The sequence below is a fragment of the Anopheles cruzii genome, chromosome 3, assembly GCF_943734635.1.
Source record: "Anopheles cruzii chromosome 3, idAnoCruzAS_RS32_06, whole genome shotgun sequence".
NCBI classification, from domain to species: Eukaryota; Metazoa; Arthropoda; class Insecta; order Diptera; family Culicidae; genus Anopheles; species Anopheles cruzii.
In genome coordinates this window covers 33904040-34043696 of record NC_069145.1, presented here as the reverse complement: position 1 = coordinate 34043696, position 139657 = coordinate 33904040, and the positions used below count along the sequence as shown (strand labels likewise).

General features: G+C 46.3%; 14 protein-coding genes across 17 annotated transcripts; 3 read left to right on the top strand and 11 right to left on the bottom strand.

Moving 5' to 3' along the window:
* Positions 1–16593: 16593 nt before the first annotated feature.
* LOC128272880 (Y+L amino acid transporter 2) lies at positions 16594–18774 on the bottom strand. The gene is made up of 5 exons (XM_053010763.1): positions 18296–18774; positions 17792–18142; positions 17503–17671; positions 17140–17340; positions 16594–16983 (listed from the first exon to the last, which is right to left on the bottom strand). Exons 1-5 carry the CDS (start codon positions 18772–18774, stop codon positions 16594–16596), a joined length of 1590 nt encoding a protein of 529 aa, XP_052866723.1.
* A 16728-nt stretch (positions 18775–35502) lies between these two features.
* Positions 35503–42191, top strand: LOC128275598 (catenin alpha). Of its 3 annotated transcripts, XM_053014158.1 has the most exons (10): positions 35503–35858; positions 36001–36899; positions 36971–37807; positions 38556–38628; positions 38764–38831; positions 38925–39106; positions 39182–39428; positions 39532–39648; positions 39958–39963; positions 40441–42191. In XM_053014158.1, exons 1-10 carry the CDS (start codon positions 35705–35707, stop codon positions 40603–40605), a joined length of 2748 nt encoding a protein of 915 aa, XP_052870118.1. In that variant the 5' UTR covers positions 35503–35704; the 3' UTR covers positions 40606–42191. The 3 variants fall into 3 exon arrangements, with proteins under 3 accessions (XP_052870118.1, XP_052870116.1, XP_052870117.1); XM_053014156.1 differs by lacking the exon at positions 39958–39963 and having other exon boundaries at positions 39182–39422; XM_053014157.1 differs by lacking the exon at positions 39958–39963.
* A 122-nt stretch (positions 42192–42313) lies between these two features.
* On the bottom strand, positions 42314–45033 carry LOC128272918 (endoplasmic reticulum metallopeptidase 1-like). The gene is made up of 2 exons (XM_053010804.1): positions 43624–45033; positions 42314–43551 (listed from the first exon to the last, which is right to left on the bottom strand). Exons 1-2 carry the CDS (start codon positions 45031–45033, stop codon positions 42319–42321), a joined length of 2643 nt encoding a protein of 880 aa, XP_052866764.1. The 3' UTR covers positions 42314–42318.
* A 482-nt stretch (positions 45034–45515) lies between these two features.
* LOC128270290 (endoplasmic reticulum metallopeptidase 1-like) lies at positions 45516–48430 on the bottom strand. The gene is made up of 4 exons (XM_053007691.1): positions 46964–48430; positions 46382–46906; positions 46109–46317; positions 45516–46041 (listed from the first exon to the last, which is right to left on the bottom strand). The coding sequence occupies exons 1-4, from the start codon at positions 48428–48430 to the stop codon at positions 45561–45563; spliced, it is 2682 nt and encodes an 893-aa protein (XP_052863651.1). The 3' UTR covers positions 45516–45560.
* Positions 48431–49358: 928 nt separating this feature from the next.
* On the bottom strand, positions 49359–53633 carry LOC128270288 (endoplasmic reticulum metallopeptidase 1-like). The gene is made up of 6 exons (XM_053007690.1): positions 53625–53633; positions 53300–53354; positions 51760–53165; positions 50846–51582; positions 50471–50756; positions 49359–50398 (listed from the first exon to the last, which is right to left on the bottom strand). The coding sequence occupies exons 1-6, from the start codon at positions 53631–53633 to the stop codon at positions 50231–50233; spliced, it is 2661 nt and encodes an 886-aa protein (XP_052863650.1). The 3' UTR covers positions 49359–50230.
* A 5641-nt stretch (positions 53634–59274) lies between these two features.
* LOC128270287 (uncharacterized) lies at positions 59275–87607 on the top strand. Its single transcript, XM_053007689.1, has 7 exons — positions 59275–59292; positions 74499–74637; positions 83510–84204; positions 84593–85730; positions 85857–86010; positions 86090–86824; positions 86908–87607. The coding sequence occupies exons 1-7, from the start codon at positions 59275–59277 to the stop codon at positions 87605–87607; spliced, it is 3579 nt and encodes a 1192-aa protein (XP_052863649.1).
* Positions 87608–95923: 8316 nt separating this feature from the next.
* Positions 95924–97882, bottom strand: LOC128273363 (peroxisomal membrane protein 11C-like). Of its 2 annotated transcripts, none has more exons than XM_053011307.1 (4): positions 97761–97882; positions 96877–97241; positions 96535–96615; positions 95924–96474 (listed from the first exon to the last, which is right to left on the bottom strand). In XM_053011307.1, the coding sequence occupies exons 1-4, from the start codon at positions 97818–97820 to the stop codon at positions 96255–96257; spliced, it is 726 nt and encodes a 241-aa protein (XP_052867267.1). In that variant the 5' UTR covers positions 97821–97882; the 3' UTR covers positions 95924–96254. The 2 variants fall into 2 exon arrangements, with proteins under 2 accessions (XP_052867267.1, XP_052867266.1); XM_053011306.1 differs by having other exon boundaries at positions 96547–96615.
* Positions 97883–99228: 1346 nt separating this feature from the next.
* Positions 99229–101348, bottom strand: LOC128270286 (lipase 1-like). The gene is made up of 3 exons (XM_053007688.1): positions 101337–101348; positions 99795–100505; positions 99229–99726 (listed from the first exon to the last, which is right to left on the bottom strand). The coding sequence occupies exons 1-3, from the start codon at positions 101346–101348 to the stop codon at positions 99268–99270; spliced, it is 1182 nt and encodes a 393-aa protein (XP_052863648.1). The 3' UTR covers positions 99229–99267.
* Positions 101349–101379: 31 nt separating this feature from the next.
* LOC128271742 (lipase 3-like) lies at positions 101380–103681 on the bottom strand. The gene is made up of 3 exons (XM_053009370.1): positions 103523–103681; positions 102707–103417; positions 101380–102623 (listed from the first exon to the last, which is right to left on the bottom strand). Exons 1-3 carry the CDS (start codon positions 103679–103681, stop codon positions 102219–102221), a joined length of 1275 nt encoding a protein of 424 aa, XP_052865330.1. The 3' UTR covers positions 101380–102218.
* Positions 103682–105934: 2253 nt separating this feature from the next.
* LOC128270285 (lipase 1-like) lies at positions 105935–107480 on the bottom strand. Its single transcript, XM_053007687.1, has 3 exons — positions 107358–107480; positions 106356–107087; positions 105935–106291 (listed from the first exon to the last, which is right to left on the bottom strand). Exons 1-3 carry the CDS (start codon positions 107478–107480, stop codon positions 105935–105937), a joined length of 1212 nt encoding a protein of 403 aa, XP_052863647.1.
* A 6665-nt stretch (positions 107481–114145) lies between these two features.
* Positions 114146–128931, top strand: LOC128272196 (transmembrane protein 235). The gene is made up of 6 exons (XM_053009954.1): positions 114146–114842; positions 119033–119162; positions 127166–127316; positions 127395–127593; positions 127670–127835; positions 127913–128931. The coding sequence occupies exons 1-6, from the start codon at positions 114717–114719 to the stop codon at positions 128017–128019; spliced, it is 879 nt and encodes a 292-aa protein (XP_052865914.1). The 5' UTR covers positions 114146–114716; the 3' UTR covers positions 128020–128931.
* A 431-nt stretch (positions 128932–129362) lies between these two features.
* LOC128273711 (carbonic anhydrase 7-like) lies at positions 129363–130449 on the bottom strand. The gene is made up of 2 exons (XM_053011738.1): positions 130357–130449; positions 129363–130273 (listed from the first exon to the last, which is right to left on the bottom strand). Exons 1-2 carry the CDS (start codon positions 130412–130414, stop codon positions 129363–129365), a joined length of 969 nt encoding a protein of 322 aa, XP_052867698.1. The 5' UTR covers positions 130415–130449.
* Positions 130450–131228: 779 nt separating this feature from the next.
* On the bottom strand, positions 131229–132562 carry LOC128270284 (carbonic anhydrase-like). Its single transcript, XM_053007686.1, has 2 exons — positions 132487–132562; positions 131229–132415 (listed from the first exon to the last, which is right to left on the bottom strand). Exons 1-2 carry the CDS (start codon positions 132560–132562, stop codon positions 131634–131636), a joined length of 858 nt encoding a protein of 285 aa, XP_052863646.1. The 3' UTR covers positions 131229–131633.
* Positions 132563–135756: 3194 nt separating this feature from the next.
* LOC128273316 (carbonic anhydrase 13-like) lies at positions 135757–137203 on the bottom strand. The gene is made up of 2 exons (XM_053011256.1): positions 137128–137203; positions 135757–137054 (listed from the first exon to the last, which is right to left on the bottom strand). The coding sequence occupies exons 1-2, from the start codon at positions 137201–137203 to the stop codon at positions 135982–135984; spliced, it is 1149 nt and encodes a 382-aa protein (XP_052867216.1). The 3' UTR covers positions 135757–135981.
* Positions 137204–139657: the final 2454 nt, after the last annotated feature.

Below are 139657 nucleotides of genomic sequence, written 5' to 3'. Positions count from 1 at the left end.
TCCCGGCACAGCGCGCCACGGCCGGCACCAGGTTGCCTTGTCGGTGTGCTTGCGGCGCATTTGGGTTGGCGAAGGATGTTCGGACCGGACGGGCTCCAGAGTATACTGCCTGTGGGTCCTTTGGCGGGAAGTTTTCGATTCGTCATCGAGGTTGCACCAAGCGTGCTGCACTTGTGGGCCTGCCCCCTATAATTGGCAACCGAAAGGTCCATCGAGATCAGCCCGTGGACTCGTTGCTGTTCGCTGGCTCTCTCTCTCTCTTTCTCTCTGCAAGTAGACCACTTTCCCTTCCGCACCATCGTCCGTCCCTCAAGCCAGCAGAGGCGAAGGTAGAGCGCACGGCGGGCCTTTCGAAACGAATCTTGCGAGACAAGCATAAAAGCCGCCCCGGTTTCGCACCCGGCCCCGGCGACGGTTCTACTCGTGCACCGCAAGAACCGTCGCGTGGCGGCCACTCGGAAAGATTACGCGAACGCGACCCCAATTCCGACGGAGTGAGGTCACATCAAGGATATTTCGCGGATCGAAACATCCCGTCGTCGCGGGCTTCGGAAGCCATCAGCCCAAAGGCAAACGGCAAGTCGCAAAACCTCTGGAAACTGGAACCGGAGGAACAGTGCCTTCCGCGACGGTACGGCCTAAAGGAATGCCTAACCGGAACACGGGGATGGGAGGTTTTGGATGGAGAAAAGGCTGGCCAAGGGTTTGCCGCCGGAGAGAGAGAGTAGAAACAAACAAGTCGGAGTCGTGTATTTAGGCCAAACACCAAAGCATTTCGGTGTAATGGTGATTAAGCATTTAATAATCTTCTAACCCCGGCCACGTTGACAGTTCTGGCTTTCGATCGCATCCTTTGTTCGCCATTGCCAGTGGTCCGTTTCTCAAAATGACCCAAAAACCATAAAACCTTGCCGCGTCAGGAAAACGCACGCTAATTTCTTTTATCGCTCACGTACAATCTGGGAGCGTTTACCGTAATTAATTCAACCAAAATGCCCATTTCCCCCCGTGGTTCCGTGGCAAATAGATGGTTGCGGTTCCAGGTTTTGTTTCGCCTTTCGAACCATTGGCAAGTATTTATGGTTCACGCAATTGACAAAAGGAGGACCAGGGCCATCCACTGCGATGACCTATTTAAATTCCGGGACCTCAGTCCACTAATTTGGTAACTGCTGCTTTAATGCTCTGTTCGGCTATCGTTCGGCACGCAAACCGAGAAAAACGATACTTTTATTCACTCGAAATTTTTAAAGGCTATCTAGAGGTGCTCCGCAAGAATGGTCAAAACGTTCGCTAAGTTTGACAAGAATGAAACGATTTTGACAAGCTTTGAAGTGCTTTTACTAAACTTAACATTGTAGCCAGACAAAATATCGGGAATTTATTTATGAATAAAAAATCGTTAGTTATTTTTCTAAATTCATTTAATCCCCGGATGCACTTGTGTCAACGTTGTTTTTTCCAGTTTTTAAAACATGCCGCAAAGTCTTCTTCCGGTAAAGGATTAAACTGCTGTCTCGTTTCGGTTTCTATCTGTAGACTCAAAACGGTGTAGACTCAAAACGGTGTCATGGTGCTAAGACAGGCAAATACGGCGGCTGCGAAACGAGTTTGCGTCGAAATGATCCCTAAATGATCAAGGAAATGTGATGCAAAAACCTCTCGAGGAAGTAGAACCGAGATTGGCTCCCCAAAAATCTGATCGTTTTTGACGCTTAATATTACGCAAACCACACCTAACACCCAAATTATATTCTTCGTTGACAGTTTGGGCGATTTTCCGTTTGTTTTTGGTCAAAGTAGTATTCCTTTGACTATATCAGACAGTAGTTTTACTGAAAAATGTGTACACCAAATGGTTTTAATTATTAAAGTTTTCTTTAATGCACTTCAATTTATTAGATCCGTTACACCATCCGGAAATTTCAAAAGCGAAAGATTTGCTATTAGGTCATCTGGAATCGCAAATCTTTGAGATCTTTTGCGCGAATTTCTGATAGCACCAAATGTGCAGATATGCATCGATAGTGGCCGCTATTGACTGAGTTGTCTGAAGAAGAATTTCCCACTAATATTTTTCTCGAGCCAACGCCGGCTGTGACAGTTGCTTTCTGATCTTGATCTTCAGTTGTGAAAACAATTGTTCAGTTTATTCAATTCTTGCAATGCGGATCTTTATTCGGTGCGTGTTATTCTAGAACTCATCAAGTGCCACCGGGAAGTTATTTAATATGCTCTTCCATACGAGTGTGTTATGATGTGATCGAATGCTACATTATATTAAAATGGTCAGACACAATATCGTATAAGGACAATACAGAACACGACCTGCCTGCCGCTTATGTGTCTGGGGGCCTTTCGTCCAAAAAGGTGCCCCGCTTGTGCACTGATAAATTGCAAACCCGGCTTGACGTGACCTGCTTACAGTGGGAAGCTTTCTACGGCCGTGGCACAATCACACACACCCTCCCACACGCACACCACCGATTAAGAGCTTCTACCATTAGCGATCATTTTCATAAATTTGCATACGCACGGAGCATATCGGGGTTCGGGGTGGTGGTGATGCCGCGGACCAAAGAAAGTGAACAGCAATGGGCCAGAGCAATGGTTTCAATGCCTTCGCATCGCCTATCTCTCTCTCTCTCTGCGCTCGCGTTGCGTTGAAGATCGTGATGTCGTGACGACGACGGCTGACTCCCTACACGATCGCCACCCACCCGCCACCAGGGCGGGTTGGAGCAGGTCGTGTGAAAGTTCCATCATCCATTCCAGTCACTCCGACGCGCCTCTGTTCTCCGACTCCTTAGGCTCCGTGTCCTTAAAGCGGACTCATTAACGGAAGTCGAAGGGGCTGAATTCGGTGTAAATTGATTAATGCTGTCCGTGGTTGCTGCCCTGTCTGGCTGAGCCCGACGCAGAACCCCCCGAATTGGGTCGCAACGTCTTCGGCGGGAGTCGGTCGGCGGAGTTCGGCGGAGTTCGAGAATTCTAATTTTAATTTTCAACATCTTTCGAAATGCACTCTCGCGTTTTACATTCCGCGTCGGAAGATTGGACCTGCAGTGGCCGGTCGGCCGGAGGTTCCCAATTGGCTGCTCACCCTCATGGCCGTCGGGTCTTCCCGAGCGAAGGCGATCACGGAACACGCGGCATCGCGGCCCTGCACACGCGGATGAACCAGATCCAGAAGCGGGGATCGACGACGCCCAGATAACGCCGCATGAGAGTCCACCGAGGGCCCCACAACTAGGCCACCGCAGACGGCTCGGAGACGACCGGCGCCGTCGCCCGGTGCGAGCGAAAGAGCGAACCGGCACGATCGGTATCGTTTTCTTGAACGATTTCTCAAGTCCGCGGTGGTGGTGGCCGTGCGATGGTGTCCTCTCGGCCGACTCTTGGGCGGCGGGGCCACGTTTCCGTTTCGACATTTTCGACGAACTTTCGAACCGTGGCGGCGGCGGCGGCGGCGAGGGCGCGGGGGGCGGCAGCCCGATCGAAAGTGATGGTATGGTATGACATGGCCGCGTGTGCCAAAAAGAGCGTCAAGAAACACCGAAACCTATCGTGCACCGTGATCAGTGACGGGCCAGCGAGTGAGCGAGGTTAGCAAATGCAAGTCGTGAGGGGTTAGCGAAGGCACCACACGGTTGCTGCGATGCACCGCCGCCGCCGTTTTTCTCCTTTCGCTCCGACGTCGCCTGCCTTTGGCACGTTATTGAGATTTTGAGGTTACGTTTCGTGTTTCTACCATCCGAAGATTGCGCCAGGGCACGGCGAAGGCACGCGCTCTCGGAGATGCGCAGCGTGTGTGCGGCTCCCGGGGGATCGGTCACAGCACAGCTGTTGGCCGCGGTGAACCGCGCTCGAGCTGGTCTCTAGTCTAGCCATCTCTGTTTGTGTTTACGTTCGTGGATCGACAAATCGCACGGATCAGGATCAGCTTCGAATCGAGAGATGGAGTACAATTAGAGGACCAACCAGACCGACCGGAAGTTGTGATCCATCGAAGTTATTCTCTTGTGCTTCCTGTTGATCCTGCTAACGCGTCCAACGCGTTCAACGTTACGGCCCACTATAACCTGTGCCTTACCGTGTCTTCAGACCCGTTCTGGTGCATGTTTGAAATTGATCATTTATTGTCGGTAGCGATATGTATTAATGGTTTCACCAGGTTGTAGGGGCTTATGGTAGACCATATCTATCCGGTCCCAGCAGAAACCCGGACCCGATTGACCCGGACTGATCCACGATTTTTTTTTGCTTTTTAGGATTCTGAAAATAAATCCATTTTCCATTCCCTATCACAATTCCATAGAGGAATGACTTCGTTTTGTACCTGCTGAGCAGAGTTTCGCATGTGCTTTTTCGGATTTCCTGTTGTTTTTCGTTCAGCTCATGTGGCACCCATTTTCCTATCTTCTGTATCTTTCTTAGGGCCTTCAAACGTAGGGATATGGTGTATTGAGACACATTTAGCTGATCCGCTAGTTTTTATTGCGTGTCATTTTCGTCCAAAAGTTCTTGTAGTTCAACCAGAATAGCCATGTTTAAAGTTTTTGATCCACTCAAAGCACTGCGATCTTTCAAGAGCATGATCATCGTAAGCTTCGATAAGCATCTGATACGATCCTATAACAGTTTTCTTCACCAGGTAGCAAAAAACAATGCTGTCCGCAGATCGTTATTTTCAAGCACAAAAGTCGACACAGTCTGTTCAAAGGTGAGTTGCAAACAAAATATTTTGAAGTAATTTGTCTCATGTCAAAACAAGGCAGTGTGGTCAAAACAGCATAACGGTGAGGACCAAATTGACAGCTAGAGCCATCCGTTTACACAATCCAGTTTTATGCTTTTGGACCTGCCAGCGGCGAAATACCTTGCACCTCTCCGATTCCCTCCCCCCAAACTGGAGCGCCAATTCACACCTGTCGGTTAATTGTCCTATCTGTCTTCTTTCCGACCTTAACCGACCGAAAGCCCGCCAACAGACGCTTCGTAGTTGGCCGTTTCGGTAACGGTTAACCAATCCTGCCCGACCCGCTTTTGGTCTACCTTCCCTGCCGCGGGTCCTTACGCTTCTCCTAGGCCGCGACCCCAGACGAAACGATCGCGGCATCTCGCTTCTAAAGTACCGACCGGCGGTGCGTTCGACAAGTTGTCCTACATTTTATGCAGCAGTTCCTCGCTCCGTTCGCTGGTCCTCGGGAAGGGCGAAGAAGCGCGCTTTCGCCCTTTGTCTTTGTCCGACTGTCAGCCGGATTAGTCGAACAGAGGCACACCTTTTCAAACGAGACCAGCTGCCCTACAGCTGTTGCAGCCGAAAAGCAACCGTCAATATCCCACCCATGTGACATAACCTGTACTCTGTGGCCCGTATACTACGGTTTTTGGGCGTTCGGGGCGACACCGTCACAACCGTTGCTGAAGAAGGCGGGCGATACAAAGGCGCTCAGCGCTTCCTAGCGACGAGCTCTGCGGGGCATAGTCTAGACAGGTCGAGAGAGTGAATTTATTCACCGAAAAGATATACACCACAGATCAAGATAAATTAGGGACCGGAGCCGTGGCTAGATGCCTTCAAGTTTCACAGCCTTTCGAATTCAAATTCGAAGATGTAAACCAGTAAAAAACGGTCTCACCACCCGAAGCTCGAAGCGAAGTTTCACCGCAGCTATTAGCTATATGGACATATTTTTTCTCCCACAAAACGATCGGATGGACCGATTCTTTGACGGCATCTGACCCTTGGGCGGATGTATGAATAGGCAAATATTTGAATGACACTGATCCGGGCCCGGTTTGTTCCGAACTCGGCACGGCAGATTGTTGAAGCAGAGTGACATAAAAGATGAAACACACACACACACAGGCATACAGAACTGAGAGCAATTCTATCATTCCTAGCGATATGAGAAGGCAGACCAAGTGTCGCAGGCGGCAGGCGGCAAGATTTGGAATAACATCGACTTGAAGATTTGACCCAGATATTGTGAGCGTCAGCGCGGCTCCGAGAGACGCAAGCGCGGGAACTCAAGCGATGCGGGGAGACATTGAATAATCCACATCCAGCAGCAGCAGCAGCAGCAGCAGCAGCCGCTGCTGGTTGGCTAGCTGGTGCTCTAGTGACGGGGGTCGTCCTGACGTTGTCTGCCAGTCATCTCAATCGATTCGTCACGGTGTCGCTAATCTCGTCTCCACGGCATGGCGCATGGTGTTGGTGTGTGCGCCCATTTTTGGGGTCACCAAATGTTGCGGCGAGTGCGGAAAAATCGATTCTTCTGCAAACGGAAAGGGGGCCGGTCATATGGTTTACCCTCCGGTGTCTCAGGGTTTTGCCATACACCATACACTGTATTATGTAAAAGTGTGTCTAATGTCGACCAAGTTGTGGAGTGGCTGGAACTGGAACACACAACTTCGGAGCTCCCTTTATCTAAACTGAAAGGTTTCCAATCAAGTCTCAAGACATGCACTTTCTAAGCGGGTAACTAAAACTTCATCCTCTTGCATCCTGAAGAAACGGAAGTAGCTTTCGGTACACTACAAAGTGCCACGGCTATACCACCGACACAACCCGTTAAACGGCTACGTTCGATGCGGTACGGCAGTCGATGCCACTACGCTTCGCGTCTTGCGCCATATGTTTGCCTTGAGGAAGGGCGCGTGGCCGAGTCGAAGGAGGAGGTGGCAGCTAATTTCCTTGATCTCAATATATCCGAAACGGCGCTCATAAGTGTGCGGCGCGCAGGCATGGAATCCACTTATCGAGCCCCGACTGATGACGTCCGCCCGAGGCCCCGGTGTGACAAATCTCTCACTGCACTCCTGGGTGGCGATGAACCACGCATCCAACACGCATGGCAAGTGTCCATCGCACACCATGCTCCTGCGCGCGTGATAATACCATCGAAATTGTTTCATCCGGTCGGGGCTCGAGCGCTCCGTGGGTCATGCTGCCGCATGGTCTGTGCCGTTGCATCGTTAAAGTTAACATTACAGCCACTTTTCGACACCGCGGCCTGACACGGTCTACAGTACTGCGTTACTGCGTTTGACATATTATTGCTGTCGGTTTCGATTAACCCCAATCTCGCCTCTCGTTCACCGACCCAAGCCACCTCAAGTACGCTGCCTTTCAAACGGTGGGTTTCATATTTCAACAAATTATATTCAAGCATACTTCACACGCACCCGATGCTGCGTCAGATGCTAAGCAATCGGGTTCCTTCGTTCGGTAGTTCGTCATTGTCTTTTCGCTTCTGCGGGACCACAAACGCAAGGAACCTGTCGGCTCAGTGAAGTGTTAATGGGGTCGGTTAGTGTAAGTGTAACTCATCAGGATCACCAAGCACCGATGATTGAGTTCGTACAGTTCAAATAGTTAAGGAACGAGCCACATTAGATTAATGGACATAATTCTGGAGTTCGATATGTGTACTAATTTTCGGAACAAGCTTTACTAAAAACTCATCCATTAGCCATTAGCCGTTCGGTTGTACTACCAAATCAACATTGGCACGTAAGGTACAAGCAGAGCCGTAACCCCGATACGAGTGCCAAAACCAACGACATGCAACAACTCAACCCCAGCGAAGTATTTAGAACGCAGCACTTTGGAAGTGATCCACTTTGACGCCTGCGCTGACATATTACATTAGCGGCCAATCCAGCGCTACTTCGTGACCGTCCATATGTTCACCACCAAGCCTTTGGGGTAGGTAAGGGAGGCTTTATACATCTTGGTAACACGAGCGCGGTCACGATGAGATTGTGTCTGAGGACAAAGTCATTAACGAAGAAATCGTTTGCGTCGCTCGAAGAGTTGTGAGTAAACCATTAGATGTGAATATTTATCTAACTTATACTACAATACAACATTGTTCGTGTTAATGCAACGACATAATGTTGGCAACGTATGGACTCTATTAATTGTAAGTTTGTAAAATCTTTCATGTGAAGAATTTAAAGTGAAAATGTTTAATCTTCTGTATCTGTGTTTTCCTAGACCACTATCATCAACCGAAGCCATTCGCCTCGCCGTTCGACTTTAGAGCTTCGAAATACTGAGTGACATTAAAGGAAAGTTCGCTTCGAACTCGAAGAAACTGAAACCTTCGACCCTGGGTGGTCTTAGACTAACATCTTGCAACGAAAGACGAACGTAAACACTCAAGTTTCTCCGAATTCAAATGAAACGCTTTAAAATGTCCCATTCAGTGTGTACGCAAAGTGTGTCGTGAGTTTCATTGTCGAAACGTACAACGAATCGGATTAAAATAAAGCCAAATTAAGTGACCCCCGGGCACAGACCGCGACCGACCGCGGCCAGGGCGCACTTAACACAGCAGTGGACGGGCCAACAACAAGCAGCAACAGCAGCAGGACAAGCTACACACAGGGAGTGCGTCTCATTTTTTTCCGGTGCTCAGGTTTTGTTTCGGAGCATAATTTATTCACCAAACATGACACACTTTTCCGGTGCTTTTGCGATCGACGTCGGGCGACGGTGACGCCCGCTGACGGACCGCCCGAGAGCCCACAAACGGCCGCTCTGTGAATTGAGGTTTCACTTCCTTCTTAGCACACGTTGTGATGTTGTGGTTAGTAAGTGGAAGCTTTCCAAACTAACCGCCAGCCTGTTGAAGCAATCAAAACCTATGAACGGTCGCAACCGAGGTGCCGCAAGGGTGGCGCTCGTTGGGCAGGCTCGATGCACGACAGTAACCGAAAGTTTCCGTTAATAGTTATACTTTATAAAGGGTCCACATCGTAAAACAATTGCACAGCTTGTCACATATGATAAAATATGTGTGCTCACACGTAAATGTTGTTTTGTTAAATACAACTTACAACGGTATCCTTAGAAAATTCTTTTCCGGTACTGAGTGGTCGTGTGTTTCGTTTGAAAGTTATGAGAAGTTTACTTAAGACGAATACTTAAGAATGAAAGCATGATTTTATGAAGGTTTGGGCTATCATAAGGACCTTTCATTTTTACAAAGGACTTTCGTAATAAACATAGCCAACATGTTTGAATTGTTTTCAATCATTAATTTGAACAACGATTACTGATTCAATTCTCTCAATTCATCATGAATTTAATAAAAAAATAATTTGAATGAATAAATTTAATTTCTTGCTAAGAAGTTTTTAAAAATGTAAAGTCAAATAGTAAAGACGAAATAAGTAAATAAAGTACCCCTATAGCACAGAAAATTATTTAAACTGCTCTCCTATAGACCCACCAAAAACCTAGCTTCGTGTTTGCCCCACACTATGGCCATGGCCTATGGCCAAAACTCCACGGGTTTGTGGTCACTTTCACAAAGTTCACAAAACCATTGTTCGGTCGACAAATGGATCCATCCATTCCGTCCGTGGCGGCGGCGTGTCGACATAACCTCGTTTTCTACGATAAACGAATTAAAAAAAAACCCGACACAATCGGATGCTAATGGAACCGAAATGCGTAAAGTCGTGCTTCCGACGGTCTGATTCCAAACGACTACCGGCGAAGGAGTACTTCACCGATTTGAGTGCTTCAGCAGCTTCCCGTAGGCCCAAGGAGCTGGCTGGTATACTCGTTTAATGTTTGACACCTTTCCATGGTAAAAAATAGGGACGCGCGATTCCCGCGATTGAAGCCCAGCATCATCTGACAAGGGTTGTGGCGGACACGTAGGCAAGCATACGTCCGTACGAAATCACGAGTTTCCAAAAGGTTGCCAATAAAGTATAGCCTATCAAATAGAAAAATATGCGAGCTTCATATTATATTTTACCTCATTATAACCCTATTGAACACTTATCTTAGGTCCCCGAAACAATTTCAAATCTAAATCTCTTTTAGAGTGGAGATTTTTTTAACTCTAGAAATTGAAACATTACGCTAAACATCTTCTTTCCGCCGAAGAAATTAACAAAAACGATGCTTGTGATGTAAAATAATTTAAGTTCTTTTTAAGAGCCAAAAGCAACATTCTAACGCTACGTAACTTTGAACATTCCTGGTAACCATGCACGAAAACAGTTTGAGGAGTGAAAGTGTGTTTAGTTAACGAACTAAACTTTCGTAAGTTTTGCGAAAGATAATGGACGAACTTTTCGCCGACCCAACTGTCAAGACTCCGTGTTCGGCATGCAGTTCCCAATTTGAAACGAAAGCCCAGTAGCAAATAGGGGCTGGCGCCGAGACGGTTTTTACCACCGTCGGGCGCTTCGACTGATTACATCAAGACACTCTTTTTTTTTCTTCAACTTCAACGAGCACACGCACTATTTACTCCAGTCTGTGCCATGACCTGCGGCAGACCATGGGGATTAGCGCGCGTATAGACGTGACCCCGTCCGCGGGAGACAACCCAATTTCGGAAGCACCCTGTGGCGTACGCACGCACACGCAAAAGTGCGTATTCGCCGGGCCGGGCCCCGAAATGAAACGGCGCGCTGAAAAAAGACGCGAATAAAATTCGATCATAATAAAAAAAAATACAGCGGCAGCTGGTGGCCAGTGGCACCAACACCACGAGGCGTTTGAGACACGTAAAGGCCGAAAGTGAACCGACCACGCGGCGGAGTGAATATCGCGTAGAGAGCCGAAGAAAACTGGTGAAACGGCGAAAGAGAAACGAAGCGAAGCACCCAAGAGAGCAGCCAGCGAGTCGTCAAGCCAGAGACAGGAAATGCGAAATGCGACCTCAAGACCCCGACGCCTGGCTGTGCGTACCACCCCGTTTAGTCGCCCCGAGAGAGCTGTCACTCGATCCAATGGTGCTGACTTTATGGCGCAAAAAAAGCATAAAAATCATACAAAGCATAAAAACGGTAGCCTCGCTTTTCAACGCGGCCGCGCCGTTAACGAACGTCAGCAACTCCTCCATCCGCAGGCTCTCCATCAGCGCAGGTGATGAAAACGATCTCGAAGCAAAGTAGCTGTGGCAGGCGTTAGGTCAGAAGACAAATCGTTCTTTTTTTTATTATCATCGCACACCGCCAAAAGCCTCTTACGATGTTGTTGCGAGAGAGCTGTTCGCGTGAACGTGCGGTTTAGTCAACACTCGTTTTCCAGCGGCACCGGCATCTGCTGGTGATCTTTCGGACGCGCCATCACAAAAAAAAGGGTCAACATATTGTGAAAACGGTTCGAAACGACCCAACAACACCAGCGCGCCCTCCAAAGCTGCCCAAGATCAAACAGACAACGTGGCAGCGAGACAAACGGTCGAAAAATCAACAAGCCGCGGACGGCCACCGATCGCTCAGGTCGCTTTTTACGCAGGCCAGCCTCTAGAGAGTTGCCAAAGTACCTTGAATAGATAATTAGAAGGAAGCCTTCGTGGGTTCGGCTACAATTGTCTGCCGTCGCCGGTCGCCGTCGCCGGTGACCTCAAACAACACTCGTGTCCTTGCTTTAAGAAGAGCGAACAGTAGACATCTCAGGGCACACGCATTACATATAAGTGAAAGATCTAGTCAAAGATACATCTCATCACAGAAGCCGTTTGTCATAATGGAGGGGTTAGATTTTGTTGGGCGTCGAACAATCGTAAAATGTTGCGCAACGAATGCATTAGACTTAAGATCGTAAAGTCAAGCAGCGCTTCTACGCACAGCAGACGACAGTTGGACGATGATGAAATGACAGTTTTTGATCAGATTTGATGTTTCGCTTCATTTGGGTCAGTTTCCTACGGTACTGAATAGTCGCATAGGACGGGCGGATCAAAGTAGTCCTAGAACTGTCAGCATCATATTTTGCATAAGCGCAAAAGATGACTTCCCTATTTTCTGATTCTAAGCATAGGAGGCACCACCATCAGAGTACGGTTGCGAAAGTTCTCGACCTGGATTCATTTGTTTTTGCACTTTGTTCGTTTATGCTGCAGTTTGTCACGAATCACTGCACACGGATAAGTTCCCATCCTCTGAGAGCCTCTTTGGCCCCGTCGTTTGCTGTCTCTTTCTCTCTCTATCTGTTTCTTTCAGCAGGCTTTCCACTTTTCAGACAAGACACCTTCGCAACCTTCGCGTACACGTTCTCTCGGCGAGAATCGTAGCTAAAAGTAGGTCGCCTTATATGGTCCACACCTTAAGATGAAGCGGAACAGAGTTTCTCGCGGGCTTGGCTTTTTTTGCTGTTTTTTTTCGCTGAATTTCTCCTGCTTCACACTCCCGGTCTCCGTTGAAAGGTGCTTCGGAGGGCATCCGGGAAGTGACATTATTTACTTTCAATTACCATTGACACGAGAACCATTTTATCACTGACTTTAACTGTTAATTGTGAAGTTTTCCATCAACTTATTTTAATAGAGAATATAGAGTAATGTTCACACCAATGTTGGTGTTTTGAACAAAGCATTCTTCCCATCAAGGACTCGCCCTACAACAACCATGCTCTGATGACCAGAGTGTTCCCTTGGGACCCACCGACAATTTAGCTGGGGCACACTTCAGTGGAGTATTTGCAGAAGGTCAAGTTGTCATGCAAGCGTTCTCCTTGACTTTACGGGTCACACATCATTACAACTGTAACTCGGTGTGCCTGTTTTCTACCAGCAAATGACCTTTCCTGGGGCTTCCTTGCCGGATTTACCGTATCGTCCCTAGGTTTGAGCATGATTTTTTTCTTTAAGCGCTAACATAGCGTTGTGTCCTTCAACTGCACGACCCAGTTTATGGTGACAGCAATTTGCACCGGGTTATTTTAACTTTCACCCGAAGGGTGAACAGGAATACAACAAAATGATCCAAAGTTCACCATAAAAATTTACATTAAATCATACAAAGTTACCTAACGCAGTAAACCTTATGTTTTTGTTTGCGACATTATTTAAAAAAAAGGTGTTGTAAAACGTTTCATAAATCCTTTTTCGAACTCTTTGAATAACATTTATGAGAGGTGCACGACCGCTTTTCAGTAATATCGCCTGATAAGTGAGTACGGCCACCATTGTAAAAGGGATTGATTAAAAAAGGATAAGCAAAAGAAAAATCTGAAGAATAACTTCTTTAGCATACAATGAAGTGGGTCGGGAGTCTTCGGAAATCGATATTTCTTGAAGAACATGTCCCCGCGCCGTTCTGCCCTTGCACCCAATTTGGGAATGTTCAGACGATAGCCCACTTCAGAGCGTTGCCCTCGTTTCAGCCACGTTCAGCCGCTACAAAATGCCAACCATGCAGGGCACGTTCACAGAAAGAGATCATTAGCAATTTTCCGCCCTCACAAAGTCGTGCACTTCGCTCCATTGCTCGACGACGCGCCTGCTCGACCATTATCCGGCGCAATTTTGTACAAGTCATGCGGTACCCCGCAGCACCCTGTCTCGTCTCGTTACATTCGCGTCCATTTTCTCGGGAGAACCGATTCGACAAAACGAGCCACTTGGTGCTTCTCGGCTTGGAAAATGTCGCTCTGCCAGTGACCTCACCGTTGATCGCTCGAAATCATTCGCCCTTTGCTCGAGTAGTGTGAGACACGGCACGGGACATGATCGATTGTTGGTGCACCCGGTGAACGGGAGAAGGACAATTACATTTTCGAGCCTTGAAATGTTGATGCAGATCAAATTATGCTTCTTCGGCGAGTAGTTCAATTTCATGGATGAAGCACCGACGGATGCTTGCGAGTTAAGAGTTGTTGGGAGACGATAAGCAAAAATGCGACCAGATAAAATTCAATTTTCATTCAAGTTCTGTCAAAAGTTTTGTTATTAAATTGGAAATGTGGGCCAGCAATGATATATTATTATTTCGAAAAAAAGGAATATAAGTAGAAATCTACGGTTGATTCTGTTTGGCTTATGTTTTGGTATATTAAACAATGTTAAACCTCCGCCAAGCATGCCTTTTTCTACAAATCTGTTGTTAAGGACCAAACATTACCTTACTCAACATCCATGAATTGAGGTTCTTCCTGAAGAAGGAAAACAATATTAAACCTTCGAAGAACGATCGGTGCGATCAATACGATTAAAATCAAAGATCCGATTAGAAGCGAACGAGAAGAACAGCAACTCAAGGTGAATGCATATTACAACGAGAGACATAAAACCATTCCTGCGCCAGCCATCTTATGCAACGTACAGTTAACAGGTCATGTGTGTCTGTGTGGGTCAATCAATAATAGCAAATATGAAAATCGATGGAGCCGCCTGGTGGAGCCGATATCGATCAGTGAAAATGCAATCTTAGCTCCGAGACTCGCATGTTGCAGCACTGGACCAGAGATCATCTTACGAAAAGAAAAGCGATTACGATATTGGTGTTAGTTACTAGAAGTAAACATATTTGCTTTGATATGCCGGAGCAAATGAAACGGAAGTCCACAGAACCAAGAGATTTCACACAGCTCCCACACACACACACATGAGAAAGCGTGCGTGAGTGAAAATAGGCGGACCGGAATCCATCGCTCTCGCAGTTGAGCGTGTTCATTTCGATCCGAAGCAGCTTGAGAAGGTGAACACCATGGCCATTGGCCACCACTAAGTAGAAAAGAGCGAGAATCAGGGAGACGAAGCGCTAGTAAGTAGATAAGTCGCCTCGAGCATAAAGAGCACAGTAAATAGTGACGCCGTGACCAGCCGAGAGGACGACCTGGGACCTACGAGCGAAAGAGAGAGAGAGAACGCCAAAGAGATGGGTAGGGATACAAAACCGAGAGATCGACCGAGAGACAAACAGTGAAGGATAGAGAGAATGAGCGTGCGCAAAGAAGACATAGAAGAGAGAAATCACGAAAACAAAAAATCGTAAATATTGCATTGTATTTTCAAAACGATTTGACCTACTGAGGTATCGAATGTGGATCATGGCCGGATAAGCAATACATAATGTTGAAGTGATGTTATAAAAAAAAGCAACAAGCATACGAAAACGAAAAAGACGACCCGCGCCCATACGACGAACGCGTTTGAACTGGACCTTCCCGTCGGCGTCGCTGCTGCACCCTTTACGGAGTCGGAGTTCGGAGGCGCCCACTTCTGACACCGACAACGCGGACATATCATCACCAGCAATCGATCGAGTTCATGGTCTCTTTCAACTTGGAGCGGAAAGCGATGGGCACATCCTCAATGCTATTGAGCCCACGTTTACTGAGTACCTAACCAATCAATGATTGTAATAGTAAAGTAATGAAATAACTTGTTTTGAGTAACTTTATTTTACCACTGGACGTCTCCGAGTGCACTTTGTATGAGTTTCTTTACTTTCTACTTGTCACATTCTTCAGCATCTTTGTTAATAATTCCATCACGGAAGACATAATGAACTGCTGTCATCGCATCCTTTCCGGCTCGCTCTGTCTTTTTTTGTGAAGTCTCAACAGTTACCGCAATATATCCCTTGGTTTAACACACAACACGTGCTTTTTTGGGTTTGCCGTTCGTTAACTCTAATGGTACGCGCCACAAAATGAGGGTTCTGTTTCATACGAAATCGTCAGATCTGATTCGTTCAATTTTTACGCACTTTGAAATATCTAATCTTCCTTCAATAAAACAAAATGATAATTAAAACCCTAAGTACGATCTATGCTGTAGTGTTACAACAGGGTGGTTTGAAAGTTTCGGTTACTAAATGCAACACAATTTGTTATGTATGTTGTTAGTTTTTTGGCAATAATAGTTAAGAGATGGCGAGACTCGTCCTTACAGTGGTAGATTAAAACTAAGTACAGCAAGTGATCGGATGTAGCCTAGTGTACCGTGTTCGAGAGTATCCAATTGCAGAACAAATGTCTCATAAATCCTAATATAAAACCTAACAAACTTGGATTTGGAACAATTTGGAAACAATTCGGGCGGTGGTGACTTGCTAGGAGAGTTTTATGAGCATCACGGTTGTAACATGTAAAGATGTAAACCCCGTGAGTCGGTGATCGGTCTTATCAAATAAGATGATGATTGAGGCGGTGGTGTGCAATGGGATCACATAAATGCGTAAACTTAAACACACACGTATATATGCAGTCATTAAAAGTGATAACTAAACATTCGAGCGGAATGCCACCGAAAGTTTCAGAACTTGAAGCATCAATAAACAAACACTGCAAAGTAAAATGTGTCGTGGAACGATTGTCATTGAGATTGGATTCGTCAACACTAGAATTATTAAATTTCGATAAAAAACCATCTTCCGAAGGATTGTCTCTAAAGATATATAATTTGTAGGGTATGGTAACGAGTAATTTGAAATGAGATTCTTGGATTTAGTGTAAACATTTATAAAAACTGGAAACATATGGCAAAGTAAACGATAAATTAAAAATTTGTACAAAAACGAACATTTAAACAAGAATCGCGTTAAAACCGCGCATTCAATCGCGAAAAAGAGCGGACCATTTGCAGGGATTCCTTAGACTCCGAATTGCTTATCGAATCGATGGTTCCACCTAGTGATTTTCAATGACCTTTACAAAATAACGAGAAGCAATGTTGGTAAAACTGGGTAAAAATTGTCAAACGTCTGCGATGTAAGTAACCTCCGCCATAGCCTTAAAAGTCAAACAACCTTCGCTGGGAGCTCTCAAACTCCAACGACCCGGCAAATGTGGGCCCAAAGTTTAGTCACCGATCAGCCCATAGTTCACTCGTCAGCATCTTCCTTGGCCGTCAGCAACATTTTCTGGAAAAATTGCGTTGTCCTCGCCAGCGCATCTCTGAACGCTTTCGGCTTGTTTTGCCACGCGACGCCGACATAGTACACGGGTATGCCGGCCACGGTTAGCGCGACGCCCATACCGACCTCGTACGGCGCCACATAGCACGGAACGATCAGCAAAAAGGCACAAATAATGACGAACAACGTCGGTACCCAGAGCGGAACCCGGATCGGCCGATGGATATCGGGGCGCGTGTAGCGGAAATACAGAACCGCGCTGACGGACAGCATGATGAAGAACGTTTCCACGATGCTGCTGTAGGTGATAAGGACGTACACATCGCTGATGAACAAATACAGCAGCGACAGTACACACTGCAACGAGACAACGAGATAAAGAGAGAACAGAAGAGAGAAGGTGAGCAAACCGTTCGAGAACCGAGAACCAGGACACACTCATCGGGATCGCTGGCCCTGGCGGGCGGAACGGAGGTCCGCCGGAGGTTGGAAGAAGTTTATGGGCATGCTCACCAGAAACACGAGCGACGGCATCGGCGTAAGGCGGTTGACATTGATATGAGACAGTATCTCGGGCATGTGGCCATTGCGGGCACCGACAAAGCACATGCGGGACGAGGTCATAATGTGCACCGAAAGCCCTCCGAAAGCGGCGATGGCCACCAGGATGGGCATCACGAACGCACCGTAGCCCATGGCACGCTGGGCGAACGTCTACAGAACCGGGCACAGAACAGGAAGTGCAATGGAGACAAAGAAAGAAAGAAAAAGTAAAAAACAGATCAAAATCGCGCCTGGTGGCGCCATCTATTCGTCAACCCGGTGGTGGGATGACGGTGCGGCCGTGAAAGCCATCAAGAAACGCAGGACACTTACCACGGCAATGGCGTCCGAGGCTAGAATGGCTTGGGGGCTCAGAACGGCCACGTACGCCATGTTGGCCAGCGCGTAGATAGCCGTCACCAGCGGCAGGGAAATGTAAATCGCTCGCGGCAAGTTTACGAACGGATCGCGTAGTTCCTCGGTCATGAAGTTGAGGTAGTTCCTAAACACTCACAGCGTTTTCGAGTGTAGCAGAACGAGAATCAAGAACATCAGTACAGGAGCATACTGGTGGCTCCGACGCAGTGCAGGTGGGTCACACCGAATCCGCCCGAAAACTCACCAGCCGGCATAGGAAAAGATGCCCGAATAGAACGCAACGGACAACTTGCCCGGATCGGTTTCCGTGCCTTCGAACGCGTTCTCGAAATTGTCCATACCGCCCTCGGCCAGCACCATCCAGGCGACCCCGACCAGTACCACCAACACCAAGGCACCGATCTTGGTAAACATGAACACGTTCTGCATCTTGGTCGTCACCCGCACGTCGTAGGCGTTGATGTACGTCAGGGCGCAGATAGTGACCGCGGCGAACAACTGCAGTCCGAGCGTCGGAACCGAGCAGCCGGCGGCAAACAGTGGCTGGAAGACGTAGCTGGCAAACGTTAAGGCCATGATAGCGTTGGTACTAGGACTGCAGTCGGAACGGAACGGAACACCACCAGCGAAACAGCGGGTAACCAAATAACCGATCGATCGATCGATTAATATGAGACATAAAGAAAAAGAGAGAGAGAAAGGAGGAATAAGCAACCGGAACTGCCGGAACGCGCCGTGGGTCACTTACACGAATATCACCGTCGCATCCCAGAGATAAAGAAACGCCGGCAGTGGACCGTACGCCTCGTAGATGTAGGCGTAATCGCCGCCGGACTTGGGAATGGCGGTACCGAGCTCGGCATAGCACAGGGCGCCAATCATCGAGAGGACACCGCACAGAACCCAGATCACGAGCGACGTTCCGACGGAACCGACCTCCTGCAGGACACCCTTGGGCGAAATAAAGATGCCGGACCCAAGGATAATGCCCAATATGATGGCGACGCCCTCGAGCAAACCGAGCGATTTTTTCATGTGCACCTTTCCACCGGCACTGTCCGCTTCTAGGATATCACCGGTCGTCGCCGCCGCCGCCGACGCCGTCGCTGGCATCGACGACGGTCCATCGGTAATGGATCCGAACTCGGTCGCCACCGAACCGCTCCCGGGCGATACCAGAGTGTCCTCGGTCGCCGAATTCACTACGCCGCGTTGCTTCAGCTGCATCGTGTGCGAATCTTACAGCACGGGGAACGCGAAACGATTGTGCGGATTCTTTGGAACGAAAAAAATAAAAACGGTTTTGGTTTAAAATAAAAGTGAACACGATCGGTTGACGGTTTGTAGCAATCGCTCCGCTAAGCAGCTATTCTAACGGAGCTCAAAAGTTCTCCAAAAACGTCACCTCACAGTTTAATCGTATCGCGGCACGCTCTGGCCGCAATTCTGTAGCAAAATGTGTAACACGACTGAACAGCTTAATAGGCAACATTTGACTACTTCAAGTAGGTGACCAAAAAATGAACCAGTCGATCAAGATCACTGTGCTGACTGACTGACCTCAAACCTGGTGTCGGTGAACCATGAACAACTCTCGGGGCTTGTCACTTTTTATGTCACTACTTCAAATTGGTGTCCTTGTACGTCGTGTACTGCCTTATCAAGCGAGATAACTTGCAATGGGGAGGATTTCAATCAAATAACCAAGAACGAACACGCCGCGAAGATGAACGGAAGTAAGAGCAGCAACAGAACCGAGTTCCTTCTCCGTTCGCGAAGCGCTTGGACTGACACGGATTCTCGGTAGCGGCGCGCACAGGGGGTGGTGTTAATCAGTGACGATGACGATGACTTGGGCCCTATCACGCCGCGATGCTTCTCAGCTAATTGACGATCAAAAGTGCTGTGACGATCGGGTGACGACAGACAAACAAACCGTGTCTTGGACAACAGACCACCGACGACACCTTGGGCGGCTTGGCCCTCTGTCGGCGCCATCTTAACCGGAGGAGGAGAAACGGAGGAAAAAAGCCCACCCATAATACACACTGCACACAACTGACAACTGCGATGGACCTTAGACGGGGGGCTTCGAAGCTAACGAGCGAAACAGAACCGGGAGCTGACTGTCGGATGTTAATTGCAGCCGCGGACACCACAATCGCACACAACACACAGTTTCTATTTGCTACATAATTTGGCAAGTGCGCTGATAATTTGATTATCGCCAGTGGGCTAACGAACGGGGCAAAGGTTCTGGGCACCACCAATTGAAGTAGGTTTAATCTGGTACAAATGTGAAGCCGTCGTAATGGACCGAGAGTACGGTTATATTCGCACATCATATTTGATACTTTCGAACCAAACACCTCGAAATACGTACGATGACCGAAAAACTGAGTCCGAACCGAAAGAGCACGAAAATCGAACATCAAACTGTTGCTGCGACGGTTACCGGCTCCAAACTGGTCAAGCCAATTATGAGCCGGGCACGACACACAACCACTGGCAACGAACGTAACAGCAGTGCTAGAAACGTGCGGGTCCGAACGACCGTGAAAAGATGCCAATTGGGTGGGTAGGATGACAATTAATCTGTAGCTTTGAGACTCGAAGTTCCAAAGACGGTCCCAGTTCAAAGATCAGGGCTCAATAAAACGGGTTGCCTGCTTCTCATGCTCGATAGTTCCTATCGCGAAAGGGCATGCGTAGGCTGAAGTCATTTAATTGGAAGTTATCAACGAATCTACTCTAAAGCTATCCACAATTAAAGATAATGTAACAATTTCTGTCGTTTTTTGGTTTTGTCAACGGACTGGTCTAAAGTAAACATTAAACTCTGTAACTAATCTAAATCTAAAACAACTAATATAATAAACTGTTGCGAATGTTCCCCACGCATAAATGCTTACCACCCATCAGAGCTGTGTGAGTGTGAGACAGCGATCTCGCGTTTAGGCGGCTCTTTCAGTGTGGTGTTCGATGAACAATATGTTTGTCCGATGTTCCGCAGCTTTGAATGCCGAAGCCGACGAAGTAGACGACCTTCACAGCCAGCCGAACGAAGCTGACTTGCTAACACACCCTCCACGCTATTTTGTTGATCCGTGGCTACCACCTTCCATAATGCTGCTGGACCTTTCTCTCTGACACCATCATGCTGTGTCCCGGCGAGCCCACCGAGCATGATTACCATCAGTGCCCGTCGGTCGGTCGTTCGGTATGAATTGCAAACGAGCGGTAAAATCGAGTGTCACATTTTGCATAAATTCATTGTGAAACGTGGCGACCGGTGCACGCAAAACAAACACGCACCAAATATCCACCTACACCGAGAGCGGGCGAGAATGATGAACGCGGGCATCTAACGCTCGCCCGGGAGGTTTGTACTAATTTTGCATCTGATTGACAAATCGACGAAAGTCCTTGGCAGCCGACACCACACACACCCGCAACTCGGCGAACGCTTTCTCTCGTTGCGAGCGAGCGAAGACTGGTGCGAACAACGATGGTGATGGTGCCAGTTATTTATTGCCGACTTAATTGCTAAAGTCATTATCATTGATTTTATTTGCATGCATTTATAATGCATCTGTAAGTGAGATTTATCGAAACGCATCAACGTTCCAATGCTGCCAGCCGAGGCGAGCTAGCTAACGTTCCGACTGTGGTCGGTCAACGCGGTACACTGGAGTGTCCTGTGGGCTCTCACTCATTATTTACCGCAGCGTTCGTGGGTATTCGCCGACGAGGACGAGCATCCGGGAGGTCCGAACACCGACGACGTGACCTATTGACGCAACTAGCTTCTCGATGTTGGTGCACATGTTTAACATGAGGACACGCTTACCCAACGACGAGAGAAAGAGACGCGCATACATTTAAATCACCAATCGCTACAGATCGGTCCGATTTTCGGCACATTCGATTCCCGGTGATGTATGGAACTATTTTTCATCACCTTATGGCCCCACTGCACGGTGCACTGCAACGACCAGGCGCAACACTCGGACCGAACGGAGCGATAGATCAAAGATTTAATTATTTGCATCGACAAATGCAGGGATTTGTCGATTGAGCCTGACTGAAAAATAAATTACTTTCATTTTAAAAAAATCCCTGATATGGTGGTGATAGAATGGCGAACGGGGCCAATGTGGAAAATGGTGCAGGCTCAGTTGACACCGATATCACGGTTGAAGATCGTTAATGTACGAGGTAATAATTTTCAAAAAATGTACAATTAATTCCGCGTAAAATTTGAAATACCTTTGATATTTTGTCCAAAGAGATTACAGTTGATAGGATTGTATATCAACATGGAAAGGCTGTCAGCAGAAGCGATCAACCTTAACCAAAGGTTTAGTAAGTCTTGACTAAATCATTTCACCAAAACTCTAGTTTTCTTTCTAGTTTTTATAGTTTAATGCCTCCCTAACATTGTAATAATGAAATGTGTTACGAGCCATAGTGTCCGCCACGAAATTTTATACTGTGTTCCATAAGAATTTACCTGTTTATAGACTTCAGCCACGGTTTACAGGATGTAGAAATATCTGCAAAGAAGCAAAATAAAATAAATTGTACAATTGTTAAAAACAAACATTATAAATACATCTCGATTTCTTTACTATTAATTTAAAAACTTTACAGAAATTAAAAACAACAAAATTGAAGAGGATACTCACAGAACTATTGACATTTTAAAATTGTAAAATAATGTAAGACCAATAAAGGGGCGACCAATATAATATAATGTCACACCAAAGCCCGCCAACTCAGTAAAGTATTGGTTGAAGACATAAAGCAAGTCGAAGATACATTAATATTAGAATGGAAAAGGAAAGGAGCCAACAGCTGAAGCCATGATGAAACAAATCATTCCGCACGCAAACCAAAACTAGTTTGAGCCACAGTTTACTGCTTTGGTCCGCGTTTATCCCCTTTTTTCGAGCTGGTCTCCAACGAAAGAATAGGGCACCATGGTCGGGTTGAAAACTCTACAAGCCATCACCACCCGCGCCGCCTTCCGCGGGAGACGAACCTGTCATAACAGTTTGCTTAATTCACTGCATCATCAGAGACGCTTTCCTCCTGCCCAGACACCATCGATAGATGGAGATAATTAAACTGTGCCGTAGGGAAGGGCAGCCGGGATGGGTCCGGGATCGGGAGCGCCAACGGGATATGCCCTTCTTCACGTTGCCTCGGTATGGTATGTAAACGAATGCGTGAAACAGCAGTTCGAATTTACGTCAATCCGTGAGCGACAGTGAAGCTGCGCAGGAAGCGGAATAATACGCAACGCCAGCGTCCTGGAGCGAAGCACGGATATAGCCTGGACCGGCGGCACATCGTCCCAAATCGTCCTGTCACACGCAGATACTGGGCTTCACCGTGCCGAGTCCCTGCCGACCAATCCGAAACCAGCGAACCGTCACCATAGTTATGAAGAAGTCATCGCTGCGACCTCATCCCTCGGCTCATCGGAGGCTCTTCCGCCGGGTCACCACCTGCAGCAGCAGCTGGTGTGACGAACTCAGCCCAACGTCACTTTTATGCGGTTGACACCAGCCAGCAGCAGCAGCAAGTTATGCTACGTGAGACCTTCGCCGCCGTTCGTTACCGATGGACCTTCCATTGTTTCACCGCATGGCCCGCCAGATTTGTGTCACGGCTTCGGCACCGGGCTTAAGATCGACGTGGGGAGAACGTGGGGACTGTGTGTAGAGTTGAGAGCAGCATTTCAGTTAACTGACCGTCCACCAAACTCGCCGCTGTCCGTCAAGCCGAAAGGTCGCACCGACACAGTTCATTCCACGGTTCCACGGCGATTTCGGTTCCACTTCCGACAGGCAGGACCGCCTCCGTTGATGTGGATGATGCTATTTCTGTCACTCGAACTCGTTCGCGCGGAAATGATTAATTACGACCTGTGCACGCACGCACGCCCGCGAGCTCGTTGGACGCACGCGGCTAAAGGGGTTTAACAACGTGCAGCCGAATAGCGGTAGTCGGTTGGTTGCGACAAAATAACGGTTCAGAATAATTTTGAATCTAAATATTTTTTTCCACAGTACAGTAAATGAAAGTACTGTGGACTATCCTACGAAGACGGCTTCTAATGTGACCGGAGGTCCCATGATTCACTAACAAATTTCTAATGACATACACCGGATTCTCTAGATTTTTCCTTTAGATATCAACAGCAACAAGTTTCAGTTGCCGAGCCGTCGGTGCGGCGTCTCCGATTGGTCGGTGGATAATTTCACATTTCACTGCCCTTTTTGTTTCGTGCGCCAACACTGTTCTTACCGTCAACCGGCTCCCATGCTGCCATTCCAGCGTGATTCTAATCTAAATCCAAGAGTAGCTAGTGACTTTCTTTGGTCGGTAAACGACTAGGCTGTTCAAGAAGTTCGTAGCGTCGATAACAGAGCGCGCTGCTACGAGCCTAATCTTTTTTTGTTGTATTGGTACACTCTTCATATGAGTGTATGTGAAGTTTCGTTTCAATCGGTCGCCTAATTATTTTTTTACAAGCCTTTTAGTATCGACGTGTCACAGTATCGTGCAGGGATTGAATTTTTATTTTTGGAAGGTTTAAAAACAAAGAAAATTTATGAACGAATGTTGAAAGTGTATAAGAACTCTTTGCCTTCAATTAGTACATTAAAAGGGAGGTTTCTGAATTTAAACTGGGTCGTATGCGCCGGTGTCACCACGTCCACGTCCGAGACGCTCAAAAACAGACACAACACCTGAAATCGTAGACAAAATACACGATATCGTATTGGAAAATCGTCGAATGACTGCAAGAGATTAAGTAGAAGTTTCTCACTTCAGGGATGGAATTTATAAATTGGAGTCACGTTGAAAAAAGGGAGAGCATACTGAATAATAAAGTGTGTTTGTGTTTTTCTGAATAATAAAAATGTGTTTTCTTATCGAGGCTACGAACTTATTGAACAACCTAGTGTTGTAGTATGTTGCGGTCGAAATTGAGTGCTGTTGTCGTCGTGGTCGAAAATTGTATAATACATATTGTAATATGAATTATACATGTAACGATAATCAAAATTCACACACATAATAAACTCAATTCATGGTCGCCAGGCTAACTCGCATAATCGATCGGATTATAATCGGATAAAAGAAAAAAAGGTCCAACAGGTTTTAAATCCTGTTCTAGACCATTGCAGCCCTGTTATTCATCCCTCTCGATCCCAGAACTCATTGCTCTATTGCCTTTTTGTAGTGTACCTCCATCAAACAAATCGCTCATGTAAGGAACATTCAACCATTGGATTTACGAAACCCAATTCCGCTTGACGGTAGCGTAAAAGCGCTACGCGTGCTGTGCGTGCTTATGCGTGTAATAAAACATTCACCGGAAAAATTTGTTCCCGAAATCAACGGGGGGCCTACGAATGTTCTGTCCTCCCACGCGGCCGTGAGCCTCCGAGAAGGTCCTTCTTGGAATCAATTTCTTGTGGAACGAATTACGGTGCACGTGCCCTTGCCGCTCTTTATTTGAGGAAACTTTGGCACACTGCTGGCAAACATTTCGGCAATATTTCAATCATTTCACTTGTTTCCCTGGCATGGCATTCAACACCGCACCCTGTCCGTCGATGTGGGAGTTCCACGTTAGGCGGAATAAACCAAGACAAAACGCGCTGGGAAAACGTTGGTGGCCAAAATAATCACTTAGCCAAATGCTGCCATTTCAGGGCAATCGAAGCGGAGCTGTAAATGAGAACCGGTGCGATTTCGGAAGAGCTTTTCCAAGGAAACACGTGGAAGGGTCAACGGTACTCAATCCGGGAATATACTACCATCGGAAAGTACTATCCTTTCCGTGTTGAATAAAATCTCTGGAAAGATTGTTGTATCAACGAAGGACAAACGGGGAACCTTATTTACAGGACCAACACCACGGTAGCAAACATTCCCGAATGTCAATAGCACACCAAACGCCAACGGAAGGAAGGCGATATGTGGCGCCCGATAGCGTGTCGATGTGACGAGCGGTGGCCTCTCGCATTGCTTTACGGTTCACCTTAACCTCTCTCGATGGCGAACACTTTGTGTGCTTGCTACGTTTGCATGAAGGGCATCATCCGTGGAGCAGGCCGCTTCCCTCCGCGACCGTCGCCGCCCGTCCTTTCGATGCTCGATCGTAATAAAAGTAATGGCCAGCTCAAAGGGCTACGAACGATGACCGTGGTGCTGGCTCACCACCGACGGCATGCGCGTTTGCATACACCTTCGAGCTGAGCTGACCTCGACCTGCTGCTGCTGCTGCCGCTGCTGCTTCCACTGGTGCGCGCACGGTATCACCCCCTCATCAGGCTCACTACGGCCCACCCCGGCTCCCGTTGCAGTATTGCCCCGCAGTAACGTTGCCGCCGTTACTAGACACTACACTAACCCTTCCAACCCCTCAACGCGGGACGGTTGAGGGAGGAAGGAAACCTTAGCACCGTAACCCTGAACTATATAGCCGTTGAAAATGCCATCACCCGGCACAGAACACGTCAATCTGATTCGGATTCGTTGGCGCGTGGCTTTTCACCTAGGGTGGGGTGGCCAGAGCACGCTCGCCAGTACAGTACCAACAATATGCAGTAGTCCCACCAGTGCCAAGCCCAAATCGACGAGAGGCAAAAAAGAATGAGCGCGTCAATGTGGACGCAAGTCTCCTATAATGGCGTCCTGTGTCCAATGGAAACGAAGACAGACGGGCGGCCGATGCACGGAAAAACGTGGAAAAATAGCCTGTAATTTGTGAAGGAAACACCAAACTTAGAACGTAACTGAGAACCGAGCAGCTCTATGAAGTTCTTTTTGTGAGGCCTCATCTCGATAGCTTCAAGCTGGATCATCGACGACTACCTCTCTGGACAATCCAGCTAAAAACTATGCAGTAGTACTCACATAGTGTACATTAAATAACTTTGTTAAAATTAGATAGTAGAGATCACAGTAGATAGAACCAAAATTCTGAACGAAAACAGAATAAAAAGTGTATTAGATGACACTGCCTATACAAAACATTTAGGTAGAGTAGTCAAAATTAAGAGAATCAAGCCTTAAGAATTGAGTTAGCGAAAGATTAGTACTTGGCATTAATGCGTGCTTGGAGTGACTTCCTTCTCAGTTCTTATCGAGCTGCGTGCGTGCATTAACTTCCGTCGAACGATACAAAACATGTGCGACTAGTGGCTTGTGTTTGGCACATCCATCAACATTTGTTATGAGATCAACATTGAACGCAATTAGGGGGGGAGGGTAAGTAATGCGATCCCTTTTTGCTCGCAGCTAAGCCAGTGCGAGGGCCAACATAACGATCCGTCATGAAGACCCTACATTTGTGGAACCGAAGTGCCGAAACAATTCCGTTCCGTTGTACATGGTTCCATGTCGGTTTCATTCGGTTTGGAGAGAATGTTAGAACCATGTTTATCTACGATGATAGATATGACAAGGTTCTTAGAAATCAGGAGCGCCATTGGGGGAATATGGAGGATTATTTGCATGTGCAGTACATATCGTATCTATTAGTCTGAGCAAGATTTCCGGAACGAGGATTTCTTTATCATCTGTGGGCACGATATAGCAGCAACGAGAGGGCGATTGAGGAAATAAATAACTCATACGGCCATTCATTGTGCCATTTGATGAATATTTCAACGTTTCCCTTCCGGGCAACAGCTGAAATAATACCAACAAACGATAGATAAGTTGTGAAAGTTTTTGAGCATCGAACGCTTGATCAATGTGGGCCAATACTTAGGCCAAATAACACACAAACGCATAGTAAACATGAACTTGCAACAAACAAAAAACATCATGCATTCAATGTTGATGTTGAATTTATATAATCTGTATCGTCTTTTTGTACGACCGGACAATGATAGAATTTATTGGCAAAAGATATTTAAAAAATACCTTTATTCTGGTTAAAATTTTTGAATAAAAATAAGTTGTGATGGCTAATTTTATCACAGTTTTTATCATAGTTATCACAAAATTTTGCCTAATTTTGCCAACAATATTAAGATTATAAGATCAAATGATGTAGCGTAGCCTCTTGAATATTCTACAAAAGTTCTTCAAACTAGAAATACAATACTATCACAGTTATCAAGCTCCTTACTAAAAATATTCTATAATCCCAGGCAAAACGAGACAAGCTAGGTCAAGGCTGTATACGAATGAAAGGTTAAATCCACAACATGTAAAAATTTCATTGATAATCAAAGTAGATCAAATCGTAGCTCAAGATCAAAGTAGATCAGTGTTGTAGACAAATCAATGCTTTTTAATGATTTTGAACCCTGTTTCGCAGCAGACCCCAGCGTGAATGGTGTCAGCGTCAGTGGCCTTTGACCGACTACACGTTGTACATATCCACAACATACAGTTGTGGTCCTCTCGCAACGCTGCAGGCGCACGAAGGTGATCGCTCTCAGAAACCGATCGTTCACCTACTGATGACATGCGGAGACTGTTGTTAGCGTCAACATATGGAGAAGCTTTGTAGCTCTTTTCCTGATTCCAAAGGCGACTCTGGGCAACGAACCCCGAGATGGCAACCCCGTGGAGGAGATCATTTTTTCTTTCCTGTGACATTTCGTGACGTGACAGTGTAGTGGTCACGGCGTGTGGTCATTGCACCGTCGATGTGGATAGCCATGAGATAGGTGCCTCTACCTCCCGATATGCACAGGCAACTCTGTACATGACCGCGATTCTACAACTCAACGACTACGATCTTTCCGTGACTTCCGCCTACGAATTCAACATAAGCCCCACGCGCCAAGACGACAGCGGTGTAGTAAGGTAATAAAAATCGTAAAAGGGCCAATCCAATTCAAGAACGGCGAGCAAAGTCGAAAACGAATTCAGGTCGTATATGAACACGAACCAGTCATCTTAATTATTGTAAAAAGTTCAAACAAGTACCATGAGTTAATGGTTGTATTTAGACCCTAGGCATAAGGTATATTTGAAATTATAAATTTTATAGACCGTTACCATTTCCAGGGACACGGCATCATGGATCGCTGCGTAGCACGTAGTCATCTTAATATGGACGGGCTACGGGTTCACAGATCAGGTGAATGTCACAAGTAAATCAGACCACCCACAGAAACGCCCGCCCGTTCTACCATCATTACCGATTGCAAATTAACATTAATGCTTACCACTTGGCCACGGCATGTCGAATCAATCAAAAGCTATGTTAACGACAGAACGAGCCGGACTGCCTCCTGGCGAGGGCCAAAAATGGAACGACCAACGACGCGAGCGAATTGCAAAATCTGCCATTTTTTTACGACCGATTCGCGACGTAAACGAGAAAAATGATGTCCGGTGAGCAGTAAAATAAACGAGCATTTGGGATTCGAAACGTAGCAAGACAACATTCCGTGGCAGCCGCACGATTTTTAATAGTCACAGTGGCGTGAAAACATCGGTTAACCCGTCGGGGGTCTTTTAAGAAAGCTCCGGCATAGATAAATGATTACTGCACAGAGCGGCTAAAAGAATCGACACCCATGAAAAGCACAATCCCGCACAATAAATTGGATAAACCTTAGATTGCGCCCGCGAAGGTAGGCTAAAATGTCAGTTATTTTAGTCGAAAAAAATGTGTAATATGTATGTAAAACAAATGTAAAACATAGTTAACACAAGAAAATAAATCACTACCAATCAGGCGTTGTATGCAAACTTATTGTTTCAATAAATATGAGTTGGACAAAGTTAACCCAACCAAATATGAGTTTCGGTGTGTTCTACATTTGGGGCGTCGATGGCACACGCCACCGACACAGACTACTGCCAAAAACGAATCGCAAGACAAGGAGTGGATGGATTAAAAAAACATTGACCTAGTCTCCGTCTCAATGGCAAGTGCCTCTGACATTTCCCCACATACACCTTGAGCACCGCCAGGGCTCGGCATCGACAGCGAAGCATCCTATCCTTTCCGACAGGCTGGCGGCATCAGCATAGTAACGGCGGCTGCATTATTTAATGTTGGTCGATAGGGCTGGCTCCATTTAACAACCCGTGGAAGCGGTAGTCTGATGGTCAGCAGGTCATTGCTAAATTATGTCGCCTCTCTGCAGTAAGTGTCCGTAAGCACGCACGACTATTCGTAAAAACACAACGTACAGTGGATGAAAAGAAAAATGGCAATTGAAAGGGGAACGTCATTTTCGGTGTCTGTTCCACGGCGTAGTCCTTGGTACTGCAGTTGGGGTAAAGAGGTATACAAAAAAGAATGTTGGCAGAAGGCAAGGCACGCGACGACAAGGTCATCGATGGCCAATAGGCTAACAAATTTGACACAGTCACTATCTCTAAAAGACCATGCTCGGCTGTACCTAGAGGAACCTCGAAAAGGCAACAAGGCAAATTGGACTACTCTTGAGAATGCTTTATGGGATCTCTGAGTAAAATGAATGCACCCAAAAATGCACACGATGAAGTAGCATTGAAGTCAAATTCTTATCGATAGCTTAATTACTATTTCAAATTAGATGTTTATTTATTTATTTATTTAATATAAAAAATCGACAATGGGCAACAAAGCTTAGTTAAAAAAAAACTTAGCTAACTTAAACAAAACCCTAGCTAACATAACACTGCGACTGGCGAAGACGAGGACAAAAAAACCGGTAACCAGACATTAAAAGGACGTGAGATCAAGGAAATTACGAAGTAAAAAGAAATACACAATCTCTGCTCAAGAACTACATCCATAGAACTACAACTTACAAATACAAAATGTATCTAATATTGATGTGAGTGACTTTCAATGAGTTACTACATTATTCATCAACTAACACAAAACACATTTGAAATCAGCAAATAACATTTGAAAAAAACGTTGCTGATACGGTTTACATTAGTTGCAATTTCACAGAACCACAAAATACTCAGCTGAGCTGCCTTCGTGTAAATGGGTGCAAATACGGGTGAAAATGCAACATAAACATAGATAAAACTCTTGGCAATACTGCATATCAACGAATATTGAGCTACTGGAACAGTGTGTCGCAATCGAAATGAAAACCAGATACGGAAAGTTATTGATCAAAAACTTAAGATACCGAACCAACCGAACACCAACGTGAGATCGATTGTACGCGATGTCGGAAGCACCTTCTCCAATCGATTTCGATAAATTGATTGACGACCAGACCAGGGCATTTCCCAAACACAAACCTAGGCTATTGCGCTGCAAACCATTTCAAATTAAGTGAAAGCACGATATGCGAAACATACGGCGAGACGTATCGTTAGGTAGAGCCAGGTAAGCCCTCCATTTAGTGGACAGCGCTGTTCCATTATTTGCCACCCTAACCTCCAACTGTCACCACTATCGGGAAACTATCGAGAACGATAGATAGGGCGATTATTTATCGCTCGCCGCGGACCATAATTTAGAAACGAAATCAATCCCCTGTTTTCCTCGAGGGGGAATTCTTCGAAGGAGAAAGTCAACACCGTGCTCCGTATCGGCTCCAAAATGCACTTCATTCAATTGACCTGCCTCCTGCTTACTGCTTGGGTTTCCTTGAATGTACTTATAATCGGCCACCAGCGGCCTGGTACGGAAGCACCAGCACCGGAAAAATGAGGCCAACCAAGCTACATTGGCAGCCAACAACGGTGTGGGTGTTTGCTGCAACAAATGCAGCTGCACTTTGTCCCGGTCGTGCGGTCGAAGGAGAAACTACCGGCCAAGTTAGTGGGCCAGCGAAACGGACAAACAGAAGCAGGATAATTCTGCTACTGGCAAACTACCAATAATTGTGTTCCGTGTGAGGGTTGTTGGCCCCCTCGTTAGTAGCCCTATCGACCATCTGTATAAGCAAATAAAGGTTGCCTAATCTATGGACATAAGAGTCCACAACGGCTTAAGAAAAACAGTCTTCCAGCTGCCTTACATTGGATTGTTTGAACATAAGATTCTACGAGTTCTCGTAATTCTGAAACGCCTCAAAACCATTGTTGAACAAAGCGTTGGGGTCGTTGATGTTAACGCCGAACGCAATGCAGTCCGGTGGGGTGCATATCATGTCTCATGTCTACTGCTACCGTGGTCCCCACTACTCCTCCTCACTCAGCACTGATCTCGATTTTAGGTCAAATTTCGAAACGAAACAATCTACAAACTGCGATCTCGGCTAGTCCGGCGCAATGAGGTGGTGCCGGATCGTAACCCATGCAACAACTCAGTGTCGTACATTCTGACACTATGGTCGGCGGTACCGGTGATCTCGCGAGACGGTTGCACCGAAAAATTGCACATTCTACGCTGGTGCATTCCGGAAAGGTAAAGCCTTTTCATGCATCGACCGGCTAGAGGTTCGACCACGAGCTAACGTGCGATAGTTTAGGTTCAGGTAGCCGATGTTGCAACGCTGATTGATTGAACGGCATGAAGCCTACAACCCAATACGGTGTGTGTCCGGCGGGATCAAAATAGCTTCTGACGCAGGGCGGGTCCCCGCTCGTGCCGCTGTCACTGCCAGTGGAGTCGATAAAGTAACGTCAAGTTTTCTATTCGATGCATAATTTACCTTCATGACCCCGATTGGTCAATAACCCAATAATATCACATATGGAGAAGAAGGACGCCAAATAACGAACACCACTGAATCAATGAAATGAAAATGGTTGAAAGATTTAGTTTCCATACTGTTGAACAGATATTGCGTCAAGTTTCAAGAGTCTCCAAATGCATTTGATTCATCCGAAACATCCACAGAAAAACTTTGAAACAAAATAAAATGTAACATTACCATAAAATGAAAAGGCAGTGACACAACAGCTAGGATTATGCTTCACCTAGCATGGTGCTTTATGTAAGAGTCCAACGGTCTGAATTTTCTCACATCAAATGGAGGATACATCCTTGGCCCATAGAGTACACGAGTATTCGTTAATGGGGCCTGTATACTGCTGTTGTCATAACCGGAAGAGTGTACGTATCGTACACTGGTCGCATCTACTGGGCACAGTGCCACTTGATAGCACTTGTGCCATGACGTATTCAGGTTTTGACCTATTTTATTCCCATTCTCACTACAGTTTCCTTTTGCCCCGCCTGTAGTTGGCGAGGTTTCGGGACAGCCTTCGAGGTTTCGACTATCACGAACTGGGAGTATTAAAACGGATTATACTGTATTTTTTACCATAAAAAATCCTGTTTTCAATAGTTAAACCTTTGTATACATATCGCCTACATTGCGATTTTGAAATGGCGTCATATGGGCAACATATTGAATGAGAATATTATGTATTACTTTGTTGATCTTCGAAGTTGACTGGGTCGTATTTATTACCGTGTTCTTGAAGCTTAACGAAATGGTGAAACACCGAAAGGCTACTACTACTATTGCGTTCTTAGTTCTCACATCGATCCGATGATCGTACAAGAGCAACAGGCGATTTTTACCGTCGAGGGCATACTTGGACAAACGCAATTATTTTCTGATGGTTTTGTAGTAGGCACTGTCCATGTCATAAAATCATTTGTTCTTGTTCAAATCAAAGAACATTTTTAATTTTTCCCGCGGGTAGTGTGAAAATATGTTGATTGTTAAAAAGTTCAAAAAGTTTCCATGTTCTTTTATTGCAAAAGATGTACAAAATCTAGCAAAAAATGCTGTATCATCATTGTCATTGTTAAAACAATTTTTAACTCCAATCGTTATTAACGACACAATCAATCATTTTTTAAAAGACAAATATCTGTTGGTCGCGGAAGACAGAGAGAACACACATTGAAATGTTTCATCTACTAGTTTCCTTCCGGTTTATAGCGAAACATGCCAACCCATTGTAAAGGAGCTTCGTTTCACGCGCAACCGTCGGCGCATGACCACTAGGGCACGAAATTAACATGCTGCACTTTTTCCTGCTGTCGGTGCGAGACGAGCACACGATGACCGGCGCCGTCAGTACCATTAGAGCGTAAACGCGTTTGCGGTCGTTCGCACAAGCGATGGGAAGGTTAGTGATGGGTCAATAACGATAATCGATGCTTGATGTTGATGCTGCGAGCATTTCTAAGACTATGCGAGGTAATGCGTCTAGGCCTGGGTTGTATTGGTTTTCGACCCAATCCTCCGGTTCTTATTAGGTGATGTAGCATCGATTTATCTTTAAACACAACATTTGTCCTCGACCCGTTTCCTCGCGACCTTTCACAGCACAACGACGTCACTGTGCAAACATGCCACTTGTGCCACTTTCTTACGCTCTGTCACAGAAAAAACAATCGTCCACATAAATTTGGCCAATCAAATAGTTAATCTTAGAAAGGAAGGACCTCGCGAAGGCTGTACTTACCTAGTGCTGAACGCGGAGTTTCTTGTTTGCCGAGCACGTTGGCATTGAATTCGTTTAATTTGCGGCGCACATCACACAGCTACTCCCTCGAGAAGCGATATTCCAAGTTTTCCGCACAGAAAATCGCTGTTGCATGAACGTTGAATGGGTTTTCGAGTAAAAAAACCAGTTCGAACTGCACCAGACCGGCGAAAAGGCCGCGCCTGCCAGGCAAAAACCACTTCCCACAGATCTTGGCCTGTGAAGATTCTTCGCTTAAATTTTTCCCGTGCGCCTTGAAGCGGCAAGCGTGAAATAAAGAGATTCTTTTTCCCTCTCACTGAACGATGCACTCGGCTACGCAACAATACGAACTGCACAATCGTGGCTAGTGATGAGCAGGTTTTTTTTCTGTTTTCCCTGCACTCCTGATCCTTCTTTCTTTATTATTAGTAGCGAGATTTTGCTACTTACAACGAGCACGTTTGTGGTAATTAATCAGTCGGTTGCAAATGCTTGGCCAATCTATTGCAAAAAGATCGCGTTTAAACTGTAGTAAATGTTCTATACTTGAGGGGATGAGTTTAACTTTTACTGTAAACTTTTTTTTTGCATTTTGCGTTTGTGAAAAGGATGTTTGGACCGGTGCTGACTTGCTGTTCCCTCGTGCACAGCAAAGGCCATCCTTCATAAAGGAGAAACACACCACACTAAGCACCACTACTACTACTGGATTGATTAAATACAATGTGTGCTATTATCGGCATACTTTTCACACACAAAAATCATTCCCGGAACGATAAACTATGAATTAATGGCGGAAAAGGATATGCGTTTTCGCATGGTGGACCGTTTTTCTGCGCCCTAGAGACCTTTTCAGTGTGTGTGTGCCGAGAATTACGGTTTGACAGCAGAGTCAAGAAATTGTAATGACAGCTGACAGCCCTACTATAGGAGAACGTTTCCAAAGGACGCACAAAAACACAAACTCACTAAGCGCGTAAATTCGTGTGTAACGAAACTGGGAATAGAATAGTTACAAACTAAAACATTTTTTTGTGTGTAACATTTCTTACCCAATAAAAATATATGGTTTAGTTTGCCTTCGTCGCCTACTATAAGACGTTTGAAACCGACGTTTACTAACGTCTTATTCGAAACGATATTCGATCGCTCTCTCTCTCTTCAGTAACCATTGTTCCTTCCTTTCACTCCTCTACCGACAAGCGTGTGAAAACAAATTTCTGAAATGGGAGTTAGTTGAACAGCACGAACACGAAACGTCACACCCTTTAGCTGCGGAGTCGCGAAGCGCAGGAAGAAAAGTGAATGTTTAACGGTGCTAAATCGTACCAAACTGGTTCAGAATCCAAGCCATCGGTAAACTGATATCCGTGATTTAACAAGTTTCTCGATTAAGGTACAATTTTGTTAAAGAAAGGTCCACAAAAGCCTCCTTTCCACAGAGGTGTGTAAATGCGCGTGTGTGTGTGTGGAAGCTGAACTGGAACGAAACATCCGCTTGAAAACGACAAGCATAAATGGGTGCGCGTGTGTGCGTCAGTGAATGTCACCATAGCACAGCATAAACGCACACATTGAAAGCCTCACCACTGGAGGGTGACTAATTTCATGTGAATTTGCCGTTTTGTCAGAGAAGAATACGAGTTGGTCTACGAGAGGAGGGGACAAACAAAAGACTGCGATTGCAGGCGTAAGAATCGGGTGTGAAATTTTGTTGGGTGATTTTATTCGCAAAAGTGAGAGTTTCTCGTGAAAGAAACAAACGGAGCCAACGATGGAAACGCTCTCAAACTTTGGGCAAGTGGCCCTGAAATGGGACCCGAAAAATTTAGAAATTCGTACAATGTCCGTGGAGAAAACGCTGGAACCACTGGTGCTGCAAGTGACAACGCTCGTCAGTACGAAGGGTCCGAGCAAAAAGAAAAAAGGTATGGGGGTTGCTACGACCGTCGCTACGATTTGGGTTAATGCATAACGAATTTCTCCAGTCCAATCGATTCGCTCGCTCTCACAGGGCCACCCTGTGGAGAATAGTTTGATTTACAAATCATCTCTGCCTTCTATTTGCAGGCAAATCGAAACGCGCCAGTGCCCTGGTGGCCGCAGTCGAGAAGGCAACCGATATCTTCATCGAGCGGGGCGAGCAAATCGCTTACGAAAATCCGGACATCACGCAGGAGATGCTGTCGGCCGTGGAGGAGGTACGCAAAACAGGGTCCGCGATGAGTATTGCGGCCCGCGAATTTTCCGAGGATCCGTGCAGCTCGTTAAAGCGCGGAAACATGGTTCGAGCCGCCCGCAACTTGCTGTCGGCCGTCACCCGACTGCTCATTCTGGCCGACATGGTAGATGTCCACTTGCTGCTGAAATCGTTGCACGTGGTCGAGGACGATCTGGACAAGCTGCGTAACGCATCTTCGCAAGACGAGCTGATGAACAACATGCGCCAGTTTGGACGGAATGCGAACGAGCTGATCAAGCAGGCGGCGAAGCGACAGCAAGAATTGAAGGACCCGCAGCTGCGGGACGATTTGGCTGCGGCACGTGCCGTGCTGAAGAAACATTCGACTATGCTGCTGACCGCGTCAAAGGTTTACGTACGCCACCCAGAGCTCGATCTGGCGAAGGCCAATCGAGACCACATCCTGAAGCAGGTGTGCGAGGCCGTGCACACCATCAGCGATGTGGCGCAGGGAAAATCGTCTCAACCGCAGGATGTTTACGTCGGAGCCGGGGAGCTAGCGGCTGCGCTGGATGATTTCGATGAGGGCATCGTTATGGACCCCCGAGCGTACAACGAAGTGCGTTCTCGGCCGTCGCTTGAAGAACGATTAGAAAGTATCATCAGCGCGGCGGCACTGATGGCCGATGCTGATTGTACGCGGGACGAGCGTCGCGAGCGAATAGTTGGCGAATGCAATGCGGTCCGACAAGCGTTGCAAGACCTTCTTTCGGAGTATATGTCGAACGTAAGTAGTCGTCAGGCAATGGTATGGCCGAACATCAAACTCACTAACTCGCGGTCAAAAATCGTTTGCAGATGGGCACAAAGGATCGTACCATGGAGTTGGAGCGCGCGATCAAGCACATGTACCGCAAGACGAAGGATTTACGGCGCCAGCTGCGAAAAGCGGTGGTCGACCATGTTTCCGATTCGTTCCTCGAAACGAATATGCCGCTTCTGGACCTCATCGAAGCGGCTCGCAGTGGCAACGAGAAGGTAGTTCGCGAGCGCGCCGATATCTTCACCAAGCACGCGGAGAAGCTCGTGGAGGTGGCCAATCTGGTGTGCAGCATGTCGAACAACGAGGACGGTGTCAAAATGGTGCGCTACGCAGCCGATCAGATCGAAACGCTCTGCCCGCAGGTAATTAATGCGGCCCTGATTCTGGCGGCACGTCCCAACTCCAAGGTGGCGCAGGAAAACATGGAAGCGTACCGGTTGGCGTGGGAAAACCAGGTGCGCATTCTGACGGAAGCGGTCGATGATATTACAACCATCGACGATTTTCTTGCCGTCTCCGAGAACCACATCCTGGAGGATGTGAATAAATGTGTGTTGGCGTTGCAAGAGGGTGATGCCCTTGACCTGCGCAACACGGCCGGAGCAATTCAGGGCCGATCGGCTCGCGTTTGCAACGTTGTCGAAGCAGAGATGGACAACTATGAGCCGTGTGTGTACACGGATCGCGTGCTGGAGGCCGTCAAGGTGCTGCGCGAGCAGGTGATGGCTAAGTTTGCCCAGCGCGTTGATGTGGCCGTCGATGCGCTGTCTTCCAATTCTCCCAAGGACGTGGATGAGAACGATTTTATCGATGCATCACGTCTGGTCTACGACGGGGTGCGGGAAATTCGCCGTGCCGTTCTAATGAACAGGGTAAGTGATGAAAAATGTGAAACTCGTAATTGCAAATTAAACATTACAACATTTGTCTTATCTATTGAGAAGCGAAAAGAGGGAAAAAATTGAAAATTTGTCCAACGCTGAAGTAAGCTATTGGTCAGGGAATGTCTGCAAAAGTTTGCTTCGCTGTCCTTAAAAGCTGTTTGCTATAGATTTTTCTCTTGAAAAGGAAAAAAAATCGTCAATTTTACTCATGTGTTGTCCCTTTCCTTTTGCCTCGAAAAAGGACGAAGAAGATTTGGATCCAGAAGACATTGAGGATGAACAGTACACACTAGAAACGAGAAGCAAATGTAAGCTAAAATTAGGTTTCAATAACGCAAAAGGGAATGCATTGCTGTCTTTCGTGTTCTTTTTCTGTCGACTCCTTAAGGTTTTGTGTGTCGTTCTTGTTTAATTACGTCCATGAATGCTAGCAGTAAAGTATTATTAGTTTCTTTATTTCATGACAAACATATACTCTCGTCGTATAGTGTTTTCCATTCATTATGTTTAAACTCATGTGTGTTTTTCTTTTATTTTTATTCATGTTTTCCTGTTACATGTACTGTGCCCGTTTCGTTCATCTCGCTGTGCTGCATGTAATCAAAACGTTGCTCGCTATCATCAACTTTGCCGCTCAACCAAACTCATCATTGTCCGTGCCATTTTCTATGCGTGTGTTTGTGTTTGTGTGCATATTAACGTCGGTACATCGTTTGCATGCACGAAAAATAAGCAGAGCTCCGATGAATTGGATACCGATACGGAGTTCGAACCAGTCGAGGATATGACCGTCGAGACGCGAAGTAGATGTAAGAATGTTTCCGGTGATGTGCATGCATGTTATTGCTTAGTGTATTTCTTTCGCTATATTTGGGTGCTGGAGTGCTCATCAAAATGCACCTCGTAACGTTATCCTTTTCTTCCACTCACTATCCTTCTCCCAGCGAGCGCTCACACTGGAGATCAAACCATTGACGAATATCCTGAGATTAGTGGCATCACAACCGCTAGAGTAAGTAGCTGAGGGCAGTTTCTGTCGTTTTCGTAACCATCCAATCAAGTGGCAGTGACTGAAAATCGTGTGTTTGCAAATATTTCTTTTCAGGAAGCGATGCGCAAGATGAACGAAGAGGACAAGCAGAAAATTATGCAGCAGGTCGAACTGTTCCGTCGGGAGAAGCTTACCTTTGACTCGGAAGTCGCGAAGTGGGATGACACGGGCAATGACATCATCTATCTCGCCAAGCACATGTGCATGATAATGATGGAGATGACCGACTTCACGCGGTAGGTGTTTAGAGGCGGTCCAATGTTGGGATTGTAGGAGGGGATTTTTATTTCTATTCACTTATCTCCTTACAGTGGCCGTGGACCGCTAAAGACCACGATGGATGTTATTAACGCGGCCAAGAAAATCTCCGAGGCAGGTACCAAGCTCGATAAGTTGACACGCGAAATCGCCGATCAGTGCCCGGAAAGCTCGACCAAGAAAGATCTTCTCGCGTACCTACAGCGTATTGCTCTTTACTGCCATCAGATTCAGATCACCTCGAAGGTGAAGGCTGATGTGCAGAACATTAGTGGTGAACTGATCGTGTCAGGGGTAATGGTGAAATTATGTTCCGATTTTTCTTTAGTTGAACGATCTAATCTACCCTTGACCTCTCTTTTTCTTTGTTGCGCGAATGTGCCCCCGTATTCTATACTTGCAGTTGGACAGTGCGACTTCATTGATACAGGCGGCCAAGAATCTGATGAACGCGGTCGTCTACACGGTGAAATACTCTTACGTTGCTTCCACAAAGTACACCCGCCAGGGCACGGTTTCGGTAAGTGTTTATCTTCGGTTCGTTACCAACGCTCATCGACGGAGAAGGTATCATACGTTTACTAATTCTCAAATAACCATTCCGCCACAACCTGCCAGTCGAAGAAAGCAATCCTTTTTATCGCCCTTTTGCGTATACCAATAAATAACTGCCTTTCTCTTTCCGTCCTTTTGTTTCAAAATATCTACTTTCTTCTCGTACGATCGAAATCAATGCTTTTCTCTCGAAACCTCATTACCATTTAACATCAAATGTCCATTGGGGCACCTTCTACCTGAAACGTGTGTGTGTGTATGAAAACGTCCCTAGAATTACGTAAGTTGATGATTCTATTTCTTCATAGTGGATCCTGAATCATTTTGTTGGTCTGATTTGTTAGTTACAGTTACATTTTTGTCATGTTCTGTCATCAATCGGCATCAACCTTCTTAATCAACATCACAACATTCTGCTCGGTTCTTTTCGATAAAAATTAACGATTTATTGTTGTGTTCACTTAAAAACCGTATGTTTCCGTTGCTGTACAAATGCTTATAATAACACGGCTGCAGCGTTGGTGTTACAACTGCAGCAGTGTATTGAAATACGTCATTTTATCATTTTCTCTTATTCGTCACCCATTACCATTCTTCGAAAAATAAATTATCAATTTTCATATTCAAATTCATATGCATTTGTTAGTGGTCGGTTCGATCAGTTCAATTTTGTATTTACTCTCACTCAATCTGGTACACCATTGGTGTGGACGATTCATGCGTTTTATGGTTTCTTTCTTCACGTTTACCCTTCCAGTCACCGATCGTCGTGTGGAAGATGAAGGCCCCGGAAAAGAAGCCTTTGGTCCGACCAGAGAAGCCGGAAGAAGTACGGGCTAAGGTTCGACGTGCGTCTCAGAAGAAAACACAAAACCCCGTTCATGCGCTCTCTGAGTTCCAAAGCCCCACTGATGCGGTTTAAGTATATAACGCCGATGCGTTAAATATAAGCTAAATTATTTTCCCATTTCAAGCACACTCAACTACGGAAAAGACAAAACACCTCAGCCGCACAGGTTGTCTAACCTCGATAGCAGGTTTACCACCGGTGCACCATTGCAGAGATAGAGTAGGTTTTTATTATTAATATACTGTTAATAAGGAAAAAGAATTCAAAAGCCAATGTCACGGTGTTTGTTCGACGTTTGTGATTAAACTATCAGGTGGTGACCGAGCTTTAGGTAAGGGAGAGGACAGGACCTACACGAATTGAATTAATGTTAATCAAAATTCTGCAACGAATTGTGGTGCGAACCTACACAACCACCCACGCACACACTGTAATCCCCCACTACAAGGCCTCTATTTGGCAAATCGTCATTTTATCAATTTTTCATATTAAGTATTTTTTATTTATTGTTTTCGCGTTATTATTCATCCATTGAAACAATCTGAAGTTGTGATTCGCGTATGATGGTGAGGACACATTAAAAAGTCAAACGAAAGGAATACGGATGAAATAAGGAGCGAATGAAAGTCTCACTTTTAAAATTTACTTTTAAGTGAAGTATGTTTTATCAGTATTTTACACACACCACATGATTATTACAATTTGCACACAGGCGAGCGGCACACAGAAAAATGATTGCGCAGCGCAAAAGAAGGGCCAAAAAGGGCAACATGCGATGTGAGATGTAACACGGAAAATGTATTTGAAATGGAGCCATGCGATGGTGGGGTCTATGAGGTAAAATAGCATCGCAGTTTGAAATGTGTTTTGGAAAAGAATGGTTCGCAGCTCACGCGTCGTCACAGAGTATCTAGCTAAGAATGTAAGCTTTTCCCCGTTTTCTGCTGCGAATCGAGTTGAGTTGACTGGCGCATAAAGTAGGAAATCTCAACGCTCAAAAGTGATGAACAAATGAACTAATAGTCTCCCGTTTACAGTCATAGCATTGCCGCGTTTTACAGTAACAGAGTACCGTTCGGAAGCGTTGTAATCGGTCATGGGTTGAAGAAAGGTTTGTTAAAAACTACATTATCTAACATGGACGTACAGGAAGTTTGTTAGGGTTTACAAAGCCAGGATTACTAGGACGACGCTTACGAATACACTCCTCACCACCACCTGCATTCTCCCAGATGCAATTCATACTCCACATTCGTTAGAAAAGTGTACGTATAGCCAATTCAAAAATCGTGACCTATAGTTTCCCGCATACATTTATATTACTACGGACATATGCTATATATATATATACAAAATACTGTATAACCATAATCCTTTAATAGGGCGAAAAGGTGCATTTTATCGGATGTTCATGGATGTCTTCACTTTTTTTGCGATGGTTTTCGCATTGGAGAAGACTTTGAAAAGAAACACGGAGGTTTAGCTCCATTCCTCTCTCTTTTAAACAAAATACAATCCATTTGGGATCCCATCGAAAAGGGACGCCTATGCGTCATGCGGGTTGAAGGCAGAAAATGAGCAAGCGAAATCTTCATGACAGAAGGAAATGGCGTCGATAGTTGATAAAACCGCTACCTACTAAAGGAACTAAAGGAAAATAGAAGCAAGTTTATAAAAGCAATTGATGGAATGTTTTGATTTGTGTACAATTTACGTTTATTGTGGCATCGGTACACTTTTGTTTTAAATCAAGGTTCATCAATTCATCAAGGCACCGGTACAAAGCTAAAACGTGTACAGATTTACAACGGTCACTGCCGGCACAACGTGCGCCCAAGCTGGAAACGATGCCACGAACTGTGTGAAGCGCGGCGTGAAATGTTCATGATACTCCCAGAAGTTTGTGGTAACGCTGATGTCCATAACCAAAGAGTGCTCATCGACTGCGGCTGCGGTTTCAATCTCGAACACCAACCTCACCGGTTCACCGGGCAATCCGTGAGTTATTAGGACAAAGTGTGCACGATGATGATTGGCAGCTACGAGCTTTGGTGCTACTTTCGGAGTCAGATTCCATCCCACCAGCGTTACTTTTGGCTTTGGACGCACAAGGAGCGACGATTGAAAGCTTCCCGTGAGATTGAACATCAGCTTAGTTCTGAACGGAGTCTGCGTAACTTGCTCTCTTGACACTAGCGTCAACGTAACCATGGAAGGTGTGTGCGGGCGGTTCGTTTCAGTCTGGGGAGACCACAACGAATTGAAGCGTAGCGCAGAGGCGGGCAGTCCACAAAATAATTCCACTGCGCATTCCGGCAATTGGGTGGGACTGACAACGGATGGCGCCATGGAAGCATCGTTCTTGGCGATTGCTTCAAGGATCGTGCGCTCATTGTGGCGATCCCAGAGCCGGAAGAGGTATCCCGAGTTCGTCCATTGTACCGTTCCATTGTGATCGTAACGCTGGCGCAATGTGTGTTGCACGAGAATCCGCTGCACTTTTGGCGTTTGATGCGGTGTGGCTTCGCGATATGGAAACCCTAGCGGAGTGACCGTCGCTAGTAGTAGCGCAGCCAGAAAAAGTCCCAATAACGCGCCTATTGTGTAGTACGGTTTACGGAGCAAATTGATCAGCGGCAAAAGAAAACTGCACACCAGGAGCGTGCAAGCGGCAACTATTGCGCCGATGATCAGATCTGGATTATCGTTCGCGCCAGAGCGTCCACTGATTGGAATGAAAATGTTGGTGAAAATATGATAAAACTGTGTTGTCCAGAGAAGTGCGGCAACGTGGCAGCTGGCGCAAAGTGCAAGAAGAGCGCCAGAAATGAGACTCGATTTAAAGCAGAAGACATGTGGTCCACTGACCAACGGGATGAACGCCATACACGAAAGTAGAACACTGATAACGTAAGCTGAGCGCAAACCAGCGAAGGTGGCACCGAGCATAATGACACTCCAGAACAGATACACTCCGGTGGTACGAGCTTTTATCGTCAGCGGTAGCGGTAAAACCGTCTGAAATGTTGTAAAGCGAATGAGATGTAAAGATAGTGCCGTCAAAACATTGATATAATGCCACACTTTTACCTTCGCCCGGTGAAATAATCGATGAGATTCTCGATGCGCGATTAACAGCAACATCATGGCCGGGGCGCAGTACACACCGACGGCCAATGCCTGCGATGAAAACCATGTCATTGATCGATCGAACGCGCGATCAAGTATGAAAGCAATGGTCAGATTACACCCAATCGCTGCTCCGGCCCCGACCAACGTCGCGCCGAATCCGTGCAGTAACATTTCCACCACGACTGTCCTCCAGTGACGCCAACCGATGCAATACAGTGTGGCGTAAAGTCCGATAAGCAATCCGACGGCCGCCACCAGCACGTTCAATGTGGCCGCAACCGTGGCCGAGTGGCTTACGAAAAAGAGTCCTAGAAAGTCGAAAAACACCATTTTTCCAGTGCTTCTTTCCGTGCTCTGAGCCAAGTAGTCGCCGTTGGCCAGCAGGCGCACCAGCGACAACATATTGTCTCCGGTACGCTGAAGGACGGCCGGAGCTAGATATTGGACCGAGTCATAACGCGTGTGGTACCGGTAGCCGTTGAAAATGTGTGCAAAGTCCAGCCCAGGAATGTGGCCAAAATCACGAAAAATCCGGAAGTCCGTATCCGATGGAATGAAGCCGGATTGGAAGATCTCTTCACCGATGGCGTGACCAAACGGGTGACGGACAGCCTTGGCGTACGCTTCGATCAACCATGGATGTTCGGGGCCGCTCTGGAACAGTAACTCCTTCCCACCAGATCCGGCGGATTCGAGATTCAGAAACGCTCGAACATCGGCCGCCCATCGATGCTGCATGATGAATCCGTGCGACGCCTGCAAGGGTGTCTCCTCAGCTCCATTGAAAAGAAACACCACGGAATGTCGCTGACGGCGGGGTTCTCGCGAAAGGACACGCAACAGCTCTAGCATCACAGCGCAATTGCCGCAGTCATCGCTTGCTCCGGGGCTGCTGGCAACGGAATCGAAGTGGCAGTTAAGCATCAACGCCTCCGGGCTTCCCGGCTCGCCGGCTAGCTTAACGATTAAGTTCTGCACCTTCCGATAAACGCTGGCCATCGAGCTGTCATTGAAGCCATAGGCACCGGAAACGATCTGCTTCTCGTACTGTACTTCCTGTGCGGCATGGCGTGTTGCGTTGATCACCTGAAGCTCTCGCTCGAGTAGCTTCACCGCTTCTATCTCGTTCGCGATGGATCCGGTAGGTTTGGGACCAAGAGCGTCTAGTGCGGTTAATGTGGTCCACGCGCGGGCTCCGTTGAATGCGTACGGTGATCGTTTAAGATCAGCCTCTGTTAAGGCCGCCGGTAAATGGAAAAATGACAGGTAGCTCACCGTTCCGCACAATCCTACCACTGCCAGCATCAGCCAACCACAGTACCACGGCAACGAGTGCAGGTTGCATGTCGTTTTCAGTTTTGATTTCATTGTTTCCAATCACGTCTTCCAGTAATTGAGCCTTGTCTCGGCGGCGGTTGACCGAAACTTCTGCGGCTTTTCGAGTACGCCGGGCGCAAAGTAAGCATAACTAACTTTTCGCTGAATTGCAAGATGCACAAGGAATACATTTACCAACACCATCATGCGCGTGCCCAGTGACCACACATACAAGCACCTACGATGGTGAGCATCATACGAAGTATTTTTATTTTTCAGTTTACTTGAGTTTTATGAATTTACCAATCAGAGTTTTGAAGCTGCCAGAAATACTTAAGAGTCGTTTTGATAAGTATTTTGATACAACCTCGATAAAGTACATGTTTATCAACTTTATGCTGTTGTACCATGTTCACTTTATTTTTTCTTACACCTTAATATTTGATTTTGTTCGACAAAAGATTGTTTTATTTTGATAAAATAGCGATCTACTGATAGCAACTTCCATATGAATTATATTGAATTAAAAATACGGCCAAACGTTGCTTACAATAAAATTAAACATAACAAACTCTCTATCAGTACTCTGTAACGTTTACCACGGCCACAGACGGGATGACATGGGCCCACCCGGGGAATTTTTCGATGAGCTGGCTAAAATCAATCGTATGTTTTTCTTTGTACTCCCAGAATGTGTTAATCCAGCTGATCTCGACTAGCTTGTCGTTGCTGTTCTCATAGCCAGCGTCCCTTTCGAAATCGAATGTGACATTCCAAAGCTCATCATCTGCCAATCCGTAGGTGATTAGAACAAAGTGCGCCCGCTGCCCATTAAATTCCATCCGTTCCGTAACGGTTTCCATAAGATTCCAATTTACTAACCGAACTCCCGGCTTAGGCATAATAACCAGGGCCGATTGGACACATGTTTGATACCGGTGGCCAATGTTGAATGTATACCGGCGTCTGTTGTCCGAAAGTTGAACGACTTTTTGGAGCATAAACGATGGCACGGTTTCCTTCTCTAGTGCCGGCGGGGGTCCATCCAACCAGTAATTACTGTTGTGAAGAGAGGAAGACAAATTTACTTTTTATTGTATTCTTTTAAGGTTATACCTGAACGCACTCGAAACGAATCTGGTGCCAGACAGAGTAGAATGGAATGCCACAGAACGGCATCGATTTGCAGGTCTCTAGCTGGCGCATGGCCGTAACCTCCAATGGACTGGCCACGCCACGCATGAGGCGCAGCGCGTTGCGATCCATTTCACGGAGTAAAAATCCGGACCTTTCGATTGTGCGGCCGGTGCTATCGTTTGCAACCTGAAGCGTATGCTACAAAATGAATAAAAACAACATAAAAAACATCTCTACTAATCTCATGCGGAGGAAAAGTTACCGTCACGTAGTGTCGCTGAACCGAGGGTTCGCTGCTACTGTCGTCCCGATACGGGAAGCCAACTTGTGTACAGCAAGCGAGCAGAAATGCTATCATCGCAAAGACAGTCAGCCGTGCAGTAAGTTCTGAAGACTGCTTAAGTAAACCGATCAGTGGTACGAGGTAGCTGATGCACAGTAATCCACCGAATGCCACTAGCAATCCGATCAGGTACTCCGGATTCACCGATCCTCCAATCCGTCCGGTGATGGGCACAAACAGTTTCATCATCAAGTGATAGAAGGTGGTGGACCACAGCATGGCCACTACTTGAAACCCAAGATGTACCGCGAGCCACCGGTGTACATTCCTCTGGTAACCTAGCACCGAGGTAATAAGCGTCGAGAGCAGGGAGCAAACCAGAAGCACGGCGACTACGTAGGCACTACGTATGTTGAGCAGCGTCAGTTTAACGATTAGTATCGCCCAGAACAGGTTAACACCAAGCAAACGTGAGCGAACCGTATCCATCAGTGTAAGTGTTGCCTGGAAATGGGAAAAAAGGACGTTGAGCCCGTGATGTGCTAATACATTTTAACTTACCTCTTTTCTTTCAAACAGGTGGTTAACGATACGATGGCCAAAGCAATGCATCAGCATCACGGGACAACCGTACAGGCCCAAAATGAGAAAGGGAGTCGAAAACCAGCTCATGGCTCGGCCGAAAGCATCAAGCCGGTTGGCGATAAGTAGTACAACCAGCACACCACCAATAGTACCACAAACCGTTCCCGCAAACCCAACCACCATCCCTCGGACAATGTCTCGCTTACCGCCAACGCGCTGAACTGGTTTCAGTAGCTGCCAATACGGAAGGACAACCGAGCAGACCGATAATGCGTAGTTCAACAAACGCGCGGACTCGATCGAGTAATGGAAGAAGAAAAGCCCCAGAAAATCAAAGTATACACTGTTCCCTTCACTCAACTGTGACGGATCGTGCTTCAACTTGGCCAACTCATCGCCATTTACGATCTCCCGTGTTAAGGCGAGGATGTTGTCGCCCGTACGCTGTAGTACCGAAAGGCTCAGATAGTCGATGTTGTCGAATCGCGTGTGGTACCGATATCCGTTGATGGTGTGCGCAAAATCCATCCCTGGCACGTGGCCAAAATCGCGGAAAATGCGAAAATCCGTATCGGATGGAATGAGTCCTGATTGAAACAGTTCCTCCGAGGACGCCTGGGCAGCAGGATGACGCGCCGAACGTCCATAAGCAGCTACCAGCCATGGATGTTGTGGACCACTCTGAAACAGTTGCTCCTTGCCACCCGATCCGGCCGATTCGAGATTAAGAAAGGCCCTCACTTCTTCGGCCCACGGATGCTGACTAACGAAACCATGGGCTGCTTGTAAGGGCGTCTCTTCAGCTCCGTTGAAGAGGAAAATGATCGAATGACGGGTACGTTCCGGAGCGCGGGACAAGACACGCGCTATCTCCAACATCACCGCACAGCTGCCTCCATCATCGCTCGCTCCCGGGCTGCTGGCCACCGTATCATAGTGACAGTTTAGCATCAGCGCATTTCCATCTTCTCGACCGGCCAGCTTAGCCACAATGTTTTGCGCTCTCCGGTAGACGCTCGTTAACGGGTTACCCTGGAACGCAATCGGATACGCGCCGGATACGGTCTGATGGTGGGTTTCTAGCTGCTGGGCAGAGTGTGCGGTGGCTTTCACTTTTTCCAATTCTCGACGGATATAGTCAGCCGCACGGAGCTCGTTCGCCTCGGAACCGGTTGGTTTGGGACCGAAATCGTTTAGTACCTGCAAGTTATCCCAAGCCCGTTCAGCAATAAACGCCGTTGGGTAGGTACCGAGGTCGGCAGACGTTAGGCCATCCGGGAGTAGGGTGCAGAGATAGCTTGAAACAGTTCCACAGAACAGGAGCAGCACTATTCCCAGTATGCCGTGTTGGGCTTCAAGCTGATGAAGGTTCGCTACGTCCTCTTCCAGCTCTTTACTTGCTTTCGATTTTTTCACCGGCTTGACGGCAGCTTTCCCAGCCATTGCTAGTGGCACGTAATGGGGTTCACTCGGACCGGAGATCTAATACAGGACTGAAACACAGCAAACGTACACACAAGACGAAACGTTAAGGCGCTTATGACCAAAAATGAGAATACACTTGAGATAAATTTGATGAGCGATTATTAGACCCTTGTGGGCTGCTGCTCTGGCGCTTTATCAGTAATTTTGGTTGTTATCACTACGTACGACTTAGTGCTCACCTCACAGTTCAGCATCGGGGCATAAAGCGCACTCACGATCATTATCGGCGGCGTTGCCCAATCTTCAGCGCAGATACTAGAGCTGCCTGAGGATACAATTGGACGTATTGTGGTATCGGTCTAATCTTTTCCCGACGACTTGTCGTTTGCAGGTTGCATTAGAAAACATCTCCGGAGGCGCTGCGGCCGGCAATTGTTTTCTAATGTCAGTTGCTTACTAACACAATCGCACCTTACGTACATAAGGTCTCAGCTGAAACAACTAAAAAAAAATGTAACTGCCATCGTCTTCACATTCTTAATTTGATGGTTACTGCTGACTGGAACATCTATTGTATCTACCGTTACTGATATTTTAGAATAGGTATTTGGCACAGCATTATTAAGATGACAAAAAATATTTATATCTATAATGGAATAGAGAACATAAATAGCATAATCTGACCATTCACATGTGTAGTTTACGAGGTCTGCCACATTTTCAGTTATGTCGTTTACGAAAAATAAAAAAAAAACCTATAATGCCAGTACTTAAACTTAAAAACTTAATATTTGTGTGATATTTGTGAAAGAATTTGAAAATAGGAAACATTAAGATAGAACCTAGACTTAGTTCTTTCTTTTATTTTTTAATAGATTATCACTAAAATTGCAATGTGTTTTGTGGTTTAGACGTGTGTAACTAACTTGAAGATGACTAAGTGCAAAAATGCATCGCTATATTAAAGCTTTTTCATACGATATAACTGAGAAACCTTGCGCTGAGAAGTTTCTGTGGCAGAGATTACCGTTTACAATAGATCAGATCTTTAAAAGCTTTCTTAATGTTTTTTTTTGTAATGGGCGAACAAAACGTAGCCAAACCTATGCATGTATTAATAATCACTCTATCGATCACTTTGCTCTCCTGTAACAGCGAACCAGTGCAACTTTCGAAAGTACATATTAGGTATTAGAAGAGATACAGTAACGATTTTTGAGAAATTTGTGTTGAGTATTCCTTGTATCTTAAGCGCATTAGCTACAAAAAGGGAACTGAATTCATACTATGAAACTTCCCGTTCAAAATTATATCAATGTTCACCGTTTAATCAACGTCCTGAGGCAATTTGTGTCTTTTGAGAACTTTCTTAACGGCTATCCATGCTCTAAACAAAACGAATCCATACTATTTGAGCCAATGATTGTTCACTAACAATAGACTCCAAAGATCCAAATATTATACGAACAAAGAATTGCAACATTTGATTCAACTAAGCAAAGCTGCGATCAACTGGGGTCGTTGCGTGGTGCCATAATGTATGTGCAATCCGCTATTTCACATAAAAACATACGTACAACCCGCAGTTGTACATACATTATATGTTGTGTATAGATAAAATGTAGCGTATAGCAAAACAATGGTTTGAGAGCCTCTTCCTCACTATGGGTCTGAACAACCCACTGAGATTTTAGTATCACTTAAATGTCTATTACAGGACACCTTTCCTTTTTGTTCGTAATTGAGTTATTAGTTTTTCGCGCGAGAAGAGCGTAGATATTGATAAAAGAGAGTGTAAGCACAATATGTCAAGTAAAACTAGAAGGTATAGCTGTTAACGGCCGCGACGGAAGGAACAACGTGTGCCCAGCTTGGGACGCGCGCTAAAAGACGGTTGAACACGGGCGTTTGCTCCTTTTGGTACTCCCAGTGCGTTGTGGTAACTAGAAGGTCTAGCAGTGGTCCATCGTAATTTTTCAGTTCGTGCTGGAATGCAGAAAATATAAATTAATCATGATGCAATGCAGGTATTATTTGCTAGAGGGTAGCCATTTTTACCCGTATATCCATGGTAACATTCATTGCATCATCCTCGAGACCGTTTGTAAGCAGCACAAAGTGGCCACGTTGACCGTTGAACTCAATAGGGGTAGGAATTTCACTCAACAGGCTCCAACGCTTGAGTGTGGATCCAGCTTTTGGTCCAATGATGAGCGAGGACTGAAAACTACCATTCATCTCCAGATGCAATCGATGTTCATGATCGTTCAATTTTTCCTTTTCCTTGAGCGTTATCGTTACCATTTGACGGACAATTGGTGCTGGTCCCGGTAGCCAATAGTTTCTAGAGCAGAACAAATAGTTAAACAGACGTCAATACGTTTCCAACACGTTTTACTACTGCATAAAGCCATTGGGGCACTATTTGCTTACTCGAACAAAACCTGATGCCAAATCGAGTAGAATGGTATAGCACAGAACAGCTCCTTATCACAGGCTGGTATCTCACGCATCGGTGTCGCCGCATCCGGCATCGCGATGCCTTCGATCGTTTTCTTTGCATTACGGTCAAGCTCCTGCAGCAAAAATCCTGAATCCGTGTAGCGTTCCCCACCATTGTAGTCGTAAAATCTGCGCACCGTATGAGTGATGTAGTGCCGCTGAACCGCAGGTGCTTTCAAGGAGTCATCACGGTACGGAAACCCAACATGCGTTGAAGAAGCCAACGTCAGCGCGATCAATGTGATGGCAACTAACTCGGCAATCAGTTTATCAGTTTTCTTCAGCAGAAATAGCAACGGAGTGAGGAAACTACAACTGAACAGGGTCGCAAAGGAAGCCAGCGCACCAATAATAATATCAGGATTAATAGAGGACCCGATACGGCCGGTGATCGGTACGAATATGTTCATCAGAATATGATAGAACTGGGTGCTCCATGCAAGGGCTACGATTTGAAACATTACATGTATCAGTAGCCACTTATTGACCGAATTCTGTATGCCTAGCATGGAAATGAGTGTGTTGGAAACCAGCGAACACAGGATCAGAACCATGAAGATGTACGCAAGCCGATAACCGGTGAAGGTGATACCGAGCGTTATCATGCCCCAAAAGAGATTCACTCCGTTCAAGCGTGCCTGTACTTTTAGCGCAAGGCTCAACGGGGTCTGTTTGGAGAGAAAAAGAAATAAGAATAGAAATAGAAATGAATAGTGAATAACATAACAACATTTCAACAATAATAATAACAACCTTTTACGCTAAATTTTGTTTTTCTTTGCTGTTTGTCTTTATAAGTAATGATGTAAAAAGGAGTAAAGCAAATTGTACACAAAAATACGAACCGTTTTGCTGCCAAAGAGACGATTGCACAACAGATGAACTAAGCATTGGCACAGCAACGCCGGACAACAGTAAACTCCGAGGATGAGATTTGTGGACGAGTACCATGACATTGATCGGCCTAACGCGTCCAGCTGCAAACCAATGAAGAAGCACAGCAAACCGCTAGCACCAGCACCCAGAAACGTGCCCATAAAACCAATCATCGTCTCCGACCGGATCTGCTTCCCGTGGGTTCCACTGGTCGAGCGAGCAAGTGATAGAAACGGAATTATGATGGAGAGTAACACAACGCTCAGATTTATCATTAGCCCCACGTCAGCTGAGTAGGAGACGAAGAACAGGCCGAGAAAGTCGTAAAACACCATGTAGCCTTGTGCATATCGCTCGGTGCTTCCCAGTTCATCTCCATTGGCAATGGTTTTCGTGAGGGCCAAGATATTGTCACCCGTACGTTGCAACACCGACAGTGGAATGTAATCAATCGAATCGTAGCGTGTATGATATCGATATCCGTTGGCCGTATGAGCAAAATCCATGCCCGGAATTCGACCAACGTCGCGAAACACACGAAAGTCCGTATCCGAAGGAATGACACCAGATTGGAAGATTTCTTCGGCGGCTGCCTGAGCGTAGGGGTACGGTATAGAGCGAGCGTACGCATCGATAAGCCACGGGTGCTTTGGGCCACTCTGGAACAACATCTCCTTGCCACCGGAACCGGCTGACTCAAGGTTTATAAACGCCCGCACATCCGCTGCCCACGGATGCTTCGTGATAAACCCGTGGGATGCTTGTAGCGGCGTCTCTTCTGCTCCATTGAAAAGGAAAATGATCGAATACCGGTTAACTTCCGATTGGCGGGAAAGAACGCGCAGGATCTCCAGCATGACGGTGCAACTGCTAACATCGTCGCTTGCACCGGGCGATCCGGCAACAGAATCGAAATGGCAGTTTAGCAACAGTGCATGGCGCGTGGACATTTCACTGCGACCAACCAATTTTACGACAACATTCTGCACGCGCCTGTATACGTTGGCGGCTGATTTGTTCATATACACGCCAACGTAGCCACCGGAGACCACCTGGTTCTGCACGATCAGTTGCTGGTTACGGTTTTTCAGCTGATCAATGTACGAGATTTCCCGATTCAGGAAGTCCACAGCCAACACTTCATTCGTGTACGATCCCGTTGGTTTGGGGCCGAAATCATTCAGTATCTTCAGGTCCTTCCAGGCACGTTCCGCAATAAAGGCGTTCGGAAAGTGTGTTAGATGAGCATTACGTAAACCATCGGGAAGATGGGAGTTGGTATAGTTGGTAATGTTCCCCACGAACAGTACGATGAAAATGCCACCAATGCCCCACCATGATGAGATGCTGTGTACACTTTTAGCTTTCGAGTAATCTGACATAGAAAAGGTACGAAACGAAACATACATTACGCATAAAGTAGTCAAATTTTATAATCTAATTCGATTTGTTTTTTTTATACCATATTCTGTCGTAGAGTTCGTACAAAACCAAACACGTCGTACTTACCAATATCAGGATCAAGTACTTTCGTCTTAGGACTCTTTCTACTGGGCTGGGCGGTCTGCTTCCAACATGGGAAATTATGTTGTTATCGCGCATTTCCGCCATGGTTACAGTTGAGAACGGTACCAAGAGCAGAGGGAGACAGAAACTCGCATGAATAAAATAATAAGAATATTCACAATGGCTTAGGTCGGACAGCAGTGTGCCAATTTCTTGACACACTCTCAGCTATGGCGTCGATAATGCCGAAGGGTGAGAATATTTATGTAACCCTACCAAAGACCCAATATGCTAATCTTTTTCCAACATAATACTCCATTCTGCTTACCTGAAACATGACTTTGGTTGAAATTATTGATCTTCTCTAGTTACAAACGAGGAAGCCGATGTTTAATCTGTGCGTTGCGGCACGCAATATCGAAATTCCACTCTATTTATAAACTGTGCTAGGCTTTTGCGATAGCAACGGAACGTTCTTTCGCTGCGTTAATGGTGTTAGAATTATCACTGGCAACCATTTGTGGGCCTGAGATTCACTTTTGTGCTCACCATACCGGCTTTCGCTCAGACCCTTTTTTGTGCATAAGAACAAAGACCTTTTGCACCTAATCCTATGTTTTCTAGCCAGATTCATAAATTGTGCTCATACAGTTTTCGCGAATTTATAGGCGAATATTACTTGTCCACCGTTTGAACACTCCACATAACAAGAACACGTAACCACCGAAAAACACCTTATCGTTGAGGTTATCACATTTTCAGCTCAACTTTTCATCTCTACCGTGCAACGAAACATAAAGATAGTGACTCTACTCATTGTTTTCGTTATTCTGCGAATGCCTTGCCATCGGCGACTTTACTCCAAGCACTGCCGGCAAAGTTCTGCGCCACGCAAAGTGAGGAAAATTATGCGACAAATCGAAAACAACAAATGTCAAATTTCTCGCTTTGTTTATTTTCCTTCTCTGTTTGGTGCATTTCGCCTTTTTTTTGCGCGCGTAGCAATGTCAAAGTGAAGAAACGCTTCCGAAATGTGTGCTATAAATTGTACTATAAAACGTGTTGGTACCAAAACGCTTCAAATATGTCTTTTCAAGACTAAAATTGTTTAAAAGTTAAAGTTTACACATAAGCTACAATTCTATACTTTTTAAACCGAGAACCGTTTACTGGTAGGATTTGATTGAATAAAATTCACGAGTTGGTTTCGATAAATTACTAGCTAAATTAATGCACATTAACAGACGTATTCAACGATTTAATACATTTGCATTTTTGCACATTTTCTAACTATGTCGTAACACTGAGATACGCATGTTTACTTTTCCCATCAAGCTGATCACGGTTTTAGGTATGGACCACAATTCTTTAGCGCCATGCTCTTTGTAATACGGGTAAACAACAACTGAACGCATTGAATTCTTCAACAGAACGACATTTCTTCAACATGAATTCACATCACCAAAAACTAACACGCTTTGACTAATCTCATGAAACCAAGCACATAATGGATCGCATTCAACCATGAAGCTGCTAATGATTAAACCATATGATCTTTAGCAATGGTCGGTTCAACCGCGCTGAAAAGCGACTGAACCCAATGTGCTGAATGACTGAATGGTTGGGGATTTTGAGGTTCTGTGTTCTTCCTCTTTACACGTCTTTAAGTAATCAACAAACGCATAATATTTCTTCAATTTAAATCAGAACCTGTGTTTCATCATATGATCTTTTTCATATCTGCAGCAGTTTTTCGTTATATTCATCTAATCTCCAAACCTATAGTAGCGACGGTTTTATATAATGTTGTTGGGTAATTACGAATATATATTTTTTCTATCAAAGGAAGTAGAAAATTGCCAGTAGTTTGTAGTTTAACTTAATTGCTGTATTTGAAACTCGATCGAACTGTAAGCGAAAACGAGCAAAATGATCAATGCACACTAAACAATTTTAACCCGTTCACCACGTGGCGTCGAGGTATGGGAAGTCTAACCTCAAGAAATTGAATCTACTAGTAGTTTTGTAACGACAATGCGCGGAAACTCGTTGGCCACTTAACAAACAGCTGTACGATATTTTTGGCCTGTGCTCAATTTTACTCAAATGTTCCAACCTCTCCTTTTGATCATAAAACAAGAGAAAAATGAGTTCACCTTCCGGCCGAAAGCTAACGTTCGCGAACGCATGATTCTTCGCCTCCGTATCCGTATAGCCGAAGTCCTTTCCGAATGACTGAACACTCACTAGCGCGAACTGCACACGGAAATACTATACTGCGAGAGAAATCTGAGCAGATGTGAGAGAGAGCGAGCCCAAGAGCCGTCATAACAACACACACTGGTCTGGAGAATGCGTCTGGTCGGGACAGTAGAGCACCGCGCCGAGTAGTAGCTGCGAAAGCTGCCGATTTTGTTTTGGATGTGTGCGCGCTGGCGAGCACAGGAGAAAGACCAGCGCATGTTGGTGGAGGCTAGCCTTCCGCCGGTGTGTCGCTTGGGCTTTTGCCGGCCCAACAGACAGCACGAGGGAGTGTTGGTCAGACTTCGATTCGCAAGAATGGTTGCGGTTCGCTCCGAGGAGCACCATACTGCGCCAGAAACACATATCGTGTCTTTCTCGTTCTTTCTCTTTTTCGTTGGTTCGAATGCCATATCACACGAGTAGCGTGCCCCAGGCAATCCCTAGCCTAGGAAGTATAATGGCCTGTGGTGCGCTGTTGGTAGTGGTATTTACCAAAAGAGACGAATGCGGAGCACACACATGGAATTAGCCGGCTCGGGAAGCTCTGATATCGAAACGTAGCAGATCCAGCGGAGTTGGAGGCCACGGACGGAGAATCGAAGCACATCCCGGCACTGGAACAAACCGGCGGATTCCTTCAGTTCGATTTTGTTGCTCCGTGAAGTAGCATCGTCGGTTATCTCAGGCTACCTGTGTGATCGTGTGCTTGTGTTCCTTTGGTCCTAATCGTGGTCTCTGAAACAGTGAGTGTGACAACCTCCTCTGGGCTTCGGACTGGACTCTGTCCTCGACTGGAACGTAATGGAGTTTCATTGTTCTCCACGTGTTTCTTCTGATTTGGCCATTTTTTTTTAACGACTGTTACTGTTGCTGTGCGACTGTTGTTGCAATAGGCACATCCGGTCGTTGGCTGATTTTAACGCCTCTTTGGATCCCGCTTCATCCGAAATCCGGGTGTGGTGTGCTTCAGCTGCGGTGTTACGATGCGCACGATTGTGTGTTCGTATCCGCATCGCATCCTCGTGTACTAGGTATCCGTTTTCATCCGGCTTTTGATAGCGTGGCGAACTTGTCGTTGCTGCTGATTTAAATCTGCAGTGAAAATCTATATCGATTAAAAGAGACTGGCTAAATGAAATCCCCCAAAGTAGTTTTTAAAGAGATTTCGGCACCCGGCGCCGGCCTACCGGTTATCACGATCGGATTGCAGGCAAGAAGGAGTGTCTAACGAGCGTGAAAAGTGTTCGGAGAACGAAAACCGTTAGGCCAAATCTCTCCCGTTCTCTCTTGTCGTCGGGTCTAGTATTTGTGTTTGCAGCATCTCGTGTTGGTTACACACCCTCTGATAACGGGAACACTAAACACAAGTTGATCTCTTTTCTATCGATGGTACCAGGTTTCATGATAGGAGAGAGAACGAACGACAGCGAACGAATTGATAAATGATGATAACGTAGTGTGATACGGGTTGGCTGCTGCCACTAAACCGGCTGTACGTTAAATGCAATGGCAATGCAAGGATAAAATGTCTCTCGTTGTCACTGGCAACTGGTGTCGCCGTGTCGCATATAGTCTAATGGAAACGAATCCCTGTTCCTGTGTAATCAGGCCTTTTGAGGACTATATTTGAAAATGTTAAGCTCGAGAGCACCAAGATTCCACACGACACGTGTTCGTTTCTATTCGTGAGATCGGGTGCTTTCTGTCGCCAATAGTTTTAAATTGAAGTTTTGAAACAATTTCATTTCAATCTGCTTTTCAAAAAACGTTTTATACAATATGGACACCGTTTTTTGGGCCTTTTAATTATTTCAGACCGCCATTTTCTTCCGCTAGTCCATGTGTTTGAATCATCTCAAGCCGAGAAAAAAAGCTTTAATTTGCTCAAGACGTAATACTTTGACTATGTAACTTCTAAAATCATAGGATCATTGAACATATCTACATAGCATTGTTAGAAGTGGTTAGCTGCTGTTCCTCCACAATATCTAGTTGCCCAGAGTAACCTCTATACGGCAGCACGAGCACTCTGAGGTCGGGAAAGTTCAAATCCGTTTTCGTTTTTTAGTCGGATCTCCAGTTTACTCTGCGAACCATCTCTCTCGCTCTCTTGCTCCTTGCTAGCGATTTGGCAGAGGTACATCCGAACTGGGGATTATCGTCCTTCGGATGGAAAATAATCATCCTTCCACTCTCAGTACAACCTCGGCCAACGGAGCGGCAGCATCGTTTGATTGTAGTTTGCTGTGTACTTATTAAGCTTTGATATATTTTTACAACACTAATGTTGCCGTTAGTGCGATGGAAGCAACCTTTTGATACATTCTGTAAAGAGAATAACAATTAGTAGTAGTGGCTGCTTCTACTTTATTCATAGTTTTGTTCCGATAATTTAAGTCTTCTATTTTATTATAACAAAATTTTACTTTTTTTTTGCTAACATTTTAGCCGCTGCACGCTGATTGTTCCAGTTACCGAAGGTCCGCACACAATACTGGGTGGAATATGGGTCTTCCGATGTAGTAACCTTTTACATGATGCGGCAGAACCGTGAACTTTCGTCTGGTAAGGACATAACCGGTAAAATTTGAAAAGCGAGACCGACGAAAGCGGGGACAAAACGTGAGACTGTCGGTTAACAGTGTGGAACACAGGAGAAGAACAAGAAGAAATGTGAAGTTGAGAAACAACCGACATTTGAATACTTCGTTTCCGTATGTGTCCTGTATGTGTTCCTGTGTAGCGTGTGTGAAACGGTGGCGCGTGTGTTCCTGTTATGTGCGGGGTTGTTTTTTTCCTGCGTACAATCTGACGCGACGGGCCGCGGTGAGTAATTCTATGAGCACCAAGCCTTAGTTAGAAAACGAATACGCAGAACTCACGAAAGTAAAGCAGATACAGAAACGGTAAACAATTGTGCCGCCGGGTCCAAACCTGGCAGGAAGTGTATCGACGTCAGTGAGGCTGGTCAACGAAAAGGGACTAGCCGCTTTGTGAATGTAAGGCAACTCGGTTAGCCATTTTGTTACCTCTTTTGTTTGATTATTTATTGCTCCCAGAGCCGTTCTGTTCTTTATCCCATTGATGTGTGCTTAAAGTGAGTCGAAGTCGTTTGTAATACCAGTCTGCTGCTGCTTGCTTAGTAGAAGACACCCTGTAGCTCAGCATCTTGTCTGTGGCGTGCTTCCGTGTACACCAATAAAGTATCTTCCGATACTAACCCTATCCTGCAACAGCGGTTATGCAGACAGTGTAGAAGAAAGTGATAACACCGGCATATTGAAGAGCAATAGAGAGAGCGGAACAAGGACTTTTTGAAACTGTACTTTTCCTTTGCATCGATGGCGAAATGAGAGAAAAGAGATCAACGGGCCGCCGAAGTGCTTTCAGAGTATTAGTGTTTCTCGCAATACGTATTAGTGTTTTGTTGGCGATCTTGACTAGCTTCGGAGGGAAAAGTGTATGATAAAAAAACTCAATAACTACAGTTTGTTCGCCATCTCGCCGCTGTGTCCTGTTCGGTGTTCCAACATTTAGCGGCTGCTGCATACGTTTGTGTCAGTGTTTCTTGTCCGTCGCTGCCTCTCTCGAAAAACCACCGCTAACCGACCAAATAGAAGCAGAAGCAAAACCACTACTGCAAGCGACAGGAAAAAGAGCAGACAATAACCGGAGGGAGCCTTAAAGGACGACGACGACGACTGCTTTCCTGAACTGAGAGCAGCATCGGAGAAATGCCTTCCCTGCAACAGGTGAGTGTTTATTTACTCTTCGTGCAGTAACTCTCCTTATCTTGGCACTATGATAGAGCCTTCAGTATCATCGTCATCACGCAGCTCTGAGCACGTGGATATTCTCTCGTTTTTTGTACCATTGTTGCACCGCCCTGTTGTTAGCAGGATAATCATATATTTGACTAAAATCAGGGTTTTCAAGAAGGATTGCAGAATAGGTTGCAAAATACGGCCGATGATTCAGATCTTAGAATCGGTCACAAACCAGTTATACACATGATATTAATAATGTTGATTACTTTGTTGATGATTTTCGAATCACTTCAATTAGTCATCGGAAGCGTAATTAAGTAAAGAAAACGTTATGTTGTTTCATTGACAAGCTACCTACACTATCTAACTGAGCTAAGTATGTTCGGAAACCGGAAACAATACATGGTTTCCTGTTTTTTTTTCCTTGTTCCTTCCCGCAACGGAAAAGCGTATTTCCGCAACCTAATGTTTTCGTAAGAACAAGAAATTTGACCACTGCTCAAAAGAAGGCGAAACCATTTCCTGTCCATAAGAGAGTAACCTCAGTATGTGTGTATGCTGCCAATGGTAACGGTATGTGTACGAGGTACGACACATTCGCCGCGCCGAACAGTTGCTTTATTTTATTTTCTTCGACGTCGCCAGGGCACCACAAAGAAATGACAACAGACAAACGAAAAGAATAAAAAGAGTCCCGTTCACGACATCAATGGTTGCCCAAGCTTTACAGCAGTCGCGCCTGCCGTTAAGGCAACGAGCGACTGTATACATTACAATAATTAATTATAACAAATTTTTGAGAAGCCCATCCGGTAGCTTACACCTAACGTAAGATTGAGTCGCCAATTATCGCATCCCAGTTCCGATGATCGTTTGCTCACTCGTCCATTGTTTTTATGTATGAAAACACGTTGCGTTCCTGTTTGGGCAGCATTTTGGAATCCGATGGTGGTAATGCTTTGAAATAATTGAAATGTTACTCATAGTCGACACTCTTACATCTTCTTTGTTACATTTTCTGCGTATTGATTCACAATTCGGAGTAGTAGAAGAAAGTATCATGAACTGGTTTTGCTAAATTAAAATATTTATGCAAAGGTATGTTTACAAAAATAAAGCAAGAACTATCATCAATGGTTGCGGTTAATTATTGTTAACTCCATATCCACATATTCTTTGGAAATCGTTAAATCGACACCATCTCAAACGGGGAACCAGGGCCGCGGCCGTCCTGTGGTCGCGCACTTTCAACGGCTGCCGCCAATGTGTGCGCGACCCTCTCGATGTTGTGCGAGTTTGTTACGAAAGCGTGGGGTTTTCTTGGCTGCGCTCGAATTTTTCGGGGCAGTGTTCGTTGAGCGTAAAATTTATTACAATTTTTACCACTTGTTAACGCAACTTTTACCTTACCGCGACGGCACGATGGGCGAGAGCTATTTTTCTGGGTTTTTTTCGATAGTGTTACCGTACTGTTGTAGCGTAGGACGATGGGGCGCGGCAGATACACATGAAAGGAGGAGAAAATCGGAGGAAAATGACCTCTGCCCTGATTATTGTGGGTGTGTTGTGATCTCTCTGGGCGTGCCAGAGAAACTTGTAAAAAGAAGCCGTGCGCTTACGGACTCTTAAACATTTGTAGGCGAAGAAACTAGCTTAAACTGAACTTGAATCGTACTAGGTCTATACGTTGAGAAGTGAACTGTTTTTAACACACAAAAAATGTCTATAAAATTTTTATGAGATTTTCTATTTTATTCAAAGTATGTGCCATCGCTAGCTATACATTTCTCCTATCTGTCTGCTAAATCATGGATTCCCAGACGAAAGAATTCTTCGACTTTTTAAGTAAACTAATTAGTCTTCCCATTTCGACTTTCTCGTAGAAAAACGAAGGGCTGCTCAGCCAATACGTGTCCCATCGATGAAAATGAATGATATTCGGAAAGAACCAAGTCTAGTGAATAACGCGGGGAGGAATAGCAGCTCCCATCCGAGTGATTTGATAGTATCCTCAAACAGTTTGGCTTTTTAAGGCGCCTGGTGCTTGTTGCCACGGGCCACCAGGCGTCTCCATTGAAGCCCACTAGAATTGCATTTTGGTCGTTTTTCGATCAATGCATGGTTCAAATTGATCATTTGTTCTCAGTAGCGATCGGAATTAACGTTTTCATCTGGTTTTAGGAGCTTGTGAAACACCACACCTTTCTGTCCCATCAGAAAGTCCGTTTTTTGGAGTCTTTCGACGCTTTTTTTATCAAGTCAAAATCGCCATTTTGAAAATTTTTAAACCACTCAAAGCACTGCGATCTTCCAAACACAAGTACCGACAAGCATTTGGTGTGATTCCGAAGCAGTTTTCTTCAAGAGGAACAGAAAAATTATAATCCCCGCAAACCGTCATTTTCAGGCACAAAAGTTGACATAGTTTAACCCTTTTATTGATGGGTTGCACACCGAAATAATTTTTGTTTCGACCTGAAATCAGTTACCTGATGTCAAAACAAGGTAATGATGAATGAACAGCAAAGCTGGGAAGTCCCAATCGGCAGGTACAGCCATCTTTTTAACAGTTCACATCTCAACGTATAGACCTAGTAGACACATGGACCAAAGTGTCGTATAATTACTCTTTCCGATTGTGAGCCGCCTCTGTTTACTGTATGTTTCTTGTTTGTTTACTTTCTGACTATCGGGCTAATGTTTATTAACTTCGTTCGCTCCGTCCGCCGTAGCGAAATACCGGTACAAGTATTTTCTCACTTGTGGCGGGTTGGTGGCAGAGGGCGAAGTTTATAGTTTCAACGAACCGCGAGGCAAAGTAAAAGTCGCAGAAAATGGGGGCGACTCAACGGCGTGTGAATTACGAGCACTCTTTAATATGCACCTACATCCGTTGTATCACAGGGGGTTAACGCGGAATAGTGACGAAGAAAGCTTGTGCAGGACTTGTGCGACAAAGCTAAAAAGTGACCAAAATAAGCCCCCGGGAGGGAAAGCTTGATCATAATCGCGCAAAAATTAAACTCCGATTTTTTTTTGTATGCGATGTGTCTCTGTCCAGCGTGAGGGAAAGCGTGTATTCGTTCGTACACACTTTTGGGTTTTAAATCAGCCTCGTAAAGCTTTCTCGCACGGGTCAAAGATTACTGCTTATCTAAGCCGCGACCACAGTTGCGTATCGCGGTCAGATGGGCGGCGGGGGAGTGGTCGGTTCATAATAAGATACTTAAAGTTACCTTATTTTAAATTTCCTGTATTATTGATGCCTTTGTAAATAAAGTGAATTAGAAGTTATTGGGCGGTGGTTGTACGATTTAAAGGGTGTTCCGTCACGATCCAATAATTTAAATGTTGAATAACTCCGCTATTTGTCAGTCGGTTTTGACAAATGAACAAGATTTATTTGGGGTATAGAATGCCGTTTATTAACAATTCACCCAGAATACAATATTGATCAAGTGACCGCCTTCATTAGCCACACAAAAAGCAGTCTTTTTTTGGGCATTTTTCATTGTATTTGACATCAGTTCCTAGAATAATACATTTACAGGGCCCCACGAACCACTAACATTTAAAATGGGCAAAGCAATGCAAAAAGTATGTCACCTGGTTTGGTTTTTCTGTGAAAGCATCGAAGTCAGCCGCCTGTCCATCTGGCCCAACTCTGGCCCAACTCTGGCATGTTGATGTAGTTTTCCTGAGCCGCTCAGTGGCCACTGCACACGACGCCTCGATCTTCAACACCTGCCGTTGTTGTCCTGAAAGTTAGTTTGAATGCCGACGAATGGTATTTAGTGTGTGTACTTTGATAGCCCGTCGGCGGCGCTTCCTTTGCCAACGATTTGCTTCATTTTTAGCATCGTGATGGAAGGCATCATTCCCGGTTGTCCTGCAATCGTTCTCGGACTTCTGCTCACTCCCGTCCAAAGGGTGTAAGGAGTATATGCGGGTGGTCGAGGGACAAAATGAAGACACCTACGTGTGTCCCCCATTGATGAGATTCGCGCGCCCTACATACATATTCCGGAGATCCCCGGTGGTCCGAGGGGTGTGTGGTGTAAGGGATCGGTCACATTTACTTATTGAGTTAATAGAAATATTCTCACCTGTCACAGGGACTGCCACTGTGGTAGGTAGCAGATGGACGGCAGATGAAAAGCGGAGCAAATAAAGAGTCCACATGAAAATTCAGTCCACCGGTGCAGGACGGACAGTGTATTTCCTCCCGCTGGCTGTCCTGACTGACAGCTCAATGATAAGTGTGTGTGTGTGTGGCACGGGGCCGGCCGGCAAAAGGGGAAACCTAGTTAGTATTATGCAGCGACTGTGGCTCTGTGTCTGACCACATTTATCGGATGCGCTTCCTGATGCGCTTTGCAGCCCAGCCCCGCTGCTGCTTTCCGTGAAGCGCAACAGCTGGGTGCAGGGCATGATTGACTCCAGCTCCCCCGCCCTGTACTACCATCCCCGGCGTATCTTCAATTCGCATGGGAATGGCGCTGGCGATGTAGAATCAGCCTCAACGCCGAAACAATTGCCCTTCTCTGTTACATACAGGGCGGTAACTGCATCGGCCGGCTGTATTTTGTCAGAGTATGAGTTTCCGCTTAAAAACGTATCCTCATAAATGTGTTTATACTTTATGACGTATGCTTTACTGAACCGTGTTTTGTCCATCCAGGAGGTTTGTGTGACAGAGCACCACATACAGAGCAAATAATGGTTGGGAGCTGCACCCTATCTTAACACTCTCTTGTGCTCTATTACTCTCTGTCTCTCTGTCTCTCTGTCTCTTCGTATGGGGGCTTTTAGCGATGCACTTTTTGTTGCACTGTTTATATGTGTTGCGCCGCCATAAACTCAGTTCCACCGAAACACTCCCCGTCGAGTGCCATGTTCAGAGTTGCCACCAGGACGACGCATACCATACACAGCATAAGCTGCCAGAGCGAGTGTGTGTGTGTGGACGCTATCAACGTCTTCCAGCAGGATGGCAAACGGGAAGTACCGCTTCCGACTGTTGAACATCCTGTTGCACATCCTTTTGCCTCTCGGTCGGTTCGGGCTTCTGTTGTGCTTTGTTCAAGCGTGTCGATCTCCGCCAGAGGCCTCCGGAGGCCTCTGCTGTCGTCCTGCTGATGACTGGTCGCGCCCGTTGGTCGCTTGCGCGCTGGGAGACGGGAGCTGGAGGAAGTGTGAGCTCTCTGGAATCCTCCAATTGCCGCAGAGTGTGTTCCCGCTAAGCAACCGATTCGCGCCGTGCCTGGGCCATGTGTGTGCTTGCTGCAGCTATTTATTTCGTTCGACATATGAAGCTGTTGGCCGCGGCAGGCTTTGTGTGGGCATTTTACGATTTGAGCACAATCCGTGTCTTCCACTTGCCGCGGCTACTAGAGCAGTAGTAACGCTTAGGCACTAATAAACGCGCTACCATCATAAACGGTGTCGTTTTCGAGTTGCTATTCTTGGAGATATTGAAGAACTGCTTGAAAGAGGTGAAGTCCCCAGGCACGCTGCTGCTGCACCACCTAGGTGTCTTTCGGTCATTCAGTTTTGTGTCGGGGGCAGCATTAGAACTACTTGCCATAGACGGATGGTGGTGTGGTGCGACGCAGGAGAGGCTGCCAGGCACACACTAGGCACGTGGTTTCCTCTCCTGATCAACTTCGAGAAGAATGGCTACAAGTAGATTATGTCGAAGCAAAGAAAGGCCGAAGAAAGCTCCCGTTGGGCGTTAGCTCTGAGCAGAGCAGCCAACGAACGTGTACTTTGGTTGGGCGTGGCTGCCCAACTTCAAACTTTAAAACGCAAGTGGCGCGCGATATCTGTACGGCGCTTTACTCGCTACGCGTATTCTGAATAATGTGGATTTGCATCATAGAAGCATAGAATTCGCACACATTTTTCGTTTACTTCTCATGGTTTCTATTGAGTTTTAATACTAGTGTGGTAATGCAAGGTACGGGATACGGCTCTAGATATAGGGTTGTCAAAACAGCGTGCCTAACATAATCTTCTGCAACCAAAATTGTATTTTATACGTAAATGGCATGAGTTAACCTTTCAAATAAAAGGCAGCAGCAAAAAAGCTTTGAAAAATATTAAGCCGTTTTTGTTTTATAACCAAATGAAAAAGTGCACGCTTTTTTGAGCACCCTGTACATGAAACAGGGTACCAGGCGCCTCCACCGTGAAACTTCAGTCGCAATCAACAGTTGTATAACATAAATATTGGTCTTACCAAAATTCTCACTCCTGTGAATTAAAGGGAACCCACCAAAACGTTCTATTACTTCTTGGCCACTTTGCGCGGAGCGTTCGTTTAAAGAGGTTCCATTGGGTAGCGGGGCTCCCTAATGGGCATCCGGATGGGTCGGTTTTAAAAGCATCGCTTTAACTTAATTTTCCTCCGGCGCAGGTATTGTAATTTCTTGGTTTTTCTTGTTCATGTCGCGCCCTTCTTTCCGCGGTTCTCTCTTTACTCGGTTTCCTCTCGCAAGCTGTGTGTTGCATCCTTGTTGGTGGTCAATTTTATTTAAATCTTAATGAACTGCAAATTAGCTCCTATTGACGACATTGACCAGACGACATTCACGCCAGTGACCCAGAGGACGAAACAGCGCCTTGTTTGTTGAACCCCAGCAAAGTGACGCGTCGACCGAACTTATACCGAACTCGCCCTTCCGCAATGTCAATGGGTACGAAAGTGAAGGTCCTTGCGGGGAAAATGATGTGGAAAACTCGAACGTTCCATAGAGTCAACGATGCAAGCTGCTCGCGGTATTTGGTGTGAACTTTACGGGTGTGCAGATCAGGGGAAACACAAAACAAAATAGGAAGATTGAAAAGGCAAACCATTTACCACCCAGCTAAGCCGTTGTGAAAAACCAACGCCACTGGCCTCTGTTAAATACTCAAGCATCTAGTACATCCGTTTGGGGCATCACATTATTGCCGGCCGCCACCATCACGCAATCGGTCGCGCGGCGATCGACGGGCAGAATGTGACTTTAATGGAAATTGTTCACGGTCCTGCCGAAACGTGGAACGGAAATTTGGCTCACTGGTGGTGCTTGCGTTTGGCGCCTCCGCAAGTACGGGAAAATTACCTCACTCTTGTTGTCTGGTTGTCTTCTCTCGGAGAGCTACACTCTCACTGTTTTTGGACTAAATCTCATCCTTTTAGTTGACTGATCAACTGCTGTGTTCTGTGCCTGGTAGGTAGCAGTTGTAGAGGGGCAAGTGTTATTTGCATTAAAGAGCTGATTTCAATTTCACACTCGGTGTGGTGCGGTCCTTGTTCCGTTGCGTTCAACCCTAACCCAAGTATGGTCCTAAGCGGCGGCGGGGTTCAAAGAATGGCTCTGAGCTGCTGCGTTAAACGATTTCAACATAGCGTCCCGGGGCATGTGAAAGTCAAAGACAGAGACACGGGCTTCCAGCAGTAGTGTGTGTATATGTTTTCCAGTTGGCTTTAGGACGGCGAAACAGGACGATTTCTCTGCAATCGCTGCGATATCGCCCAACACAACACTACCACACGCTGCACAATGAACCCGAACCGCTTAAACAGGAAGGTAAAACGTGAATCGTAGACAAGTTATGATGCACTTTATTTACATTTGATTGAAAGCTGTGTATAATAAGGGTTATGATAAATATATTAACAAATAAATTAATAATAAATATATTAACACTTAATATAATAAGAGTTAAGTGTCCTCGATAGAAGTGTCCAGCAAGAGTGCAGCGTTTCGATACTTTCGATCGTCAGTGTGCACGGCGAGAGACAGAATCTTTGGTCGATTTTTGGGTGGCCACAGACACGGCGGAGAGATGAACAGGAGGACGGCGGACAACGGAGAGCAGGTCGTAGAAATGTGGAGATTGAACTTTTACGGCATTCGGCATCCTGGGAGCCCAAAGGCCCCCAACGCTGCGGCGGCGCTGCTGCCGGTGCCGGCTGCCGTGTCTTCCGCTACCAACCAGCGTTCGCGTCCTGCTGCGCCGCGTACTGCGTCCACCACTATAAGGAACGAGAACCGGAGAAAGCAAAAGTGGAAATAATGTGCCGCTCTCTCTCGTCGGCGGTTGGGAGTGTGTACAGTGGGGTTCTCCTTTTGGGCCCCGAACTACTGCCGTGTAAAGAGAGCGTTGATACTTAAATGTGTTGCTAGCTTCTCGGGCTACAATATGTTTACGCGTACGATCGAACATGGAAATACAGTGCAAAATCTTTCTCTAATTGTACTAAATCTCGTTTTTGAAGATCCTGGTCGGGGTTCGGATTTGATCTAATGTGCTGTTTTGTACTGTTTCCATGCCCCGTATTAGCCATATACGAGGTGTGTTCAAAATTTTTCGCAACATTTGGATTTCCGCGTGCTTCGTATATCCGATTTTCGATTTTTTTGTGGCGTTAAGTTTCTACTCATGTGAGTGACTTATGGTGAGAAGTTCGGCCATTTTAAGTAATTATTCAATTTTTGACAGCTGTTTTACTGTGCGCGTGTCTTGGCCTGGCCCATCGGCGATTTTCGTTTATTCCGAAAAATGGACGACAAAGAATTTATATAAAATTTTGTGTGAAAAATGAAATTAGGAGCGCGGATGGAATCGAAATGTTGACTATGGCTTATGGTGCTTAAGACCAAAAGCAGCGCTTATCAGTGGGCTCAAAATTTTTTCAACGGCCGAGAAGATGTGAACGACGGAGAGCCAAGTTTGGTGGACTGTGAACAGGTTTGGTTACAGGTTTTTTCGATATGATTTAAGAGATAAAGACGGCAAAACACGTCCAAGCAAAATAGCAAACAGCAAAATCGGAAATCGGAAAATACGTAGCCCGCGGAACTACAAAATTGTCAGGACTTTTTGAACATACCTCGCATACCACCGTCTATACAGGGCCATCGATTCCGGGCTTTAACCGCGGAAGGTTATACGAATTTGTGTTGGACACAGTGCTTAGGAAGAGCTGCGTGCGAACATCCTTCACTGTGTCTCTCTCTTTCTTTCTCTCGGGTCGGGTGTGGCGACGGGTCCGGCCGATGTAGGGGGAAACGCACAGAAGGATGACATTGTGGCGCCTCATTTGATGCCGTTGTTTTGCCGTCGCGTGCCACGTTACCCACGTGCTCGCCGCAAAACATCCTTCCGCCCCACTATTGGGTGGTTAGAATCATATAACTGCGCTCGTCACCAAGGAGGGGCGCGCCTAGCGTCGTTGTACCCCTGACCCGCCAATGAAGTGTTGAGCTCCTCTCGCTCTCAGGTCCGGCAGCTGGCCGCCGGGGTGCATGATGCCCACTTTGCATGTTGTACCGGTTCTGACACATAGCCCCGTCCGTTTGAGCGTTGGCGATAAAAGAGCAACGCCGCACGTCAGCGTGAGCGATTGAAAGAGATGCCGCAATGTGGCGTTAGAATACAATCACCCCGAGAGATCATCCTGTGGCGCGCTCGGTTCGATGTGTTGCAGCGCACATCCTTTTCATGTGCACGTTTGGATATTTGTCTATTGTTTGTGTGTGCACCACCATCCTTTAATCATTCCCGTAATCAAGCCCCTCTGGCGGTGGACACACTACTAGGATTCCTGTGGACCAACACGGGAAAATTCTAAAATGCAGTACAAACGCACACGGCATTTTTTAAAGGCGTTTGAAGTTTTTTTCATGTCGTCCATGTGTCCTGCGCCCGGTTCTCGGTGTGTGTTGGTGTGTTTGTGAGCTACCTTCTGTCCTTCAACCATTTGTATACTCTCTCTTAAATTGGCAGAGGGAACCCCATCATGATCCGAGCGCGCACTAGTTTGTGAGGACGTTCACTAGGATTATGTGGAAGAGATTGTTATTAACGGGGGTGATTCTTGTTTCATTGGTCAGATTAATAATTAGACAAGCCGAACGAAGGAAAATGATGTTCGTTCAGCGAGGAACACAGGGTAACGTTTGGTTGTATTAGCTCTTGATCTAATAACAAAGCCTGTTTGTTTGTAGCGATTAGATTCCAGCATCATCGACAGGATGTTGACTGAAGCGACAATGAAACAGTCTACTACTAACTTGCACTTTATAAATGGAAAAATGAAAAGATTCCCTTCCGCTTCCGAACTTATTGACATTTTGGTACATGCCGAAAGCTGTTCATGGAGCCCCAGAAGTCGATGCTAGTCAAAAGTCCAAAGGTCCAAAGCCAATTCCAGTTTGAATGTCAGTGTCGATGTTACGTCAATAAATTTCCCTCCACTAACCAACCGTGGTCTTTAGTGTTGAAATATTCTCTCGAAAGTGGAACCGAATGTTTACCCCGACGTGTATCTATGTTTCTCATCGTGGTCCCCTAGAGGGGCGGCTACACCCAATCCTGGAACAAAACGGCGTCACTAGGGGATTGCCATTTCAAGCCTTTTCATCACTTGGATCTTCACTGGCAGCGAATGCTGCTCTGCTCTGTTTGGCAGCACTAAAGACTCATTCATGCCACAAACCTGTTGCACATTTCGTGTCAACTCGAGACACGGAAAGGGCTCTCCTCTGGATGAGGATTACCCGACGGTGCTACTAACACCACCACAAAGGGCAACATATACGGGGATGCGTGTGACGGTATACGAGCGAGTCTGTGATTTGGTAGATATCATTTTTTACTAACCTTTCTGTGATTGTTAAAGGCGCACCGGAGGGATCTCATGCTGGGCGGCTCACTGAACCGTTTGGCGGCTTGAATGTTTGGGGAAACGTCCATTGTTTGCGTTGTTGGTGTGTCGCCTAGCGTCGTTCAGTGTTTGGGAAAACACTGAGAAATTTTGGATTTTCTCAAAAATACGCTACAATACGCTAAAAACCTGAATTGCGTTATGTTTTGTTTGAGAGAGAGAGAGTGCACAAGGTAAAATAGCATATAAAAAAAAGAATTGATTAATTAGTTGTCTTCAAGTTATTTGAGCATCGATTGAAGTTTTAGAGATCGTTTGCATATCTATACTTTGGTCCTATCATTAAAAAAAAATGGTTGAAAGTTCGCCAAAAAGTGACCAAATTTTCAGACGCATTCTCTTCAAACAACTGTTAAAGTTTTACTTTCGGGGACATTGTGTTTCACCCCCGAGAGAGCACTCATGTGATTCAGAGGATGCTGAGGGTGATTAAATCTTGCTTCAGAAGTGGGGCAAACCCGTGACGACGCTCCATGTTGTGTGTAGGGATTTCGTGAGAGGCCAGATTTTCTCGAACAAGTTTGATGAAGCACGTGAGGATTCGATTGACTGCTGATGAAAACCCAAAACCTCGTGTCTTCGTGGTCTGTCGTGTGTGGGATGGGATCAAATGGGACACGTTTTTCGGATATTACTCAGGATTTGTAGAACGCCCATTAGGGGAAGGATGTATTTCATCCGTTCAACCGTTCAACCATTCAATCCTTTGGAATCGGACTGGTCGATTCTAGGCAAACATAATTATTTCATTTGATTTTGAATTCGTTTGAGAGCACCATGGCAAAGGCATTTTCCCGCAATCCGGGTATTTTGATGATAAAAAATGAGGATCAATTTTGCGTTACTTAGTTTTAATGATTGCATGACTTTTGCATGTTATATGAGTTGCTACTACTGTTTATGAAACTGTGATTGAAAAGAATGGTTTAATTAGTAAGATAGAAGTATTCAGTACATTTTACAAATGATTTAACTTATGGAACGGATGGTTTTTCCTTTCGATACACGTGTGTACCTTTCATAGAGTTGATTATCTGTGGTTTTCCTCGTTCTCTCTAACCTAATGTTCACCACTCTCGCTCCACGAATTTAAACAAAGTTGTGGTCCTAACGCGAGTCATCATATTCGCTGCGAAACCCAGATGAACCGGCAGTTGTTCGATGTCCGAAGCGATATCCTTCCGCATCTCGTAGCATTTCTTAGTTGACTTAAAGAAAGGATAACAAAAGGAACGGAAACCGACCGCATTCGGACTCTGCCACCGGCCGGCGAAAGTAAACGATTCGATTCCTGGAGTAAAAAAAGGACGATCGGGGGGTGGTGGTTCTGTGTCAGACGGAGTTTGTACAGCAGTCACTATGACGTCAACTGCTGGCAGTTACAGGCCCAGGCCGTTCCGTGGACGGGAATTTCGCTGTTGAAGGCAACCCAATTGTGCCGCAGCATTGTTTTCTCCCAGCAGGAAATGCAAAAGAAGTGTATTCGTTTTTCTCTCGCTTGTTCTCCCCGTGTGCTGCTCTCTCTCGCTTTCTCTATATTTTGTCTTGTTCGCATCCGGTGTCCTGTTCGGTGGTGCTGTCATCGCGATTCCAGTCGCATGCCACATTCCAACCGCCGCACATCATGGCGCGCGGTCCTTTATGGCAGTTACACCAGGGCCAGGGCCAACGTTTGGCGGCGCTCTGGTTCTTCTTCGTTCCGATAGAAATCGTTCGCCGTCGCACAACTCCCCGAGTGGCGCTGCTTGGGCTGGACCCTGATTCCCCCGGAACTGTTCGCGACTTCTGTTACGACGGGCACTCTTGTCTTGTTACAAACTTCAACTTTTTTTTCCCGCAGACCTCGGCACCGTCGTCGAGGCCCAGCCCGCGAAGCAAACGGACAAAAATGGACTAGCGTACAATTGAATTCTTTTTGTTTAAAATTGGTAACCATCTTGAGTCTCTATGTTGTAGACGGTGGATTTCAATGTCAAATTTTACTGGTGACGCCGGTTTGGCTTAGCACTGCAATAATGACTCTGTGGGACATCTATGGGGAATTTGTTGTCGGACATCAGTCAGTTACTTTTGCTGACCAATTATTTTAAAAATTGTGTCCTACTCATCTAATCGGGGTAATAATCACGAAATAGCGTTGAGGATACTGGCCCAAAGGTTGATGGTAAAATCAGATATCATATGACTGTCCACACTCATACTGATAATGGCGCTATGTATAATAATTTGCTACATTTGCTATTGTTATTTCTCAAGATAATAATGATGCGCAATGGACAGTGTAGCAACAACATCTGCATTTAACGAGAGAGCTTAGTTTGCATAAAAACAACAAGAGACGCATTTGTCATTGCGCTCCATAAATGGCACGGGAAACAATGGTGCGAAATGATTGTTGTTGCTGAATGCATTCCTATTGGATTTGTGACCGACAGTCGTCTCTGCTGACCTGACCGTCCGTGGATTGCACAAAGTCCGCACAAATCCTTTAACTTGTTTGTGATTTTAATGACGTTCTATTGTATTTATTTTTGTTCTTTACCACTCCCATCTGCACCACAAGAAAGACGCAAGGACAAAAAAAGCGTTTTTGAAAAGGAAAAACAAAAAAGTCCCTTTTTCCTTCCGGTGGCGGCGGCGGGCGGCGTTGAACGTGAGGGGGATTCTCGCTGGCTGCGTGCTCCGTTTCGCAGGCAGGTAACTAAAATGAATCACTTGCTGTCGATTCTCCAGGAGGAGTGTTGTGTTGGGGGAATGAAATACCCTTCGGTAATGATCCGCAAGAGGGGAGCGCAAAGGAGCAACATAAAAAGCTGGGCCTTCCCGCCTCGAAATGAAAACCGGGCGACGTGACACAGCGCGTCCTTGGCCCCCCCCGGGCACCACCACGAAGCACAGCCAGTCGACCACAGGGCCGGCTGGTGCACTCGAAACTGCTGCACTTTTATTGTGATGGACATCATTTACGCTGAATAATCACTCCCACCGGTGGAATCCAAGCGCGAGAAGCGCCAGCGAAGGGGTCGCCCCGGGCGACGGTTCGCCGGGGAGGGAAGGCAAATTTTTCTACCTAGAGCCAGTGTGAACATCCGGCGGAATATCCTTCGTATTTCCTTTCGGGAAATTAAAATAACAAATAGAGCAAAACAAGAAAGAGATGGATGTGGGCGGGCGCGGGAGCGGGTGGTTGTGTTTGGTTGGTTGGAGGGGCAAACACACGGCTAAATGATAGTGATAATGAAATGAGCCTCCCGTTGTTTATTGCGGAACTTCCAAGATTCCGGTGCACCACTATCATTGAAAACCGGAAAACGGTAAAAAATCTCGGTTCCGAATGGAGAACGCAAAAAAAAAATACGAGGAAATTACTGGCTTTCCCTCTTGCGTTTCCAGGCGAAAGGTTCGCCTCGGGAGGTCATTCGCAGTTCCGGTTCCGGCGCGCCACGGCTTATGTGCTTTAGCCTTGGCTGGCTTATCACTTATCAACGCGCATCAACGAGGCGCGGCGGCTAGTGTTCCGGTTGCGGTTGCCTGCATCTGCCGCCCGGGGGCGATTCCTCTTCGTTACTGTGGGTGTGCTCTATTAAATAACGACCGGGTTTTGTTTTCCCACGCCCCAATGAGTGAGCTTGATCGCGGGGGAGAGAGTATGCAACACAATGTGGCCAACCGTTTAAGAGCGTCAGCTTTTTTCCTTGGAAAATTATGCCGTAATTGTTGACAAAAAGCCCAGAAGCCTTAGGGCCGGTTCCGGCTCATTTCAATGCTCGATTAGATGAAAAAGAACGTTCGTTTAGGTCTTTCAGCGGTGGGCGCAGCATAGTCGACAGAAATGGAAATACTGATAAGGACACCAAAATAGTTTTGTTAGAGTGATGAGAAAATGGTATTTGTTTCAATCAGAAAACAGGAGTATTTATTTAGCTAATTTCATCAAACAATTTATCAAACAAATTTCAACAAAATGCGCAAAGTTTTGATAACGGAACCAGTCCCGTGAAACGATCCTTTATTTACGAGTGTTGATACACAATTTACGGCTTGATATACACAACAAGAAGTAGAAACTTGACGAATATTTTCACTAAAGGCGTTTAGTTTCTGGTGGAAAAAGAAAGGGGTTTTATAATTTCTGATAAACACCTCTCTGTGCGATCGTCTTCTTAGAGATCGTCGATAAATCTTCTTTGTATCAGTATTCGAAAAGAGCGAATTTTTCAGACAAAAATAGCGTCATTGCATTTTGTTTTTACCCAATATTTTAATATGTCATCTCATTTAATACACATACTTGTATGTTTGTGTTGAGGCAAAGATGAATACGACTGAGATCATCATTGTCGCTGCCGCTATCTTCTGTCGTTTGGATTCGATATGCTGAGCATAAGCCGGACTTGCACAACGATCCTTCATCCTTCATCAATAAGAACCTTTTCTTTTTTCTTTCTCTCTCTTTCTCACGCACACACAGACCAGCTTCAAAGACTTCCCCAGCCCGGACATTGCCAGATCACTGACGGGGCCAGACATTCTCCAGAAGCATTCCATCAACTCACTGCTGCTGGAGCACAATGAGATCATCAGTCGGGGACTCCCGTCACCGATTGAAGGTAAGTGTGTGTGACCACCGACGTCGTTGCAGAGTGTGAACAAAATGGAGCCTTGGTTAAGCTACCGGGTTACATACCGAATCAGCAAGAAATACTAACATAAGATTGGACTTTATTCATCGATATCATCTTACAGTATAATTTCGATCGTTGCCGTATATCGATCAATAGACTGTTTTGCTTCTTTATTGTTTTAATGTCGGATGTGTATGGTGCGAAAATTGTTTTCTACTCTGATCCGTGTTTAGGACAAGCCCCATTTATTTTCCATGAAAATGTCCATCTTATTACATTCATACTCTACATCGTCGACAACCGAATGTTTTGGACCGAATGAATATCCAATAACATGTGGAGTACACGTTACCACTTCTCGTCGATGGTCAGACTATTGAAAGAACCAAAACGTGGTCATTCTCTAGTCACAAACGACACATGGGAACATCCTCGCAACTGGGAAACGAGATAATTCTTTCACACAGCGCGAAGGAACAGTCAAGGGTATCCCAGAAACAGGCACTGTCCGGTTGGAAGCTTTCTATCATTTTTCATTAGTTTAAGGATTTCTTTTCAAGAATTACCTGAGGAATATTTTTTGATTTACTAGAACACAACAGTGCCAGTGCACGGTGAGTTTTAAGATGCAAAATATTAGAAGGACATAAAAACATTGCAACAATTGAAAGACGAAATGCAATCTGCTCGAATCTTAGACCTTGTGGCACCAGATAACGAACGATTGCCCGTTAAGTGAAAGATACTTTACCCATGTTAGTTTGTTCCTAGCAAATGGTCAATACTCAATAAATTTGGTTTCTAATTCTTAAATATTACGAAAGCTCACAAAAGCAAAGGGATGCTTCTTCGCGCATACAAACACTTGCCCGCAGCGGACCATATAGGAAATACGCAAGAAGGCACCATGGCACGCTGCAGATATCCTGGGACGCACGAAGTAAACACATTGGCAGCAATTTCATTTGCGCGTCGCCTTTAGTTTTCGCACTCAGTAGAAGTGGAAAGCCGGCGGTAGCGAAAAGGACGCACCAAGAGGAGTCTTCGTAAACATGTTGTGTAGCAGCATTTTATGCATGTTGACGACGCGTCTATCGCAGCGCCGCTTGTCGTAGGGAAAATAAATTTTTAGGCTGTATTTTCGGTTGATAACTGGCCCTGGTGCTGGTGGTGGTGCTGCTGCTGGGTGAGTATTGTGGAAACACACCAAGGGTACGTGTGGAAAGTGCTTGGAAATGCCATGCACGCCCCGTGATTCACTGTACCACGCCAGCGCGCGACATCTTTTATTGGGATTGGGTTTGTTTGGGTTTTTCTCGGCGATGTCTTTGCGCATTTCTATCGCAGATCACGGTCGTCGCGCCCCGCGGACAAAACATGCGTGGAAAGGGCGAATAGAAAGTGCTAATCGATCCACTTTACGGGGTGTCTCGGCTTTACGGTTCATCATTCTGCCGACGTCTCGTTGGCGGCCGCGTGTCAGCGGCAGCGAGGCACGTGAAGGGCGTCCTAAGAGGAGAGCCGTTCGACTATTTGATTCCTGCAGCATTCGAGTAGAGGGCCCGTTTCTGGCCCGTCGATATTCCGTTGGAGGTCATTTCCACTAATGAAATGCTGCTCATTATGGATTCGCGGAGAGTTGGGTATTCGGGGAATAAAATGGTGCAAACGTTGTTAAACCCATGTGTGTGTGTGCCCCAGGCTAATGTTGGGAGGCCTTTTTGAGAAAGGCAATGTCTTTCAAAATATGTTGATACGGATTTTATTGATTCTGGTTTGTTTAGGTCGTTGTGGTGAGCAAACGGTAGACTTTTGGGAATTTCTTATAAAAACACCATCACACAGTGTGTGTGTTTTTTTATTGATCTACAGACAAAACTGTAGGTAAACAACCCAAAAATTGGAATCCTTGTACTTTTGGATCGCGCGGTCGTCATACGGCCAAACAATTTTACTGATAAATCGGATATTACGGTAGCACTCAAATATAATTGTTTTGGGTCACACGAATGAGTCTCTATCAGATAAATATTGGCTTAATAAAAAAAACTTGGAATTCTTTTTCCTGACATTAAATTCTAGTTGTAATATTTTACCGCGATGGCATTTGACCGTAATATGGTATGGCCGATCCACTATTGAATGCAAAATCTTTGTCTAGTGCTTGTATGATATTTTTCCTGGGGTTTATCAGCCTGCAGTCCTTGATGGGGGCCAGTCAGGTATCGAAGAATAATGTACACGCAAGAGTTACCTACGCAATGTCGAGCACGCGTGTTCCGCTCGTCCCTGCTTCGCAGCCTCTCCCTGCTTTCCTATGCTGTGCTCTATGCATCCGGCGTGCTCTGGTCAGTTGCTGCACTGTGGCAAGAGAGAGAGATTAGCTCACTCACGCTTACATAATTTTCATGTTAAGATAGGTGCATGCGATACAAACGCGAACGAGTCAGCCAAAACAATCTTTATCCATAGCAGTGGACCGGCACAAGTGAACCGTTACACCCCACCATCGGCGCTCACACAGGGAGAATTTCATTCCGATCGCTACGTTCTTCTCCTGTCCGCAGAGCGTCGTTCAGTTAGTACCATAATCACATTCTCCTCCCTTCCCGCCCGGCGACGGAAGAGGGAACCTACGGGCTTTCCCCGATCACACTCCATCGCCTTTCGAAGCCGAGAATATGTTGCGCCGCCGCTGCGCCGTTCCGTTCTCCAAGCGGCGAAAAACTCATTCAGCTTTAACGACGACGCATCGGCCACAATTAATTGAGGTTCTTTTAGGGGTCGCTTCGGAAAATGGGAAGTGATGAGGTTGCAAATGAATAAATAGAGTAACCTGATCGCCACCGGGGGCCCCCGGGTTACGTAGAATCAAACCAATCTGTGAGTGCATATGTAGCTAATAAGCTCGTTGAAAGCTTATTAGAGCTAGCTGTTAGGGTAGGGTTAGGAGATCAGAGAGAGAAAGAGTGTGGTGGCGGCGATGTATCGTAACGTTCTTTGTTTACTCTCAGCGTTGCTTGCTTTCCATCAAACAAAACACGATTTTTGTTTAAAAAGATTAACGGTTTGTTGGCATCCCAATGCGGGTTTTTTTTTCGTTCGAAATAAATATCCGGTCAACTTGACTTAAACCTCTTTTTCTAGCGACTGACTCGTGCTTTTTAAAACAATAAAAAAACGGCACCGAACGTCGCCGGGGGGTTGTGTAGGGCGTGTTGCATAGTAGTTCCATCGTGGATCTAGGCCCACTGATGATGATCGTGGCAATCGCTGCTAAAGGGGAAGTTACCGGTTATGGATTTCATGGTTTGTTGGTTATTCATATCAACAACAGCGAGCCGGAGAGGGCTTCACGAGGGGCCGTAGGCAGAAGTGACTCCCGCCGGGCTCTCTGCGCGTGAAAACTACCAACCTCCATCTTACGGTGACTGTCAAAAGAAGACGAATGCCTGCGTTTATGTGATTTCGTAATTAATCTTATTCTTTGCCTCGCCCGTTAAGGTTTTTACAGTTGATCATAAATATTTGTGAAAGTTCAGTGTCACGGTGCTGTAGACTCGGGCTTTAGTGTAAAATTCGGGCCGTCACAGAAGAGTACGACACTGTGTGGTGACGGAGCCCGTGCGTTGGGGAGGGTCCCGAAAGTGAATGAATAAATCAACATTCACAAAAGTCTGTCTTGGAGGATCGAATCTAAAATACTGATCGTATCAGTCGGATAGTTTTCTGAACTCTCTTCACTCTTTTTCTGGTGCAGAAAATGTACAAGTCCTATAAAAAAAGAAAGGTGTGCCGTTCATTCGGGGTGGGTCGGTTTCGCATACTTACTTTCATGCTCGGACTTTGGGCATCCAAAATGGTTCTTTAATAGAAACACATTGATACGCATCTGTTTCCGTTTCACTTTCTGTCACAATTTGCTCTTTTAGGGGGAGCATTAGAACTTACTCTTTCTTCGGGACTTCCATTAACGTCGTCATGCTTAGTGGGTACAGTGACAGTTTTCATTTATGTACGAAAATGGGCTTACACAAAATAATACAGATCAGAAGAAGTATCATTATTTCAGTCGAGATTGTTCGATCATTTTACGTTGCTTTATCCAGGTTTTATGGACATTGTTTAGGCGTGTAGAATAAAAGACTCCTATTTGTAGGAGTCCATCATTGAATCTCACATAAATGATGAACTATGTTGCCGTGAGGAGCCGGAGGTCTAACCCAAAAGCCTGCCATATTGGACCAAACATTCAGCGACTGCAATTCAATTCTTCAATTCCGTAGCACTCTCGGTCACTTGTTGTTTTTCGTTACCATCAGGTAATTGCCGATTCATCTGTTAGTATGATATTTGCTACCATTTTCTTAGACATACCATAATGTTGTGTGGTCTCTCATAACTCTGGAGCCCGACTTCCGAAAAAGAAAAAATCCATTCAAGTTTGTCTTAATGAGCCCCTTGACTGACTGGTTGGTCTTGGCTGGCCCCGGGCCGACGGATATCAGGGGTGGTGCTGCAACCTGAGACGAATGTCGGCAAGTTACATTCCAGCATTACTTTCCATTCTGTGCCGGGCGTGTACTTCTTGTGAGAGATAACAATTCGAACAGTCTGGGCAAAGTTGAAGATGGTGTTGTGTGTTTGCCTCGACTGCGTTCTTCCCTCCCGGTGTAGCGCAGAGGTACCTGCCACACGGGCCCAGCCGGGCTTAAACGGATTGCGCGCGGCGGACATTGCAGAACAAGCATCTTTCTTTTTTTTCCGTCCCACAGCATATGTCTACTGAGCTGTGAAGAAGGGCGCACCGCGGAACCCGCGTCCCATATGATGATGTGTGTTCAGCTACCGTCACAGTCGGTGCGCGGATAAAGTTTGCGAAAGGGAGCCGAACCTCCTATCCGTCGATAGATTGTTGTGTCGAAGTGGCCGAAGCGAGAAATGAAGTTCAAGTACGAAGGGAAGGAAATTATCGGCAAAGGATGGTGGTGGTGAGGTTGAGTGCACGGAGTAATCGGAAGTGCACGCGGATGTCGAGTAACGTGCGCCGCCGCCAAGTCTGTGTCCGAAGGCCTAAGCGTGGCGCCTGAGGTAGAGGAGGTCGGCTGGTCAATGGCATATAATCAACGCCCAACTAACCGTAAATAAGAGCCGAAGGTACGTCTGATTGAGTTTGTCTGTCGGCGGGAAAATATGTTGCATGCAACAGATTTTTTTATATTAATTTTTCTTTTATTTTTAGTTCAGAGATCTAATTGTTTCTGGTCAATTCTGTTGTAGAATGAACAAATGCGTCGCTTCTAAGCACGTTTAGAAAGCCGCCCAAGCCTAGGCCCGCCTAATCCGGAACAACATGTGGACGGGCTACAGTTTGTTGATGAGAATACCATTCGATTACTGTTGCAACGATCATTGTATGGTCAGAAACGGCAGCATCGAGACACTTCCGAAAGTACGATCAGAACGTCTTCACACTACCTTACTTCATATCAGTGATGCGAGACTTACTCATGCAGAAAATAATGCTGATGACAGTTCGATGATGACGAAACGACAGTTCTTGACCAGGTGTGATCTGCACTCAAATAGCTACGCTTGTAAAATTTAGGAAAAGGTTTTTCGTTTGAGAAAAACCTTGAACTACGATAATTGGCAGACACTTGGGCTGACACAGAAGCAAAACAAAATCGTGGCAAACGGGGCAAAATCCGACTTAAAAAAGCCGCGTGGCCAATAAACATTGCTGTTCCGGTCAAGTGTTCCTGTTGGTCTTCTTTGGCATTCCGGTACAAGAAGCGCTACACCGCCCCGGAACTCGCCGGAGAACAACATCTCTCCCGCTCGAGAAGCCTAATTTTGCCCGTGTTTTCCATTGCCAATGCTGCATGTACGGGATTCGTGGCCGCTCGCTCAGTACCTCACTGCGCCGGGCAACGTCCGGCAAAAGAGGGACGTGTCCGGCCGGCCCGGAACTTCCAGCAACAGCAGCGGTAGCAGCAGCAACAAGTGTTTACGCCCCATGACGTGTGGCGACGGGGGAGCGTTATGCGTGGTCACACCGAGCAGAGCCGAACCGACAGCCGGTGTGTGCACACACGATCGGGGAAATGGCCTCGTGTATCATCTTGGATTCCGCCGCACCTAAGCGGCACCTAATTACGTTGAACTCATAACGCCGAGCGCGCATCTTGCAACACGGCGTCGGAGGAAGCCGGCCGCGTCCCGTCCCCCATTTGGAGGAGCAGTGCGTGCTTTCCTCCGTGCCGCGCGCTTCTCGCCAGCGGCTTTCCAACTCGCACACGCGCGGACGACTCGTAGTTATTACGGTTGCGTTATTAGGATACACGCATCGCTGGCCACGACATCATCATCGTCTTCGCGCACTATTGGAAGAGGAGGTCTTCTCGCCTCGCCCGTGCTAACAGCACTTTTCGTCGGCGTGATCGGGAAGACCGGCGGGCAGTGAAGACAAGTGAAGCCCCCATAGAGCCATTGGGTGTGAAGTGGTCAAATGGTAGCGCCGGAGCGCGTGGCATGGTAGAGGTGCCGGGGTAGGGGCCCCATTTTTGGAGTAATCGACGAGGACGGCCGGCTATGTTGTGAAGTCCATAGAGAGAGAGGAGCCCCCCCAGTCTCTCGACGACGCCCCCTTTTCGGTCCCACAAATGGTGCCTCCGAAAGTGCCTCCGCACGGGGTATAGTTTTCGGCGGGCATTTGGATATAGCAACAGTATATCATTGATAATCATCCCATTCGAAATATTGCCATTATAAAAGCATACGGCACGGTGTTTCTTCGCCGGCCGACCCGGGGCCAGTTCGCCGATGGCATCGAAGAGAGCGCTCGGGCGCTCGCGTTGTATAATTTATTACGAATTATATTACTTGGAACGTAGACAAATTGAAGCACATAACTCTCGTCCGCGGCCCCAGCGTAAAAAAGGAGTGTCGTTGTGTGTATGACGAGTCGGTTGATTTTTGGACAATGAGTAAATCTTCGCGCGCGCCTTGCAATCCGCTTTTTCGGTTCGCGAAAGCAATAGAAATCTTTGCCACGCACCCTCAAGTGGCCGGTTGCTGTGGCGGTTTATTATTAAGTCCTGTCTCTCGCTCTCTCTGTGTGTATGTAGCGTGCATTATGACTGTCAACTTTCATCGTCCTATCCATCATGCCCAGCCCGCAGTTAAACAAACGGAACAAAACGAAACAGGAAGATGATTTGTTGCTTAATTTGTTGGCGCGCAACAATTGCGAGAGAAATTGACTAGAGATCCGCTGCTGCCGTTTGGTGACCGGGCAAAACATCATCATCGTGGTCGTGTCCTTTCGTAGTTCATTTTTTCCCCCTCTTGAACTGGAAGAAGGACACTTGGGACATAATTATACTCTTCGGCGAGTTGTTTGCTTTTTGGCAATCCCCCCGGATACGATTCCATCCGTCCGTCGTCTTACTCGCCTCATCCGGATCGCTCGCCAATCCCCTACAGCAGAATGAATCCTTGCTCTATTATACGTTGTGTTTGGATTGTTGCCAAATAATGTGAAACAAAATCATCTTCGCTTCGGTTCCACAAATCGGATAGTGGGTATGATCCTGTTTGGAAGGCCGCGTTGGTAAGCCGTAAAAGGGGGAACCGATGGCGTACTTTCGTTATGATACTTGCAACGAAAGAAAGACCTTCCCGACCGGGGGTGTGATCGGAAAACATTGATGAAATACGTGCAGGGCGCGTTTCTTTTGTTTTGGTTGTGTGTGATGATCATGACCTAAAAACCCCACGCATAGTTGATCATGAGTGAGTGCGTTTGCAATCGTTTTTGTATTAGCAGTTTTGTATTAGCAGTTTTGTATTTGTATTTATTAATTACAGAATGCTAAATGGTTAGTTCCGTTAAAAACACGGCGTTTTATTTATCTTTTGAGGCTATCGTTTTCCACAGGCTTACGGCGTGGTTTTATCCGTCAACATTATTTGCGAATTTAACGGGAAATGGTGGGCAAATTTTAATGATGATGGGCACTGCTACGTGCAAGGTATCGATTACAAGGTAACCAAACTGAAATCAACCTCTCCAATATCTTGTGGCATGTCTTTGTCGCTTGCCGTTGCCCCGTTGGAAGACAGTCGGTTCTAATAGCTGTCCACAGCCGATAATTCCATACTAATCCTCTGGAGATATTCAGCAAAACTTTCTTAACCGTAGCCTGATCACTTTGCTTGATATTGTCGTAAATGCTCTTCATCGCCATCGCCGGACTATCCTAAGTTTATGGATGTACTATGGACTATGGATTAGTTTGTTGATTTTGTAGCGATTTGCCAGCCATCTGCAGATGCCGAACGGAAAACTTTCAACAATGTTTTTTTTCTTAATTTATATTCAACCCTGTGCAAGTAGTTCCTAATCATCTTTTGTGCAACGTACAGCTTCTGCGCTATCTAAACGATGGTCGGACTTGATCATGTGCGTTGCGTCATTGAGATGTTCGACAGTTGGCTTTCTAGTTCGCGTGGTATTTCATTGGCAACAAAAAATACCAAAATACGAAGATCTTGTTTTGCAATACCTTATCTTTCTAGCGCTGCTTTTTGGGCAATACGATCGCATTCATAGAACACGAGCTGCTGGTTACTTCAATGTTATCAACTGTGAAAGAACTCGATTACTGTTCTAAAATTACTTTATGTGAATGATGATTCGTTTGGCCGAGCAACTAGCGACCTGAAAGAACTCAAGATAACAATTTATCAAATTCATGAAAGATTTTCAATCTTTTGTCAATCGGACCACAACTCCTCGTCTGTGTGGCACCAATTATTTAATTTTCCGTATCGTCTGCTTGTTCCTTCGCAGACAATATGTCACTATCGGATCTGCTGAGTGGCTCACAGTCATCCTCTCCGACTTCGGCATCGTCCTCGCTGGTGACAAGCTCATCCACATCGTCGGCCAAAAATGGACCCAATCACCACCACCACCATCACCTCCAGCAACAACAACAACACCAGGTTCAAAGCGGCCTCCACCATACGCATCACCTGCACCACCATCCAACGCTCGGGTCGTTTTCGTCGATTTCTTCCCTGAGCGGTGGTGGCTGCGATGACAGTGCCAGCAGCATGATTAGCTCCGGATTGAGCGGCTCGCTGAGTGCCAGTTTAGGCAGCGGCGGCAGCACCAGCGGTAGCACCCCCGGTAACGGTGGTGGAGTTGGTGGTCCTGCTGCGAATCCGTTCAACTTTGGCAGCCTGCGGATTCCCAGTCCGTCGCTCAACTCGCCGGATCTTATGACTGGTGGCGGACTGCTGGGTGGTGACATCATTGGCGGAGGTCACAGCAGTAGCAGCAGCAGCAGTAGCAGCAGCGGAATCAGCTGCGGTGGAGGTGGCAGTGGCAGTGGTAGCGGCAGTGGCAGTGGCCAATCTCCAACGGTGCGAACGTTTTACTCGAGCGGCCTGCAGACGGCCACCGGCTCCGCCGTGGGTGGAGGGACTGGTCGGAGCGGAAGCGAAGAAACATCTCCGAGCAGTGGATATGACGAGTTTCGGGTAAGTCGGCGAAGGTGTCCTTCATTGCCTTTTACTTCTATTGATTCTATCAGGGACAGCAATACACCAGGATCTACAGGTAAAAATAAAATCAACCTTCTGGATCGGATGGCCGAAAATACATTATTTGGTCCTTTACAGCGGAGGGAAGTTTAACAAGTGTAAAATAAAGTTGGCTGTAAGTTTTTTGTTGGCAGCCAAACCCAATTTAGCTTGGCTCGGTAGGAAGAGGGGGACAGGTGGTAGGAGGAGTTTCAATTCTTCCTTCATCCTCAGTCTGGCTATTTGCCCGGATATGGTTTAACGAACGGTTTCCGCAGGCATTTTCAGTTAGCGAGCAATTATTTATAGGTACTGAGCTCTTCGTTTTTTCTGCTCTTCTCAACAGTTCGAGAACGATCTGATGATTGGATGCGGCAGTGGTACTTCGACCGGCGGATTGGTTACCGAAGTCGCCAAACTTAGACGACGAAACATCAGTTTCGATTGCTCCTCTCCAACGACGGCTAACTCTAGTTTGGGCGAGAGTGCATCGCCATCGCTTACACTGAACACTCGGAACTACCGAAATGCAACCTTTGGCGCTCAACTGCAGCAGCATTCCCAGGCGTATGATGTCAACTGCACTGGCGGCGGTACTGGTGGGAGCGGCAGCGTTATTGGTTTTGAATCAAACCCATCGCCCGGCGGTGGCTCTGCTGCTGGCAGTCACGGTGCTGCGCCACTATTCGCGGCTGGCAATGGATCGCTCTCACGATCGCAATCGCCCCTGGAAACGGACACAAGCAATTTGCTGACGAGCCTCGAGAGCACGAGCATTTTGGATATGCTAAACTACCTTACTCTCAGTCAGAGTACTTCCACGGGAAACAATCTTGCTCAGGTGCAGCAACAGCAACAACTGCATCACAATAACCATAACCATAACCAACAGCAGCAGCAGCATCAGCAGCACCAGCAGCACCAACAGCACCAACACCAAAACCAGTTCAGCCCATTTTCCACGCTCAGTTCGCTGTATCAACAGCAACTGGCGGGATCAAACTTCGGTAGCAATGGTGGTACCGGTGGAGGTGGTGGTGGTCTAAGCGGTCTCAACCTGGGCAACGGGTTAAACAGCGACTACGAAAGGTTGCACAGTCTGCAGACACTGAACACACTGCGTTTGCTACAGCAATCCCAGCAGCTGTCGCAGTTGCAGCAAATCCAGTTCAATCAATCGCTCCTACCGGCGGCCAGTGCTGCCAGTAGCATGTATGGTGGCACCGGTGGTACTCTTAGTACATCGAATCAAGGACTAAACTCTTGCCTGCACGGCACCAATAATGGATCCGGGATGAACGGCGGTGGCGGCAACAGCAACAGCATGTCGCTGAAAGGCGGCTGGGCAACGCAGCAAAACCAGCTACAACTTCCGAAGCAAAGCTCATCTTTAAACCACAACGGGACTGCGTCATCCGGTGGTGGGGCTGGCTATTCGGACGTAAACCTTGATCGAATCGCTAGATTTCACCGATCATCCGCCGGTAGGTAGTTAATTTGGTGATACTTTGCGATTCGATCCCTCGGGCAACCACGAGTAACGCTAAAATAACCGACAGACCGACCTCCCTAACGCTAATTTCTGGTCACTTGTCACTTTCAAATTTCAGCTCATTACGATGCTACCTGCACCTGGAGTGGCATTTTGCCACCACGTTCGAATCGTCTGGTGACTTATTCGTCGAAAATCTTCCTCGGCGGTATGCCGTGGGACATCAGTGAGCAGTCGTTGGTGCAGATTTTCAAACCGTTCGGCTCAATCAAGTGAGTTTGTGTGTGTGTAGCTGTTTATTATTATTTTTTTTGTTTTATCGAACGAACATTTGTGTTATCTTTCGCACAGAGTCGAATGGCCAGGAAAGGAACAGCAAGCGACACAACCGAAAGGTTACGTGTACATCATCTTCGAGTCGGACAAGCAAGTGAAGGCGTTGCTGCAATCTTGTACTTACACCTACCACAGCGGTGGTAACACAGGTTCTACCGGTGGCTACGGATCAAACCGTACACTGAACAGTGCGTCGTCCACCAGTTCGCTAAACAACTACTCTTCGATGTGCGACGATGTGTCTTCTTCCCAGCTGCAGCAGCAGCAGCAGCTGTGTTCCATGTCCGGTATGAACAAGCCGATAGCCCCGGCAGGCGCCAAGATCAACTTCAAGATATCCTCCAAGCGCATTAAGTCGAAGGATGTCGAAGTGATCCCGTGGAATATCGCGGATTCGAACTATGTGAAGTCCACTTCACAGAAACTCGACCCAACGAAGACCGTGTTTGTCGGCGCGCTGCACGGTCAGCTGACGGCCGAGGGGTTGGCGAAAATCATGAATGACCTGTTCGATGGCGTCGTGTACGTTGGTATCGATACGGACAAGTACAAGTATCCGCTCGGATCGGCGCGTGTAACGTTTAACAATTCGCGCTCCTACATGAAGGCCGTCGTGGCTGCTTTTATTGAGATACGAACGGCCAAATTCACCAAGAAGCTACAGGTGGATCCATATCTGGAAGATTCGCTATGCTCAATGTGCACGGTACAACACGGACCATACTTTTGTCGCGAAACAATGTGCTTCAGGTACGGGGGCGGTGGCATCACCCGTTTTTGGGACGGATTTCCGATCATAACAATAATTCCGCTTTTGTTTCAACCACCTACAGATACTTCTGCCGTTCGTGTTGGCAATTCCAGCACAGCCGGGATGGTTCCCTGCAGACTCACATGCCGCTGACTAGAAACTCGAAATCAACCGTAATCATCGGTGTTGGGCCACAGTCACACGCCGCAGCCAACAATCATCATCTACAGCAACAGCAGCAGCTCAACTCCTTCGACCACAATTCGTACTACGGTGGTAATAATCATCATAGCCATCACCATCATCACGGCACCAACCATTCAGTGGGACATCAGTCGAACTCCGGGGCGTTGTCGCACAGTCAGTATCATCATAGCAACAACAACCACCATCACGGTGGGCACCGTGACTATCATGCGCATCATCATCAACCACACGCTGCAAGCCGTCTCGCGTTGCTTCAGCAACGTTATCGGGATCTATCAAAGTCTCCCTCACCGCCATGCAATGGTTTGGGCGGCGGGAGTGCAACCAACAGTCATAACAGCAGCCCGATCAACAGTAGTAACGCCAGCAACAGCACCGGTGTTGGCAACGGTACCAGCAACAACATAACAAGTTGCGTTCATAATAAGGCAAGTAGCAGCAGCAATGCGTCATCGTCAGATTCGGGTTTACTATCCTCCTGTGGGAGCTCATTGCATCTGCAGCATCCGTTTTCAGCCAGCAGTGGCGCTGCTAGCGGCGGTGGCGGTCTCGGTGGTGGTGGGTTGACCATCTAAGCCAACGCATTACACGAAGCACTTATTGTTTCCATTGCTCTTTGTCAATTCCATTGGAATTACCGTTTTTGTTTGTTTTCTTTTTGCTTTCGGTTTGTCAAACACTTACTTTTTTCACTATTGGGTTTTGTCGGTTTAGGTTTGGTTCAATTTTTGTTTGAATTAACGTCACCCTTGGAAGGCCCAATTTTAGTCGTAGTATTCAAAATCCTGCTCGCTTTTGTTTTTTCGAACACTGCTGGTGCTTTTTTGTTGGCCGTCGATGGAATGCAAAACTAAACAAGCAAAGAGAAAGAGGGAGTATATCCATTAGTGGACGTTGGAAACAAATTTCCTCGATTGAAATTCATGGTTTACCTTAACGTCTAGGTGGTGCTCTTTGCTTGAGGAAAGAATGAACAATGTATGAAGAGCATTCGCGATTGGCTTCAACAACGATCCGATTTAGCCAAGGCCCCGGTCCCTTACTTTTATTTCGGCTTCTGGACCGAGCGAAAGATTGTAGTTGTAATGAATAGTTCGTTAATTTTACCCAATAGTTTCATTTTTGGATGGAAATTTGCACTATTGTCGCGTTTTAAGTTAGCGCAATGGAAAGTGATGCATGTCAGGCTGCGAAAGCGAGCTGTACTTGGCACCATAGCATCGAAAGTGTGCGATCTTTGAAAGACACTTCGCAACCAACACACAACGATCTGCAGGAACCGGATGGGCCGAAGCAACAACACGATTTTAGAACTTTGCGAAACGACGGTTACACTGAAGTAACTGCGTGTCGCAGTTTTTACATAGAGCATTTAGCATGTTCGAATCTCTGAGCAAGGATTGTTTTCATTTGTTTTGTTTTGCGTCTTCCCAATTGTTTCTTTATTTCAATACAAATTGATACTCCAAATAGTGGCAATCACAACACAGACCGACCGCCCGCCCGAACTGCTAGCAGCATCCACTTGAATGCTTAATAGTTCTCGAAGACCCGTACAACAGAAATTGTCATTGTAATCATTCAAAAGTAGCGCTTCTTAAAATGCTTCTAATTTGTTGTTGTTGGTACACACGTTGCCTAAACACCTCTTAAAAAAAACGTGCCAATCGTGACATTTTACATCCACATCGGAAAATCACACGCCCACCCGATCGTTTAATGCCTTTTATGGAAGGGTTGCCTTAAAGTGGTTACATTTTACGACAGTAAACACTGAAAACAGCCGTAGCCTGTGCAAAACTTATGGAGCAAGAACTTCAGCACGATTTTAACAAGCCTGGTGGTTTTGAAGATCCAGTATTGTTTTAGGCGAAGTAAAACTTATGAAAATGTGGGATGATGGATTTAGCTACAAGTAATTGCGTTAGATAGCTATCGCTGCGTGGCAGATGATCGTTTGATATTATTGGCTTGGCGTATATACATTTGCTTAGTTTTAAAACCAAAATTGATAGCGCAAAAAGAATGAGAAAACAAAAGCAACAACCCGAAAGGAAATAGGGCGCGCAGTGAGTGAAACTCTAGTGTATTACGAGAATTATTACAAAGCGTTTTTGGCGTTTGTTTGTCATTCAGTTGAAGCAGTTTATCAACTATCTTTGAACAGCATGCATAAGAAGTGCATTGATAGAGGAGATTTGATTGATAGAGAGAGAATGTTTTCTCTCTCTTTAATTTATTCATTAATTTATTTATTTATTCTGCACCCGTTCATTCTTATGTGTGTATTTATTTGTATTTATAATTCCCACGTTCTTTACTTCAACACAAAAAGCAAACAAAATGATATTATTCACATGTCTGGCTGATGATGAAGCGCATCAAATTAAAGCTTATTTGTATAACTAACTAACCTTTGTCTTTTAATTTGACGTTTTTTGCCACAAATTTTGTTCTTTAATAAAAGCATATTTTGGCGGTATTTTGCGATCAATAATCGATCACAGTGATCAACTGCAGCTCCTAGCTTCACTTTCCAAATTTATATATGTTATACGTTTTACTCTCTACGCTTGATTGTAGCACTGTTGGTGCATGGTCACAGAAAGCAATATTTACAAAGAACTAATTTATTTGTGTGTGAATTTTCAGTGTTTTAATTGACGATGCCTTTCCGATAAAAGCTCTACACTGTAGTTAGATACACACTTTTTTTATAAGCCATATCTGCCTAGAAAATTGCTTATATAATAGTAAGAAAATTCTACGAAATCGTTTTGAGCATGGGTGTAAGCTGGCATCAAGTAGCACTTTAAAACTATTTGGACCATGAACCATTTAAGGGCTTTTTACAGGAATGTCCATGATGCTTGTTCTGAGTTTTATGCTTGATGTTGAAGAATGTATATAATTGAAGAGATTATGAAAACCAAACAAGAGATAGAAATGACAAGAACAATCATTTTAAATTTTTGCTCATATTTTTAATTATTCAATTATTATTTAAATGATCATTTAATCCGTTGTCCAATCTTTTTAACGCTTGTATGAATCATTAATGCTAAGGTTAGAAACTTGTTCTTCGTTGAATTGATATCCTCTTTCTGTTATTTCTCCGAAACATCATCATTTTTAAGCATCATCCAGATTCGCATATTTTTAACTAACTTAATATTTTTACAACTAAGGAGAAATGTTCATATAATTTGAAATGAAGTTTTGAACTATTTAACATTTGATTTTATTTCGAACGATATATATTATTTTACTATTGTACTATGATTGAAGATTTAATATTAAGGCCCGTACTGACAGACTGGTAGAAAATCATTCAATCATAATTCATGAAGTATCATACATGCTTATCTACGACTATCGGAGGGACCGAGAAACTAAATAAACTACAATTATGACAAAATCATTAAAAACCCAACACTTACTGATATATAACGTAATTTGCCAAAAAGTATAGCAAAACATAATTTTAAAATATCAATTGATATACAAAATGTAATCGACAAAAAAAATACACAGAAGAGTGTCTATATTTTTTATACAAGCAGTTACAGATATAAAAATAATATGATTATAATGGCGACATTACTACGATGAAGATAATAAATCAAGATCAAGAAACTAAGATTTTGAGCATATTAGTCTTCCCCGTAGCAGTTGAATTTGTTTCGTGGGACAATAAAATGCATCCATTAAGCAAATTGATTATGGAATAGGATTGGCTAATTCATTAATTAGACGAAATAGTGTTTGGGATAAAAGAAACTATTTGATGTGATTCCAAGTTTGATGTTTTCTTTCATTTCGAAATGGTTTGTTTTAAACTTTTTTTTCACTATTTGATCCCAACAATACTGAACTTTTCAGTTCTTTATTGTACGTATTTTTCTATCTCATTCATTATATGCTACTGTGTGCCGAAGGCGATTTAATTTTGTGTCTTACATCTTTTGCTCTTGTTTTCTGAATGTAGCTGTACTTTACTGTTAGTTTAATTAACTTGTTGTGCATGCAAACGCGCGTAATCGTTTATGTAACCGTTTTCTTCCATTATGGATTGCCTTTGAGTTATATGGCAATAATTGAAGGTAACAATAAGCATTGCGCGCAAACTTTGAGATGTTATTAACAAAAATATCGAGCTTCACTTATTTATTATATAAATTAAACCAAGGTCACTGGACTTTGAGCAACAAAAAGAATAACGTATTTTGGAACTAGAGATACGGAACTAGATATTATGCGCATTCGACAAATACAGTTTGTGCTGCAAAATGACACTCGTTGAAAATGACAAAATCACCATATTTAATAAACAAACAATGAACCAAGTAAGAATTGAAGGCTAGGGATTATGAAATGTTAAAACATATGGGATGCGCTGAGCGGATAAAGTGGATCAAGTAATAAATAAACACGTGCCTAGCAATATTTGCAAGCTAATTCTTTAGCATCATTTCGAAACAATGATTAAAAATATGTGCTGAATCATTTAAAAACATACAACCGAGGAAAACGTAAATGCGGAATAGATCGAGTGTTTAAGAGAAGTGTTGCTAAAGAAAAGATATCAACAACAACATCATGCGCAATGTGTTAGAGCTTTTGTGAAAGAAGGAATACAATTATGTTTTGTTATTTCTTCTCTTCACAAACATTCGTTCTGCGTGGCGACAAAGAAGAAAGAAACTTGATTATTGAATAAGTAGTGAATAATGGAAAGGATATTTTAAATAACATTTTTATTGATAAAACATCGTATGAATTGAAAATCGAACCGTGACAAAAAAGCATCTTAAGCATCTTAAAATGTATTTTATTGAAAAAGAAATTACATTTTTGACAGCAGATGGAAACCGTGCTGGAACATGCTCGCAAGCAGAACAAAAGATTGCGTTATGTTGGTTTTCACAAAACCGCATAAACTAGAAAGAGAATTATGATATAAAAATGGGAGTACTGATAGACCACCTTTACGCATCGATTTGATTTTGAATCTTATGAAACTAGAATCGAAGACAGCAAGCACAAAAGGTTTTAACTGGTATGTCTTTTGTTCTTTGATCCTCAATTCCACATTGTTTCGCTATAGGTGTGTTATCGTTCCTTGCTATACGAGCTAACATTTCCCAGAAGAAAAAAATCAAATGAAAATTGTTACATACATTTATAGCAAACCCGAATTGGATGGAAGCCTTACCCCAGAAAATTGTGGTTTCAGAAAAAGAGGCAATATTCTCAATGTAAAAAAATAATTCGAAATCCTCTGCTGCTTATACACTGAATATTTTTACTCGGAACTAAACAGCAATACTATTCTTCTTACCGAACAAGTATACCAATAATTTGAGGGTACATTTACGTAAAAAAACTTGTGGCAATCATCACTTGTTAATCTATGCAGCTTAAGCTTATTCGGTAAGGGCATAATAATAATTAGAACTCTTCTATGCCCCAGTCTATCATTATGCAAAAACGCCAATGTTGATCTGACCAGACGAAGGAAGCATTTTATTCACAATATTTCGAGATGCCGAACTGTGGATCCACACACACTGTTCGAATACAAAACAAGTCTTTAGGGCAGAGAAAATTTGAACTGAATTTTAACTATATGCTCGGTATGTTTATACGAGTGTTTTAAATGTGTTGGTTCCCGGATTGTTTGTTACCCAGTTTGGTTTTTATGCAGGCACTGGAAAGTATACTGAAGGATACAAGGTATCTAAAAAACAATAACGACGATATTATTTAGAAACAAAATAATAAAATTCACGAAACATTGTCGTCGATCGATCAACTTTTGTTTTGTTTAACGTTTTAACACATTTTTGTATACTTTTTTGTGTATTAAGCCGTAGAGATGCTGACATATATTTGTGTTGGTACATTGTTTCGCTGGGCTGCTCATGAAACGATATCTGAAATGAACTATTAATGCTCTGAGACCAATGACGCATTTTATTGATAGCTGTTATTGTCAATCGTACTAAGACGTTGCACGTAGCAGGGTTATGCACATGAATCACGCATAGGCAGTGGGCGAGGCGACTAGAAGAGGTCTTTTTAAAAGCAGAAGATAACAGATAAAATGGTACTGTAATCCATAAGAAGCGTATTTTGTAACGGTAACTAAAACAGTGTACTTTGTAACGATTTGCTGCGAAACCGATATTATTCCATGCGATAATACCGAACCACAACTATAATTTTAACGTTTGAACTCATTTATACACTTATTTTACGATGTTATCCTTTCTTTGTGTACATACAAGATGGTGTGCATAGTTTTATTTTCATCTTATTGTTTTCCTACGTAATCTGCGTAGTTTTTCTAGTACTATTAATAACCTAAGCAGGCATAACAGTTATCTTAACAAATTTAAAAGGACCCGTTTTATGGAAAACATTGTAGAAAACAATTTTAATTAGAACAAAGTTTCTGTTTGATTACGGTGAGATAGGAAAAAAGTACGTATGAATTATAGCAATTTACGTATTTTTTTGTAATGATTTCTCTTACGAATTGATACAATGCTATGATGATAACCGAAAGTAATACAACAGTGTTCCAAACACGTGGTTGCAAAAAGAATCGGCAAAAAGGAAGCAAGAAAGCAATAAGCAAATATATATACACTGTTGTGGGAAATGCCAACCAAATGTGCTATTGTAGCAGTGGGCAAAGAACAATAACAAAATGATTGAAAACAACTTATTAACTTCTAATTGAAATCAAATATGAAACAATCATTAGAAAGAGGGTAACGACGATGATAGCATTGTTTTACATACACCAAGTTAGAAATAACCCATGCATGCTCGTTGACGTGGGTAGAATCGAGTTAGGACCAAACTATATAGTAAAGACAAAATAAATCCTACTTATCAACTTGATTAGCGCCTGGCTTGTTGAATCAGGCAAACAAAAACAATCAAAAGTGTTTTGCAGTACAGGAAAGAGGCAATAGGCTACGCGCCTTAATAATAGCGGTTGGCAGCATACGTTCCGTTTCTCAAACACGCATTGCCGATAACTACTTAGGGTTTCGTAGTTTGGTGATGCTTGGGTAATCATTATGATCGAAGAAGAAATAACTGGAAAACACGGGAAAGCGATAAAATCAAAAGTGAAAAATGTAAGACGAAAGTCAAGAGCAGGTAACATTATTCAAAATCATCACATCAAACATACAAAAGCCAAAGCCAGTTTATGTAAAGGCGCCACCTAAATCGATCAGATCGATCTACATACATATTTGCATACGTTCTGATGTTACATTCGTAAAACTAATTTCACTATAACAGAGCATAACGGCAAAGGTTCACGGAAAATTAAGGGGGTGACGCAATGGCGGCTTCCCAGAAACATGCTTAGTTTACTATTAAAAACAAACGAAACCACATTTTATCTACCAATTACAAAAATATTCAACACAATGTAAACAAAAGATTGGTAGCTCTGATTATAAGCTATAGCGCATTGCATGTGAAAAGCATTGTTACGGGAATATTATGGTCACAACAGTGACACAAGAGAGAGAGAGACGTATTAAAAAGTAAAATAAAGCAAACGGATAGAGGAATTGGAAAACTGTTCATACTACCCTTCCTCTAACCCGCCAGACTATGCTTTTCATGTTATTTGCCATATCGAACATCTGTTTGGAAGTCGACGGACGTGTACTACATGTTTTAAGAATATGTAGTTCATTTGTCTGACCGAAAATCCCTATGTGAAAGACGTGAGTTTCGACCCTTAAATACGGCTCTGTTAATTTCAAACGATAAAAAGAAAACAACAATGTTTTTGGAATGTAACAAACAATTGTATTCCTGAAACAAAATAGACTGCAAATTATGGTAATATGCAACAGCTCTACGAGAATCAGTCAGGCATGAACCAAAGCCTACTTCAAACGATCGATAAATCCCTCGCAAACTCATAAGTTTAATAGACAATAGAAGCCTCTCGTGCATACCCACAACTTTTCTCGCACACATTTGCGTCTAAAACAACATAAAAAGGGGCAGATGAGTTCAGATGTAGAAGGCACATATTCAGTAGCTGGGGCAGGGAAATATGAAGACACAGGGCAGACAGGTTGCGTTTCAAAAGTATGCCCGGATGGTTGGCTAACCCGCAAGCGATCGGTGATGACGAAACAAACAATTCTAATAGCCTCGATTGGCGAATGCAGGCTTTTTAGGACATTTGATATTTATACGATGCAAATCAAACTGCAAAGAAAAATTAAGCGAAAACGAATCAACAGCTTCTTAACGGCTGAGGAAAATGTACTAGTATCTTTCAACAGTAATTTCGAGTTGATTTTATTTTTACTATTATAAATATGGTTAGGCACAACGTGCGGCGTAACAGCATGCTGCAAAATGATGTAGAACTGAAGAACGATGGACTTTATATTAACGCGAAACAATAATTACACAAACAATAATAAAACCCAGAAACTTATTTATTCATCAAAAAACATACCACGAGTATTTCACTTCAATTCTCACAATAGTCAGTGGCATCCTGTCCGAAAAAGTGCACATCACGGTAAAACAGCTTTGATTTGTTTGAGTATTACGCTTTTTAATGAAGAAACAACCAAATTTGGCATAATAACAATGTATTGATGACTCATAAGTTCAATTTTGTAACGCTTTTTCAAGACTTTTATTTTGCAAGTAATTTGCTAGTTTGCAAACTTGAATTGTAACTGCGATTTTTGAAAGTTCGGTAAGAAATACATAACAATTACAATGAATGCCGCCATTTTGTTATAAAACGATTTTATTGCTATTTGAACATAACACATTTAATATCTAAAAAAAGAACAATGTTTACAGATACATTTCGTTACGCAGCCACACACTGACTAGACTTCACTTAGAGTGTTTTAGCGTAAATGTTTTCCAAATTGAGTGTTACAACATACAAACAAATTTGCATAAATCACCTTCTCTTCGTACTGAAAAATGCGAAAGTCAAAACCGATAGTCTTCTCATCCAACTTCATTTTCGAATCACTTGCGAGAAAAGCTTATCGCACAGCATTTAAACATCTAAATTGTTTTACTTTACACCATAGATACTATTAGTTTTTCTACGATATAATAACGGTTTTGTGGCTGGACACTAAGAAGCAATTGAATGAGCAGCATGAGCATTAGAGTAGTTTTGCTTCACAGTACGCTGCACTAGGAACACTGTTTAACGATTCGCTTTTTGGCGACATATTGATACAGACCCATTAGCGACGATACGGTACCAATTAACCCAACGTGCCAAGTTTGGAAGCATCCACCCCAAAGCATACCTTTCGGTAGTGTACTGCCGGCATGAATTAGGTCCAATGATAACCGTAGAATTGAAAGGGCTTCCATGCGTTGCTTAACCAGCAACATTTGAAATGCTTGACTGTAAAGAGTTGATGAAACGGATTAATAGGAACAAATACTAGGAATCGTATCGGATCACCGGATGTCTAACCTTGCTTCGTTTTCTTTTTTATCTATACATGATTTATGTTGCTCCATTACGGTGAAGCTCCGAATAGTTCTGGAAAACAAAACCATAAACATAATTAGTGGAATGAAAGTTAACATGATGAAAGATAAGCTCAGAGATAACACTAGCCGCCTTCCGCAAACAGAATATGTATACCACCATCGTTTGCGATACCGAGTCAATCTTTATATAAATCCCATTAATCCCTCGCCGAGGTGTCCTCGGTTGGCTCGCTGGACTCGATACCCGTTTGGTATTCGGGCCTGTCTATGGGCTGCGGCTGTGTTGCAAAACTTGCTATCAGCTACTTACTTCATCAGATTGAGGTATATCGACCCAACCCACAGCAAGGAGTTGATCGTGTCCCACTTGGTGGGATTCTGCACGTTCAGCAGATTGTGCTCCAGAAGCCAACAAACTTTGTCCACCGGATAGTAGGCATGGTCGACCAGATTTGAGATGAATCCAATCAGTCCCATCCACCGGTCCGGTTCTTTGCTACCGTAACCATAGCTCAAGCTGTACGCCAGCATCGGCAGATCATCGAACAGTCGAAGGGTGGCACGTGTTTCGGACATCTTCGAGCTGAAAATAGCCAATTTTCTTGCCAATTCCGGGTCCTTTTGGGCGTACAGTCCTGAGGCCAGCTTAGTCGTGTAGCAAAGCATCCGTATGATCTGTAAATTGTGAAAAGAGGCACAAGGGTTTGTTAAAACCACCAAACCAACTGTTCAAATATGGCACAACCCAAGTATTGTACGGTTTAAATGGTTGGCATTGTGTGACTGCAACGGGCGAACAAGTGAGGTAACTTTTGAACGTTTAGGAGCGGCATCATTCCCTGTCTTCCAAAACCCACTAAACCGGTTCAACTGCAGCCGCAAATTGTCCGACTGTTTGGTACAGTTATTCTGTAAAAGAATCTTATGACTTATGCAGAATCCTGTTGCTGATCCTGTTTGTAGACGGGTTTCCTTTCTGTTCCTCTACAAACGGTACAAGCACTACGGACCATGCCATCGCAGCATGCACCACATCGTATGAGGGGTGGAATTCAAAAGTGAAAGTTGTTTCCGAATGTTTATCGATATAAGCAAATGTTAGCCAACGTGGAACTCGGCACAGTTCACTATGCCTACAAAATGCGATCTTTGGCTAATCAATCAAGCTTGAACTCGCAGCATACACGGCTATACCTTATCCCGTCCGGTGTATCCGTCCAACATATCACAGATTTCGTTCAACATCTTGCTCATGTTGCTGTGTAGGCTGTGCAGCGAAAGAGTTTGTTCACGACCGAGGTTCACTAACTCACTGGTGTCCGACGGGCCTCCCAAAACACGGGGCTTACACGCTCTAATCTTATCACTGAATGCTATGATTTTTTTTGCCTACAAAATTCCCTAATCGTCTGCCTGATAGGTACGCCTGAGGTGGACTCAAGGTTAGGTACGGCAAGAAAGCTGTTTTTGGCACTTGTTGGTGGCTGCATAGGATCGCGAGCCAATTTCTTTTACAATTTCCACAACCGGACCCGAACTGTCCGCCCGCGAACTTAACCGAACTTCGAATGCGTGGCGTATCTGTTTACGTTCTTGGTTTTGACATTATGCTCGTTACTCCGATCAGGAAAATCGTATGCAATTGAAAGCTTATGCCTTATCTAGTGAAACCCGTGCCCTATTGTAGACTGATTTGTTCTATTAGACAGTCGACGCAAGGTAAAAGTGTTCCAGAACTTCTAGAATCGATTTCGGAAGAGCACCAAAACATCTTTTGGGTCCTATGTAAGGCCCCAATTCCGCCTAAGATGGGTCTGGCTGTAGCTAAGCATGTATAAATTATTGTATAACATTTGAGATTCTACCTGCGAATGAAAATGTGCTACGTACCGAAACAACGACCAGACCGTGTCATATAAAATTCTTACACGGGACTTTTCAGTATGACTGATTTTAAAAACGACAGAAATTGTCCATTAGGTACGTTAAAACAGTTTACGGCCAGTCGAAAACCTTCGCAAGTTCGGTGGAACAATTTTCATGATCGGATATCAACACTCGTATAGTGCTCAAGGGGCGAAAATATTGCGACTTGCATACAAGATGCTTAGGCGGAAAAGCTTAGATCTGAAGCTTGCCGGCGAAATAACTTTACGAAGTGGGCTCCGGAAAGCGCGAATTACAAAGTAAACCGCAATTTGAATTGGTAATTGAATTCTTTTGTCCATAATTAGTCCCTTTCCTAATAATAGTTCCACTTCACTATTGGTATCCACTAAAGAAGTACTCAAATTATTGTCTTCTATTCTCTGCCTTCACAAAAATAATTATTGTAAAAATAAGTGGATTACAATTTTTCAATCAAAAAGTCTCAATTTGCAGACTTATTTTAGCACTCTGAATTTGATTCTGCAAACTATTGCATGTTAATCAAACGATTCATAGCTATCACATTCTCTTGGTTTAAACAAACGATAGATAGCTTGTAGAATGGTACATTCTTACAGATCTATTAAATTTTCTTTAACATTAAAAAGATTCGCCAAAAGTTTTGGCATGTATTAACGAATGAGAGCATGAGAGTTGGCAGTTATTGGCAGAGCATGAGGTTGGCAGTTTTAAGATTTTTATTAATGTTACACTGGCGGGAAAGGGAGTAACTATTCAGTTTTTTAAATTTAAATATGAAAAAGTGCAACAATTACAACAGATTTTCTCCGTCTTCCGGTGCTAAACCGACTTCCGGTGGCCCGGTGCTCCGTCCCAAGTGCGTTGCTTTACTGGCATTCAGATCGTTCAAAATTTTTTCATACACCAATGTGCGTACCCGTTTGGATAGGATAAAATCGAGATGGTTGAAGTGCTGATCGTCGACAGCGGTTTCCATTACGAGGTTGGGAATTGTGCGCGCCAACCGCGCGATATTGGCCGGGCCTACCATCCAATCGTTGAGACCGTAAAAAATGGCAACAGGCGCGGTAGCCGCCGTCAGGTTGTACACCGGCGGTTCATCCGCCCCGTAATGTGCCCGATTTCCCCCTTCTCTGCGGCCATAATCGAACTGCTGGAAGCGTCCGGTTCGATGCATTTGCACAAAGTGCACCAACTGTTTGCTGGACGCTCCGGAAGGGTTGTGCCCGGTTATGACGTGTTGTGCTACCTGGGAAGCATAGCAAGGTCGTTTAGGTCGACTTCCGGCCTGACAGTTGAGCGCCAGCCTGTACCTACCGTATCCGTTCCGTTGGGATTGGGGCCCACGAGCAAACCGATCATCCTGATGCAAATCGTGTCCGGATCTTGAAGGGGGCACAACGCCCGGGATATTCGGTACTGGGCCGCGTTGTGAGGCAGCACCTTCCACATTCCAAGGATATCCAGTATACACTCGACGGTGTCACTGTTTGCAATAAGAAACCGAAAGATGGGACTGCGAACGTGCTGGACGAAAACGGCCGGCGAAAGGGCGTACATTCGGGCGATCTTTCGGTTGTACTCCGGCCTGGCGGAGGCCATCACGAAAAACGCTGTACCGCCCTGCGAGTAGCCGACGTAGTACAGCTGACTCGAGCCAGTCACCTCCAGAATCCGGTCGATCGTTGCCGGAAGATCGTAGTAACCCATCTCGTGCCAGGTAAAGTTCCAGTATGCTCGAGAGTCGGGATGCAAGTGCGTGTGCCGGCTGGAGTATCGATTGCCCCGCAGATCCACTAACCACACGTCGTAGCCTCGGTCGGTAAGGAGATAAGCGAGGCTGTTATTCGGTCCGATGATCACGAAGTCGGCTGAGCTAGCGAACAGCCCATGGACCAGCAGCAGTGGCAAGGTGTCTGGTTTTGTACCGTTCTGCGATAGAATTCGTGTAAGCGAAAGGATATACCCGTCCTCCGTAACGACTTCGTGGCTCTCCGTGCGATAGCCATATTTCTGGATCAACTCAGTCTACGAAAGCACAGAATGCAGAACGCGCACGGTTAGGTGAGGTTAAAATGCAACACATTACTTGTGGATCTCGCAGTTCCTAGTAATCCGTCTTCTTCGTCGATCACAAAGTTTGTTGCGGCGGTACCGTCGGACGATCTGCCTACACTGAGCTTTAAATGAGCCACGAACATCAAAAAAACAATGCGATTCCATTGCTTCATCACGTTTGGTCACGACCGGACTCGCTTGGTGCTCGATGACGTGTTTCCGCTTCAGTTCACGTTCACTGCAACACTGACAACTTCGTGTGGCCGGCGCTGTCACGGAGTGGATCGCATGCACTTCTTGGTTGCAGTTGCAACGCAACCTCCTTTCAGGTCCATGGTCAAGGTGAACGAGCAGGAGATCATTTGTCCTTTGCCTTGGCGCTAGATAGACATTCTGCTGAGCGCGGTACGCAGTGGACTTGAAGCACGCAGTGCGCACACAGCATCGACACAGGTATGCGGTCATAGTTGCAGTTTCATTGAAGTTATCAATAAAAATCAATCTGTGCATACGGCAGGTCCTATAAGTTGCGTTGGAGAAAGAGTTTGTGTTTTGTTGTACAATAAAAAAACATTTACATTACGTGAGTTTTTTGAAAATAATGTGCTTATTTGTTGGAAAAAGCAAATTTCCGTCAAATTTGCATACTTCATTGCCAAGATTGAAGGTTGACCATCGGATTCAGAGAACGTTTCTGAACTGAAGCCGAACACTGTAAGTAAGTATTTATCAAGTACGACGAAATCTTAAGGGAACACAGTTTAGGTTTGTTACATTATTAGTTTCTTTATTTTTTTATACATGAATCAGCATTTTAATAAGTTAAGATAAACATGCAGCTAAGTATCTACGAATGTGAAGTAATGTACAGGTTGAAGCGTGGGTGTTTCAATCATCTTGCATCGCAATTTTACCCAGCAATGCAACAAATGCCTTGATAAGCCCCGACAACGATGCTGAAGTCTCTGTATCCTGTTTGCCAGGCGCAAAGAATTCGAATCAACATTCTGATTCTGAAAATTACTCCCGGACGGGCAATTTTCTCCCAATTCCAACGACATTTCTATCTCACTCTCGATAAGTGCGCGGCCACGCCACGTCGTTTGTTCGAAAGGGAAACAAACAGCAGCAAAAACCAACACCACCGCAGCCTACCGATTTGTTATCTCAGGTTTTCTCATCGTGCGAATGCAAATAACGCGAAGAAAATAGCATATCGATCACCCCTGAGAACCTCTCCGTTCATGGGAGGATGATTATTTAATAACCGTAATTGTTCGATGCTGGATCGCACAGAATGACCTAGTGGCTGTGCATTGCAGTGACGGTGATCAGGAAGCGCTTGGGTGCTGTCAGGTTTGCAGCTATCATCTGAACGACGCGAAATGAGCCATTTGGTTATCTCCGACAAGAGTTTCACATCACGATGAGTTGGCATTAAATTTTAAAATGAAATTCTCACTGTACTCACTACACTCACTCGTGTGCGTACCGGTTTTACGTTCAAAATTAGTGCGAATTCTTGAATGATATCAATTTCCGTCAATGCAACGCGTTAAACATTGTATCACTTTCTAAAGCTTAACTCTGTAAAAAAACCAATTTGTCTTTGGAATGTGGCGCATACAAGCGAAATCTTGTTACAAACTTCAATTCTCACATCCACGGTCAGGATGGGTCAGTTTACGCGCTGGTCGCCATCGCGGTCTCTTCGACCTCCTGGAGATCACTCAGTATCGGCTCGTACACGAGACGGCGCGCATTTTTGGCCATCACAAAGTCAAGGTGATTGAAGTTCTCGTCCTCGACTGCCTTCGCTAGCGGCCGGTTCGGCAGGAGTCGCGCGAACCGCAGCGCATCACGCGGATCGACCAGCCAGTCGTTCAGGGCGTAGAAAATGGTGACCGGGGCGGTCACGGCCGACAGATTGTAAACCGGCGGCTTCCAGTGACTGTAGTAGATGGTGTTGTTGCGCCGACCATAATCGTACTGCCGGAACTGGCCGGACCGCTGGATCTGGGCGAAGTGCATCAGCTGCTTCACCGATGCGCCGGACGGGTCGTGCCCGGTCAGGATTTGCATGGCCATCTGCAACAAAACAAGTACCAAAACCGCGCGTCAGCCGGACTACTATCCAACGTAAATCAAGCGAGTTTTGCTTGAGTTCATACCATGTCCACCATTTTGGGATTCGGGCCAACCATCTGATTCACAATCTGCATGCAAATGTTGTTTTCGTCAGTCATCGGGCACAGAAAGCGCGAGATCTGATACTGCAGGGCACTGTGGGGAAGAAACTGTTGCACTCCAAAGTTGTCGAACAGCTCCTTTAGGCGGTACATATGGTCAATCAACCACCGAGATATGGGACTGCGGAGCCGTTTGAGGCAAACGGCCGGCGAGAGGGCGTACATCCGTGCGATCCTGTCGTTGTACTCCGGTCTGGCAGAGGCCATCACGAAAAACACGGTCGTACCTTGCGAGTGGCCGATGTAGATGAGCTGCCGGGCGCCCGTCCGGCGCAGGATGTACTCGATGATGGCCGGCAGATCGTAGTAGCCCATCTCGTGCCAACTGAAATCCCAGTAGTCGCTGGAGTTGGTCGCGAGGCGCACATGCTTCCGCGAGTACCGATTGCCGCGCATATCCGCCAGCCACACATCGTACCCTTGGTCGGCCAGCAGATACGCTAGACTGTTGTTGGGCCCGATCACCAGATAGTCGGCCGAACTGCCCAGAAGCCCGTGGACGAGCAGTATCGGATATCGGTGGACGGTACGCGGGTTTTTCGGTGGAATACGCGTCAACGATACAATGTAACCGTCGGCGCTGGTGGCTTCGTGGCTCTCGACGCCATATCCATATTTGCGGATCAGCTCGGGCTGGTAGATTTACACCAAAGCACAGCCCAAGGACTTAGTAAAATTTCAACCGACAAATCTTTTCTGTTACGACCGTATCGATCGGGTTGCCATGGGGCCGCTTACCGTTTGCAAGGCACCGTCGTCCACATCGATCGCGAAATAGCTGCTGACGTCGGTTGCCAACGCCGGCGTTCTGGCGTCTACTAAATCGGATACGATCGGCAGCAGCAACACTGCGACCGTAACAATTCTACTAACCCAACGTTCTAACACGAGCGTCATTTCGCTACTGCACCGCACGCGGAGGGTCGACCGGAAGGTAAACCGCTCTCGACGCGCCTCCGGACGCGAAAACTTCTAATCCAATATCACGTTATCATCAAACGAATCGCGTCGTCGTGATCATCGTCGGCGGTTCTCACGAGTAGTAGACGCCAAGTACCCGGGAGCAACGGCTATTGGTTCTAGTCCGTAGGTTCGTTAGATTTACTCAACACGATGCCGCCACCCGACCGGTTCATCCGGCAAAAGCTTCCGCTGCGCACGGGGCACGATGAGCTTACTGAATCATTCACGATTTGCTCACGGACGACAACCAATTTGTGATGAAATCGACACGCAGCGTAGGGTGGACGGGATCTGCACAATTTTACTCAAATATTTTAACAGTTCATTTGTAAAATATGCTATTTTAAAAGTGATATCCATAAAACTGAAATTTTATTCAATGGTTTAGGTTTCTTCAATTTTCTTATAGAGTTTTGTCGTTCTGTCGCGCGGGAAAAAGATTACTTTACACAGGATAAGATAGTGATACGACATTTACAATTTTATGCGAAGACATTTTTTAAATGTTTAGTCAATTAAAACTAAACAATTAAAATATATTTATTTTAAATAAAAAGTTTAACTTGTTTTACAAAAAACCATCGCATATATCTTGAGAATTTGACTAGTTTGTTCAAACTCAGTTGATTGTTGATGCCCTGTGCTGGTGGACCCAAAGATACACCTGGTCAATAATAAGTAATGGTCAATAACCTTGGCTGTGAGTCGCCGCATGCATTCGGAAGTATTTCAAGGACACCGGTCAATGCAGCAGGATGGTACATGATGTAATACATAGGGTTCATTCACTGCTTGCGGGATCCAAGATAAACTGGTTGATGAAAGTCAAGGTAAGCAAAAGGGTAGAAAGCAATGCCAATAAAAGCCTGTACAGGAAGTAAAACGAATACAACAGCATTCTTGCAGAGCACGTCATGGCTGCTTTGCAATCACCGTAAATTGTGACGAATTGGTGCTCTTGGAAAACTATCCATTATATGTAAATCTGGTGGTTGGAAATCAGAGTGCCGAACGTCAATTAAATTCCTTTATTGGCGCAATTAAAAAAAATTGTTTGTAAAGTTATGGAAAAATTAGAACGATGTGTTCTTCAGAACGATAAGAATATTCTTCATCGAGCGTCAAAGAAAAATCTAACGAATAGAAGTCTACTAGCAAAAGCTTTCGTTCAATGTTCTGTTTGTAGTGTATTCATCCAAAAGCTCAGCCATCGCATGAACTCACATTCGTACGAACTACACTATTCCCGAAGCCCAAAGCCCGAAGCTTTCCGAGGAACGGCTGTTCTGCGAGGTTAAAGGGTTCGCGGCATCACCTTTCGACGCAGCAAAACAAAATATGAACAATATGAAAAAATACCTAATATGTTTATCTCGCTTGTCATGCAAATTGCATTTATTATTTTTGCCTACCAACCGTGGTTCGATAGTGCGACCTCCACTTTAATGGACCGCTTACAGTTTAAAAGCTACATTTCCGAAAACGAAACAGCCGTCAACGACCTCTCGTTGGCATTAAATCTACTGTTGGCATCGAACCGTTCGAAACATCCTTCTAAGTGGTCCTAATGGATATCCGAAACCTAACCTAGCGCAGGTCGCATTGACTTTCTCATCTATTTTGTTGACAGCTTCCGGCAACGGCGTCAAGTATTTTTCGTCTCAAGGAGGACGACTATGTCCGACACGGCACACGGGGCTATGCTGCACGACGGCAGCTTACGGCGCGCATTCTTTCGCGTTTATCGATTAGACAGATAGTCCGCGCAACGGGGTGTCAACCGACGCGGACAGCTGAACCGATGCTTCAGTATGGTAATTAATCATCGTGCACATTGTATTCGCTTCCACTGTAATCTAGACCCGTAATTTTGTGATTGTCTTAGCGATGGGAGACGATTTCTGCTGAATTGTGTGGCGCTCGTTTGTACTGGCACTTACGGGTTTTCGCTACTTCTCACGTCATGCGGACGATTACTAGCTAATTGTAGTAATTGATCGGTGTTGCTGATCGTCGGTCGGGAGCTACGAAACTTCTGGGAAGCTTTGATGATAGTTATTCGTTCGACTAGACGGTAGTCGAAACCTGTCGGCTTCCTGATTTGAATATCAATCGTGAGCGCCCGATTGGTGCTCGGTAGGAGAACCGGGATCACCAACAAGGCGGACCTCCACATCCGGATTTGGTCTAGGACATTTGGTCGTACCGGTCGAGCTCCCACAGAACTCTGGTGTTTAGCAGCCTGGCAGCATTTTTGGCCAGTATGAAATCGCTATGGGTGAACAGTGGATCCTCGATCTGGTACAGACCGGCCAGATACGGAACCTCGTCGGCAAGCTGCAGCGCATCGCGAAAGTTTATGACGTTATCGTTGAGACCGTAGTACACTACCACCGGGACAAGAGCGCGGCTCAGGTTGTAGAGCGGTTCCCGAGGGCTGCCGTACTGCGCGAAGCGTCCCGTGCGAATGATCTGCGAAAAGTGGTGAAGCTGACGCAGAGAAGCTCCGGCGGGAAAGTGGCCCAGAAAGACGCGCAACATTTTCTACAAAAATGAGTGAACTTTAATTATTCTACCTGAATCAACTTCTTTTCCACTTTAAACGTACATCGTCCACCTGCGGCGGGTTCTTTCCGGCCACGTCGTACAGTAGCTCACGGCAGAAGGTCACGTTCGCATTTTGGCACCCGATTTGCGCCACCGCGTTCAAGTAGCTTCGGCGGGGAAGGATCTCGTTGCGGCCCGAATCGGCCAATCCCGCGACCAGCTGATCGGCTAGGGCGATGAACGATCGCACCACGCGACCCTTCAGACGGTACATGTAAACGGACGGTGAGATCGCCTGCATGTCGATCACCTTCGCGTTATACTCCGGGCGCATCGAGAGCATCACGAAAAACACCATCGTTCCCTGCGAAAAACCGACGTAGTGCAGGCGCTGATAGCCGGTGGTGGCCAGGACGTGGTCGATCATGGCCGGCACATCATACGTACCGATCTCGTGCCAGGAAAACTTCCAGAACCGGCTTGATCGATCCGGATCGAGGTGAATGTGCTTGCGCGAGTAACGTGTCCCGCGAGCGTTACCCATCCACACGTCGTAGCCACGGTCGGCGAGCAAGTACGCCAGACCACGTCCAGGGCCCATCAGCACCCAATCGGCGCAGCTGCTGAGCAGCGAGTGCATCAGGAACACCGGAGCGTTACGGTACGGTCGTAACGGATGCTGCCCGGACGCAGTACGCCGACCAGGGATACGGTAGAGGTCGAGTAAGTAACCGTCTTCCGTTTGGACCTCGTGGATTTCGACGTAGTAACCATATTTCCACACCAACTGCGGCTGTTAGTAATGACAGAAATTCGTTACTAAATGGATTGCTGTGGCCACCGAAAATCAAACACTAATATTCACACACACACGCATCGAGTAAGAAGTAACGGAGACCTTCCGTAGGTTTGAAGATTGCCAGGTGAGAGCAACATCACCTTCAACTAATCACATTTCACAATTCGACTGTTGAACGTTGGATTTGGCTGATGTACGCAACAAGAACTCTGCTCCTTAGCCATTCTTGAAAGTTTCCCAAATACACAATCGCGAGACACTTACCACGGTCATGTAAGCATCCTCTTCGTCCACGCGGAAAGGATTATCGATGGGCGCGTTGTCCGACTGACGGGCCAGCATTAGCTTTGCAAACACTACCAGCGAAGCGAGCAACCAAACCTGCATCATTAATTCTTACTTCCGATCGGTTACAACTTTTGAAGTACAATCCAATTTGTCCAATACCACATCCGCGGTATCTGCAGACGATCCTTTCGCTACCGCTAACGCCATTAAACTAACCGTAAACTATCGCGGGCACTACCGCTACCGCGTACCGTTTCGCTAACACTGGCCGACTGGTAGCTAATTGCCATCCTCACACACAATGACAGCCCCTGGAGGTCTAGTGTTGTCGATCAAATTTGATCTACGCTCACCGCGCGCTTACCAGAGCGACCAGGTGCTCTATGTTTCGAGTGCATTATCTGTTCAGAGGGCTCTATTTAAAGCATAGCCCACGACCTCGGAAGCACTACGGCCAGGATAACGTCTCTCGCGCGAATGGAAGCCCGTGCTCTCTCGCTCTTTTTGTTATTGTGTGCTTGTTACAACGGACAATGTGCCGATACTATATATTAAATAGGTAATCACTGTTATAGTAGTAAGGTTAGCAATTTTATACAAAACGATTATAAGAGTGATCCTCTTCACGTAGGTATTGTCGGTTCCCATATTGTTATACAATTTGTTTTTTTAGTATTTTTTATTTGTATTCTCAATTGCAAAATAGAAAAGGAATTATTAGTGTTTCTGTGGTTGGAAGTGTAGTAATTGTAATAACAATAAATAATTTATATGAGCCCATTTATTATAAGATAAACGATAATAACTGTCGGATACGTTACCATAATCTGTTTATTGTCCTACTAAATAGAATCAAACATAACCTGCCTTGAAAGACCCATATCAAAGATTTGTAAGGTCGTGGCTTTCTCCATAAAAAGTTTCTGCTGACCTTTGATTACAAAAAACTTCATTGTTCAACACTTTCGTGCCACTAAACTAGAAAAAAATAGAAAATCGCCGTATCTTGCTATTAAAATTAATAACAATATGTCGAGTTTTCCCCTACTGTCGTTTATTCGTTACATTAAGTAGTTGGATATGTGAATAATTTCTATTAATTACCATACTTGTTCTGAATAAATTAATAATCGCGACAATTGATTATATTGATTCTAAAAAACTTCCTCATTGCTCACGTTAGTATAATTTGATACTAATTTGGCAAAATGAAACACCACCCAAACCTACACACAAGTTTACTACAATAAGTGAAAAAATAGGTTGATCTCGGCGCATCTAGCGCTACGAAATCCTTGTTCAGATATTATTAAATTGCTACTTCTCGTGCGAGATACCAAAACGCCGGATCGGATGACTAACCGCGCGTGCATTGAGCAAGGAAGTCGCTGGTACAGCTGCTGATGGACCACATAACGGATCACCACTGGTTGGGTGCTGACTGGTTGCTGATAGGCTGCTCGGTCTTGTCGGTGAGCTGATTAGTTCTAACTCGACAGATTTGCAGAACCAGATGACCTTAATTAGTGGACCCAGGCACCCCCAGATCGGCCCGGCAAGCAACGGCGCCGTTCGATCTCAACCTCTAACCCTACCACACACCACGACGCGGGGCAGGTTACGCTCTGATTATAGGTCAGGTTCAGACATCCTCTCTCTGGCTGCAGGTTGATAGTCAGCTTTACCCATGTGCAAGCGAATTAGTCCGAGAGTCGGCCAGCCTGCCGGCCTAGGGAAGTCACAGGCCAGTTTATGCTGCGAGCCGCGGTGTGCCTGACCTTGCCCAAGACCTGGTCACGTGCGTTTCTTCCGCAACCGCGGTCATCGTGGTACGTGTTTATGACTTTTTCTATTGTTTGTGCATGGCACTGAAGAAAGAATGGAGTTGATGATTGAAATAGAAAATTACACTCTTGACCGACCGCTTCAATTTGCGTTTGTCCACAAAACGGCCAGTCAGGCGACGGAAGGCCCCGATGAAGGCCCCCCGCCGAGCGCGGTAACGTGCGGCAAGTGCTGGTCAATTATTGTTAGAATAATAAATGCATAATAGTGACCATTTTCTCGCCCCACTGCCACTTTACAGAATGTGGTTTAATTTTTATTATCATTCGATTTAATGACTAAGGACATTATATCCGTAAAGGTGGACATTAAAAGCTAATCTTCGAAAGAATCGGTAACACTAAAGAATGAAATGATGAACGAAAAGATTAGCTAAACTTAGGTTTAATTCACAAGAAATGGCTTAATACGGTACGGTCTGCTTCTAGCACCGTCGAGCAGGTTATGCTGTAAATTACGATGGTCTATCATTAAAATGGCACAACGACGCCTTGCCACAGGCAAAGCAGCGGAGCACATACGCATAGCAGCACACGTACACGTGCAGCTCATCGTATAATTGAAAAATTGTTGCGCCACGATCATCAGAATTAGTTTTTTGTTTCCAGAGAAACCAGATGTTGAATTACCAGAAACTAGCTCCGTTTCTGCGATGCGTTTGTTACTTTCGACAACACATGATGCAACAATGAAGAAGAATGTTCGTCTTCTGTGTATGTTTTTTCTCCGTGGTGCAAAGTGTCTCGTGCAGTTCGTGTGGCACAAAGATCGTGCCAAGTTGTACCATTTACCACAGCTCAAGAAGTCATGAAGGTGAGATGTTATTTGGCAAGTTTTGCGGAATAACCTTACATATAGTTACATACAGTATTTATGTTGACCAATATATTTATAAAAAACTTAATAAATAAATAAATAAATTTAAAAAAAACATAAATTCATAAGTTAACACATAAAGTACCTACCATGCTCAACGAACATTGTTACTTATTTGCTGCGAATTTCAGACAACCTATTCATTACAATTAATTACATCCCACGATGTAAAACACAACAACACAAACGAAAAGCCCAAAATTCGCATAGCCAAGTAATAATCAACGCCCTCAACTCCTCTCCATCCGTTTGAACTGAGTCCCGGGATTTCCTCACTTTTTGTGGTAGTTTCTTAGCATCTTTCATCTTTCATTCTTCTATACCTTCACTCTGTTACACGTAAGTTCTTTTATTGTAAATATTTTAATGTTAAGATTCCGTGTCGAGCGAACACCGGCTACTAATAAATCAAATTAAATTAATCGATTGACGATACATTGTTTAGTATTTCATTTTATAGTTAGACAAGTTAGAGAAAACAAAACAAGGAAACCGATCCACATCGATCGCGATCCTCGACCCTCCACGAACTCTCCAACTCTACAGTTGCGTGAAAGCGATCCGTATCTCAAAAGCTCTATCCGACATCAATTATTTGAGCTTTTCTCAAGTTTCCAGGGCTTAAAAGCTCTGCTTCGCGATAGTGTTCGTCGATTTTAAATGCTGTGATCGATTTCAAACCATCTCTTGCACATATGGGTCGTCAAAAAGCATAACCACCTATCAGCATGAAAAAAAATTGTGCAATTGGAAACACTTCGATTTCCACAAGTATTTCAATGTGGCATTATTGTACAACTAGCTTGGTGTTGCATCTCATCAACTGATTTTTTTTCATAATATTTACCGATTCCCTTAAGCATGCTGTGTAAGGTTTTTCAAATTGGCGCAACTTTCTTATCATTGTTCCTGATCCGCGCGATAAGGGGCTAAATTTGTCGATGAACTGTATGGTGAGATAGTCTCAGCAGAGTATCCGGTCTCTGCAAATCGGTATCGCTCGTGGAAAGCTAATCACGCATGCTGAATTACCATAAAATTAATGCCATACGCGATCCCCACCGTAGCCCGAAACGGGCGATTCGGTTCGAAATAGCTATGCAAAACATGTGAATGGCATGCTCCGGGGGTGGCCTCCTCAATAGCTGCATTCCGGTGGGCAACGTGTTCCATGGCTCCAGATCCTAGGCCTGACTGTGACGGTTTTCGACGCTACCCAACGGAATGGGGTGCTCCGCATAAAACAGTGCCTGGTCGGAGGTCCGGAGCGAGAGCTTCCGGGCGAGGCTCCCAAAAATTTGCACACGACACGACGGTAGAAATCGAAAGCAGGCGAAACTCGATCGCAGTGACCATACCCGTCACCGGAAGCCGAAATGAAATTTCGGAGTGGAGCGGTAAGCGATTTCCATTTCACTATTTAATCCCTTCCGTCCACCCGACGCTTCCGCCGCCCTCTGCGGCCGCTTGGTGCTGCAGTCTTGGACTAATGTGCAGCCCCCGGGAGGGTCGTGAAGCTTGAAAGTGAAATTTCGTCCGACCGACGGCTTGACGGATTGGGGACCGATCGGAACCGGGAGAGGGTTGAGTGCCTTGTTTAGCACAACGCACACACGCGCACACGCACGAGCATGCAGGTGGCCGATGGGAAATCACCGATTCGTGTGCCAAATCGCTTCACTTAAAACTTAATTTGCCACTGACAGTGAGATTCGTATGCAGGTTGCTAGTGGCTTGCGCTGGGTTGCGAGCATTTCAAGCACCTTCCCGGGATCGGGTTGAAAACCTAAATACTTCAGGTGTTGTGGTACATTTTAGCCGCTAACTTCAATTTGACGACAGATTACCAAACGATCAGTCTGCGGTTTGGACGAAATTTGGAAGAAAGCAGCAAGCACCGGAACAATGGGTGGCAAACCCCAACGATTCGACGGTCCTGCTGAAGGCAAACATACCCAAATACATAAATATTTAAGCAATAAATCAAATTTGAGCCCCAGATGCGATTGTCAAGCCGGCGGCTCTCGGGAGCCGGAAACGGACAGTGGTCCTTCATGTGGTTTTATTTTATCACCTTTCTCTTTGGTGGGGCCGAAACAAAAAATCCTCTTCCATGGCGTACGGAAAGCGCCTGCTTTGGGTTCGGTTGTTTATTTTCGTGCCTATAACTGTTACGTCGGGTGGTGCGCCCTACGAATGCGCCATCGCACGTGGCGGTAAAACCCCGTCACTGTGCGCGGTACTTTGCGCCGCGTTCCAGGATCCCACTGACCGTCCCGTGGCTGGCTGATGAATGGCCCTCTGCCGTGCCGTGCCTTCAGGGGTTGATGTCGATGATGTCGTGCCACGTTGGTCTTCTCGCGGCCTGCTCGGCGGTGAAATGATGCCCCGCGGGAATATTGTGCGCGGCTCAGCGGGCTCGGAGTCGGAGCTCGTACCGCAGTCGTTAAGATTCGGTCTGTTCGAATCGAACCGCACACACACCCCGGACGAATGGAATGAGCCAGTTGGGCCAGTAGAAAGTTTCCCTCCGGCCGCTGGCAGGGAACGGCACGCAATTTGCGCCGTTGTCGTGTCGTAGGGACGACAATATCAACGTGCTTCGTCTCTCCGTGGGCGCTCGGGGGCCCAGAAATGCGGGCGGGTTGCCCATCGCCCCCCCGTGTTTGCATATGATTTTGGGGACTATGGCGCAACATAGGCTTAAGGGAGAGCCGCAAGCACGCTGCCTGAAGTGATATGAGCCCTTTGTGGGTGTGGGGAGTTCATTCCAATCAGTTTAAGGGGCTTGTTTACTAACTTTCTCCGCTTTTTTCTAACTACACTAGAAGATGAGTCCTTCTCAAGCATATTCCTGGAGTTTCGACGATTTTTTGATTAGCTTCTCTCCAAATATTGTAACATTTGGAAAAATTACACAACTCCACTAGATGAATGTGCTGATTCAGCAAAGTCCGAGAGTCGAACTTGCAGTATGGCTTGCAGTTTGTCCGAAAAGTTATCAACCAAAGAGTGAACTACTCTCTCCTTCATGATGAGAAACATATTTCTTGGGCACCAAGAAGCCCTTCACCGAAATCCTTTGCAGGGTCCATTACGGTCTCTCTTCACACCTTCCGTTTCGAGCTACACCCGTTGGAACAGTGTCAAAAGCAACCGTTACCTCATAAAGTCGAAGGTGTCCCAGGACAGACAGTTTATAAGGATTGGTCCGGAAGGCAATAACAAAAAAAATCTGCCAATGCTTGGTGTCAAACATTGCAAAAAAAAAACCGGAATTTCTTCGGTACCTTCGTGACCAGGCGCCCCAGGTAATAGGCACCGGTACGTGTCCCTGTCCAGTGGCCAGTTTCCAGTGCCACTGTACATTTGAGCCTCCCGTTGAGCCTGACAAGTTGCTTGCACTCCCCACAGTCACAGTCAGCTGGGCTGCGGCTCGAAACCGACCAGCCTTCCTGGTTCCGCCGCAAGCAAGCAAGATCGCGTAGAACGAGCCCAGGTCCCAGGTATGTAGATCTCTCTCGATCTGCGCCTGCCCCGGCGCAGGGCTGTGTGCGTGTAGATCGCACGAAACGGGAAGCCTACATTCCTGCCACATTCGGTGTGTGTGGTGAGCTTCTCTTGCTTCTGCGCCCAATGGTTGCCTGCCGCCTCCATTCTCGGGAACCGCGAAAAGGCAAGTTTCACCCGCAGACCCAGACGACAAAACGGGTTTCGCGGGTGCGTCAGTGTCTGCGTGTGTGTGTGGGTTCGGTGGCAAGCACTTGTGTCATTCCCGAGTACGCTGCGTATACGGCGTGGTGAGTTTCCGAACGTCTCGAGACGTTGAACCTGCAACGTTATGTTTCTTCGGCTTCTTGACTCTGGCTGTAGTGGTGCCGGTTCGTGCAAATGTGCCACTAGGTCCGAAGGCGGCGGCGGCGGTGGCGGAGGGCGACGGAGTGAGAAAACAACCCCCTCATCGATGGGCTGGAGAAACTTGGCTCAGTCGAGTAACAGTAGTCGAGGATGTCGGACTGAAGATCGTCTCGCTGTCCGATTGTTCTGTCTGATGCGCTAGTGTGTGTTATTTGTTTTTTTTTCACCTCCTGTCTCCCTCTCTGCGTCTGCTGAGCCGTTCCGTTGTTCCGTTCGTCCCGGATCGGTGATCTAGTTTATGTGTGTGTGTGCTGTACGTGTACGGTGCCCAAACCCCGTTGGAGATCGAGCAGCAGATAAGCAGCAAATCCGCAGATCCACGGAACGCAGATCTGCTTTAGGGGCAAGCTTGTGGCCGAGATACGAAATCGATCGCAAATCCGACGTGTGAAATGGTGCCCGGTGGCGCTACAACAAGGATGATCTCCATCAAGTGTTTCCAGTAAAGTGGCCAGTCCCTTAGAGTAAACTCGAAAGCCCCGAAACCTCTTCCCTGCACAGCTCCGAGAGCAGAGATCGGAAGTGTGTAAGTGTGTACGAGATACGAGAGCGCACCATCTAACGGCGGAAAGCTTGGACGGACCGCGGGTGTGCACGCGTGTGTGTGTGTGTGTGCTTTTTGGGTGGTATAGGTGTGCCTGTTTGGCAGCTTCGCGCATTATCGCCCTTTCGGAGAGCGAGAAAACCGAGCCCAAGATGCCCTGCAGTGCCGTAACGCTGTCGCTGGCGACGATATCCGCCATCATCGCCGTTGCCCTGTTGGCAATCGCCTTCTCAACCGACAACTGGCAGAGCTACGACGTGAAGCGGAATAACATACAGGTACGCGACCATCGGAGAGGATCTGCCGAGAGTCAAAGCTCTCCGTACCAACGACATGAATCGCGGCAGCATCCTTAGTGGCTCAGGAAACGTAGAGCCATCTCGCGTTCCGGTTCACTGCCACGCTCACGCAGAAAAGCAAACAAAATATGCATCAATCTGAATCTTCTTTTGAACGGTGACAGCAATGCGTCTGTAAGCGACGAAACCCACGACTGTCACGCGTCGTGAAAGTGCAGCCCTAACTTTCTACTTCCCCCATTAATTGCCACACGGAAGGCCGTGCCGTTGGAATGCACAACTTTTGGATGGAATGTTGTTGAATATTTTTGCTGTAAATTGTTCACACCCTGTCACCCTGTATGCGGGACGTCACCCTATTCAATCTCGCGACTTGACTCGCGGTGTTGCTGTTTTATGAAAATAAATATGCCATTGTATCGGGCCAACAGTTATGTCTCAATCACGTTTCACTGACGCGCTTCCCTACACACCGCGCTCGCGGTCAAAACGGCCGCCGGCTGGTCAGGAAGTCGTGATATTATACAACGGCCGATTATACAAACTACTCCGCCGGCGACCGCCGCCACTGGGAAGCGGATTAAAATACAACGTAAAAAAATAGGGGGTTTTTTCACGACCATTTTTCGTTGCCTTGGCCTTGACTGGACTGGGTTTAATTTACTGGGCCCCGCCGCAAAATGTAAACTTTCAACGAAACTAAGTCTCAGTGCGGACACCGTTGTTTTAAGACGTTGCACTTTGCAGCTGCAGATCGTTAGGATTGACGGTGCCTCGGCCAACAAAGCTCGGCCGAATGTTTGTCGAATTTTTGACCAAGCTGCCCACGTGTGTATGGGACGCATATGGACGCATTCTTTCCCAGCCCAACCCAAGTTCGGCTGGTGCAGCTGAAGAACTCTGGTCCACAATTTGCATACAAACGATCCCGAAACCGGGTTTGGAATGTGTTAGCTTGGGAAATAAACAGACGAGAAAGACGATTCGTCGGGGAAGGCCGGAGATGCGCTTTGAACCCAAAACGAAGCCTTATCGTTTACATTTTCAGTTTACTTCCACTTTGAAGCTACAACTTTCGTGGCCGAAAATCGTTCGTAAGCCTTGAGCATCTTAGAAAACGTTCCGCGGCGGCCCCGTCTTACATCTGGAGTATGTTTCTGGGCGATTTTACGAAAGATTGTTTACTTACACAGCCAGCCGCCGTCGAAGATGACTCGTGTCCTGTTCCTGCGACAAGCCAAAACGTGCCAAGTGTGCGTGTTTTGCAGTGAAAACATACCGAGGCTATAAACAGACCCCCGTAAACGGACTCGAAAACTGGTGGTCCACAAGTTGTTTTTCCACTTTTCCCGTCCCGTGCATCCCGACCCGATCCGATCCGTCCGTCAGCCTTTCGCTACCTGTTCCTCTCTTGGGCTCTCTTATCCTCTTTCTTTTCTTTCGGGCTATTTCTCTGCCTTCGTGGCGAGTTGCGTACGCCACTTGTAGCGCGTTCCCTGTAGGTTTTTAGTTTACCGTCTACCCTCTTTCTCTCCACTATCTCTCTCTCCCTCTACGATGTCTTGTTTGCTGTCTCTGTCTTTGCGACTTAGGACGTGATATGATTTTTTCCGCTTTCGAGCAAACTCACCCTATTGAACCACATGTGCTGTGCAGGCTCCGGAAATTAGTGTTGGTGACTTGCTAGACTCGCCAGCATTCCGAGGCCATCCAACATTTGGTGTTCTGGGTGTTAGGCAACAGCCTGAGCCCCCTACTCTCTGGGTGAGTTTGGGCACTTCTTACCATGCCAAACATTGAAACGAAAGATAAAAACGGTTCTTGTGGTGAACGCTTTGCCCAGCAGTCACTTGAAGAGTATTTTTTGTATCCTGTCAAAGAATGTTTCCCTGAATGTTCGCCAAACGTGTGCGCACCACAATTTGGTACTAATCAAGCGGCAAATATTGGCACGATCGCGCCTTCCCCGCACGTTCCAACAAACCACTGAGCGGAGCCGAAAAGGAACGAATTCGAGCCGTCGTTCGCCGTCGTTCTACATACAAATCGTTCCCAAGACTGGCTTAGCCACATTCTTTCGATTCGTTCGAGCCAGCATTGATCGCGATCGCGTCGGGGGTTTGATACGGTACTCTTTTCGTTTCGTGCTCGCATTTGCTCTCCTACGCGAAGTCGCGAGCTTCTCGCGGGCTCTGGAATGTAGCGGCCTGGCGACAATTGAGTGTTTACTTGAAGGGGCTGCAAATCAAACGTTCTTGCGGCGAAGTCGGGCGATGATGGCATATGAAGCCGAAGCCATGGACTTGGCAGAATGAAATCCCCTCCATCTTAAACACGCTTGGTCTGTCTTGGTCTTACATTCCATTCCATGGACGGGCGGGCCATTCATTCTTACAATGATCTCACTGACTCGAAACGGCCCTCTGGGCGAAGAACCTGCCCACAGATTTGTTGGTTGGTGTTTTGAAAATCAAGGCGTAAGAAGGAAAGCAGTCCATAAAAGATTATGCGAAATTCTTTCTTTTTATTTGTATAAGCTACTGTAGTAGCTAATGTTTCTTCGATTATACGGGCTCATTTTGAGAAACAAAATAATTAAAATAGTCAAATATTTACTCAATCAAATTACACATCAATACAATTGCTCAGTGATCATTCAGTGATCACTCGACATACTATGTATACATTTTTACCATTTAATTTACCGTTACTGCGATGCCAATTAGCGAAGCGAGACCGATAAAATGTACACATTGCCTCGCTACTAACTAGCAAGGCGGTAACCATCAGCTACCTCCAAAGTGCATGGTCAATGTTTTTCTTTGCTTGTAACAACAATAGCCCTTGCTGGGTCTTCAACCTGAACGGTGTGACGTGTGACCTGACAGTCACATTGACATTGAATTACGGTGTGATTGAGTGAATGAAAAACTAACAACGGTCATCAGGACCGGGGTCAGGGTCGGAAAAATCGGCTCTAGAATGGTGCGAAACCGTCGCTACAGGAGGTCATAATTACTACCCGGACGGGGTGCTTGAATGGTGCGTTTTTATTCACACCCTTTGTGGAACCGTGAACATGATTGCAAGCGTCAGACGATGTTGTGACGATGTCTTGGCTTGGAATGGATCGGGATCTTCGGCCAACGGCCACACTATGCGTGTGCATTTTACCCCGGTCTGTGTGTGAGTTTACTTTCATGTTGCAAATTATCATCCATCTTGCGCTTCAGCACCACCAACGAGGGGGGGATGTTCACCAGATCGGGGCCCCTGATTGGAGCCGACAATCCACGTCATCGCGCGCGGCCCGAGCGGTGAAGTAGCGCACCAGACGGGCCGGGCTCTCCAGTTCAGTAACCTTTTGGTGCATGTGCATTTTCTTGTCCGATCTATTTATTCGCACGCCGAGTTCCGTTTTGTAGGTTTTTTGTTGTCTTCATTGTGCCTCACTGTTTTGACATCAATTCCTATCGGTTTTGCCGTGCTTCCCGAGCGGCGGTGGCGGCAATGAGCATTTCCCGCCGGTTGATGGTTGATTGATTTTACCCCCTTTGCAGACCGGCGCGAAATGCGTTCCGTTTACTTTTCCTGCAAATTTGTAGCCACAGCACAGTGCACGTTGCCGAGTCCGCTTTGCGGTCGAAGCGTTTAAGTCTGATTGATGGATTTAAACGGAACGTCCGTCCGGTCCAGCCGAGCGAACCGCGGCCGCCTCCGTGATGGATGTGTGTGGGGGGCCCCCACTATGTGTAAGAGAATCCGTCTCCACCGCAAACCGGTCCACTTTCACAGTTGAGCGCCCCATATGGCTGCCGTGGCCGCGTCACGTCACAAAACACACACGGCCTGGCCGTGGCCGGTGAATCAAAACGACACACCTAATGGTGGAAACAGGCCGTTTGGCTGACGTTTTTACCGACGTCGCCCCGGTGATGCATCGGTGATGGGCCATGGGGGCTGTTGTCCCATTCGATTCGAATGAGCTGTGAGAGAATAAAAAAGAGCTACACTCAAGGCTCATTGATGGAACTTTCATTTTCATTTCTTATCTCCAGTACTTTATCGGTATCGATGTACCTAATGCAGCCATCGACATCCTTCGAGCACCGTCGTCATAGTGGTCGTAATCGTTGCTTTCTCCGTTCCTCCGCCATTCCCTTTTGCAGACCTTTATCGCCAAACATCCGGACGCGGCCTCGCTGACGGACAGCTTCAACAATCGGCTCATCTACTACACGCGAACACGCGGCCTGTTCCGATACTGCTACCCGAAGGAGCGTCCTCCGTCTTCGTTCGGTAAGTGTGTGCGAGTGCGAGTGGGAAACCTAGAAACACTTCTTCCGCCATTTTCGACCCGATTTGGGCCCCCACGGGGGCACGGTAAATCATCTTGGAAGCTATTTTCATTTTGGGCACAACTGCACAACGCACAAAAATGCCCTTCAGCGAAAAAATCAAAACGTTCCACGTTTTTGGGCGGAAGGAAAAGCTCTAGAGCAAACAATAAAGACAGCAGTGAGCCCAACCATGGTGTTGGATTTGGCTTCTGAGCCTCGAAGAAGATCCCTCGTGAAAGAAGAACGGAATTGAGCGACGGTTCGTCGCTTGAAATTTGACCGGGCGGCCTTCAAGTCTTTCGTCTTCCGTTGCGCGAAATCGAAGCATTTGGCTTTCGTTCGTTCTGGGAATCGAGTCAGACACGAGACACGAGATCGGATCGAGAATCTTCGTCGGTAGCAATTTACCTAATGAATTAATGGCTCCCGCACGGGCCAGCATCCGCCTTTTTGTAGTGTGCGTGTGTATTTTATGTTTGAAATCCATTTGCGGTGTAGGATTTGTCCGAATCTCACGAACATTTTACGAACGTGCGGTGTTCATGAAACCCAATGAATGATTAGAAGCTAAATTTCCTTTTTTTTTTATGCTGTTAACCTTTCTCAATTCACTAGTGGTCAATTGCTGAAGGTATCGAAGATTCAAAAGTATCACGTTCGTCCGTCCTTTGAGCCAGATCTCCAATTTTTTTTCGAAAAATGTGTTAGGTATTAAATATTTTACTGCTCTATGTGAAATATGAGTATAATAAAAATGGTATGAGCATGTTCTCACGACTTAAAGCAACTGCACACTCGGAGACGGCTGGGATTTTTGGATTTCCGGTTGCGAAGGAACATTCTTTGCTTTGCTAACTATGGGAACATTAGTGGGCTTGCGCTCAATGAGCCCCGGAAGTTCTTTGGTCCACATTGTTCGGTTCTTCGTCGTCGTTCTTCTTGCGTTGCTCGAGTCTCAGAACAAATTGGAGTCATTTTTAATCAAGTTGGTTTCTTTGCAGGATGTGACTTCTCGCATTTTTTTCTAACGCTATTGCGGCTAATCAAACAATTTGGAGATTGATTCCCAGAGCCCCATTTTAATGTAGTCGGTCAAACAAACAACAACTCAGACAGATTTGTACTTTTTACGGTCGCAACAATGCCGTGGCTTGCATTACGAGGCTTAGTTCTGTGGCAGAGTGTGAACCGCACCGGCCATTCATCAAGGACACCATTTGGAGATGCCATTAATTGTCACCTTTTCTTGGGGAAGATGAAAGAGTTGCTAATAGGCAATAAATTTAATGCACTTCCGTTAAAACACCATCCAAGAAAAGGCCGCATATTGGTGAGCTCGACTCTACCGAAACTATTTTTCGCTTGCGCGCTGAACAAACATTCCAACAAACCAACGCCCGGTGCGTCCCATGGGAAACGCTTTTTGACACACCTCAAACATTGGGGGCTACATTGGGAGCTCACCAAGTGAAATGAAAGCTTTCTGCGTCGAGAAATTATGCTCGGCCGCTCCAACCCAAACCGAACGTGTTGTGGCGTCCTCGGCTCCCAGACTCCGGCTGCTATGTAAGGTGGTGATAAATTGAGCATAGGAAAACCGGCGACTCTCAACCAGTCACACCGGTTGCGGCTCTGGGTGCGCTGGGTCGTTTGTTGTCCGCCGGCAAGCATAAACCATAAAGTGAAAATCGCTCCAAAAGTGGCGTCACGAATGGAGCGACGATAATCGGTGACCATTTCTTTTTTCTTTCTTCACTCGTGTGCACCAGCGCGCCAGAAGATTTTCTCTCACTTCAACACTTTTACTATGGCGCGGCTGCCATAATTGATCCCGTGCGCCCGTCACGAAACGGCGCAGGTTCTTTGCAGTGCAGGAGTTTTTTTTTGCAGCGATTTCTACTCCGGTAACCGGTCCGCACATTCGCCATATATTCGGCGGCCACCTTTTCGCAGTGTTGGTGCGCTGCCAGTGGGCGCCCCGCAGCATACTTTCGGTGGTGGTGGTTGTGCCTCGTGACGCCCCTCATGACATGACGCGTATGGCGATCGTAATGGTGTCTTCATTCATGCTCGGGCCACATAAGAAAGTTGGCGGCTTTGAGCCTGCAGTCCATTAGTCCTCAGCGTGAAAAGCTTTCGGGGGGCCATCCCATTCTGGCGGATTCGATCCGAGCGATGCCTTCCTCTTGCCAGGGCCCAGCGCCGGCTTTAATACACTTTGCCCCCTCAACTTTTGCCGAACGCAGGGCACAAACTCTCAGCGAAGTAAAAAACCAAGTACAGTTCGATTACGTAAACGAGCTGAACCTGCCGGAGGACCCATGAAAACCTGCCGGCCGAGGCAGGCGAGACACCTAGACACGGGCGGTGCGTTGGCACTGTGAAACGAAGGAGGTCTACAACCGCCGCCAGAAACGGAGAAAGAAATTGTTTCTCCATCCGCCAGAACCAGAAAAGCCAACCGAACCTCACACTGTGGGCCGCTCCCGATAATAATGGTGATTTCATGCACTATTAATGAGTTTCGGTTCTTCTTCCTGCCCGAAAAAAAAACCCGAGATAGAACCGACCAGCTCTTACGGATTTTTAATCTCGAGCACTGGCCTTTCGTTTTGGGCGCATTAATTGAATTTTAGACCCGTTTCTCTGGGATCATCATCATCGTCTCCCGGGCTCGGCTTTGCGCTCGTTGCCAATTTTCTCACTTCCTCACACATGGGACCGGGCGTTGGGAAATGGGTTTCCCGAAAAGCCCGGCCAATGGAACCGAAGCCCCCAGACCCCCTGGACCTTTGTTTTTTTTTGGTTTGGAAACACCCTCTTCTACGCGGACGCGCAACGCAGGATTTTCGGTCCATTACGTTGGATGCGCAACATGGCGAAACTAATCGACAGAGGGTAGTAAAATAATTGGGAGCAAACATTCTATCAACCAGGAATGTTTTCTTTTCCAGAAGGAGACTGTTTCCCATGTCCATGTTTCGCTATTTGATTGGGTTCAAAGATCTGCAGGGACTGCAACGGTTAGCCGAATTACTTGTAAACATTTTGCGTGTTTTGCGTGAAATCTTGGTCCTCATTGGCGAAAAACGCTAGCAATCTTCTCTAGATCCCAATTTCATATCATTCAGGAAATTTTGTAATGCCAGAAAAAGGGACTAATGGCTTAGTGCCAGGCCCCGGACTATGTGGTGGATGCATTTAATCGTCCCAACTAAGCTTCCGGAGTTTCTGGCACTTCTGTTGACTAATTCCGGTCGTTTCAGGTCAATCACTACCCTCAAACGGCCCAGTTATTGGCAGTAGAGATTCGAATTTAGTGTTTTGCCATACGGAAGCAACTTATATTAAATGATTCCTTTCAAGTCCACCAAATACAAACCTTCCTGGCCGTTTGTCCGGGCTTGGCCACCGGTTGAGCTGCTTCATCACACTTTGACCACGATGACTACGAGACCCATTTGACATCGCCATTCGTTTAAGAAATCGGTGGTCAAAGCTTCGCAGGTGGAAACTCGATCCAACCTGTGTTTTCGGTGTTAATTGATGTGGAACCCAAACATTGAGCTTCTTTTTGAATCCAGCTTTGCGCAAAAGGTTCAAAACTGTCTTACGGTCGATCCTTAGCTTCTGGGCGACTACTAACATGCCGGTCAACTTCGATTATTTCTGTGATTTTATCGACATTTTCGACGACGGGCCTGTCTGTGCGAGGTGGATCTTTGACATCAAAAATGCCTGAACGGAATCGACGAAACCGAAATTGCACGTAATCAGCTGATAACCATAAACAGCATTCACAATTTTAACATTCAGCTTACGCCTTTGTCGCCTTCGTCAAACGAAAAATGTAGAGTGTACTGATTTTTTTCTTTGTCTTCCATTGTTAACACCCTGTAACTCACAACGGAATGGAACAAATAAAAAATAATTAAACAGCACGAGTGTAAACTAGAAATCAGATCAAGTTGTTTGATCAGATCAGATCAGAGTTGGAGTTGGTTTATTGGAATCGGTTGTTTTTTGTATAGCATATCATAAAAACGTAATTGTCAATAGCTTAACCTGATCATCCCTGTCATATTTTCCCCTTGATATTTCCTTGTCAACGCCATCAATGTTATAAAAACGGCCCAGTCCGTTCGTCTATGAAAAAAAAGACATCAAAGCTTGGGGCCATTTTCATAACGACTCCAAATGATTGATGATCGGGCGGCCACTCGAATCGACTCAACCTAACGGGTGTTCCAGGAAGGTTCCATTAATTTTCTTCACACCTCAATCTGCCATCGCTGAAACGGTGACATTGTTTCGCCCAACGCCGCACCAGATGGTCATTTGGTCACTTGGCTGGCAGCAACAAGGAAAAAAACCGGGTCAACGTAACAGAAAGTGCCCCGCCGGGATAGAAGCCTTCGTCTGAAGGCGCCCAAAACTTCGGCGGTAGCACTCGAACAAACTTTCCAAACAGCAACGGCCATGGTTTCTGCTTCCTGCCGCACGTTAAGCTCTCGATACGATACTAATTAAAAAACTGAATTCTCGATCGAGATGCTCCCGGCGGGATCGGCCCGTAACGGGATGCACTATTACACGATCCACGGTACATTTCACACGTGCTGCCTCTTCACGGAGGAAACCGTTCTCCATTCTTGAATGTTGCAAAACTATCGAAATTAAAGCCGATGCCGATCGCGTACTGGTGGCCGGTGAAGTAACGCTCCTTTCTTGGGCCACCTTACACCTTTTACTCTCGTTTGACGAAGCGGAAAGCTGATCTACAGTGTATTCTCGTTGCCATGTCTCCCGTCCAATTTAATGGCCGTTGGGGGTTGTGTTTGTTTTCCGGCGCCGTTGCGAGCATAGCAGGGAACCGCAGAAGAACTCCACCACTAATTGGAGAAAATCGTTAACAGTCAGATTCCGTACGTCGCCAATTAAATTCTTATTTTTTCGCAATTAATGTGCGGTTGTTCTGTTTAAGAACAGATCCCTAGCGCATGGCGTAAAGCACGAGTAGAGGTGAAAATTGGGCGATAAAACTGTGGCAATGTGGCATTGTGGCGATGTGATGCCACGACGTTGCACACACAATCCAAATCCACACCCACACGGTCGCCCACATTCGATGGCCTTCGCATCATAAAAATGGCGGCCGACAGCCGAAAGTGCTCCAATCTCAAGTGCGATCGATAGTGTGCGGCCTTGCACACGAAGCCGTTTCTGTTTTCCTTTTTGGGGTTTATTTTTCTGAAAAATGGTACGTTTTTGATACGTGCCGGAACATAAGCCAAACAATAACGCCAAACGGCTGGCCGGATCCGGAGTGTTGTTGTTGAAATTTTTTTGGAAAAATACGCACAGGCCTCTCGTAAGGAAATGGGCCTGTTTCGGAGCACTTTGGTTGGCGGTTTGTTTTGCCAGACGACTCCAAGGTGGCTCTCGAGAAGAAGTAATGCCCATGTGGTGGCAATTCGGGCGCCGGCGCTTTTGGGATTGCAATTTTTGACATTCGATTGCTGCACACGTGGCACGTTGCGTCGATCGTTGCGCCGCAAACAGTTCATCAAGGTGTGCAGCTGGTCTGCTCCGTCTGTTAGCTTCTGGCGCAACCGATCCGTCGCATCGAACCTCTTACCTCTGGCCGGGCCATTAGTGAGGATGATTGTTTTGAAGGTTAGCGCAACGATTGAGTCACTGTTTGGCGGCCAATCGTCGCGGATTGTGATGCGAATCACAACGCACGGCGCTCGGCTTCGGGGTACCGTTGTGAATCGCATTTTTGTGTAACGGTGACAGAATATTTATGACCCCCCCCCGGGGGCTGTGTTTGTGTTAGGTTGACCGATTTCGGTGGCCCCGTCGGTTGTCGCGCAATGCGTTCGCCTCGCGAACCGCAACGACCGAACGGTGGACAGAACTAATTGTTTGACCGTCGCGTTCGAACGAAACCGTGAGAGACGGACTGCGGAATGGTCCGAGTATTTGAGCTGAATTTTGATTTCAATTAACCGAACGGCACAACTGTAAACTGTTTGATGACCGATACTGATTTGATTTGTTTGCTGCGTCTCGGGTCTCGAACTGTGGGCTCTGTGCATCAGTTCGCCATCTTCGAGGGACTTTATGCTTCGGTTGGCGCGCAGTAACGATCGAACTGGTCTGGTGGGAAATTTAATTACGCCTAACGCGTATCACTCGAAGGGATGCGCCAGGTTCCACATTTCAGCACAGCGCACTGCTGCAGTGAGAGTGAGCCCGTCATTATGACTCAGGGGGCCTCGGGCGGCCTATTACCCAACAGCGCACCAGACTAATGCAGTCAATTTTCCAGCGAAAATAAGAAGCATCAACATCCATCAACTCTCGCTTTCTTCAACCACATGCACATGCGGCCCACGGGCACGGCCGTTGCGATTCGGTTCCCATCTTCTTGCCACATGACCCCTGCTTCTTACGAGCCCGGCCGACGGCAGATTTATTGGCACTCGGCTTCGATCTCGCGTAACTCTCTCGCGCGGCTCCGACGATCGATTCGACCGTCGCGGCCATTTTTTGCACCACCGGCCATCCCGCCGTCATGAATCATAAAGTTCCCCCACCCCCCGCCTTGGGCACAGCACCCTCGCAGGAAGCAGCAGGTATCGTCTTCCAATTAAGCAATTTCAATTTCACCTTAATTTGTGTAAAATTATGCGAAGAAAACTAAACTTTTCCGCCGGCCGGCTGCCGACTGAGAGGACGTACTGAAGCATGCATGGCACTGGTGCGAGAGAATGGCACTAATGCCGGCGCGGTATCGGCACGGCACGGATCACGCACGGGACGTGATCGACATTTTGCGCAAGATCAATGGACGCATAACGACGTCCATTTTGTATTCAATAATGCACCGCATTCTGCCGGCACACGCTGCCTCCGACGCTTGACTGCGATGTGCCTCCCGTGATGATGATGATGGTGATGGTGATGGTGGGTGATGGAGAGCCCACTTGTGGTGTGGTGGTGCACCATCAAGGAGAAATCTTGATCGCCACAATGCCACAACGGTGGCGACGGGCGCTTTCTTCGGCTTCCTCCTGAAAAGGCGGTGCCGAAGGGTTTTTCTTGTGGCTCCGGCTTTTGCCTCCCCGCGGTTTCGCTTATTCAACCGCAATTGGTGAATTTAGCGGTTTCTATACCGATTTTCTGAAAGTGCTCGCTCTTCGGCATGCGTTTCAAATAAAATCTTTCGTTGGCAAGCGTGCGTGGACGTGTGCATATAAAATTTGCTGGAATTGTTGATCAGAGCTGCTTGAGTTATCGATAAAGATTTGGTGCAAACTCTGTTGGAAGGTACACAGCGTCGAGCGTTACCTATGTAGGGTCTAAGGTTAGCAATATCAACGACCTAACTAAGGAGATTCACGCTATTTTGCTAGCAGACTCGTTCTACATTCTGAGGAAACTATGTTGCTCACATCTAGCGTCGAGTCGGTCAAAGCTGGCGTTATACAGACCCAGCCTGAAACTGACGAAAACCTTTTAGCTGTGTCCGAGAGGAAGATGCTCGGATTGGTTTTTGGCCCCGTTTGTGTCGAGAGACGATGGAGAAGTCGCTACAACAGCGGCAGTCGTACAGCGTATACGATACAACAGACTCCGGTGGGATGGTGATGTCATGAGAATGTCGGACGACGAAACAGCCCACAAAGAGTTCTTAGGCCGTCCAGAAGGACAGACGTAGGCCTCGTTTGAGATCGTCGATCGAGTCTCTATTCCAGACCAAGCAGCAGCAGATAGATCGGCGGTTGTGATGGCGAATAAAGCGATCGATGACCCAATTTATATGTGTCAAGTTTATGGTCTCGCGCAACTCATGCGTAAAGAAACAGGGTAACATAAGTATTACAGGGTCCATTCTTCGTTCTGGTCCATGTTTTCCTGATTGTCTTTTCTCACCATCTACACACGGCTCCACAGTTCAAATCTACCTGTCGCCGGTGGAAACACACTGTTCCAACATTGACTACTTCCCGGCGAACGACGAAAGCAAGGAATCCGACTCATACAGCGATGACATCATGACCCGACTCCATCTCGCACGTTCCGTCATTGCCGCCTTCATACTGAGGTAAGCCACCAGCACGGCCCTCGACGTGCCTTGACGTGTCGGGATAAAACTGAGCTCATTCTGAACCCGGTCTTGCAGTTTCGTCGTGATCTTCTGTGCCTTCTGGACCGGGCTTTCGGGATGCTGGAAGCGTTCGGCCGGTGCCATAACAGCGACGGCCATACTGATGCTCACCGCGTGCCTGCTCGCTGCCGGCGCGATGGGTCTCTGGCATACGGTGGAGTTTTTCGAGAAGGAAAAGGTGGTCGGCGAGGAGTACTACCAGCAGTGGAACTCTGTAAGTGGCTCGTGGTCGGCGGGTGATAATATTCTTCGTGACCGTGACTAACCTCTTGGTGCTGCCCTCGAAACAGGTACTCCGGGACAATACTCGTCTGTCATACGATTGGTCGTACATTGTGGCCTGGGCCGGTGTGGCCTGCAGTCTGCTGGCCTCGATCCTGCTATCCGGAGCGGCCGTCTGTCTGCGGGGTGAGCGCGAAAAGGAAGAACAGCTGAACCTGCAGTATCTGATGCCCGGTAAGGGAGGGTGATTCCCGGTGTTGTCCACTCGGCCATGGCACTAACTTGCGTCTATTCTATCTCTCTCGTTTCAGTGTACCCCCAAAAGCAGCCTCCCTACCCGTACGGTGGTTTCCCCCAGCCTCAGCTCTATCCGCAGCCATACTACCACGGATCGCAGTACGGACCGTATAACTACTGAGTGGCATGTTTCGCAGAGCCGCCCGACGACTGCGCGCTGACGGCGCGTGTTCGGTGACACGCGAATGACAGCGAAAGTCTGCATCCACGCACGCATGACGAAAGCAAACGAAAGTGGGTTGGAAAACTTAGATGCAGATCACGATTTGGGAAAAGGTCCTTCCTTCGAAAAAATTACATGTTGGCAGCGATCATCCGCGTTGTGCGAACATTTTTACTCATTTTGTCGCCTCCTTTTTTACTTCCAAATGCTCATTCTAGTGTCAACTTTTATCAACCTGTCCTGGGAATGGGCTGGGATCGATTTCACAAAACGGGAAACAATTTCGGACGGGCCGTGCAGTTTGCACCGTACCGGGACGCTCCTCATAAGACTTCTGCTAGTCCGTTCCGCTCAACAAGCTACCAACCGCGTATCTAACTTGAAACGCAACGTGCAACACACCGCGTAACACACTTTGTGGTGCATGTGTTGCAATTTAATCTTTTGTTTCTACTTTTCAAAAAATACCGAGACACACTCCGAGCTCGCGATTCCGGTTCCGTTGGTATTCCGTCGGAATGACACTTCTTGACCCAGCACTTAGTTCGCCCAATTTCCGCCTAACATACGCTCGGTTCTCATCCAGTTAGGTTAGTGGAACGACAGTACGATCCGGGCGTTGGTCGCTTCGTTTCTTACTGTATTATGATATATAGGAGATAAATTAAGCATAGTTTTCAGAGACTACCCGTTAAGCAGCGATCAGCATTAAAGGACAACAAACAACACAGATAGTTCAGTTTGGAGAGAAACAGTAAATTAAAACAAGGCATTCGAATCGAACATAGTAAGATATAAGGGGCGTCGGAACGATTTACTAGAAAAAGCAAGCACAGCATGTGCGGGAGCGAAACGAAGAGTAAGCTAGTGAGAGTGATAGCGAGAATGAAATACAATTTAAATACTACTTTTAAAGAAAACCCCGATCATGACTTTTTGAACACAGGTCCGAAAAAAGACTTGACTCTCTACTACCCTGAAGCAGAATGCTGACCAACGGTAAGTGAAGGTACGGTTTTGTTGGATGATCCCAAAGTCCCGCGATGCTCGATCGTTCGGTTTCGATGGCTTACAACACTAAATTTGTATTTCGTTTTCAACGGTCAAGGAACATTATAAAGATCTATGGTGAACTAACACGAATTAAACATCAGGACAGCAGCGACTTTGGTTTCGACGCGACACGAGATTTGTTCGGGATCGATCTCCGATGATCTCCTAAGCAAATCGCTTACGCCTAACAGTATGCAACACGCGCTACAACACTCTGCCATGCCAAAGCCAACTTTGGAATGATGCTTCTAGTACCGGAAAACACGTCGATTGTTGACCGGCTGGGTGGGCCTGTAGTTCTGGAGCAACGGACCCCCGGTAGCTCCGTCCAGCGCTCGGAGCAGATTCATCTCCCGCTCCGTGATGGCGAGCCGCTTCGACGCCACGATCCAGGTGACCGTTTCCAGGCACGGTGGGGTCGTCAGGCTACCCTCGTACGAGTAATAGGGCCACCCCATAGCACCGATCACGCTGTTCAGCGAGAACGATTTGCTAAACGAAAGTTCCAACGCTGAGCCGGACTTGCGAACGGGCGGCAGGAAGTTGGTCCACCGGTTCAGCGAGTAGTCCTCGGAGTTGGGGACGACTTCGTAGAAAAAGGCAACCACCGCCAGGCCGTGCATTTCGCGTTTGGCCTCGTCGAACGAACCATACAAACCGTTGTAGAACACCAGATGCACTTCGAGCGGGAACTTTTGCCCATCAAGCGAATGCTCCGAGCCGAGCGTATTCTCCGGACCCCAGTGAAAGTGGAGCTGCTCAAAGATGTACTTATTCCGCAGCGGGCCTCCTCGGAGCGTTGGCCGAGTGCGGCCGCTCCAGTGTGGCTCGAACTTCACCGAAGTGCCCTCGTTCTCGACCGTCATTGCCGACGGCAGGTTGCGTAATCCTTCCAGCTCCAGTGGGACCTTCTTGCGGATGAACAGTGTCTCTTTGGTGACGATGTTGATCGGACTCTGGTATAGGCCGGCGCACGCCGGAGCCACGATGCTCCAGTTTGGCGGCCCAACCGCATCCTTGATCGAGTAGCTCCAGGATGCCGATGCTGACGACGATTGCCGCGCGCCACTCGCTGCCGGATGTTGCCCGTAATCGATATCGTTCGGGTGCCCGGGATACCCTTTCGACCACCAAAAGTCACTGCGCTCGTCCTGCAGACCTGCAACCGAAAGGGAAACGTCGTGTGTGACACGTTTGACTTCCTGGCGTCTGGATAAACTGCGAGCTACTCTAACGCATTACCTCGGCTAAACACCACCGGCTGACAGGCAAACAGCAACGACAGGCACAAAGCACTCATGGCAGGTCCCAGCGGTGAAGTAGAGCAAGGTTGTCGAATCAGTCACACCCGCGAACCCTTGGCGTCTTCCTCGGGACCAGTTCTGGAACCAACTGCACTGTAACAGCCCACCAGAGCAGCCCAACCCACCCACAAGAGATCCGGGTTCCCGGCACGAGCTCGCCTCACTAGGAACTTCCGCGCTGCTGGAACGCTGAACCGCTTCTAAATGGCGCCGCCCGTCGGCGGTCTGGTTTTAAAGAGCTGTTGTTCTTGGTCCAGCGTGCCCTGGCGACGACCACCGCCCAACACCGCTGAGCTGTTCCTTCTTTTGTATGTTTAGTTTTGTTTCGAGCTCGTCGAGCAACGAATGGCGGGGACCACATTTGTTTACGCTCCACCATGGGCATGGGCGGACGAATTGGAAAAAAATGCGCCAACGTGGTCCGGCAATTTTCACCCAGGCCTCGCCGCGAGAGAAAGACTCGCACTCTGCTGACAGTTCCAAACATACCGCGCCGCGCACATGTGCTGACCCATGCGGTGAGCGCCAATGCCACGGCGCGCGTGGTGATACGATTTTTAACGCTGATAGCGAATAGCCCAGGAAGCGTGCGATTTAGACGGCTGCGACCCATTGTCAGACCGCGGCCGAGCGGGAAGTGGCAGCAATTGCTCTCCGCGTAACCTTGCGACTAAAACCGGGAAAGGCATTGATGTTTTTATTTCGCAGCTTTTGGGACGTTGGAAAAAAATGAGGTAAACCGAAGGTCTTCACTCGACTTAGCTTTATTCGAACGGTCAAATTATCTCAACAGAAACACGCGGCGTCGTCATTACAGTTCGCTCCGTGCCGAACCATGCAGCAGCCACGGACCGTTCACGTTTGCCGATAGAAATGCTATCACTCTCCGGTCACGTCTGTGGCGGCCGCTCCCACCAGACCTTATCCCAAACTCTGAGCGCCCTGGCTGGCTGATTAATGGTTGACCGTGAAACGAAAGCTTACCCCGGCCCATAACCAGTTTTCCGGTCGTTCCGCGCGTTCTAGGCGATAGGTCGAGCACCGTCGCGTAAGTGTAATATATCCGCAAGCCCACTAGGCCCGGAATTCCAGCGTCCACGGCGACAATGCTCTATGCTCGAGGGTGTGCAAAAGGTTTGGTGTGCAGTGTGTTGGGGGTGGTAGTGCCCAGCATCGGGCCAGCATGGAAGAGGCTGGGCCGGAGGGCGCGTATGCTTAGAACCCGTAGCGCGTGACCGTACGGTCGTTGAGCGGTTGCACCGGTCGAAAGTTGTCAACCAGCGGCTCACCGTTCGAGTCGAGCAAGTTCCGCAAAGCCCGCAGATCCTTCGGGGCCACCGGGAACGGTTCGTTGCGCACGATCCAGGTCACACTCTCGGCACACGGAGGCGTCGTTAGGCTGCCCGGGTACGAGTAGTACCGGTCCCAGTCGGTGCCGGCCACATCGTTCAGGCTGAACACATCCTTACCGGTGAGCGTGGCGCTGGATCCGGCCTGCCGTATCTTGCCGAGCGGCCGTGCCCACTTGGCGTCGGCCCGGTTTGCGCGCAGCTCGAACAGCACACCCATCACCGCCAGACCATCCGGTTGCTCGACGGCCTTCTCGAACGTGCCGTACTCGCGGTTGAAGAACACAAAGTGTCCCTCCAGCGGCAGAGCCTGCCCGTCGAACGTGTGCTCCGAGCCGCGATCGTCCTCGGCACCCCAGTGGAAGTGGAGCTGCTCGAACGCGTAGATCGAGCTGCCCAGCGGCCCACCCCGAATCGTTGGCCGGTTACTATCCTTGCTCCACCCGAACGTGTACTGGGCCGTGTGACCGTTGTTCTCCACCGTGATCGTGACGGGCTGGCGAAAGAATCCTTGCAGCTTCAACGGGTAGTCCTGCTCGGGAGCCGCGACCGTCGCCGCCCGCACGATGTCGATCGGACTCTGGCGTGAGCCGGCACATTCGGGATCCGTTTCCGCCCAGCGGTCCGGGTCATCGTAGGAAAAATCCGCTAAACAAAACGGTGCAGGACACGATCAGTGATGGGCCGTGGCGTTCGCCGTGTGTGCGCCATTCGCTTACCGTTTACCGCCAGAAAGCAGTGGGCAAGTAACAGTAGCCCGCAGCACGTCACGCCACTAATGAGGTTTTTACTCATTTCGCAGCTGCTTTTTACGATCGAACGAAAGTTTAAGTAGTGACCGTGTTGTTTAGTGGCTGTCCACTTTTTCAGAGGCGCACTTTTCACTTTGAGTGACCACTGGAGCTGGAGCGAGGGTTTTATAAGCGCGTTAGTTTAGGGGTTCTGCTGTCACAGCGATCGGCGCTATCGACACAGCAAAAGTGATGGCGGAAGTAGATTGCGTTTTTACAGTGACCAACAACTGGCGGCTCCCGGCAGGCCACAGTATCGTGGCGAATCGTGTTGCATACGCTAGAATTTTTGGTGTAAATTTGTAACTCTGCTAGCGAACGAACCCTAAGGCCGTGGCACAAAAACTGCAACGAACTGTTTGAAGCGGGGTGGATAGGAAGTGATCGTTATCGGTGATCGGTGCATCGGTGATATCGTCGGTAGTTTGCTTCGCAAAACATAGGGTACGACACCATCGTGTGGCATCCTGCCGAAAAGAGCGAACAATCGGTTCAACCAGCCTGTGTGTCCAGGATGCGTCTCCGACGAGACAAATTGGCCAACGTGACCGCGAAACGATCGCAAAATCCCCGAAGCATCATGGATCTATTAATTGGTCGTTAAAGTAGCGTTAACTACCGCGTCCTTTCTGATAGTGTAACGTGATTCGGAAGTGTTGATAGTGGAAAAGTGGCTGTTTCGACTAACTGATGGACGATAACAGCCGTCTCGCAGGGTGGGTTGAATAATTTTAAGGTCAATAGACGTAAAATAATTATGAAACACAGAAGCAAATAAGTGCAGAGACATTGTGCATTAACTCGATTATCAACAATATTCTGCGTTTGGAAATTTGTACTTGCACTCTTGTTAAATTAAAGTTCGTACTATTGGGAAATAGTTATGGAGTTTTTTTTAATTTCACACCACAAAACACCCAATTCATACAATATTCTATCAAAACATCCGATCTTTAATATTTAACTTCATCACATTGATTAAAGTCGTTCAAATACGTAACACGAGCAGCAAACTTAAACGTTCTTCGCTTGCTGTACCGTTGAAGTCCGCTGCTGCTGACTAAATATGGTTGTCGTACCTCTGGGCTTTGAAAATGCGGTAATCAATCCCATCGGATTCCTTATTCGACCGCTAGGATGATAGGAACACGGCTTATTCATAAGTAACAGGAATCCGCTGTTTCTCAGCCATTTTTATTGGGTTCATTCGATTAAAATCGAGCTCGAAATGTACGACAGACGACGAAATTTTACGAGAAATTTACGAATTTACGAAATTTACGACAGAATCTTTTTACCCTTTTTTTATAAATATTCATTACCAGCAGCGAATTCCCATTAAGATGATAAACAAAATTCGTAGTGTTGTACTTTCTTTGTACGTGTTCGAACTTGACAACGATCGATTAAGTCACTAATTCACTGAAACTACTTGGCGTTTGGTAAAAAAAGTCAGCATTTCCCGTTCATTGAAGCCTAAAGAATGCTTTGCGACTCAACTTCCGTTTCCAGTCCCTATCCTAATTATCACTTTCACTTTCGACCAAAGAATATTTAACCAATTTTTAATATGCTTCGCGACTCGGCACGATGTATCCCAATTTCTCATCAGGATTGTGTCCTCACGGAGAGCTTATTCGCGACTCACTGTCTGATATTGATTTTCGCAAACTTTTGTAGTCGCTCGTTGACCTACCAATACCGTCGTGCGTAAGTCGGTGCGTAAGGCTCCAAGGCGCCACATCGTTCTCCATCACTGCTGACCCGTCGCTGACATCTTTGCTGCAGGGCACGGCTACCAATACGGATGATCATGCGGTCTATTACCAATACCAAGGGTGCGGAAATTTTGTTCTTAATAAGAACGGGCTGGACCGCATTAGTTTCGGGGGGTGGCGGGGGATCGTCGATAGTTCGTTCCAGAGTAGCCAGAGTGACGCAAATCGATGAACTGGAGACCTTGAGAAGGAATTTGAATGATTTTGTTTTTGTTGTACGTAAGATGCCGCCGAGAAATCGCGATCCCGAATTCGCATGTAACCGGAAAAAGCTCCGACTAACGGGGTTGATGGAGTGTGAGTGGCACGTGATCCTGCTCCCGGACGTTTCATCAACAATGTTCTGTTCTGCTCACGAGATCGGTGCGTGATTCAACGCGAGCGAGGTGGTGGTGTCCTGATTGCTGTCGCATCTCGCCTCAAATCTCTACGCATGTCCGTCACTGTCTGTAGCTTGGAGCAGGTCTTGGGGTCAAGATTATCATTGGAGAGGTCGTCTATCTTGTCTCAAGCATTTTTCTCTAAAAGTTAGCTTAAAACCAGTTAGCCTTCAACGATTCTTTCGGGGAAATACCATCCCGATTATGGCGTATTGATCGTCTTCTGTTTGTTGTCAGTTTTAATCAGACAACATGGAAACCTATACGTCACTACACCTGTTCCAGCGGACTACGTAAAACTATCACAATTACTTACCGAAACTGGCCGCGGTATTATTTTAAAGTACAAGGGTTTAGAATCCTGTTGCTGCTTTTTAATACGAAGTTACTTAAACTCTTCCATTGCACCAATCCTCGTCGTCTACTCCACGTGACCATAAGAGATTAAAATCGACCTTATATATATAAACGATATTGCAGAAACAGAAGCGAAATCAGCAGGCATAATTACTTACACGCTAACAATCTGTTGCATCTGGCTGCATAGACTGTTGAAAGCTACTAACGTTGGAAAGACATAAGACCAGATTTACCCAGCGTTTCTGGGGGTTTCTCACGGGCTTGTCACGAGCGCTCCTCTGCCCATTGTTACATGGTGGTATCTGGAATGGTATGTTGTATTTAAAGCAATCTTACACACATCGCTTGCCCTGATACTGAAGGGTTTTTGCTCGGTTCTTGTACGTCCATTTGGCGTTGTCTTCAACATGTCATTTCATGTTGGTCGGTTTATTCACGATACCCGCGGGAGATGCGATATGAATTTTTACTCAAGAGCGCTAAATTGTAGTCAAAATCGTCATCTTAGAGGAATGAACAAAGGACGTTTTTATCGCCAACACGAAAAAACATTCAACCATTTAGTCTCGTAAATTGGTTTGAACTGTAACTTATTACAAACCATTATACACACGTTGATTTCGGAATTAGAAAAGAACAACACTTTGAAATTGCTTTGCCGTAAAGTATGGCTACGCCTAAGAGGAGGATTTCACTATATTTCTAGCTAATACTGTGATCGCGGCATTCAGGTCGCCCAGAAAATCAAAACGTTCTGAAATGGCCCTTACTACTCGCATTGGTGTTCCTTTGGTTTGGAGCTGAGAAGGACGAACGCTGCGTGCGTCAGTCGTTTTTTTATCGCGGAACAGTCAACAGCCCGTTTTTGACGATCGTCCTCACTGATCCGTAGCTCAGTCTTGGTGTCAGTACAAGAACACTCGACGGTAGTTCAGTTTCTGCACCGGCCGGAAGTTGTTTGCCATCTTGCCGGTTTCTGACCGCAAACGCCGGAACTGAGTCATTTCCTTCTCCGTTACCAGCAGCGGTTTGGCGGACACGATCCACGTGACAGTCTCCAAGCAGGGCGGCGTGGTTAAGCTTCCTGCGTACGAGAAGTACGGCCATTCCACATCTCCCAGCACTTCGTAGAGTGGAAAAGTGTCGATCAACTGAATCGTGAACTCGTCGCCCGGTCTGATGACGTTGCGCAAGAACTGCGTCCACGTGTTCAGCTGCTCGTCCACCGAGTGCTGATAGATCTCGTAGAACAGTCCAACCACGGCGATTCCATCTACCTGTTCGCTGGCCTCTTGGAACGAGCTGTAGAGGCCATTGTAGAACACGAGATGGATTTCCATCGGGTAGCGTTGATAGTCGTACACGTGTTCCGAGCCGAACGAACTATTTGAGCCCCAGTGGAAGTGGAACTGCTGGAAAAGGTAGTTGGTCTTGAGCGGACCACCGCTCAAGCTGGGACGATCACCGGCGCGCCAGTTGTAGGTGAACTTGGCCGAATGGCCATCATTCTGCAGCAGGATGGACTGTGGCACATTGGTCTGACCTTCCAGGCGTAGGGGTCGCTTGCGATTCACCAGCAAGGCACTGCTCGTGTTCAGTAAGATTGGACTTTGGTAGCGCCCTCCGCAACGAGCATCGATCCGGTGCCAGTTGGGTGGACCGTTTTTATCCTTCGGGTTGTAGGAGAACGCCGACGACGCTGATGGAGCGGTCTGCGGCCGATACTTCCGACCCTCCGGCGCGGACTCCGGTGGATCGGTTTCGACCAGATCGGCTTCTGGATCGGGCGGAAAGTAGAAATCCGGATTCGAAACTGCGCTGAGTTTCGCACGACGTACATCTTGAGTAACTCCGTGCCGTGAGCTAGGGAAGGCTTCTTCATCAGGGAAGTAACTACCGTATTCGCTATCAGCCGCTGGCGACACTCGTTTGAGCGTTGTGCCCCGGTAAGGTGCACCGTAGTTTGGAACATTAAATCCTGCAAAGAGAACAGTATTAATGAACATTGTTTGTTGCGCGGAGTGATTTGGAGCCTTCGGTCCGACGCTTACCTTTGCCGGGGCGCCAGGACATAAACATCAGGAAGTTGAGCAGCACGAGCTGCCCGTACCCTTTCAGCAGTTGCATCTCTGTAAAATCAAACATGATCACATCAGTAGCTGCTTTCAAATACGACGATCAGAGATGCAGAGAATAGTGTTCTACAGCGCACACCACCGGAGTCGACTTGTTCGTCGGAAAACAATATTGGTTCTGTAAATGGCTATCGTTGCTGTTGCATACTTAGCAGCACAACATCCCCGGACGTTCCGATGTGTGAAGACAAATAGATGTTTAAAAAAAAAACTGATCATCCATAAGGCCTAGAGCTGTTTAAAAGAGCTGCAAGCACATGTGAACTAGAACGCGCCAATGGCCCCTTTTTTATGGTACAATGGATAACCCTACTGCTGGCCCACTGCTTGTCCGGCTCCGGCTTGTCTAGTGTTGAAGCTAGTGAACTAGCGTTTAATAACCACATCTGCATCTGGCCGCTGGCCCATTGAGCAGTCCACCGAGCAGCAACGAGTTCTGATGGTTCGTCTACAAGTTCAAGGACTTTGCCGTTTTGCGTCAGCTTCTCAGCTACGCGAAACGTCACGCTTCAATGCTGTTGATTATGCAACGACTTTCGCACTGTATAACAAGGGAAGGTTTTTTTTATGTTAAATACGAGCATTCGAGCAATAGTGAAAGTACAATTGGTTCTGTCGAGCCGTAGAAAAAAAAGACATGGTAATGGTTTAGATTCTGTTATCGTTTGTGAAGAGGAAATTAAATGTAAGTTCGATCACAATAACCGCTAGAATTTAAACCGTTGCGCCGGTGTGGTCTTGTTGATAATACATAACACAATGTAATTATTAGATGGACGTTAAAACATGTAGATAAGTGCGACAAAAAGAACCCTTCTACACTTTCAGAATAAATTAATAACTACCGATAAAAACACACCAACTCATGTCGACCATAATTTATGCTGCTACAGTTCCCATAACAACACACTGAGTGCTTCCTCACTAGCAGCCCTAATAGCGATGTTTAATTAAATTCAAACCAACAAATCACAGTCCGGCACATTAATGAATTACGATCGTTCAACTGAGACGGCTGAGCGATGATAGACGTGAGATGATTGAAGACTTTGGGAGTCGCTGATTCACGTAAAAAGTGTGCCACAAATAGCATTCAATTGTAGCCGTTGGCCATTCCATTGGCACTAGCTAAGGTAACCCAATCGGAACGCCGATTTTTTGGAATATCATCAGAGCGGCATTAGAACCACAATCAGAATGCCGGAACATACCCGAAACCTAAAGAACCGCACTAACGCCAACACCAAATTGGGGTTCGTAGAAGGGGGATTACTCAATTAAAATCCTCTACAAACACTCCCGCCGACTACCGGGTTCGCCTTCCGAGACACAAAAATGGCAAACCGTGGAGACCTTACATTTCTGCGCATCGCAGTAAAAACATGGCAATGTCGGCTAACATTTGGCACGCGCTCCATGATCAAGGTTCGCCGGCAGGCCATGACGGCATGCTGGGGGGGACCAGGTGTAACCAAACGGTGGTCTTGGTTGGGGATGGTGTAACGAGCGAAGATCTAGCTGAGTTCACTTGTACGGCAGAGAACCCGAAAGGGGCCATCATTAGCAGTGACCCACTCTGGGCCGGCGTGTATTGTATGCGCGTCTAATCGATGATTACCGGCACCATCGGTACGATCATAATTCGAAATGACCGACTTTGGCGCGCAAACACACAATGGACGCCATACCCAGGAGGGCTGGGCACCATCACTTCTTGGCCATTTCGGAAGGTACTCCTGACGTAACCGCCATCCGGCAATCGAGAGGCCATCACTTTCGCTTACAAACTACACACAGTGTTTGTGGTCGCACTAGTTCAAGTCTGTTTCACGTACCATCGAACCATGTTTTCATTCATACACTCGAGCGGGTCTGGTACGTAACGCCACTACGTACCTCTGCTCGTACTTGCACTACGCACCGTCGAACGTGTTTTGCACAAACCGGCAAAAAAACCGGTCGGGAAATTCTAAACATTTACTCACCGGTTGTTACGCTTGACACACGCTTGTTGGCGCGCGATGTCTGGCGAGAATGTGAGGAAGCTGATAACGGCCGTCGTTACTGGCCGAACGCGGAGTCTTCTAGCGGTCTGCGTCGATGACTCGAAGCCGGTCGAGTGCTCACCGTCAACTGACTACGGAATGGAACTGGCGTTTGACGGCAGACAAGTGATCGCGCTGGAAGCTAGCGTACGATTGACCTGCACTTCCAGCCACGCTCGACACTTAAATACTAACCAACGTGAAACCCGAGCGCCAGCGTGCGTTGGGCGCGGGTTCCGTTCGGCCTGAGAATTCCCGGGTTTACAGCCGGGCTTTACTGTTTCCGACTGGGCGGCTCTCGTCGACTCGCGGTTCCCGTGTTCCGTATTTTCTAAACAAACTCCTCGATGGGCGACACTGATGCAAATATTGATACCGGTAAGTCCATGTTTCCTTTTTTG

What these genes read in the sequence shown, in the direction of transcription:
- LOC128272880 (XM_053010763.1), bottom strand. Translation starts at nt 18,774, where the DNA reads ATGCAGCTGAAGCAACGCGGCGTAGTGAATTCGGCGACCGAGGACACT. An exon ending in ATCTTTTCCTATGCCGGCTG is followed by an intron (nt 17,672 to 17,791) that starts GTGAGTTTTCGG and finishes GTGAGTGTTTAG; the next exon opens with GAACTACCTCAACTTCATGA. An exon ending in TGCCGTCGCTCGTGTTTCTG is followed by an intron (nt 16,984 to 17,139) that starts GTGAGCATGCCC and finishes GTCTCGTTGCAG; the next exon opens with TGTGTACTGTCGCTGCTGTA.
- LOC128275598 (XM_053014158.1), top strand. Translation starts at nt 35,705, where the DNA reads ATGGAAACGCTCTCAAACTTTGGGCAAGTGGCCCTGAAATGGGACCCG. An exon ending in GTGGCATCACAACCGCTAGA is followed by an intron (nt 38,832 to 38,924) that starts GTAAGTAGCTGA and finishes ATTTCTTTTCAG; the next exon opens with GAAGCGATGCGCAAGATGAA. An exon ending in GAGATGACCGACTTCACGCG is followed by an intron (nt 39,107 to 39,181) that starts GTAGGTGTTTAG and finishes ATCTCCTTACAG; the next exon opens with TGGCCGTGGACCGCTAAAGA.
- LOC128272918 (XM_053010804.1), bottom strand. Translation starts at nt 45,033, where the DNA reads ATGAAATCAAAACTGAAAACGACATGCAACCTGCACTCGTTGCCGTGG. An exon ending in GATTATTTCACCGGGCGAAG is followed by an intron (nt 43,552 to 43,623) that starts GTAAAAGTGTGG and finishes ACAACATTTCAG; the next exon opens with ACGGTTTTACCGCTACCGCT.
- LOC128270290 (XM_053007691.1), bottom strand. Translation starts at nt 48,430, where the DNA reads ATGGCTGGGAAAGCTGCCGTCAAGCCGGTGAAAAAATCGAAAGCAAGT. An exon ending in ACCTGTTTGAAAGAAAAGAG is followed by an intron (nt 46,907 to 46,963) that starts GTAAGTTAAAAT and finishes TCCCATTTCCAG; the next exon opens with GCAACACTTACACTGATGGA. An exon ending in TTCAGCGACACTACGTGACG is followed by an intron (nt 46,318 to 46,381) that starts GTAACTTTTCCT and finishes TTCATTTTGTAG; the next exon opens with CATACGCTTCAGGTTGCAAA.
- LOC128270288 (XM_053007690.1), bottom strand. An exon ending in AGTACTTGATCCTGATATTG is followed by an intron (nt 53,166 to 53,299) that starts GTAAGTACGACG and finishes TTTCTATGTCAG; the next exon opens with ATTACTCGAAAGCTAAAAGT. An exon ending in GTCTCTTTGGCAGCAAAACG is followed by an intron (nt 51,583 to 51,759) that starts GTTCGTATTTTT and finishes CTCTCCAAACAG; the next exon opens with ACCCCGTTGAGCCTTGCGCT.
- LOC128270287 (XM_053007689.1), top strand. An exon ending in ACTCCCGTCACCGATTGAAG is followed by an intron (nt 74,638 to 83,509) that starts GTAAGTGTGTGT and finishes GTTCCTTCGCAG; the next exon opens with ACAATATGTCACTATCGGAT. An exon ending in AAACCGTTCGGCTCAATCAA is followed by an intron (nt 86,011 to 86,089) that starts GTGAGTTTGTGT and finishes TCTTTCGCACAG; the next exon opens with AGTCGAATGGCCAGGAAAGG.
- LOC128273363 (XM_053011307.1), bottom strand. Translation starts at nt 97,820, where the DNA reads ATGAGCAAGATGTTGAACGAAATCTGTGATATGTTGGACGGATACACC. An exon ending in GATACACCGGACGGGATAAG is followed by an intron (nt 97,242 to 97,760) that starts GTATAGCCGTGT and finishes CACAATTTACAG; the next exon opens with ATCATACGGATGCTTTGCTA. An exon ending in ATATACCTCAATCTGATGAA is followed by an intron (nt 96,616 to 96,876) that starts GTAAGTAGCTGA and finishes TTTGTTTTCCAG; the next exon opens with AACTATTCGGAGCTTCACCG.
- LOC128270286 (XM_053007688.1), bottom strand. An exon ending in ATCCCAACGGAACGGATACG is followed by an intron (nt 99,727 to 99,794) that starts GTAGGTACAGGC and finishes TATGCTTCCCAG; the next exon opens with GTAGCACAACACGTCATAAC.
- LOC128271742 (XM_053009370.1), bottom strand. Translation starts at nt 103,681, where the DNA reads ATGACGCTCGTGTTAGAACGTTGGGTTAGTAGAATTGTTACGGTCGCA. An exon ending in ACGACGGTGCCTTGCAAACG is followed by an intron (nt 103,418 to 103,522) that starts GTAAGCGGCCCC and finishes TAAATCTACCAG; the next exon opens with CCCGAGCTGATCCGCAAATA. An exon ending in ATCCCAAAATGGTGGACATG is followed by an intron (nt 102,624 to 102,706) that starts GTATGAACTCAA and finishes GTTTTGTTGCAG; the next exon opens with ATGGCCATGCAAATCCTGAC.
- LOC128270285 (XM_053007687.1), bottom strand. Translation starts at nt 107,480, where the DNA reads ATGCAGGTTTGGTTGCTCGCTTCGCTGGTAGTGTTTGCAAAGCTAATG. An exon ending in AGGATGCTTACATGACCGTG is followed by an intron (nt 107,088 to 107,357) that starts GTAAGTGTCTCG and finishes CATTACTAACAG; the next exon opens with CCGCAGTTGGTGTGGAAATA. An exon ending in ACCCGCCGCAGGTGGACGAT is followed by an intron (nt 106,292 to 106,355) that starts GTACGTTTAAAG and finishes TCATTTTTGTAG; the next exon opens with AAAATGTTGCGCGTCTTTCT.
- LOC128272196 (XM_053009954.1), top strand. Translation starts at nt 114,717, where the DNA reads ATGCCCTGCAGTGCCGTAACGCTGTCGCTGGCGACGATATCCGCCATC. An exon ending in ATTGCCGCCTTCATACTGAG is followed by an intron (nt 127,317 to 127,394) that starts GTAAGCCACCAG and finishes CCGGTCTTGCAG; the next exon opens with TTTCGTCGTGATCTTCTGTG. An exon ending in ACTACCAGCAGTGGAACTCT is followed by an intron (nt 127,594 to 127,669) that starts GTAAGTGGCTCG and finishes CCCTCGAAACAG; the next exon opens with GTACTCCGGGACAATACTCG.
- LOC128273711 (XM_053011738.1), bottom strand. Translation starts at nt 130,414, where the DNA reads ATGAGTGCTTTGTGCCTGTCGTTGCTGTTTGCCTGTCAGCCGGTGGTG. An exon ending in GCCGGTGGTGTTTAGCCGAG is followed by an intron (nt 130,274 to 130,356) that starts GTAATGCGTTAG and finishes TTTCGGTTGCAG; the next exon opens with GTCTGCAGGACGAGCGCAGT.
- LOC128270284 (XM_053007686.1), bottom strand. Translation starts at nt 132,562, where the DNA reads ATGAGTAAAAACCTCATTAGTGGCGTGACGTGCTGCGGGCTACTGTTA. An exon ending in CTGCTTTCTGGCGGTAAACG is followed by an intron (nt 132,416 to 132,486) that starts GTAAGCGAATGG and finishes CGTTTTGTTTAG; the next exon opens with CGGATTTTTCCTACGATGAC.
- LOC128273316 (XM_053011256.1), bottom strand. Translation starts at nt 137,203, where the DNA reads ATGCAACTGCTGAAAGGGTACGGGCAGCTCGTGCTGCTCAACTTCCTG. An exon ending in GTCCTGGCGCCCCGGCAAAG is followed by an intron (nt 137,055 to 137,127) that starts GTAAGCGTCGGA and finishes TTCTCTTTGCAG; the next exon opens with GATTTAATGTTCCAAACTAC.